A 132019-nucleotide genomic window follows, 5' to 3' on the forward strand; every position below is an offset into this window, starting at 1 on the left:
ATATATTAGTCCAGTGCTGTTGTTTTAATAGCAGTTCATAAAACAAAAACATTTGGACTTTGTATATACATGCGGTTTCTCTCATGTATTTACTGAGATACATGGTTTAGAGCTTTGGAAGTGTGTAGAGCTCTTGTTCCACTTTTCCACTTTGCTGTCAGCAGCAGTTCCATGTTTATATCACTTCCACCTAATCAACTGAGCACCTTCAAACTAGATCTTTAGTTGTGAATCAGTGTTTGAGTAACTGTGCTTTATAGGACTAAGTAAAACCGGGAATCTTCAGAGTGTCGAAACAGAATGACACAATCCTCGTGTGATTCAGGCAGATCTTCCTGGTTGGTTGCCTTGAATGCCCAGAAGAGAAACTGCACTGAGATTTGCAAATCATTTCCAGACGTGGTAGAGGTCCACTCACTTTTGTGCCATCCAAGAAATGTTGAAAAGAAGCCGTCTATTTTTGAAGGCGCAGATTAACTTGAACCCGGAGTTGGATGTGACCTGCTGAAAAGCTGCCCTAACCAACCTTCTTGTATTTCCTTCAACATATCAACCCTGCTGCTGTAGATTTACTGTAACTTCCTATAGACATTGGCTCCAGTCCTCACAGAAGAGCGATGTTTTTGTGAAACCAATATGTTCAAACGATCCAGAAAACTAAAGTCAAACTGAGTCAGACCTTTCTGTAGCTTCATCAAATGTGATTTATTGTCGGGTATTTTGAATCACAGTGTCTCATACTTGAACCTAAATTAGAAATGACTCCTGAATTCATGTAATTCATGAAACGTGGAAAATTCTGTCAGTTTCAGGGTTTTGATTGCGAAGGCAGATGGGCTGATAACAGAAATCAGTGTGTGTTGTGTAAAGCACAGGATATTCCTGTCATTCCTTTAATTAAAAATGATTTCTTCAGCACAAATAACTGGTTGAACCGGATGTTCCATCTATTAAATAAGAACCAGCCTTGTTGAATAAATCAAATTTCCTATCGCTATTATCCACCACCACTGATCAGAAGTCCTTGACTAAGTGAAGGAAGTGTTAGATTGGGACAAACGTGTAGGAAGTACATCTCCAGGAACAATGTTAATGAACATGTACAGTAGGGTGTGAAAGTGTTAGGCACCGAAGATTATTATCTTCTCAATAAACTTACATATAACGACATAAAAAACAAACACATAAATACAGTAAAAAGTGTCTAAAGAGTAGTAGATGTGTTGTGAGCGAGGGTGAAGAACAAAGCTTCCAGATGTTCCTCCTAGATCGTATGGATTTGTAAATCAGCAGCAGTTTAGATTTAACATTGAATCATTTATTTACCTGTAAAACTAGGTATTGGATGATAACCTCAAATATCAGACTGCCACAAGGCGAGGTTTGGAGAGAGTTAAACCCAACACATTCACACACAGAATATTACTTACTTACTGTGAAAGTGTTACTTGTATTTTTCAATTATTATTAGTACTTTTTTAAGCAAACATATTCACAGTACTATATATAGTGTACCATGCCTTTTGTGCCCTGCTTTCTTTATTATTTTGGTTTTGGCTTTTGGCCAGTGACAAACAATATGTATTGTGGAACACCAGGACAAAAACTTTGGTCTCCAGTTGTGCTTTCTGTGAATACATGCCTACAACCAGAGTATGAGAAATGTGTGAGAGGTTTATCAATTCTATGAGGAATTGATCTGCCTTTTTTTTGCCTGAAGGAAAGAATTGGACATTGTTCGATCCTGAAATAAAAATGAAAGTCCAAATTTAATCTCAAAATTATTCAGACTTTTTTCTCACATTTTCTCTGACTTTATTCTCAGATTTTTAAAAAAAATATATTTTTCTTTTTCAATGCTGTGGCCCCAAAATTCCGTCGTCGGTTCATTGCGCTCTCCTTGAAACTTTTATTCAGCAAACTGACAGAGTGTAATTCATAACTCCTTAAAATTACACTGAAATATTATAATAATGTAAAAAAGTACGGTGTCCTTTAGCCAGTTCATGTCATGCGCATCTCAATATATATTTATCTCCCTCCCAAAAAAATAGGGGAGTACTAGCATTTTTGTTGGTTAACATTACTCCCATTAATAAATATAAATCAGCTGTGTTGGTTTTACATTGATTCTTTTATTTGACATTTAAATACCCATTATTAAAATCTTCAGTCTTAAGAGGGGACAGTGGGATTAATGAAGGACACACCTAGGCTGTATATCATTCACTAAACTGATGTTAGTTGAAAAGGTTGAAGTGGGTTTGAAAGCCATATCTAACTGCTGGAGACTGAAGGGATGGCTTTGTGCAGGGCATGTGCAGTTAAGCTGCTCTTTGATCACAAACATGAGTGAGTGCTGAAATTTACAACAGGTCCATACTTCTAATACCTGTTATAGCTTAGGAACAGCTCAGCTGGTTTGCAGTGAGGTCTGGGTAGGAAGTAATACGCCTGATTTCAAGGGGTTTACAGATCAAAATAGATACACACATGAAAATAGATTTATTATATTTGGCAGATGTTCACAGTCAGTGACCTGTAGACTTGAGTGGTGTTAGGAGGGGTATCGGTAGAGCAATGCCTGGAATTGAACTCAAGCCCCACTATGTTATACCAAGCAAATATAAATGAGAAAAATCATTCTGAAGCAGATCTCCTGAGTAATTTGGTAAAAATTAGAGTCCTCACTGTGGAAAATAGTGTCATAATTGTTTATTCATTATCTGTAAGCGCTTATCCAGTTCAGGGTTGCGGTGGGTCCGGAGCCTACCCGGAATCACTGGCTGCAAGGTGGGAGAAGGCACCAGTCCTTCACAAGGCGACTGTCATAATCATTCATAGGATTATAAAATAAGTAAATTAGTAAGTAAACGGTGGTATTTGCGGTTTTATTCCAGTACACTTTTGATAAAATTCAGAGAATGTTTCCTCACCATTTACTAGTTCTAATCTCTGCACGCTGGAAAACGCTCCATTGTTTTTTAGAATCAGTTGCTTGAGTGTCTCTGTCAAAAATGGCTCAGGCTTTTCCTCAGTGTGTAGCTGGCTGATCCATGGCCATGAAACAGCATCTGGGGTATTTGGATGTTGGAGAGACCTCTGAACTTTAGAAACATGAAAAGATCCAGTATTATGGATTTATGCTCCATAAATCCATAATACTGACTTATTTTTGCTGTTTCAGTTATATTAGTTCACTTAAGATATAACTCACTCCGACCGCTAACTTTTCATGAAAGTAAACGCAGACTGGACGTGCTACAAACCTAAACAGTTTGAGTTACAAACAAGTTTGTCTGAAATACTCAGGGAATACAAACTTCAACCATGAATAAAGTACAATCGGCTTCTTAATCAAACATACAGTCTCCGAAACAAACAGTAGAACGTAGAGTAGAAGTACATTAATGTCACTAAACGTACACAGAGTGTAAATGTACCTTTAAAGGTACAACATGTATGGGAATATGTGTTATCTTTCAATATAGAACTTTGTAAAATACACTAATAATAAACGTCCTGGAGATGTAATGAGGCATATGAAATCGACACGCTATTGTATATTAATTGTAGATTTTAAAAAAGTAAAATAATGTTCCCTTATTAAAGGTACACGATATGTTCCCTTGAGAGTACCACAACAGAGTCAGTTTTTCCACCTTAAAAGACGCAGAGCTTCTGAATGAGAAAAAAAAAAACGGGAGGGGGGAGAATTGTCTACACTGCCTTTATTACGTGATTACAGGATTTTAGATCTTCAAAAATCCCCTCACTTTCAAATGATTTCCCCACGCTGACTGCATCTTGTTAAGGACAAGGGTTCAAAACACTATTTTGTTTTAGATCATCTAAGAGCCAGAGAAACTTGACAACTCCTGTGGGACATGGATAACTGTAACTTGAACCACTCGGCTCTTGACCAATCAGAGCACACATAGAGCAGGTTCCTTCCCCCAGCCTGCCAATAAAAACTCAGCAGAACTCTTTCTGGAAGCCAAACCCCTTTGAAGAGTTTTTGTGAGTGACCCACTTCTCTCAAAACCCCAACACTTACACACCATAAAGGGTGTGTTTTGCATGTGTGTGTGTTCTACCTCATGCCAAAACCATGGAGGAGTGCTTCCACTGCCCACCTTCCCCAGTGGAGAGTTTATCCAGCAGTGAGGAAGACTCTGACCAACTGAGTGCACATCTGGAGAGGAGGAGGAGGAAGAGACTGAGTTCAAGCCAGAGCTGGAGGGCCAGTCCGGCACTTGTTAAACGCAGCAGAAAGGGCAGCGTGGTCAGCGGCCAGCCGTCCGAGGATTCGCAGAAGCAGAGGGTGCTGGCCAATGTCCGGGAGAGGCAGAGGACTCAGTCTCTGAACGAAGCCTTCGCCTCCCTGCGCAAAATGATCCCGACTTTACCCTCAGATAAACTGAGCAAGATCCAGACTCTAAAGCTGGCGTCCAGATACATCGACTTCCTCTACCAGGTGCTGCAGAGCGACGCCACGGAGAGCAGGAGCTACGCCTGCAGCTACGCCGTGCAGGAGAGACTGAGCTACGCCTTCTCTGTCTGGAGGATGGAGGGAGCATGGGCGATGTCTTCTTCTGACTAGTGTTGAGACAAGATCAGCTTTGCTAGAAGGTGTCTTCTGTGCTACTTCTGAACAAGAGGAAGGATGGGGATTGCATTGGAAACGACAATAATGAAGATGCAAGATCCTGCGCAGTGCTAGGACCCCAACTGTGACTGTGATGTGACTTCAGGAGCAAGCAGTTGACTGTGGCTTGGAATGAAAACTCAGAATCCCGAGAGGACATTGTAAACCCACAAGGACGTCAAGGAGACGTTTTAATTGAGCTGGGACTCCTTCCAGGTCTCTAGCACTGAAATGAAATCAGGCTGCCATCGTATGTAGCACAGACAGCACTTGCTTGGAGCAGAAGAACGTTCTGATCGCTAAACAGTGGATTAGGACCTTGTGTCTACACTCACTGTCCATTTTATCAGCTCCACTGACCATACAGGAGCGCTTTTTGGTTCTACAGTAACAGAAAGTAGTGTTGTACTGGTACGAGTGGATCAGACACAGCAGTGCTGCTTGAGTTTATAAACTCTCTGTTAGACACACCTAACACACTGCTCCACTTTGTAGATGGAAAGTCAGAGACAGTAGCTCATTGGTCGGTTACGCTCTGGTCCTTCATCAGTGGACACAGGACACCGTTGTCTGGATATTTTTGGTTGGTGTACTATTCCGATTCCAGCGGTGACAGTAATGGGTTTAAAGGTCTTAATAGCCACGTTGTGTCTGATCCATATCTACCAGCACAACACACACTAACACACCACCACCACAGTGGTCAGTGTCCCGGCAGCGCTGAGAATGATCCACCACCACATCACACCTGCTCTGTGGGGTGAAATGGATTAGAAAGTATGCAGAGAAACAGGTGGACTACAGTCTGTCCTGTATGGTCAGTGGAGCTGATAAAATGGACAGTGAGTGTAAAAACAAGGTAGGTGTTCCTTATCCAGTGATCGTTCCGTGTATAGGTCACGAGAAAACAAGTCTCAAGCAAGATGTGCCACAGATTTTCATTGTACACTTGATTAGAAAAGCGGTAAATATTGTTGCCCCTTTTTGTTTCACGCATCTGATGTTAACAGATACATATTTAGCATTGTATTTGTTAGAGAGGCCTTCATTTGCTCAGTCTTTTCACAGAAAAGCATAGTTTATAATAAAATTGTGATTCCAAAAAAAGTCTTAGCACATTTTATTTGTGCACAATAACAAATTTTGAAGTGGACAACATGCATTACTGATCTTTAATTAGTTCCGTCCAGTTCTGCAGTAGTTCGCCATGCGTGGAGTCGACAGGAGGTTTTTTTCTGATTGTTTCAATGTTCTTTTGTGTGTAGCAGAAAAGCAGCTTCCACACACACACACACTCACTCACACACACACACACAAGCTTTAGCTCAGAATCACCATTAAACCGAGTTTATTTCACCAACTACACGATGAAACAGCTGCTCTCCGTAGTCGGGGCCTAACACGGTTAAGATGTTGCAAAGAGTGTTTCTGTGTGTGAACTTTCACACTCCAATGACAGTAAGCTGAAATAAAGTGACTGTTTGCATTGTTCACAGTTTAGCCGTATTTACACAGGTGAGGGCACCCAATCGCTGTTCAACTGATAAACAACATAGAAATCAACTGATGGAAAACATACTCACTCAAGCTTTAGAAAGAAGACTTAGGATGAACATTCAGGATGAAAAAGTCAAGTTTGCTTCATTATCAGGATATATTTTCTTTCGTATAGAAATCTATCAGATCATGAAGTACAGTCAGTCCTTGTGAGAAAAAATGTACAAAATAGAAATGGCCATGAGCAGATCATGACCCAAGTGTTCACATGATGTTAAAGTACATGGTACCAAATGCATACTGTACAAGTAACAGCAAAATAAAATAGAAACCATCTACACAAACAATAAGTTAAAAATATATATACATTACAAAATAAAAAAAAGGGAAAATGTGGAACTGGAATGAGGAGAAAATGTACAAAATAAGAATGACTTTAAAGATAAAAAAATAATAATAAAAGAAGAGAAGGTAATAATGTCAACAATATCAATATGACCCTAACTAAGGAGGTCAAATGTACAAAGTATGATGGGTTTATGTTTATTCTAATGAGCCAAACCTGTTCAGTCTTTGTTTTTTCGTTGTTTTTTGGGGGGATCTTGGCTATAGCTCAAAGGAAGTCAAACTCAAGTGCAAACTCTAGACTTAAAACAAAAGATACGTAATCATGCATGCTGTAATAAACCTGTTATTACCGTTTCATTCTCATGCTCAGGGGTCTTTGTGACAAACCAGCACTTTCCCATGTTTTTGATTGTCCTTTTGAATTTCCCACAATTCCCGCACTGTTGAGGAGACACGACTGATATGTTTTGCGCGGCAGCTTCCGGACCTTTCCGTCAGAAGTGCTGTTTGAAATGTAACGTCAGTGACGGGCTCCCTTTGGTGACCAAATGAGTCATTGGGGCTCTCCCACAGTTTCACCCACCAAGTCTTTTGTGACAGCACAGGAACAAGATCACAAGACTGAGTTTAAAATAGTGTTGCAAAAGAGGATGCAAACCCATGCTTTGGTTAAATCTTTTTTTTTTTTTTTTCTTGATCTTTGTCGATTAATCTTCATAGCGCTCTAATTTTGCAGCCGACTCTTCTTTTGTGATGCACATGCCAGTTAATAAACTATTGGAAAATGGTGGCCATCTCTCGTTTCTTATGCAAAAGCTACATCGAGTGACTCGGTCGCTGAGCCGGGCTCAGTGTTATAAACTTCTCGTCTTGGCGTCTACTCTTTTACTGGAGACTACGGTTCAAAGCATTTGTACAGCACATCACTTAGGATAAAAGGAAATGTTAAGTCCAGTTCCAGACGTCTGACCTGTTAAGACTTAACAGTCGACACCGCTGTCTGAGTAAACATGCTGAAAAGGTTGTCTGCCATATGCAAGCTTGTTTGCCGTCCACTGAAATCCACTGCAATGATGGATAAGGTCCTTTCTCTTTAAAAAAAAAACTGACTTAAGGCAGAGCTCCTCAGATTTCGTCCTAAAATCCACCAGCTCTCATTAAAGGCACACGCGCACGCTCATGTGGTTAAAACCACTTCTGAACCTTAGAGGTGGCAATGAGACACAGCACCATCTTGTGGTGAAAAAAAGAACCCTTAACTCATCTGCAGTCTCTATGCTTTACTATGGAGGTTAACAGGCAAGAGCTGCACAAAAAAAATCTAGTGTCATTAAGAAAAACCATTTCCGGTTGGACCCTTCACACCTCATACACCTCAGCTTCCATCCTCCTGTCCTTAATTCTCTTTTTTTCTTCTTCTTCTCCTCTCGGAATGATAAACTACTGGCTGAAAATAATGGGCCACAACATGTGCGACAGGCTGTTGGTCGGTTATGGTCACCATCAGAGGCGTCTCCAATAAACATCTCGAGTCTCTGCAACTTGTACGCGTTGCGTGGGGCCACAGTGCTAGTGGGCTGTCAGCTCTAACATTTCCAGTTAGGCTTTCTGCCCTGGTGCCCCCCACCCCACTAACTGCCCTCTGGGCTGCCTAACCCTGCCCGCAGCCAGGGGAGACAAAAGGAAACACACAGAGATCTTGAGGACCTCACAAGTGTAGTGTAGTGTAGGGATCAGGCTTGGATCCAGATCACAGCACCATTACAGCGGTGGCTCTTCTTCCATGGGCTCATCCTCGGTCCTAGAAGAGAAAAACGTACAGAAAATACGTGCTTACGAAACTTTTAGCAAGACAGACCAGTACAGCTAGCCCACGGTAACATAGTAACAAAGAGCACACAGTACACAAATAATAATGGGTAGGGCTGGGAAGCAAATGTAATATTCTAAGTGTATAATTCAGGAGCGAGAGAGAAGGAAACAAAATGTAAATAAAAGAATGTAGATGATTTCCCACTTTCCCAGCATTTGATTGGATATGTTTGAATCCAGAGTTGCTTATTTAGCTTTGAGCTGAAGGTTAACGAGGTTAACGTTGCTAACAAACTGGGAATAGATGACTACCCAAATAGCCTTGTAAACACACGCCAAAATGTTCATGTGTTTACTTCAAAATACATCTGTAAGCTACATAAACGTTTTTTATGATGACCTTTTTAATAAAACAGTAATCCCTCGCTACTTCGCGGTTCATCTGTCATGGATTCGCTACTTCGCGGGTTTTTTCAAGGGGGGGCTTATGGCTGCTGTATCGCGGATATTGAGGGAAAATCTAGGAAAACCATGAACGATGAATAGCCAATATATATATATTTTTTTATTATTTACATGTATTAGACTAGGCCTGTAGGTGACAAAATATATCATTTACAAGTATTTCTTACGTACAGTACATGTATTGTTCATGTCCACATCTGAGTGAAATTTACTGACGCTGAATCACAGCTTAGGAATGACTCTATTAAAGAAACTGGTAGGATATCACATGTAGTTCCAGCTGAAAAACATTATAGAATGACTGTTTAATGCAAAGGGTGGGTTGTTAACAGTAACACGGAGGGTTTTAAAAGTCCAAATACTCGTTAAATACATAAATATCTTTCCTCTACTTCGCGGAAATTCGTTTCTCGCGGGTGGTCTTGGAACGCATCCCACGCGAAAAACGAGGGATCACTGTATTGCGCAGACTGACAAACTGGAACTAGGGCTGGACAGTAATTCCATATCCATATATATCAAACTATTAATTGTTTCAATTTTGACTGACGGACCAATCCCAGTAGAGCCCGCCCACCAAAATGAAAAGAGGCCCACTTTCAACCAGTCATTCTTGAGCCTTCCTTTATGAAAAACATATGGGAATGTGCAATAAGGAAAGCTAGATGAGAAACCTCATTTCAAAACTGAGGTTATGTGAGGAGTCTTGCCTTATTTTTCATTGTTTGTCCTGAATTTCACTACTGGGAGTATACAGCCAACTCTCTGAACTGACCCGAGGCCAGTGACTGCTGTGCTCAAAGGCCACGCCCATTCAGGGAGCAACCCACCCAGCACTTTTTGCAGCTGGTGGTGTCTCAAAGCAGCTTTCCAGATTTCAGGGTCCTAGCCCCATTGGCAAAGCAAAACCCCCTCAGAACACGAGGAAAAATTCTGAGAGCAACCAAGATTCAAAAGGGGAACACATCCTCCTCTGGTCAACACCAGCAGTGTACAAATGAAAAACTCTATTCATAGACGCTTTCCACTAAGAGAACTCTGATTCTTGAAACAGTCCATTTCAGGATTTTTAGAACCTGGTATCCAGTGAACAAGCCACCAGTTCTTTGTGGGATCTCTAGGTTCCTAAGTCTCTGTGGTTGAATTCAGTGCCAGAGCCATAGATAAACGGATAAACTCATGAAAGAGTCATGGTTAATCCACTGTTTACAGTGGGTTCACATCCTGGTGACATATGATAAATGTTACACAGTCCAGAGACGTCCTACTGACCTTGTGAACAGCGTAGCCAAGAAAAGTAGCCAAGGCTCCCCACACATCTCCAGAAAACAGAATGTCCCTGTTTTATTTCCTTATCTTCATTTATATAACATGCTGTAATTGACTGCGTCCAACTCACGATAACATGTTTTTTTTTGAGGCTTTGTGCTCTTTCTGAAGCTTCTTTAGCTCCATTCTTTGGTTCCAGCTGGGAACTAACTTTTCTGGTTCTCAAAACAAATTTACGTTGGTGGAAATGCGTTGAATGGCGAACAGGACACGAACAAGTTCCACTTTGATGGAAAAGGGCTATCAGACACACCACAATCTCCACTATTATTATGACAGAGTGGTGAGAGGCACAACACAGGCATAAGCACAGAGCCTGGACCTAGAAAATCCCTCATCCTCCAAGGATCAAAGGACCAAGAAGGACCATTGACAGGACAGAAGCCATCAGGCCTGAAAGGTGGAGGCACATCCCGAACTTAACCAAGAATCTCAGACGGAAAAGCTTCAGGCAATACCTAAAATCCAGCACATGTCTCTCTGACAGAGTAGTGCACAAAGAGACAGTTTATCTGTAAGCAGCTTATTTCCTAGCTGGAGTTAGACATCTCTTGGCATGGTTTATTTTTAAGCCCACGCTGGAGAGGTGAGACACCAGTACTTCTGTCTCTCGTTCTGCCTGCCTTAGCGAGACAGAGCTGGGCAGGTAATGATGTATATAGATTCTGAGGCCTGGCCACTGTAAAGGGGCACCTGCCGCCTCCACACATTTACTGAAAACCCACAGGGGCAGACTGAGTTCGAATGAAACTGTAAGGAACTCATAAGCAACACCCTGAAGACAAACCTTAGGTACTTTGCGTCTGCCTATGTGGAAGTATGCATCCTGTAAATTTACCATAGCTAGTCAATCTCCAGAACAAATGGAGTGAGGAGGAGTCAGAATGGTTAACATTCTAAATGTGTAGCGTATCAAATTTGTGACCTGATCTCGGATTCTGTGGGGTTTGCAGGCTGCTGGTTAGAGGCTGATGCACAGGTCATCTTCCAGGGCTCGTGGCTGATGCAACTGGACCTTGGTGAAGAGTATTCTGCAGCCCTTAAAACCTAAGTGGGCTCAGTGAGGATAAGTATATCTGGCCGAGATGGAGTCACAGGTCATTGGGCATGGATTTACCACATGCCTCTCATGTGAAAAGTACGGGGCCCAATAAAAGTTCTGTCCATTTTCCATTCCTTCATTTCAAAACAAAAGTGCTTTGGATGGAACGTATTCTCTCTGGTGAGTGTGTGACGCGTTGTTCTTTTGAGCACGTGGGTCAGTTTAAGAGCATGATCCGACCACAATTATGTCAGATATAGGTTACAGTAAAAAAGACAGCGTGAACTGCCTAACAGGAAATTGGATTTCGGCCACTTTAGAAGTGTAGTGTGATGTGATTTCCCAGACACAGAACCAAACTCTAACTTACTGCGTAGACACCAGCTTTTTCAAAATCAATTACTTCTCTATCTATGTTGTGAGGTCTGGGTGTCATTCAGCAACCTTAAGCTTTAGTTTTCAACAGGAAAATCAGCTTATTAAAGATAACGAGCAAAAATACCAAAAACAGCAAGAACGATTTATTGAAATAAGGAAAACATATTGAAGGAAGAATGTATAATCTTCATATAAGAACAAGAGTTAGTGAAATGTATTTTAGTGTTAATACATCACTTTTACTTTGTTAAAATGTCAGGCAGACTAATATGGAGGAATGTGCATTTTCAGTTGATATGAGCAATGTCTAGCAGTTTTTTAAGAGGGTAAAAGGTGTATATTTGTGTATTATGTACAGCAGACTTAAGGCAGTACCTTTTCTCCATGGTTGCCACAGACAGAGAGGCCATAGCACTGACAGTCTCATTCTCTTCTGAGTCACATCGCTGAGCCTCCAGCAGAGAGTAGCCCACTGTGGGTATGTACCGTTGAACTGACCTCCAGTACTTACCTAACCACACCCACACACACACACACACACACACACACACACATTTGAATACCATCAATTCAAGTGTTGTGTCTTGGGGCTTCAAAACATAAATCAAAGAAATTTTTTTGCAGAACTACTTTCTGCCCTTTTGTTCAGACTGGTGGGAGCTTTTCTAACGGAGAAAATACTCACTCTGGGTTTCTAGAACATTTTCCATGGAGCTCACAGCGTTTGCATTGGGCCGCTGCTTCAGTAATTCTTGGGAGAGTGGGTCCAGCTTCATTTCACACAGAGACACACACACACAGATTTGACAAATCAGTCGTATTGTTCAGTCCCAATATTAATGTTAGTGCTCCAGAGTAACAATAACTAATCAGCAGTGTGATAGGGAAAAAAACAACAACAACAACAACTTACCTCTTTCCCCAGCAAAGCAGACACACAGGCTTCTGAGGCATCACATATAGCTCTGAGGTCATGGCCTCCCTCTAGAGCCAGAACCAACCGTCCTCCAGCCAACCCCATCAGATGTTTCGTGAGGTAACCAAAACCTATAGCGTACAACGTTATGAACATTATGACCAAGGTATAACCTACACACTGTACAAGGTTTCTCACTTCAAACACCGTCGTTAACAGTAATGTCTACTCTACAATAATATATCGACTGTGATTCAAAAAGTCGTACCACCTAGCTGTTTTTCTTTAAATACAGCCAGCATAAAAAGCATCAAACCTGCAGCATTTTCACTACGTATAAACAGTTATACCAGTAAACTAAAAAACACATAAACTTAGCAAGAGAAGGGTTTTTCTTGGGTATTGTTTGAGCCATTTGTTTTTTTTACAACGAGTCAAGCCACGTCAAGCTATAAAATGTCAGTATTTCATTCAAATCAGATACCTTTACTCTGCTGTTACTACTAATTCAGGTAGCTGTATATTATGCAAATGCTAAATTCATTTCGCCCTGAATTACATACAGTTGCTTACATTTGGATGTGACTTTGTACCCTCCCAGTGGAGATGGATGGCCCTCCACAGCATCAAAGCCTGCAGATACCAGCACAACATCTGGAGCAAACTCATTGGCAATGGGCATCACCACCGTCCTAAAGGAACAAAATCATTTTAAGGAGAAACATAAGCACATAATGAGTAAAGTATGGCATGATATACTACATATTACAAACGTTTCTAAATCTTGATTGGTTGGTCAATGTTTAGCAATTATATGGGGGCATTAATTGGGGGGGAAATAAATGGGGGCAGCCTTGGCTTAATGGTTAGAGGATCTGGGCTTGGTACCGGAAAGTTGCGGGTTCTATCCCCAGGACTAGCGGGAATACCCATGGCTGAAATGCCCTTGAGCAAGGCACTGATCCCCCAAACACTCCCTGGGTGCCAGCTCTGGGTGTGGCCATACAAAATGGGTGAAGAACTTTGTGAGAAGTTTGTGAGAATGAATGCCGAGCCAGATATGTGTTTAAAGCTAGGGTGATTGATCTAGTCCCTTCCACTGCACACCTAGGCTCAGCTTTCAGTTAAACGGTAAATGGTGATATGACTTACTTAAGTGCTCAGAGGTTTTGGTTTGATAATGGGTGGTGCTTGGTCCAAAAATGACCCATTTAACTCAATAATAAGTGGGAGAGCAAGAATTTGATCTGTAAAATCGCACAACATGAATCATTCATTTTCCCAGAATACAAATATGAATACGGACAGTAAATATATAACAAAATATATCTGCTGTGTGCTCACGCTGATTTAAAGTCATGCCGAGAACCATACCATAACCATTTTTAGTCTTTCCTAAAAAAGCTTAATGCACTTGGGACTGGGTCTGAACTGAGCTAAACCTGCACCACCTCCAGCTGAACACAGGGGTGATCCCCCTAAGGTTAACCTGGCTCCCTCAGGCAGACACTACATCATTTCAGAAGTTAAGGAATTTCCATCAAACCCACATTGGCTTCACGTTTGAGTTTAACAAAATAGAGTGCAATAAAACAAACGATTTATTATATTGACAAAAAAAAGGCCAATATTATGCATGAAGTATTCAGCTCCCAAACCCAAAACCAAAAAGCAAACTAACTTAAAACACAAATGATAAAGGTGAGGGACAGTGTTGTGAAATGTAAACCTATTTTTCGGATATAGATTGAGTCTATATTGCCTATATTCATATACATGTATTACATGTATGTATTACATGTATTACCATATAAGGTTCAGGGAGAATGAATAGACTATAGTCAAGTGTAGTTAGGAGTACAGCAGCAATATCAAACCGACTCACATTACCCTAGGCATGTTCATTTTTGGCCTCAGACACTGCAGTTGTGCAGTAGCAGGAATAAAAATAAAATAATTATAATCCAAAAATTCAAAATATGCTCATGTTCCACCACTAAGATGTGTTTGAGAGCCCTCCGTCTCTCACAATCCAACAAAGGGTTAATGCTAGACTGTCAGAGTGTTTAGATGGATGTCCTGAAACAGTGTAGAGAACAAAAAACGTGAACAGAGTGAGGGAAGGAGAAAAAGACTTCAAAGACCTGTCATCTGGCATCAGCAGAGAACTGGTCTGGATCAAATTCTCATGGCCAGAAGCTGCTTTTGATTTAAACCACAGTTTAATCTTGTATGGTTTCCCGGTATGTTATGCTTGCTGTCTTGCCTTATATACACGTGAACCCCAATATGTAAAGTGCTGTAGCTTAGGGTCAGAGATTTGAAATCCGACTGCCTAGGAAACGTACGAATCAGATGCAGACCATAGTCTGTGCTACGTTTTGAAAACTCTGCAGTATATGTTCCTTCCAATTATTCAACCAAAATAAAACAACCATAAATAGTCTCTAATGTTTAAATTCTACTTTTGCACACTGGCACATGCAAAGGGGCACACAGTCGTTTCTTGATTATAAACTAGCATCTAAGTATAGGGGACTTACAGCAGCGCAACTTCAATGGAAGTCAGTGTGGTTGGAGAAGATGATTCACACCGTCTCCTGCTCTTGCCAATGTCTTGCTTGATTCTGCCTAATAGCTAAGATCGCATTACCGTCGCTGATACCACAAGAGCAAAGTCTGCAATCTGCAGGAGGGAATCGGACCTGGCTCTGCGTGAAATGTGATGGGGTGACACAGATGTGACAGACAGGCTGAACACACCCCTCTCAGATCGCGTTCAGGAATAGAAACGAAAGTTTGAGTCTTGGAGAGCGCTGCTGCTGAGCGTGTGCTCGTCGTCTCATAAGCCAAAGCCAGAAGATACATGGTATTATCATGGGCTGTACAGAGGAGTGGGTAATCAATATTTCCTCCCACTGCTGCTCCAGAAATACTGCACGTCACGTGTTGCCGTGGCTTCAAGTGTATAGATTTCAAAGACAAACCACGGGCACGCAAACTCGACTGTACAATTCAAACCTGGGATTTATGACATGGAACTGCATGATTGTAGCTATCTAAGGTTTACTCTAAAGTCGACACATCTGAAGCTTCCACTCTGAATATGGCAGTCAGTTTGGAAACAAAGATACAAAAAAAGTGGTGGTAGTGTTTGTGGCTCATATCAAAAGAGAATAAAAAGAAGTTGCACATCAATGCTGTGGGGCTGTTATAAAGACGTCATGTAGTGGGCTCTCATTGTAGGAATGACAGAAGATACCATGCTTTAGGCTTTATTCTGTTATTATTTATTCTGTGGTTTGTCAGTGTGTTATTAATCTTGTGAACCAGACTTGTTCATTGCCAGTTTTGATTCATTTTGCCACTTCTCACTCCTACGTGAGGAGAGACATACTTTCACTTGTCTCTGTATCTCTGAAGTTTCGCTGCTAATTAGGTGATGCCGGATGCTGCAGTTTCCTTGGTTTTTGACTTTTATGTTTTGACATTAAAGGGGCATTCTGTCCTAAAACAAGCATTTAAAACAGTCATTTTTTATTTGATTTTATTTTTTAATATTCCTTAGGCCACTACTGCATCTCCTTTGTCTTTTCCGTTCAAAATGATTATCAATTTTAAGGGTATTTTAAAAATACCCTTTTTAAAATTATTTATCTATTGTTCTCATAACAAGCAAACCTTTAGAATACCTCCAGGATGACAATGAAACAAAGAAAGCTAGCATTGCCTCTGATGTAAGGGGTGAAATATTCAGATGCAATAGTTGTGTTTCATATTTGGCTTCCTTATGCGTTAGCAAACTTGAAGAGAAAAAGTACAAGACTTAAATTCTAGTGTCACTGCTGTAAATGGTGATTTGACATTTTTTTTATAACAGCTCTAAAGATGGTTACATTTTGTAATGTTCATCACACTGCCTTTTTAAACTAGATTTAATAATATTCATTCATTCATTATCTGTAACCGCTTATCCAATTCAGGGTCGCGGTGGGTCCAGAGCCTACCTGGAATCATTGGGCGCAAGGCGCACAGGGCAACACAGACACACACACATTCACTCACACCTACGGACACTTTGGAGTCACCAATCCATCTACCAAAGTGTGTTTTTGGACTGTGGGAGGAAACCGGAGCACCCGGAGGAATCCCACGCGGACACAGGGAGAACACACCAACTCCTCACAGACAGTCACCCGGAGCGGGAATCGAACCCAGAACCTCCAGGCCCCTGGAGCTGTGTGACTGCGACACTACCTGCTGCACCACCATGCCGCCTTAGATTTAATAATATGAACAATCCTAAATGAACCATCTTAACAAATCTGTTCATTGGTGAGAATTCCAGGCTATTACTGCCAGGTGTGTTAAAATGTAAGAAGGATCTCACCTGAAAGCAGTAAGGTATTCAACATCCCCCATTGGTGGTTCCAGCCCCCCGGTGAAGGCAATATTCACATTAAAGCCCACACCAGCACCACTCCCCACCTATGAAGAAGATTTGCAAAGTTTTCTTAGGTAAACAATGTCCTTACATAGCCACTAATTTGTTGCTGATTTCTTTTGTCCCATGCTGATTACCTCATCAGGAGCGCCACTTCCAGGGAAGAAGTTTCCATCGTCATAGCGATGAAGAGAGATGTAAAGAACATTGGGATCATCATAGAACGCTTGCTGAGTGCCATTGCCATGGTGCACATCCTATAAGGACATTTCCATTGGAAACACGTTGATGAAACATGTGGTTTCAAGCAAAGGCAAAAGCAAAGGAACAAATTCTTTAAAAATAAACTCACCCAGTCAACAATCAGGATTTTGCTGACATTGAGCCTTTGTTGTAAGAGTTTAGCTGCTATGGCAACGGAGTTAAAGTAACAGAAGCCCCTTTGATAGGAGGAAAGAGAGAAGAGAGAAGAGAGACAAGTCAGGGTCATTTTTTCAGTTACTTCACAATCAGAAAGTAACAATGAGGAAGGAGAATGGAAGAAAGACATAAATAGAGAGAGGTACAGGAGAAAGAAAAGAAACACAAAAAGAGACAACACTTACATAGGAGTACTCTCCTCGGCATGGTGTCCCGGAGGCCTCACCACAGCAAAGCCGTTCTGCAACGAGAGAGCAAGTCTGTTGTTGTGGGAAAACAGACTCCATACTACCTCTGTGTCACGTGAAGGACGCAAAAGATGTATCGACTTACACTGTAAAATGTCAGACTAGTGCTGTCAATCAATAGAGAAATGTAATCAAGTTAATCACAACGACATTCTGTGATTAATCATAAGTTAAAATGCTAGTATTTCTGTTGTTGAAATGGAATTTATTTTTACATTATTATAATAATTCAGAGTTGTTTTTATGATATGTGCATTCAAATCTCTCAATCTGTTGAGTAAAATGTTCAGGGAGCATTTTAAAGGTGACGCTCACTAAATCACACAATTCTAAGGATGTTTCATCACCATTGGCTGCTTTTCTCTGTCTGGTATATAGGACTTGTCTCTCTGCTCAAAATGGCATCTTGAGGTTATTAGACAACTAATATATACCTCCAAATGTTGAAAAGCATGAACCAATATGAAGATATTTCTATATTCCTGTTCCATAGTTGGGTAATATAGACTTATTTTTGCTGTAGATGGAACCAACTCTAAATTCATGAGATGGCTAACTGCATGAAAGTAAATGCAGACTGAACATGCTCCAAAACGAAACAACTTGAGTTACAAATGTGTTCAAACTCAGACAAGTTAAACCTCAGCCACTTACTAACAGCCATTTATTTCCCATCAAACATACCATTACACCTTAAAATATTTGGAGCTTCTGAACCTAAACAAACCAAAGAGAAAAGCAGAGACTTTGTTTTTAACATTTCCAAGATTTAACTGAGAAAACTGCAGCGTGCAGCTCACAGCTCAGAAAATAAAACATCTCCATATACCAGCTTCAGGAACTTTATAAGAGATAAATGTGTGGATTAGGCCAGGTGTGGGAAAAAAAAAAACAAGCCAAACAGCAGCTGTTTTGTGTGCGAGAGAGAGATGAAATTGTGCAGTCTACTCAGCAGCAGCGAGTGTAGCACTACTACAGACATTCTTCTCTCAAATTCATGAACACCAAATTATTTATATACAGACAAAACTAAGGCCTTGACATCCATTATTTTCAGATCAACTTTATTATTTTCAGCAGTGTGTATTAAATATATCAGATGGTAAGTGATTAACACACTGGATGTAGAAGAAATGGCCATGCATGAAGACCAGAACAAGGGCCCCAAAAGACAAAGTGCGAGGCTTATTGTGTGTTCCCGCTCTTCATTGGTTAGGAAACTCCTGACACGAAATTACAGAAGCACAAACCATGTACCATTCAGTGACAATGAATTAGTATAAAAGCTAAATACAGGGATAATGAAGCTTTATTGATCACTAAGGGCCACAGAAAATACACTGCACAATTTGTGTGCAGAAGTCATTATTTCATGCCCTACCCAGTGTTCTCTATAGGGAAAAGGCAAGCAACAGCCTGACAAGAAGGCTACTGGTGGGAGTGTGATGCCCCAAGTAAAGTTCTGCTGGGAAACCCTGGGTCCAGATATTTATTTCCACATCGGTTCGCACAGCCCCAGGGACCTGGAAGTTGTGGGTTCGAGTCCCGCTCTGGGTGACTGACTCTGAGGAGTTTGGTGTGTTCTCCCAGTGTTCGCATGGGTTTTCTCCGGGTGCTCCGGTTTCCTCCCACGGGGCAAAAACACACGTTGGTAGGTGGATTGGCGACTCAAAAGTGTCCATAGGTGTGAGTGAATGTGTGAATGTGTGTTGCCCTGTGAAGCACTGCCGCCCCCTTCAGGGTGTGTTCCTGCCTTGCGTGCAGTGAATCTGGGTAGGCTCTAGACCCACCGCGACTCTGAACTGGATAAGTGGTTACAGATAATGAATGAATGAATATATAAATAACGACATTTTAACTAGTATTTTCAATATTCAATATTCATGAATTTGTATATTTGTATATAATGTATATTTTCTGGCTCATTTAATTCACTGCTTTGCAGAAAAATTATGAACATTTTTTAATGCCACACAGTTTGTATAGTTTGTATTTGTTTGTAAAAAAAAAAAAAAAAAGAGGTAAGTTATGTCACACCCCACACTGCGGTAGCCTGAGAAACAGGCGTGAGTATGATGTCAAACCCAACACTGAGAAAAAAAATCTGTTGACTACCTTCAGTTCTCCTGATGCCACTTTGAGGACGAGCTCAACCACAGAGCCAACAGCTAGACGTGCAGCACTCGAGGAGTGGACCTCGTTCCAGATAGTGTCACTGTCCACCTAACACACACACACACACGGAAGGAGATAATACACATTTCAAATATTAATATGTATAGCTACCCTTATAATAAGAGTCTTGTTTCCTTTAACATCTACAGCACACACTCTTTTCACTTACCCCAATCCCACCACAAGGCAACCTGACAAACATGGATATCACAGAACCTTTGGAAGAAAAAAGAGAGAACATTAAATGTGATTTAATTACGATTAAACCTACTGCTCTAAAATTAGAATCTCATTTTAGCAACTTACTGTGCATTTCAATAATAAAATTAATTAATTAACCTAGAGACCAGTATACAGCTTTTTTGTATTATGCAGTTCATGGTTTATTTAGTAATTTATTGAGGAGAAAATAAGGATTATTCACTTATGTTGCATTCATTCTAATGAGTCTTCCATCTGAAATCATTTTGGTTTGTTTCTCAATTCTTGACATAATTCATGAATTCTAGACATACTTCTTTTGACAATGTTTTTGGACCAGCGACCCACAGTATGAACTTATGTTACTGAAAACCTTTGTGAGAAACCTACTGTCTAGTTTCTGTCGTAGAGGATTGGTGCCATACAGCATGACATGAGCTTCTGAGTGGACCGTCTGCAGCTCCTCTAGAGTAGCCTTCCTCCCACGAATACACTGAGAGACAGAGAGGGAAGTTCGTGTCTATTGTATCAGACCGCTCTGTGTGTTTTTAGATCTGTATTTAAAAGATATTTTTAGGGCACAGCACCCCCTGGTGACAACATCCTTCCAGTGCTAACACAGTTCTAAATTTATATATAATACATACAAGAATTTGGATACCACCGGTCAAACTGCATGTTCTATATATATTTTATTAGAGGATATTAAATGTAGGTGTTTTATTAAATGTGCACAATTTTACAATTAAAATATGGATTTCTTTCCTCAAACGTTTTGTGATTTGCTGAGAATCATATACTGGAATAAAAAACCAGAATATTAAATGTACATAGGCCATATTTCCTGTTTTATTATTTTTTCTGAGTAGAGGATGTGTGCCTGTGTTCACACAGAAAATCAACATAAATCATTTAATGTTGAAATACACAAAGCATGTGCAATGAGAGTAGCTAATATATCAAATAGGGTTTAATGAATGTCGTGAATTCTAGTAGGTACTCTGTGTGTAGTGTATGCTGTAATATTACCTCACAAAGCCCGCGCAGGCCTGTCTCCTGCAGACGCGACCAGATGCTCTGAATACGGCCTGCGTGCTCTGGGTGTGTGTTGGTGTTTCCACACATACACTGGTGCTTCTGCATCAGCGAGTCATACACCAGACCTGTGGAGTTTAAAACAAATTTGAAAAATCACTAAATGAACATGCGACATGTGACAGAAATAAAGCAAAGTATATTGTATACTTTAATAAAAAAAGTTAAAAAACACTGCAACAAATGAAGCAAGACATTTCAAAAGTCAAGTTTATTCCCTGTAGATCATGTGTTGATGTATTATCGTTTTAAAAAAAGACAAGCTGGTGTCCAACATTTCCATACGACATTAGAAACCTACTACCCCCTCAGCGAGTGTTAGCTAGTCTTGCCTGTAGTGAAGCGTGGTTTAGAGGGCTGCTCCTGCATGGGGATGAAGGAAGCTGAAGCAGGAGAGGACTGGGCTCGGGAGAGTGGGCGGTGCCCGGGGAAGCTGACTGACAGGCCTGCAGCCTCCATGGAGGCCTGGTAGTTCCTCAGCTGATGAATCCTCTGCTGTTCCAGCAAGAGAGCCTGCTGCTCAGACACAAACACAAGAGCTATTAATAAGTATTACTGAACTTTGCGTCAGTCACTTACTTACTTGTGAATGCATGATATGGATGTGCATGTGCACACAATATCCAGCAGGTGGCAGTAATTATCAGAAGTTCAAATTACAATGGAACAAAAGAGAAGTTAGGGGGTAAGTGGTTGTGAGGTGGTAGTGTCATAAATACAGACAATGCCCTTTATTACGCCTTTCATCTTTGCTTTGTCACTTCTTTGGCCGTTCTAACCTGTCTGAATAGTAGCTCCTGCTCTTCTTGTCTTTCTTCCTCCTGAGGGTCTGGGGGTTCCTGCTTGATGATGACACTCAGTGGTAGCTCCTCCTCCTGGGCTGTGTCTTGTTGCTCCCTTAGCTCCTCCTCCGTCTCTTCAGGATGGCTCTGATGTTGCCGGCCCACCTCTCCAGGTTTTGTCAGTATCTAACAGAAGAGAACGCCAGCAAGGATTAAGGCTTGCATTAGCTCAAATTACTTTCCTCTTTCTGAAACTGAACATGGCAATACATTTTAACACCAACTCATCACCTAGCGTGGGAATAAAGTGCCCAGAAATGTCATGAGGAGCAATGGAACGGCATGGGTTCAGTTTATCAGTCATTTTTACACTCCTTTACATTTAGTGCAAAACTAAACTAGACACGAGCACAGAGAAGTCAGAAAGCCCCACATATCCCAGTGTGGACAGGCAGCTTTAGTGTCCAGCACCTTCCAGTCACCATGGCTACAGTCTGTGTCCTACATTGGACGCCTGTTGAGCGGGTGCCAGTGTTGGCGGACAAACAAGGTCCTGGCACAGAACCAGAGGAACATTATTGACGTCAGAGACACCCCCTGTTGTCTGATTTGCGTCCTCTGCTCTGAACAAGCTTCCCTTTTTTAAAAAAAATCTAATACCTCCCCACCACCGACAACCCCTTGCCTTTGCTCTCTCCATGCTTCTCTCACGCTCAGAGCCAGAGGGAGCTTGGGATCTGAGTCTGCTTGCTCAAAGATTTATGCTCAGTGCTGTGTGCTTAAATAAAGATGGCAAACACAGGCAAGGGTTCACTAAAAGGCGGTGCTGTGTAGAAGTCTTTCCTCAGCATTTCTGATGGCCGATCCTAATTAATCTGTATTCAGCACCACGTAACTGTTTAGCCCCTCGAAACCCACAGTTACTCCCTATGAACCGTGCTCATAAAATGGCTCACAGGGCTGTCAATCAGTCTAACTCCTCGGAAATGACAACCACAATATGGTGCTGAGGAAGGCTTTCTGTTTAAGGCAGACTGACTGACATCTGAAGTACAGTATGAGGCAGAAGTGAGCTTCTGTGGACGTGAATAACTGGTATTTGAGTCTGAAACATGATTACTTACAAAACAGGAGGCTCTGTAATTGCTTTTGTAAGGTGTTTTGACTCGTACACAATAAAGGATCTTCATAATTTCCTCAAATTTACAGATGGCCTACACTGAAATTTCACAGACAAGTGTTACGTGAAAGATGCAACATTAAATAACAACAGCTCATCTGAATGGATGTTGGTGCATTGTCAAGAGGTCAATTCTAAAAGGATGGTTTTTCCAAAGGATTGTTGGGGCCGTCCTCCCCAGTGTAGAATCTCTGTATATTAAGAGGACGTGTGTGAGCGCCCTAAAGCTTGCATGGGATCACAAGAACCGCACAAATTAACTTTGGTTTCTCTTACATTCTGATAGGCAATATATATATCTATTGAATAAATAATTCTTTAAAATGTATGTAAACTTTTGTTGATTATGATGTATTTTAATGTGAACATGAATTTGCTGCTTTGGGAAATGGATTTATGTGACCATGAATTCCAAAGTCTGCGTTCCAAATACAGAAAATGGTAATAATAAATTAAACTAAAAATTAATTAGAAAAACTGGTTTCTACAGGAGGTAATTTACTACTTAATTTTCAAACTAGATACATTATAGATTTGTACTTGCTTAAATGGTCCTAGTTAACAATCGTCTTAATTACAGCAACTTCCCGCATAAACGTATTATGGCTTGAGTAGAGCAGCGAATTTAATTAATTAAATTATTTAATTAATTGCTGAAATTACTCTGGGCGGCACAGTAGCGCAGGAGTTAGGTGTCGCAGTCACACAGCTCCAGGGACCTGGAGGTTGTGGGTTCAAGTCGGTGATTCCGGGTAGCCTCCGGACCCACCATGACCCTGAACTGGATAAGCGGTTACAGACAATGAAGGAATGAATGAATATAATTGCCCTGAAAACAGATCTAAGACAATAACAACTATTTTTACTATAAAAACTGAAAACTCCAACACAGTGTGATCTTTTTTATCCTTTGAACATTCATGTGCTGAATTATTTATCAAGAACAATCATATGTACAGCCCTCTAGTTCAAAAAACTAAAAGTGAATCCTTGTGACTGAATGGCAGTTATACTTCAACAAACCCCTGTCAGTACAGGCAGTTAGTCCAGAAATACAAGGCTTTACAAGGCTCTACACCTGATGCTACATGTTAAAAATTGTTAAAAAAAGAGCTTCAGGGTTATAGTACATGTCAATTTGTAACTTATCTTCACAGAATCCTATTTATTTCATCAGGAAGGTCTGCCAGAGCTCATAGTGCAAGACAGTCTGTTGCAGAGCAAAAATCTAATTTTAACTTTATGCAAATTACTTTGCCTGGTTCTAGTTTGAGCATGCCACATTGTTTACAACATTTCTATAACAACAGAGAAATGCCCGCACACGGCGAGCAGAGCCATGCAGTTTGGCAGAGTGTGGTTATAAACAGTGCAAGTGGATGTGTAGCTTTAAGGTTATCTGAAAAAGACAGATATGCCGTAAAAACGTGCATTGTGGTTTGATGAGTCAGACTCCTGATGTTTATGAATTGAATGGATATTGTGTTCTCTGGACCAAAAGAGAAATAGGACTATCCACATTGTTTATCAGTGTAAAGATCAAAAGTCAGGGCAACCGAGTGACATAGCTGCCTTAGCCTTGGCCTTATCACCAGAGCATTGTTAGTTTTATTGCTGGTAATGCCCCAGCCACACGAGGCCAGTCCAAAGGAGCCCAGTTGACCTTGCCTTCTACCCCCATCACTCAGCACAATGTGTAGCCAATTGCAGATGTCTGTTAGCTGATATAGCGGACGAGTTCTCTTGCAAGTGCATTAAGCTGTCCACTGGCTCTTTGTTAGCAGCAGTTCAAAATTAAGTGGTGACTGCTCACACATGTCTCAGAGAAACCATGTGCTAGCCGTCAACTGCAAGGTGTGACCGGGGGGTGCCTATGACTAAGCTGGAGAGGACAAAACTTCAGAAGCTAGGGACTGTCTTGATATGGTGTGGTATATGCAGTGTATTAGATTTTATATTTTTCAAGGCCATCCATGTTTATTTTAACCTGATAAAGCCAAGCCATATTTGCCATGTGTTACAACAGGAAGGCTGAGTAATTTAAGGAGGCAGGTGATAGACTGGCTTTCCTGGGTGCAGATTTGTATCTCATTTAATATACACTCATCGCCAAGAAAAATAGATGCACCATGAAGGAAGCGTCGGATTGCAATAATATTCAGAAGGAAGACAAACATTACCAGGAACAAGACTGATATGGGCATTATTTATAGAGATACACAAACAGAAGTTGTGTGTCTTAGTGTAGCGTCAGGGCGCCATGTTTGTTAACGCAACATTTCAGACGTCTCAGCATGGAGTTGTACAGATTCCTAATGGTGTCCAATAATCCATCCAATGCAGCTTGAATATTCTCATGCAGTTCCTGCAGATTTTGTGGGAGGGATAGAGCGTTGACACCACGTCTAATAGCTTCCCACTCATTTTAGTCGGGATGTGGCTGGCCTTGGCATAGTTAGAATTAGTTAGAATAGTGTGATGGAGTGTGTGTTCAGAAAAGGTAGTGCCACTGGTTGGTTGGTGTTAAGAGCAGTCGTTGTAACTGTGTAGTCATGTAGTCCTGCATCATGCAGCCATCTGCCAATGGTACTGGCACTAAATAGATGGCATCACTTCTCTCTGAATGTCTGTAATTATGGCTGTTGGGTCACTCTGCACATGTCGGACAATCCGTGGGTTTCTTCCTATCGGTGGTTTGTGTAGGTTTCCCAGATCCTTCATGTTATTTGTGCTTGCCGCCTTCTATTCACTGCTGCCAACTGCTATGGTAATATCTGCACGACCAGTATGTTGCACAATAGGTTAAGACCATCCCTACAGAACAGGGCGATCTTTTATAGTCAGCCAAGTACAGCGATAAGGTCCATCATTGCTTATGTCACACGCAAAGCCGAGTGTGAAACTTGAATCATTCGTATGTATCACAATGTCAAACCTTCCCACCAAGATTTATTCCTGATCCCTTCTGAGAGCAACAATTTTTTTTGATGATGAGTGTATGTTGCATTATGAAGTACAATATATGACAATAATGGCTTACTGTACTCATTTTCATAAGACTACACTTATAAAAGTTTGTAAGTGGTTTAAAATCTGTTTATTTCATTATTATTAGTTAGGTTGTAAACACTTTAAAAGTATTTAATAATTATTTGTATCATAGAAATATAGAAATGGCAACAGTGACTTGTCGTTTGAGAACTGATAACTTACTAAAAACGTGAAAGTAAAGTAAAATATGCCTAGATCTGGGAATGTGAATTTAGTCATTTCATATGTTAAAGAACCCCAAATTCTCATTCATGTCTAATATAATTAATTAAACTTGGTGGATAAATGGTTAAATATATTAACAAACCTGCTGAAGCTGACAGACTTGAGTGACTTAAATGTAGACTGATGGAGGAGACGGTAAGGTTATGGTGCTTTTCCACTGTATGGGATCGGCTCGACTCGACACGGCTTGCTTTTAGCTTGTCGCTTTTACACTACACCTGCTCTCCAGCGAAATGGAGCCGGTGATCCCCATCTCTAGTGGGAACTGCAGGCCAGGCCTTGTGAATGGTTGTGTATGGCGTGTTTTTTTTTTGTTTTTTTTTAAATGAATGAAGTTCCGTGCTCCAGTTCTCAGAGATCAGTTTTCCTTGTTGCACATCATCTGCCCAAGAAGAGCTTAAACCTCTTCAGAACACCTCAAGGTAATGTTATGAGCTGCCATTGCGGATAAAAATAAAAGCGAAAGCAGCAGTAACTTCAGAGATTAATCCCTATTTTCTTCTTTGGATTCACCTTTATTTATATATATATTAATTATTATTTTATTTTACATTGTAAAGCGTCCTTGTGTTTGTGAAAGGCACCATATAAATGGAATTTATTATAATTATGTTGCAAGCGGTGGGTTTGTGCTGGACCTCTGCATGTCGTGGTGACTGACAGGTCTCTTTTGCTAGTCAGCGCTCTGTTTACTTCAGTTTACATGTTACAATTTAGCACCTACTCAACTTGTTTGGTACTGTAAGCGAGCAGGGACTGAAAAAGTACCTGGTTCCAGGGACCAGGTACCAGATTTGTCCAGTGGAAAATAAAAGAGTCGAGCCAAGGCGAGTCAAGTTGTGTAGGTCCATGCAGTTGTAAAGCGGCGTAATTATCCAGCAAGTTCTGAGGTCTAACTCACAACATACGGATGTGGGTTCACTATTTGGCAAACGACAGGTCACCTTTGCCCTTTTATCTATGTGTAATAACTGATTATTAATGATTTATCATATAATTAATACGCATTAGTAAACAGGTTTTAAACCATGTACAAACCTTTAAAGTGCTAAAGTGCTACCAGTTAATTGAACCGACCGCCTACACATTTAGGGATCCATACCACTCTACAAGACTTTATTTTTTCCATGGCAGTCTCATTCTCTGTGATTGAGTGCGTTTATTTATTATTTAAAAAGCAAGATCATTGGAAATCTTGTTTTAGGTAAATAACTCAGGAGCCTGAAATGTCAGTTTATCGGTATTCTACTCAGCACAGCCAGGTAGTCTGGGAATAGATAAATCTTCTGTCTTTATCCAGCAGATCTGACTCATTAAAAGTGTTACAGTGGAATAGATGGCCCCTCTGTCCTTATACATATTCAAATAAGAAGTGAACCCTGATGTGAAGAAAAGCTGCACTTTCATGGATAAATACGCTTTCTTCATTTACATTTGTTATTTTCCATTCTGAGTCATTTCCCCTTCTTTCCAAATGAGTTTACGCTGTATTTAACCAGTGCAATATGCCATTTCTAAATCTCAATGGTGGCCTATGTGCAGAGGGCAAGTTTCTCTAGCCTGTGTTGAGAATGTCCCCTACCCTGCGTATCCTGCACTGGTAACCACATAAAACAAACTGTCGGCAGAGCAAACTGAGGAGGGAGAGATAAATTCTGTCCACAGTCTACCTGAGACATTCTCCAGTGCTGACTCACTCCAAGCTAACACTGGAACATACATCCTGCTCAACCAAACAAAGGGTCACATTTCCTCGGGGTTACCATGGCACTGCTACAGTGTTGCCATCACAGATCCTTGATGTTTTCCACAGTTATTGTGTCATATGTCCAGCAAAAAATTACAGATTTAATGAGCTTGCCTGGTTCAACAACAGATGAGTAACAGATGAACAACAGGAATGGAGTTTCTTCAATGATACACAATATGAACTCAAATATATTACACACCAAAAGCTTTTAACAAACATGGCTTTCTAACAGACGTGTTTTCAAGGTCTTATCCGTGTTTTTGTAAATCGAATGTGAGTCTTTTAATTATAAGTCTTTTCTGTTTATTGATGGTGTGTAGAAGTCTGGAAATTCACACATGTTTTTCTCACTCTCTTGGTGTCTAGAACATACCACTATTTGTGAGAACATAAGCAACTCAGAGCTAAAGTTAGCCAGCCTTCACACAGGGTATAATTTTCATGTCCCTTGGTTTGTTGCAATTAACTATGACTGTGAGCCAAGTTGTAACATTTGCTGAGTTGTTCATAAACCGCTGGTGTAAACAGCTGCTGTTCAATAGTGTGACACAGTGATCCTCTCTCCCCTACTACAGTGTATTTATGTACATGTCCTCTATGTTATTTTACGGCTGTATGCACAATACTGGGGGTACTGTAGGCAATTCCATATATCCAACCTATTTTTGGATATATTTACATAAGCAAACACCTGACATTTATTAATGTATGAACATTTCCCATTATTAGAAGATATTTCTTTTGTAGAATGTACATTTTTGTAGAGGGATACAAAGACAGTAAATGTAATATCTGTTGAAAATATTAATCAAATTGCAATATTCGTCTGATCTAGTACTGAGCAATGACAATAAAGTTGAATCTATCTAATAAGGGTGAATTTCTGATAGTTTTATTTATATTAAACGAACAAACAGAACATGTGTTAAGGGATCTTGTTAGTTAAGAAGGGTTAAGGATTAGGAAACTTGATCTGGGTGAACCTTACACATGCACGTTACTTTCTGTTATCTTAACATCCATTATGTAAACAGGATTTTACAGATTCTTATTTGATATCTTTCACCATAAACTGCTGCTGTTGTGCTGCTGCACACTAGTCTCTCGTCTGACTTTTCCAAAGGAAAGTGAAGAGGAGTTGACCACAAAAAAGTTGATTCTTTGACCCTGATACATCTAGGAGTTAAAATGTCATGTGTGAGTAGGACGCTTTCATGTTTGCGCCATCTAGAGCTGTAATGTGGTCTTGGTTAAAATCAAATGGAGTCAAGGAGTCAGTTCTGTTGACTCCAGCATCAGGAGTCTAACGTGAGAGTAAAGAAAAGCTGGAGTCGTATGTCAATAAATGAGTCACAGAACATAACCATAGTAACAGCATGCAAAGTTATGATGAAAACTAAAAGGAAGTACATCCAGGTCAGGGCATTAGAAGCATGTGAACTTTATCACGGGTGGTGAGCGTTAAGTCCACATTTAATTACACTTCCAGCGAAGGACGTGTAGCCTTTAAACTGAACTTGGTAAAACAGACATTGCTTGATTCTGAGTGGTGAAGGACGTGATACTGCTAATACATGGATAAATACAGCTTATCTTATTTACTTTTATTTTACTGATGTATGTTTTATTTGCAAATACGCTGTTCCTGAGAAGCTTGCCCGCTTTGACACAAGTCCCAAATGCTGCTCATGCATCTGTCTAATGGCAATTATATTCTAAAACAAATATCTGCCAATACAAATACAATTCTGACATCTTTATAGCCCTACACAGTACTGTACAGCATGCGAAGCTATAATCAGACCACGCAGACATGGTTACCTTGTTGATGTGGAGCTGCTGGAATTGCTGCTTATGCTTCTCCAGGAACTGCTGGTGTTGCTGCTGGACCACCAGCTGCTGCAGGGCCTGGTTGCTCTGGGGTAGAGGTGCAGACTGAGTGCGGCCCAGCGGCCGGTGCTGCCTAAGCTTGTGCAGAGCCGGAGACTGCAGAGGAAGGGCACCGATGCCTGTGGACAACGCAGTGGTGACTGAGAGTGAGGACGGAGGAGGTACTCAGTTTCAGAAAGAGCACGTTTTTCTTGTCAGTCTAATTTAACACATTAAATATGTTTATATTGAAAGAGAATAATATTTTGAATGGTAAAACTTTAAGTGTTTACTGTAATGTGTACAGTGAAAGTGTCTTTAAATATAACTGAAAATGGAAAAGGGAAAAACCTTCTTAATTTATGATTTTGGAGCATTTCTATTGGTCCATTCTCAATAAAATTCACACCGTGTGAAGGACAGATGTATTTTGTGTAGCAGAAATTAGCCTTTTTATCAGAAAACATATACACAGCTTTGACATCATTATTAAAGAAACTGACTCTTTAAAATGATTACATGTGGAAACAAGTGTCATCTACTAATGTATCTACTAACCCCTAACTATTCAAATGTACTAAACCAGGGGGTTTTCAAAGCTAACTATTGTATTTTATGCTTGTTATGAAGAAAACCCACTTTAAACTAAGATAATATAACTGTTATAAGAGTTTTTAAAGGAGACTGACATTTTTGTGTTCATTTACAAATAAGATCTGTGACAGCTTACCACTAAGAAAAACTGTTCCACCCTCATTCTGAATAGTCTTCATAGTGGCATGGAGAAACAAATAGGCCAAAACTAGCTATATTTTATTGTATAATGTTGTCACAGTATAAATCAGTGGACAAAAACCATTTGCCAATATATTTTTCAGTTAAACCTGTTACAACCTCCCTGAACCTTGTGGGGGAAAAAAAACCTGTACCAAACCCTCTGCCAAAACATCCATTGATCCCCCCGATTTCCTCACCCAACCGTGGACGGCATGAGCAGTCATTGACTGGCTCAATGAATGGCTGAACTGGCAGCTGAAAATAGCACTGGGAAGACTAGGAACACTGTCCCGGGTCACTGAACCAATTTGAGTCTGCGCATTGTTCCCCTTGCCGGCTCTCATTCAGGGAATTAGAGATCCATTCTTTGGGGGCTTATGAGAGCATGGTGGAGCAAGGCTGGCTGGCATGCAGCTCTGGCGGGAAGAGCGACTCCACCACAGCTCCTCCTCACGGTCCGGCACACGGTGTTCCGCAGCCAGGATTGCCTGCTGGGACCACCTCCCAACAGTGATCTGATTAACCGGAGGGTGGGGAGTGGATGAAGTCCAAGGGGGAGTGGACCGTTCACCACATGGGACCATGCAACATACTCGAGTGAGAATGTTTGCACATTTGAAAGTTTATGTAATGTTTTAGATGGTGAATATGAGAGGAAAAAAGAAGTCTAAGCTTTTCTCTCTATTCCAAACTGAATGGTATAAGACGCTTTATTCACACAAAGCCATGTTTAATCAGAGCTAATACACAGCGTGGTTACAAGGCTTTAGGAATGAGCATGAATTATAAGCAAATTAACTGTAATACTTAAGCTCATGTGCTTTCCGTTTCTGCAGAGCTGAGCAAAGCCGTCTCATTGCTCAGATTCCAAAGGGAAAAAAATAAAAAATACTACAAGAGCACTGTGTGCTCCTCCCATATATCAACGTGTCTATCAACATTATTTATTTTTATATTGTCATGCTTAGCTAGGGGCTTTCATGCAGAGATCAGAGTTTTATAAACAAGCTTCTGAGCTAATGTCACTGCTGGAGGTATTATTTATGGCTTTTCAATCTGAGCAGCCACAGAACCCTGGCACCGCTCCCATTGATTTTGTGTTATTAAAACTGAACCGCTCTTCCACACTCACCTGTAGCTAAAGGGCTTGGTGACTGCTCCAGAAGAACCATGTGCTGCAGCAGGGCATTGTGGGAACTGGCTGAGTCAGATGTCCCCAGGTAAGATGGCAGGTGGGATGTGGCCAGGAATGGAGTGGTTATGGGTAAACTGGTAATGGGCAGACGCTCGCTGTCCTGCTGCGTTGATGTCACCTAGACAAGCAAATTGAAATCCAATTGAAAGCATTACAAAGAGTTATGTAAAGTGGCTGGCCGTGGCCCAGGAAGGACAGCCAGTTCGAGGCACAAAAGAGCTGGAGAGTTGCCCTAATATGCATTCCAAACTAACAAGATCCCATTTTATTAATGTAACTGGGGATTCATATGCTAATATACACTGTTTATTTATGCCAGCTTGCACACAGATTCATTGGCCAACTGAAAGTCCATTTATGATATAAGTAAACATTGCAGGAAGACAATTAATGACTGTAATGTGCTGATATATAAAAATGTATGCCATCTTTATACTCTACCCTACTCAGCTCCCAAATAATATCTGCCAAGCAGTGATTCTACAGTCAACACTTTCCATTGATCCATTCCATTTATCTCACTGACTCTGTTGGCAGAGGGTATCAGACAAAATGTGCAGCAACAGATTGCTCCAAGGATGGGAGAGAAAAATATACCGTATAGTGCTGCAATATATTAGTTTTAAACCAATATTATTTTAGTAACAATGGAGGTGGAAAAATTAACAATACTTTAATTTTCAGTTAAATATTCACGTTTTTTCATAATAATTAATTAATAAAAAATGTATAAATTACGTATCCGGTAGTGATATTTCTTTTCTTGTGATAGCAGTTTTTTCCAGTGGTGATTTTAAGGACATAGTGTAATTTCTAGTCAAGAAATTACCAGTCAGTGTAGGTAAAATGTACATGACCCTAATAAAGTGCCAAGTCAGTGTATGTTTTGTTGAGGATACAGGTCACACGTAGCACAGAGATATGAATAAAAGACAATAACAAAAATGTTATGTGCAATAATGAAAAAATCTCAGAAAAAAAGTGAAATGAGTCCTGTTTCCATCCACTACACTTTTGTAAATAAACTGTGATCAGGGGCTGCATCAAAATGATAGAGATGGGGAGATTTGGGTGAGTTTTTGCTTTGATCACAGTTGTTTTTACAGCCGTTTAAATCAAAACCACAATTTATATATATAAAAAAAATGCCAATAAAGGCCTTGAGGACTCTCCCTTGCACACAATACTGTATATTTGTAAAAAAAATCTATACATGCACTAAAATTGGCCTAAAAGGTGAATAGGAGACCAGAGGAAGGAGAACATGGGTGAGTCCCTTAAAAGATTGTGTTCGCCCAATCCAGGGCTCAGGCACCGGCTACGCTGCGTGCAAAGTAGGTACTTTTTTTGCGGTTCTGCATTTAGATGATTGTTCACCTTGCCTGAGCATATGTAACTTTTTGCAAAATGTAGATGTCCTTGTGAATTTCCATAATTCGCAAAATATCGATGGGTAAAAATCCCCACTAATGAGAGAAGCAGGTACTCACATTATTGGTGGCTGTTGCTGGCAGGCCCAAGGTGATATTGGGTAGAGAGGGAGAAGTGTACAGAGACAGTTGGCTCACCGAGCCATCACGTCCCGACAACCGATTTGCTAGAGATGACTGAGCAGACAGAAGCAGAAACAAACTTGTAAATGTAAAGGAGCAAAGAAAATTACAGCTTTCATCTCCAAGTTCATGCAGAAGCCTGTTTTACATTGGTTCTAAAGTAATCAATCAAACCATTTTATAAACATTACATATTACAGTTTTTCTGCAACTGTTAATGCAAATAACAACAAATGGCAAAGGAACATTCATAAACATTTGCTCTTACGATGTTTTCCTGTTTAACAACCTCACTTCTGTCTTCTACTATTCTGTATGAAACAGCTTCAACCTGTGCTTTGAAGCTGTAGGATACTACACTGAATTACTGCAACAGCCAACTACAAAAAAGGAAAAGTTGCCATCATGGTAACCAGCTTCCTATTGTTATTCTCAGTTCCAACTCTAAATGGTACAGCAGTTAGATTCTAGCTTCTTGCTCAACCTTTCCATTCTATAAGCCTATATTTATCCATCAAAAAAAGACAGCAATTTTTGACTGCAGAGTTACTGTGGTGTCTTCATATACTGTAGTATCTTCACCTCTGCCGAGCTGCTGGAGACAGCCACGCTGATGCCATTTTCACACAGGTTGCTGTGTGAGCTGTTGTTGGGGGAGCTGGGGCCTGATCCTGGGGCACTGCTACATGCAGAGTCTAAACAACATAAATACAGCATGCAGAAATATATTACACAGCTGTAACAAGGGATAATATATTTAACAAACTGACACTGTCCAATAAAAATCATGTATATACAAAATAGCAGAAATTTTACAGGAGATGGAAAAAAACTTAACGTTCAATGGAAGTCAATGTAAAAGAATTTATTTCAAGTCATTTTGGAGCATTTCTATTGGTCCATTCACAATGTGAAGGACTAAACTAAATATCCACAAAAATGGAGATGCATGTTTTCATTGGCTTGTGATAAAACAGATATGAGTATAAGAATGTAGGACTGTTATAAAGCCCATTAGAACATATTTGTTAGCTACTTTCTTACAAGCACAATGTAAGTTCACCTTGCTTGTGAACTGTTAGGAGACCATGCAGTCCATGTTTGTGTTGTGTGGGATCAATGCTCAGTTTTTGATCACAAAACAGCTCTTGGCTGGATATTTCTGAGTGGTGGACCACTCCCAAAGCAATGACAGAAGTACCAGTGTCTAATGCATGGCTTCATACGAGGTATTCATACCAGCAGACCAATGATTAACACAGAGAGGAGGGCAGGTTATGCGTTACAACAGCTTGGCTACAGACTAACCACTTGCAGACAGTAAGAACTTCATGTGACACTTACATCAATTCACAATGCTACAAGTCAGAGGATATCTCTGAAGCAGTAACTGTAAAACTACAACATAACCCTGAGTCTCATTACTCCAATTTCTCTCAGGGTAAAACCTTATATCTCCATTTTCTGGCAGAAAATTAAATAAAACATCAGCTAAGTGGTGTCTTTACATACATTACAGTGGCACTACATTCAATACAGTGTTGCACTGCATGTGAAGACAGTACCTGCCATGTCCAAAGAACGTTTCTTGGCTGTACTGATGGGGTTGTCTCTCCTGCGCAGAAGTGGACTACTCCGCCTTTCGGTGACTTTCTGTTTCAGGCGAGAGCGCACCTTCAGGTTTGGTTCCGATGCTAGTGACACAAAAAGACATGTAACAGGGTTTAAGCATGAAGCCATGGAGCAGTTACATCTCACAGTTTGTTCCTGTTTTTTACCCCACGTCACATCGTTCTCTCATTTCATGCAGAGAGAGCAAATGAAACCCTGCTGCTTGGACCATTTCTTGCATGGTCTGGTCACCAGCTGGTTTTTGGTCAACCAATGTGGTCAACCAATGTCACCCACTTTGGGGCATCTTTAACTTAAAGCACATACTTAAAGGCGCTTCTAATACCAGCCCCAAGAAAAGTCACAATTACACAGAAGGAGAATAGCATGCCAATTAGACCACAAAATCCACATTACTGAATGAGTTGAATGTCATTTTGTGTCCAGGAGAACATCAACACCACAGGTGCTAATTTAAAGCAGCAAGAGTTTGCTTAATATTATGGGTATGGCTGTGCAAAATGAAGAAACAAACACATGCTTTAAACTCCACATGGCAAAATCATTCTCATGGTTGTAAACAGGTCTAATTTTTGCATCTCAGCAAACTGCAGGAGAGGAAAAACAGGAGACGCCATTGCTACTGAGTAAGTATAAACAATTCTTGCTTTGGGGTAATGTTTATTCTCTACAAGATAATCTAGGACACAAGTCTTAAAATATCCCTAATGTCCTGTATATAATTATGTCTTTAAGTGGGCCAATCACAAAGGACTCACCACAGCCTCTATAAGGATTTATCAAACACTAAATAACAAGCACATTTTTAGTTTGTTTTAAAATTAGGATTAGCTACTGAATGATAAATTAAATTGTTATTTAACATTCTGTACAGTTCTAATAAAAATTCATCTTCCTTCAAGTTCCTACTATGAACATACTAGAAAAACTGCATTGAATAGTGTAAAACCGTATTAATAAAACACTGGAAAAACAATAATCTATTCCATTCAAAAGAGCATAAATATTTCCTTCTGTATTCATTCAGTTATTTTATGTTCAGTAATTTTATGTTACTGAAATCTTAGGCTATGTTTACATGGCAAGATTCGCTAACCCATCCAAGAAGTCCTTATCGATTTTTAGCCCTTATCGGGCTAAACAAACCTGTTTGCACAAAATAACAATATTTCAGGAAAGCTCACCAGAGGTAAGTGTCTATAATCTATAACCTATAATTTAAGCACAGTGCTGTAAAAGTGAATTACACCCTGCAAGATTAGTGTATCCTAGGAGCATAAAGACCAAATCTTACCTAGTGTTCCTTTAATAAAACTGATAAACACATATTAAGAAACATTGAGAAAGGCATAATTTACATTTCTTAACACTCAAAGGCAACACAGACGATTGTGGAGATCTGCTGGTCTCTCTGTTTTTTTACGTTCAAATGCTCCACACCTTTTAAGGTGGAATGGTATGTAAGTTAAACTTGTCTGTAAGTTTTTACTCACTATTTGAATTACCACAGAAACACATTTGTAATTAGAGTTGCTTAGTTTTATTGATTTTTTGGCTGTGTTTACTTTCATGTAGTTAATGCTGGAATAATCAAATTTATCAAAAAAAAAATCAAGTTCCACTTTAATCTGAAACAACAATAATAAGCCAATATTACCAACCATTGGAGCAGGAATACGGCAACATCCTCATCTTCGTTGATGCTTTTAAAAGTATATTGCCTAGCATATTGGGTCGAGACCTTTTTTTTTAAAACCCATTTACAGACACTGGGTATTTGTAAATACATTAGACCAATTTCCAGTTAGCAAACAGACTGGAGAACAGGCAAATGGTGAGGAAACATCTTCTGAATATTATAAAAAATCCAGTCTTTCAAAGGGCAACACACACTCACACCTATGGACACATCTGTTTAGCCTATCTGCCTACCAAAGTGTGTTTTTGGACCATGCGAGTAAACTGGAGCACTCCAAACTCCTCACAGACAGTCACCAAGAGCAGGGTCCGAAGCCAGAACCCCAGGACCCTGGAACTGTGTGACAGCGACACTACCTGTTGTGTCACTGTGCTGGCCCTTCCCAATATTTGTAAAATACAAAATGTTTGAACTGTCCTTTTCATTTCTCTAAATAACTCAAATAAAACAAAGCTCTGGATGAACTTACACGGGTCATTCCTCACTGTAGTCATCCATCTTTCCAGCCTGAAAATCTTTCCAGCGCAAAGTGATGAGCAATGCACAACTGATATAAAAGTTGCGTGAATTTAAATCTGCACAGAGTTGAACCCATCTGAAATGGCTTCCATCACACGTGAATGTGGCCCAAACACAAAAAGAAAATGTCAGATTTCACATTTTTCCTGTTCCCATTCCTATGACACCTATGTCACATACGAAGAAAAAGATCTGAATGGTTTTCACAATCTTATGCCAGACTTTGTAAAAAAACATTAAACCCACCATCTTCACCTACTCACTACTTTTACGATATATTAGCCGAAATGGTAAATAAGAAAACACCACCCTGGTTGAAACAACAAATTATGTAAAATATATCTAAACATGACCTTTAGCAGAAGGACTACATTTTATAAAAAAAATCTTAAAAAGACTGGTTAACTGGTTAAAATGTAATTAACAATTTACAAGTAATTTTAGGTAGATCCTCTTCTTTGGAGAATCTATGAAAGCCTAATATTGTCATATCTGACGCACTGATTCATAATAGTGGAATAGAAATACGGGTGCAGTTCAGTTCCTATTCTCCTCTCTCATGTCTTTGCCCAGGCCAAGTGTAACGTGGGAACAGTGAAAGGCTGTGACCCCCACAGTGCTGGATATGTGAAGATTGGGGGCTGGGGCCGTGTAGGGCAGTCATTCCAGCCATGCCCTCTGCAAGAGGTCTGTGACCCCTGGGCTGGCTCCCGTCCACTTACGCACGCTGGATGAAAGAGTCTGTCCAGCCATGTATGGCCTGCCTCATTCACACAACCCCACCATGAATGGGCACTGGTACAAGTAGTACAGGTCAGAATTGCTCCATTAATCTTTTCATGCAGCACAGAGTGAATGGGGCATACAGAGGCTTTGTAATATGCCTCCGACATTCATTAACACACTGTTTAACTGTTTAATCGGCAGGTGAGCTATAGCTGAAGAGACGAGGACAGCGACACAAAGTAATTATATCCGTGTATGAAGTCTAGCTAATTCTAAAAATGCTTCAAGAAAATATAAATTCTCCAAGATTGCAAAATAGTTTTCTCAAAACCTGGCAAGACTTTCCAAGGAAGTCCAAGTCATTAAGAACCTTGGCTGCCTTCTTGACTCAGAGCTTTTTTTCAGGTCACACTTTAAGTTAGTCAGCAAAACTGCATTTTACCATATGCGTAATATTGTATGTTTACCCACTATACCTATCACTATATAGTGATGCTAAAATGTTGATTATCGCCTCAATTTTTTCCCCTATTGACTATTGTAATACACATTTTTATGGTCTACCAATTAAATTGAACAGAAATCTCCAGTACATCAAAAACCTAGCAGCCAGCACTCTTACTTACAGCAACTACACTGGCTTCCTGTCTAGGATCAAGTAAAAAATTATTCTTCCAATCTTTCAAGGGACTATGACTGTCTATGGGGAACTGCAGTTTTCTCTGGTTTGGTTTAGTTCATAGGCTCATGTCATTTAAGGTAGAACAATATGTTTGAGGGAAAAACAGTTGTTTTGCACATTGCAGCAGTTTAAATTGTCTGTATGTTTTTATTCATAGTTTGAATTACCACAGAAACTCATTTGTAAGAGTTGTTTAGCTTTATATCATTTTCTGTCTGTGTTTACTTTCACACTCTTAATTAAATTATCTGAAACAGCAAAAATAAGTTAATATTACCCACATATGGTGCAGGAATAAAGCAATATCCTCATCGCTTTTCATGATTTTAAACGTTTTCAGCGATTGGGGCTCTTTGCCATTTTTATGCCATGAGAAGAGAGAGGGGAAACCTAGCATGTCTGACTGAGTCACGTGGTTTTTAAACTTATTTATTGACACAGGGGCTGCATAAACTCATTAGATCAGTTTCCAGCATGCAAACTCTCTACAGCCTTTTGTTGCTTTTAAGGCTTTACACAGTTTGGCTCCTATCTCACCGAACCTATAACTTTAGTCCCTCATTGTGTTAGATCTTCTGACTTTAGACTTATTCCTATCCTTTCTTTTAGACTTTCTACTATGGGTGTTAAATCTTTCAGTGTTGCTGCACCCAAACTTCGGAACTCTCTTCCTCCTGTTGTAGCCCTCTTTGTAACTGTTCGACCCTGTCTCATTTAAAATCTCTGCTCAAAGCTTCTCCTTTTCTTTTGTGTCCTTAATAATAATTTTTTAGGCTATGACTGTAAAACGTCATTGAATTTGTGAAAGGTGCAATATATGTTGAACTAATTCTTTTTTATTATTATTTATCATTAATTATGCTATACTTTGACAGGCCTCCTTTTGTTATGTACCTTTAAATATACCATCAAGGAAAGAAAATAATACAGGTTCTGGTCATAATATTAGAATATCATGAAAAAGTTTATTTCAGTATTTCCATTCAAAAAGTGAAACTTGCATATTATAATCATTCATTACACACAGACAATATATTTCAAGTGTTTATTTCTTTTAATTTGATGATTATAACTGACAACTAATGAAAACCCCAAATTCAGTATCTCAGAAAATTAGAATATTGTGAAAAGGTTCAATATTGAAGACACTTGGTGCCACACTCTAATCAGCTAGTTAACTCAAAACACCTGTAAAGGTCTTTAAATGGTCTCTCAGTCTAGTTCTGTAGGCTACACAATCATGGGGAAGACTGCTGACTTGACAGTTTTCCAAAAGACGACCAATGACACTATACACAAGCAGAGCAAGACACAAAAAGTCATTGCTAAAGAGGCTGGCTGTTCACAGGGCTCTGTGTCCAAGCACATTAACATAGAGCTGAAGGGGAGGAAAAGATGTGGTAGAGAAAAGTGTACAAACAATAGGGATAACCGCACCCTGGAGAGGATTGTGAAACAAAACCCATTCGAAAATGTGGGGGAGATTCACAAAGACTGGACTGCAGCTGGAGTCAGTGCTTCAAGAACCACCAACACACAGACGTCTGCAAGACATGGATTTCAGCTGTCGCATTCCTTGTGTCAAGCCACTCTTGAACAAGAGACAGCGTCAGAAGCATCTTGCTTCCACAAAGGACTGGGCTACTGCTGAGTGGTCCAAAGTTATGTTCTCTGATGAAAGTAAATTTTGCATTTCCTTTGGAAATCAAGGTCCCAGAGTCTGGAGGAAGAGAGGAGAGGCACAGAATCCACATTGCTTTAGGTCCAGTGTAAAGTTTCCTCAGTCAGTGATGGTTTGGGGCACCATGTCATCTGCTGGTGTTGATCCACTGTGTTTTCTGAGGTCCAAGGTCAACACAGCCGTCTACCAGAATGTTTTAGAGCACTTCATGCTTCCTGCTGCTGACCAACTTCATCGAGATGCAGATTTCATTTTCCAACAGGACTTGGCATCTGCACACAGTGCCAAAGCTACCAGTACCTGGTTTAAGGACCATGGTATCCCTGTTCTTAATTGGCCAGCAAACTCACCTGACCTTAACCCCATAGAAAACATATGGAGTATTGTGAAGAGGAAGATGCAATATGCCTGACCCAACAATGGCTCTCATAACACCTGAGCAGTGGCACAGACTGATCAACTCCATGCCACGCCGCATTGCTGCAGTAATTCAGGCAAAAGGAGCCCCAACTAAGTATTGAGTGCTGTACATGCTCATACTTTTCATGTTCAAATTTTCCAGTTGGCCAGCATTTATAAAAATCCTTTTTTTGTATTGGTCACAATGAATAAGTTTCTGAGATACTGAATTTGGGGTTTTCATTAGTTGTCAGTTATAATCATTAAATTAAAATAAATAAATACTTGAAATATATCAGTCTGTGTGTAATTAATGAGTATAATATACAAGTTTCACTTACTGAAATAAACTTTTTCATGATATTCTAATTTTATGACCAGCACCTGTACATGTGAGGAGACAATGCCAGCATTACAGCAAAGATCTTTTTAAGCAATTAGTGTAAAACATATTTTCAAGTTTTCCTGTGTATAATATTAGAATGCATTTAAGCTTTCCGCTGCTAATGACTCCCCGTTGTGGACAATTTTCAGACTACTATATGTGAGTGAATGGGTATGTCAATTAGTGAGAGAATTAAAAGTCAGGTCAATGTGGTGTATCACACATTTGCTAGGGCACTATTGGGAAAAGGGCTTTTGTTAATTTTTGATGAGACTAGAGCAGCGTTTTTTAAATCCAGAATGACACTATAGCTGCAACTGCTAATACCTGCTAATAGTGTCATACCTGCTTGACATTTTAAAATCCTGGCCTGGAACCTGGAACTGAATCTTTTGACCTCTGGACAAAAGACAAAACATTTAAGTTTTCCTTTCTTTTTGTATCATGCTAATGTACTGATTCATTTACATTTATGCAACTTGGCAGACATATCTTTCTTTCCAGACTTTCATTAAAAAAAAAATAATTAAATTTGTTTTATCTCCCTATCAAAAAACACAAGGGAATGCAAGTATTTTTATTTGTGATAAATCATGATTATGAAATTTAGTAATCGGTTGACCCCCCCCCCCCCTATTTATTTTACAGTGCAATGCTTGAGTGCAGGGAATGTACTCCGTCTTTACATCTGCCTGCACCTTCACAGTCATTCTATCTGCACGGAGAACCTCTTGCATTCGTCCCAATACTAGAGAAAAGAAGGCCCCGTTCATTCATTTGGTCATTACTGGAAGCGATGCTCATATGGCACGGAGCAGGGATGAAATAAAGGCGCTCCTAACTAACGGGCTGTCATTAACATAAGCAAATCCCACAAACTCGTCACTGCTGCGGAGGAAAAACGCTGGAAGAAATGAATTAGGTTATTGAGGAAGACCACTGCTCCTTGAGGGGACCGCTGATAATTTCCACCCACCTACAGCACAGCGCAGTTTCACCTTATCTGTGGCGTGAGTTGGAATCTATCAAGCCTGTAAATAGAGTTTTATTTGTCATTGGCTTGAACCACAGACTGCATGCAAATTCCTCAGCCACCTTTAATCCTGCACCTCTTCAAAGACACACTATGGCACCGATCGCTCGTGCAGACTTCACAGCTCTGCACCTATAACGTATAACCTGGATTATTTCCTTCCATTTCTCACTGCAGTGTGCACACTTGTAAGAGATTTAAGCAACTGACAACTGAGAAACCCTCAGCACACAAACACATGCACGCACACATGCTACAGCACTAACACATTCATGCATACAGACACCCACATATACATACGCAAGTGCATACACGCAGACGCACATACAGGAGTCCACTCCCTGGTCCATCCCAGCGGGGAGGAATGTGGTCTCGGCAGCCAGAGTAAACTGGCTTATCTCCAGCAACAAGGCTAGAGTCAACAGCATCGCATAGGCCTCGCCGCTAAGTGAATAATTATACTGTACCAGCCCCACTGCACTGCCTAACCACCCAATAATGGTTTCCTATGCATACATTCCATTTGAATCCTACATGGCTCTTCTGAAGAAGGGGCTAGATTATTTCTAACACTCATGGACATTTCAATTCACACTCTGGCAGCTAAGAATCAACATTTTCTTTTAAGGCAGAGTGTTAGAGACCATCAGGGTGACTTTGAGGATGCCTCTTTTTAAGACCTTTTTAAATCCAGACTCTTTGAATTCCTTACTGTATCTGCAGATAATTCTGAGTATGTGTTTGGGAGTGTGTACAGATAGAGTATAGCACCTGTCTTCCGGAGCGGGAAGTCCTTAGAGTCATAAACGCCAACGGTTGGATGGTTATAAGAAGACACTCCAGTCTGAGGAGGAGAGCTCTGGTCCAGAGAACTGTGCTGGGTTTTCCTGCATGCCAAAACAGATATGGAATAGCATTAACATTAAATTACAGATATAAAAGCATATATAATATATAATATGCTTTATAGTATGCTTGGGTAGCGTTCATTTTAGAAGTTCAAATATCACATTTTCTAACTCAAGAACGCAAGGTCATTGATTAAAAATGCTGCATAAACATATGAACAAAATTGTATGCATTAGTTAAAAACTTAAATATAACATTTTGTAAGTTTGTCCAAAAAAGTAAAATATACATTTGATCAGGGGCAACCATATAAGTGCATATAAGTTATATTACGTTTTGAACTCCTCAGAATGTCAGGTGTACATATGATCCATATAAAAAACGGCACCATAGTTCCCTCGCTGGCTGAGGCTCGGTATGGACCAAAGCCAAACCAATGTTCTGCTCTGCTGAGCTTGCTTCATGCCACATTTCCGGCCAGCCCTCCCATTCGCAGGATAGTCTCTTGTAATCACAGAGAACCTCTCTGCTGAGGCTAGCCTCAGACACCACAAGCCACATGCTCCTGCTGCACCACCTCATGTTTCACAACATAGCTTGTGAACATCAGAACATGCAAACCGAAACTAGGCAGGTTTGGACCCAGCCTGTACTGGGATGGGAGACCTCCTAAGAAAGCTTGGGTGCTTTTCCACTGCGTGGGATCGGCTCGACTCGACTCGGCTTGCTTTGAACTTCTCGCTTTTCCACAGCTACTCCATGAAACGGAGCCGGTGTTCTGAGGAGTTGTGCTGCCTTGTCGGATTAGTGCTGCTTTTTGAATAAGATATAAAGCCATGGTTTTCCACTGCATGGCTCCTACTCTATTTGGCTCTACTCAGCTCTTTTCTAGTAGGGAAATCTTAGGTACTTTTCTAGTCCCTGCTTGCTCCTGGTACAAAGCAAACCTGGTTGGGACTACATGCAGAGCACTGACTGGCCAGAAAGACATGTCTACACAATGAAATGCAGACATCCAGCACAAACTAGCTGTCTGTAAAATCGCCAAGCTTTAGTAGAAATCACATTTTTGATTTTATTCGACTCAAAATGGCAGCTTACCACAACAACAATAAACAATGCTTAATGTTACTGCTGCCATTGTTGTGGTTTCCAAAGCCTGTGGTTCCTGTTAGTGAAGGTGTTTTGCAACGTCACTGGCTACATTTGTGGGGCAGAGGGCTCTACAATGGAAAATCAACCAGGGATCAAGCACTATTCATATTTGGTGTGTGATTGTGCTTTGGTCGCTGAAACTGTTTGTTCTCACCGTTTACATTTGACTTCTTATTGTTCAGTGTCATCTTAATTATAGTCAAAGCAAAACATATCCAAACCACAGATGCTGTGTTTTTCTTTGGTACGAGCTTCTTGAATCGCTTGGTCGGCCTCAGTGTTTAGGTTGCTTCCATGTGGCAGATAGGGGGCATAATCACATGACTACAGCTTGGTAGTGTGGTTTTAAAGGGACAGTACATGAACACACAGTGGGGACACAACAGAATAAAAATAATCAATATAATAGACATAGCCAAGATTATATCGATTAGAAGTTCTGGATGTTGATTTCGATTCATTTTCGATTAATTGCCCAGCCCTAGAGTGTATGCTTTGTCTAAACATTGCCCTCACAGACTCATGAAGCTCATGCTGGAATGCTGAAACAACCCCAGCTGTCCAAAGCCTGGCTTCCCTGAAGCAAGCATTGACAAGTGCCCAAGAGCACTCAAGGCTGAGTTATAGAAAAATAACATCCTCTCAACAGCAAGTAATAAGCTGTTATTGAATGTTTGCATTAGAGCTTTCCACAGCGTAAAGAGGACTCGGTATGCCTCAGCCGTTGAAAACCACACTCACCTCAAAATGCAGGTGTCAGAACGAGACGCTCATGTTTGACAGCCTTTTCATAAGCGACTCGCTTCAAAATATTCACCATACTCCATGTTAACACAACACTTTAGTTAAGGATCAGCCTTTAGTGATTTTACAGCCTATCCACATTATACACAAATCCCCTACTATCTTGGGAAAGTTTTACTCTACATATGTCATTTAGTCACAATACTGTGACCTCGATGGGGAGCATATATGGGGTCTTTTATAGCTATATAAACGACAGTAGCACACAGAAAGCTCCAATTTCACAAGCACATGCATTTTCTTATGCCCAAAGTGAATGTGCTCCAGTGACTCCAGCAGTAAATATTATAGGGCACATCACCACTGTATTGCTGGTGTCAATAGAGATAATATTGAGCGGAAAATAGCAGAGAGAGGTTGTTTCGTTCTGAATACATCTGATATAGGACCCTGCTAAACCTTCCCCCAGACTGACGAATGTGTTTTGGACTGGGAATCAGATTTTATGAAGTACACTATTTGTCCTCTCGGACAGGAAATGTTTTCCTTAATAAAAATGTATGTTTGGATTGCCATACTCGCCCCTCACCTTTCAAGTGGGCATCGGTCTAGGCCGATCCAAAGAAATAAACATGATAAATTGTAGTTTGAGGGACATTTGTGTTGGACCACTCCTTTCAGAGTGTTGTCTGAGTGGCCACAAGTGTGGACAGAATGTGAAGCTCTTGTAAAAGGTGTGAATGTAAGCGTTATTGTACATATTAGGGCAAAAGAGAAACAAAAAAAAAAAAACAAAAAAAAAAAAAAAAAAAAAAACCCACTGGCTTTATAAGTTAATAAATAATACTTATAATAAAATAAATCAACTGGATTTGTTTGTTTAAGTACTTTTAATTTGTATATTATAAAAATGTTTGATGGTGGTAAAATTAATGTCACAAAAAATAAGTCCTCAGTGGAACAGCTAGAATTTCTTTGATGAAAAAATAAAAATGTCATGGTCTAAATGGCTCCCAGCACGCAATCGAGAAAATGTGTATATAGTCTCTTACCCGTACCAGTAGCGTGGGTTGTTGGTTATGCAGTGGTTAAGGTTGCGTTGGGCAAGTGCTTTCTTCTTATTCAGCACAAACTCCTGCAGTCTCATTTTGACCTCTGTACTGGCCACTGCACCTGTCCAGAGAGAACACACACACACACACACTGTTATAAGACCTCATTTTTAGCATGCGAGTTGAGTCAGGTGGATAGACCTAAAAAAAGGACCTAACAGATCAGTAGACAGATGGCTTCCTTTGTATCTGTAAAATTCTGTAAAATCTATAAAAGTCATCCTGAATATGAAACAGCATTAAATGTACTTCAAGGGCCAATATTTCATGTGTTTGTTTTTGACCTTTTGAATTATAAGCCAAATCTGACCTTGACATAAGTGTTTTGCCTCCAAATTACTGAGTAGGCAAGAAGACAACCCAGACATAGCACCAGTCTATCATAGTCAGTTTTACAACAGTTCCATTCAGAAAGACTACTAATTATTAACGTTGCTTTACAAAAGCCAGTTTTATAGATACATTCTGATTACTGTCTCTGCTACTTCCTGCAGCAAAGATGTTGTGTAATGTGAATGCATATTTTATTATCCAAAGATGAATTAAAAAGTGAAATAAAAGGGACATAAAAACAGAACATTTTGGAGGCTGCTAGCTGCCAGTTAGCCTAGTAACATCACTTTGAAGCTTTGTCCAGCTTCAGCTTTTGTCTGGATTTAAAGAAATGGATTTAGTTCCCAGAAATATGTAGGCATATTTGAGAAAGCTAATTTAACTACTTTGTTATACTGCAATCTATATCCATAAAACAGCTGTTTTTCAGCATACTCTGTTCATATCATACATTAAAACTACTACTTGAAAAAAAAGCAATTAGTAGGTTAAAATAAAAGGCTACCACTACTCTACTGAATAAAGAATTTAAGGTAGAAGCTTTGCTAAATTTAGCTAGCTATTCCTCAACACTGGTGATCAATAATTTTTAAAGTGATTAGAAAAAAAAATTAATGTGAAGTAAACTAATGAAAAGTTAAAAAAGTAAGAATCATTCTGAAGGAAAGGAGCAAAAAAAATAAATAAAATAACAACAACAAAGAGCTGCTACATGTCAGTCCTACAATATTTATATTACTTACAACTTCCTGAGTTTCTGGGAATGAGTTTACAAAATTTGATATCGGAAAGTCAAACAAGGCAAGGCCAAAATTTTAAAGTAAGTACTGGCAGACTGTTTGGTCTCAAATTAAGTGTGTTAATACAGAACTGGGAAGGCTTTACTCTACATGTTTGCATTCAAAAAAGCAATAACGAGGTCAGGAACTGATGTTGGACATCAAGATCTGGATTGCAAACACCTCTCCAACCCATCCCAAAGGCATCTGATGATGTTTTGCCCTTCAGGAGAATGCTTGGGGATGGCGACCTAAGGTTATAAGATATGTGTTTTTGGAGCATCCCATTCTATCTTTAAAAACTTTCTATGGAGATTATATACGCTGTTTGAGTGCCACTGATATTGATACATTGATTTTCTCTGATTATAAGAAGTGGCAAATTTCTTTTGAAAGTATGGTGTAAATTCTTACAGAATTATTAGCAGCTGTCTCTAATGCAATTTAATGTCAATCTTAAGCGGTACTCTACTCTTGCTTTCTTAAGTGGTCCTTCCCTGGCCTCCTTGGCCGTGTCGGCTGCAAATGAGTCTCAGAGGGCTGTGACCGGGGGAAGGAGGTGTTGAGAGACAGGCCGCAGGCCAGAGAGGCTCCTGCCATACTGAATTACAGCTGCTGCTCCTGCTCCTGGAGATACTGCTACTGTTTACCTCCATAAACACTCACTTGTCACAACAAGCGTCAATCAAGCCCACTGACAGTCCAACTAGTTAAAGCCTAGACCAGCACTGGGGAACCAAGAGAGAATGTAATGTGTAATGTGTGAAGTAAGAACATGGTAATGATGTTCTGGAAGCAAAGGGACAGCTCAGATAGTTCAGTAAGTTTGTGAAGTATACATTTGAAATACTATGTAAACACTGTGAAACTTTGACAACTCTCTAATCAAAGCCATACATATATGCTATAAAAAGCTGCAATAACATCTCATTTTGATTTCATCATGGCTGTGATGTCAAAATCATGTACAAAATGATATATGGACACTCTGCAGACAGTGTACAGTAGAGTTTCAATTTGACCACAACTACCACAGAGATAGCTTCTACTTTTCTAAGAAGACTTTATATTAGAGCTGTCAATCCATAAAAGAAAAACATTTCATCACACAATATGCTGCAGTTAATCATATTGTCCCTTCTTAAGACCGAAGTCTCGAATAATGGATATTTAAACATAAAATAAACTAATCTATGTAAAATCTACACAATGGAAATATATATATACTATATATTTTTTATTATTAGTGTCTATAGGTTAATAAATGTAATAAGGAAAATAGGGAAAAATGCTAGTATTTCCTTGTATTTTTAGACAGGAGATAAATGTTTACTTTTTAGAATTTCAGAGCTTTAGCACAGAGGCTTTAATGAAGAAGATTAAGGCTACAGTGCAGCTACTGGTTCAAACAAACACCTCCATGTTGGGACATCAACAGATATTTAAGAGCTAAACAGAGGGATTAAGCAAGGTAGAAGACGAAACAGGAGCTCTGTGTGTGTGTGTGTGTGTGTGAGAGAGAGAGAGAGAGAGAGAGAGAGAGAGAGAGAGAGGAGGAAGGGTAAGAGTGAGAGTTAGTTATGATATTTATTACACATAGGAGCATAAATAAAATGTAAGCTACCTGCTGAGCTCAACAGTAGTGACGCTGTGTTTACATCGCTGCATAAAACCACTAATATGTCACTAGGCTCTGTAAAAGGGGCGAAGTGTCCAAATTTGGTAATGATTAAAAAGCTTAAAAATGTAAGCATTTAATTCCTCTGTGTGCGTTAATGTGTTAAAATTGAGAGCACTATATTAGATTAAACACTAATTTAACACACTGTATCTATGAGAACTGATGCTTTCAAAACCAAGGTACAATGTCTGTGAGCTCATAGATAACTTCTGAATCACTTCAACACATTTACACAGCAGTCTTTTGAACACAGCAACAGTCTATTTAATTCTAAGATGGAAAGAATTAGGTAAAAATGGATTAGGACTCTTAGACTCACTCTCCTGCCCCCTCTCTTTGTTCTTGAGGAGTTGGAGTTTCTGCTCCCGCTGCTGTTTCTCTAGCTCCTGCTCCACTCTGTGCTTCTCCATTTTCCTCTGGTGCTCCAGTAGCTCCTGTTGGTGTTGGAGAGCCAGCAGTTCCTGTTGATGCTGGAGGAGGAAAGAAGTCAAAGCATCAGTTCAAAAGACCCTTGCTGTACACAGCTATTCATAAGTAACACTTTGAAAACCCTTGGTTTAAAAAAAAAAAAGAATCATGTTCTTTGATTTCCAAAGTGAAACTGATTCTCAGAATTCTTCTACAGTGCCCTCATTTGTAGATGAGAATATTCAAGCCCCACAATCTGACAGACATTAGCTGGGTTTCCATACCAAGAAATTTCACAAATGTTATGTCCAATAAAGAAATATCCAGCCATAAATCGTTTGCAAATAAACTTTAAACATTCCCATAACTGGAGAGATTTGAGTGGCTTTTTTGAGTGTAATAATTGTTAGTTTAAACCAAAAACACACTTTCTATCAAATGGTTGATTTAGTATTTATTTGTTAGGGCACCTGTGCTTATGTCATACAATGCCTCTGAAAAAATGCCTCTAACTTTTGCCCAGTGCTGTATATGTGTACAATAATCTACACATGCACTAAATTGAGAAAGCCAGGGGGTGCTGGTATAAAAACAGAGTGGTCCTAAAGTGTGGATGGGAGAGAAGAGGAAGGAGCCCGGTGGGGTGGGGTGTCTAATAAAAGATCATGGTCTTGGGTTCAGTACGGGGGCTGACATCATTCATACTGAAAAACTTATTTCTATGGCTCTTTTTAGCATTTTGGCTTTAGGAATATTCTAACAGGCGGCACGGTGGCGCAGCAGGTAGTGTCGCAGTCACACAGCTCCCAGGACCTGGCGGTTGTGGGTTCTAGTCCCACAGTCCAAAAACACACATTGGTAGGTGGATTGGCGACTCAAAAGTGTCCGTAGGTGTGAATGTGTGTTGCCCTCTGAAGGACTGGTGCCCCCTCCAGGGTGTGTTCCTCCTTTGCGCCCAATGATTCCAGGTAGGCTCCAGACACACTGAACTGGATAAGCGGTTACAGATAATGAATGAAAGTTTAACTTTTCCACCTCATCCAACTTTACAAATCTTTTGGAGATATTTTAGTGTTTTTACCAGTTCTGGGGCCTTTCCATTCAATTTTTTTAAATGCACATTTTCATAATTCGGATGAAAAACCCACTGTTGTAATTTATAAAAAAAAACCCTGCAACTTCTTAATGAACAAAACCAAATAATTTGACAAATCAATTTATGAAAAATCATTGATAAAAATAATTTATAATGGAATTATTCCGTGACATGCAATATGTATCTCATTTATTTGTCTTGCTGTCGCACTATATATATATATATATACAATATTCTAAAATAGCCTAATTGTCACTAAGGCAACATCTGTGTTGCAGTACCTGCATATTAAAATGCGCAGAAGTATGTCCACTTTTTACACTACTGTAGATATAGTCACCACTAATTTGTGTCCAATTGATTATCAGGTATTTGTGTATCCAAACACTGAAAAATCAGCAGTATAATAACAGAACAAGACTCTAGGCTACAGAAACATTACTCTGTAACTGGAGACACATTTTATTGCATATGACAATTTACACTGGGTGTTGCATGTCTGCTATGGAACACTGTTTGCATACCATCTGCAGTAGTGCAATGTGGGACTATAAAGACTACACACACTGAATGCATCACGCAGCAGAAATAGTTAAAGCACATCTAATTTACATAGACGACATTGCAGTGGGAGCAATAATAAACTCAGGCTCATTTTTACATTTAGAGGATTAAAAACATTTAAACAATTCACAAACCTTTAGTTTTCAAATTGAAAGGTACAAGGAGAAAAAAAGACTAGGGTGGAAAAGTAAGTTGAAGTGACATGATTTTCATTATATATTGCTTTATTCCTGCTCCACAGGTGGGTAATATTGACATATTTTTGATATTTCCAATCACTTAAGGTGGAAGTGGCTCAAAATGTGGACTAACTGCATGAAAGTAAACACAGACAGAAGTACAAATGAGTTTTTGTGGTAATTGAAACAGTGAATAAAACTCACAGACAAGTTCAACTTCAGCCACGGACAAACAACTGACATTTTCCTCCCTCAAACATACCGTTTCACCTTATAGGACGCTGAGCTTCTGAACATATACAAATCAGAGAGAGCAGCAGTTCCACAGAATTGTCAATGTTGCTTTTATCACTGAACTGGACATTCTTAACTATATTTATGAATATCACTACAGAATATTTGACTCATAACCGTGAAAAGGGCATAGTTATGGACACTGAGTGCACTATAGCAGCATGTATGAATCTTAGCGCTGAGACTGAAAACCCCAGTAATCACACACATTAAACTATGACAAGAAGCTCTCTGCAGAATCTCACTGAAAGCACTTTTGATGAAGAAGATCAGAGAAGAACTGTTCTTTATTCCGCCAGAAATCCCCCAGGAGCTCAGGCGCGGAATACCAGTGCCTCAGGTGTGTGCTATAAATAACCCCTCCAGATGAGCTGGCACCTGTAGCTGCCGTGCTCTGCGTGTGTGTGTCTGTGTGTATGTTGTCCACAGGAGTATTAGACAAAGCTAGGAAATCACTTTTTTTAAAAATATATTTTGTCCACACAAATGAATAACCAGAACTGATGCCCCCACTTTAGGGGAAAAGTACATAATGGTTTTTAAAAATCCTGGCTACTATATCCAACTACCTACTCTTCTTTGTCTCTGTGTATGACCAAGACACTAAAGCTGCCCCCAATAAGGCCTCTGCTCTATTTGTCTCTATCACTCTAGAGAATAATGTCCTGATTCTCCACAGCCCCACACCTGGGGAACTTTATAATTCTCTAGCCAATGCTTGACACTGAGCATGGGATTTCTGCGCAGCATTAGCATGGTAAGCTAATGTACAGCTGTTCTTAACACACCAATTGATTATTTGATTTGCTATTGATTTTCTGTTTATACAATGCACATGAAAACAACATGTTGTGTGTGACATGGCATTCTACACTAATTGAAGTTACATAATAACATAATTTTGGAAGTAGGAGCACGGTCCAACGCCTCCCCTCAGCCCATAAATTACCCTGCTAAATCATGTAATTTCCGTGTCGGGCAAACTCACTCCCATCTCAACCCTGTCTCCACCCTTGTATTCACCTATCCAATGGGGTTGGGTGGTTTTGGCTTTATACATATTTCAAATCCGCCTTGAACTCCTGCCCAGAAATATATCGTCACCTCCCCATTTCAGCCTTTACACCATCATACTCATACATTGGGTGAATATGCTTGAAAAATGAAAACATTACGACACGCTAAGGCACATGAAAATTTTGCGTACCTTTTTTTTTTGGCCACAAATTGTGGCCACCCAAGGGCCTCCTTTTTTTTTTTTTTTTAAAAAAAAGAGTTAAAGAGTTTTTTTTTAAAAAAAATTAAAGAGTTCCTTTTACTGGAACTAAGGGGTCGAGCCCAACTCTTGAAAAATCAACCCCCCTCCACCAAAGGTTACACTTGACACAATGCAGACAGACAAGCACTGCTCACCTGGCAACTGCCAAACCTAGACTTGTCTATCAGACTGCCAGATGGAGAAGGGTGATTCATCACTCCAGCGAACACATCACCACTGCTCTAGAGTCCAGTGGTGGCATGTTTTACACCATTGCGTCTGATGCAGGTGCAGCTGCTCAGCCAAGGAAACCCATTCCATGAAGCTCTCTATACGCAGTTCTTAAGCTATTTTGAAGTCTACATGAAATTTGAACATCTGTAGCAATTGACTTTGTAAAAAGTTGGCGACCTCTGTGCACTTGAGCATCCTAAACCCACTTTGTCATTTTACATGGCCTACCACCTGTGGCTGAGTTGCTGTTGTGCCCAATCACATCCAATTTGATATAATACCAAATTGACAGTTGATGTAGAATATTTAGTAGCGAGGAAATTGTAAGACTGGACTTGTTGCACAGGTGACATCCTATCATGGTACCTTACTGGAATTCACTGAGCTCCCGAGAGTGACACATTCTTTCACAAATGTTTGTAGAAGCAATCTGCATGCCTAGGTGCTTGGTGTTATATATCTGTGGCCATGGAAGTGATTGGAACACCGGAATTCAGTGATTTGGAAGGGTGAGTGAATACTTTTGGCAATATAGTGTAACTAACTCTCACTCTTACCCTTCCTCTTCTCTCTCTCGTTTACTCACCCACACACACAGAGCTCTTGTTTCATCTTCTACCTTGCTTAATCGCTCCATGTTTGAGCCAGGAGCTGTGCTGTAGCCTTAATTTTGTCTATTAAAGCTTCTGTGTTCAATGCTAAATCTCTTCCTGAAACCTTTGCTGAGCAAATTAGGAGAATGCAAATCCATTATTTTGGTTTTATATTTTTTCTTAATTTTACATCTAAATAACAATTATTAAAAGTTTGAGACTTAAAAAAGGACAATGTAGAATCTTGATTATTCACAGCAAACTATGTGATTAATCTGTTTTAATTTTTTTATCAACAGCCAAAATTAATATATAAACCATTGTGCAGCATTTTACATGACCACAAACACTTCTTTCAGTGGCATACATATTACCCAAAATAAACTGTAGCACATATATCTATGTATTTAGTGCATGAATTCCAACTTGCTGGGATTATGTTCTCAAGTTTCTAAGTGTGCTCACATGAGGAATACTTCTAAGCATTTGAAGTTACCTAAGTATAAGCAATACAAAAATATTTGAGTGCCATTATTCAACTGATAGGATCATAATCAAGGAGACTGGTCCACTCTGAGAGGACAACCCTAGACAACACCTCCTTTCACCTAGAACGCAATGCTAATTAGTAGCTTATGCACACGATGTGTGGGGGAATCCAGAAGCTGGGTCAATGGCCTACTAAAGGAAATGTGTGTACAATGGGCCAAGGACATGCCTGCAAAGCTGCCAGCATCTTGATCCGGGCAAGAGTCAACATTGCTCTGAGCATCTGCAGTGTACACTGTACCTAGAAGCCTTCAGGAGCCAGTCCTGTACCAATATTTGAATCATTTAATTGGACGTAATTTCATCGTGCGTGTTTTCTTTGCTTTTGAGGGCTTTTTGCGCTCCCTGGCCCTGGATCACGAGCCAGGCGGCACACGCAGCCACTGATGTTTACTGTTAAATTTATGCCTTCTCAGCTACCTGTGCATAGACTGTGAAGAGAGCAACAAGATTGGACGAGAGAGAGAGAGAGAGAGGGGGGGGGGGGGGAGAGAGAGAGAGAGAGAGAGAGAGAGTCAAGAAGCACCAGTAGGAGGTCAGCTCTTAATAGATGATTTGATATTCCCAAGGAAATGGTGTGATTACAGATGAAAATATCCAAAATTGATTTGAGCTGAGAGGTGTTTTTAAATCCAAGCCTGGAAGGGAGACATGTCTGTGTGTGCATGTACTCAATATGAGTTTGTGGACATCTGTTCAGCCAATAGGTTTCCCCTTTTTGACAGAAATAGCCTATGCTCTACCAGGAAGGCTTAACTGTAGATGCTGAAATAATTCTGTGTTTATTTGACTGAGATAATCATGGATAATAAGTTTTGGATCACAAACAGTGCCCAACTCGCATCTCACTCGTATTGGATGGTGCTCCATCACTCCAGAGAATGTTGACAGTCCAGTGCTGTGGGTTTTTATACACTAGCCTGAGCACTGCACATGGTGACCTTAAGCCCAGACAGATTTTATTTCATGCTTTTCAGTATAAAAAAATACAAGCTGTGTGTGCACAACTGAGAACCTGCGTCAGCACTTGGTGCACCTTAAAGTAATTGAATACAGTATTAATAAGGGCTGTTTACAAATTGTTGGCATGCCATTTGCAAAAATAAACATGATAAACATGGTAAGAAATATTGCTGAAATCGAATGATTACAAATCTGCAATACTGCTCAATTAACCCTTTTTTAAAATTTGTTTGGCCCCTAATAGGGATCAAGAATATGTTATTAATTAATTTAAATTGGTATATGTAACTAGAATGGCCTTGTGCCCTGTCCAGGGTATGTTCCTGCTTTGAGTCCAATGATTCCAGGTATGATGTAGAACTACAGTGATTCTGATCGGGATGTTACAGAAGATGAAGAAAACATTTGGAATGTAACAGACAGTTATACACATACTGACTTTAAATGTTTTTTCTATATTCTTTGGATTTGGATTGGAGTTTTTCAAACTTCCTTATTTTTGACCTGTATAGAATAATAAAAAATAAAAAGTAACAAAAAATCATCATATTCAGCATTTTTGCTTGGTACACTGATGTAAACATCCATAACAGGGCTTTTACCATTTTTAAAGCTTCGGACACTTCTGGGGGATGGAGGGTGAGGGGGAAGCTTTTTTCAAATTCTAGGTACAAAACTGACAAAAGGGACTTCCACTGACTGTGGAATTGCCACGCTTCGTTGTATGTAGGTCGTTGGAGCATGTTAAGATTGTTTTAGGCTTCATTTGTACAAGGACTTTAATGTTGACAAGCCTGAATATGGCTGGAATGGGGCAGGAGGAGGGTCCATAGCTGGACAGCTTGAATAAGGGTAGAGGGGAGCGCTCCTTTTATTGCCTTTATTACAAAATATAAAAATCAGAATCTCAAAATTAAACGCCAAATAGCCACCCAACAATCGGTAACTGATTATTCAGGTCCAGCCCTAGCCCACAAATCATTATCATCTGCAAAATTAACTCAATAAACTATATTATCGATATTTTGATTATTGTATACAACTTATACTAATTTGTTGTGGCCCAGCCCTAAACCTGAGATATAAACACTGCAAGTGTGAACACACCGACACATGTCCTTTAGCATATTCCACATAAGTTGATGTGTGGTGGTCATAAACCAACAAAAGCTTTATATGCATGAATTAGACATAAAACTGTTACTGGTTTCATGGTAAATCTTTGCTAGCTGATTCAGGGGTGAGGAAAATGTAAAAAAAAAAAAAAAAAACATCATAAAGACTGAGAATATATAGAGTGACAAGTGTACTGTCACACTATAATGAAGCTGTGGACTATGCCCTCGCCTGGTGTGGGTTCTGACCTTGATGTGCTCCTGTAGCTGGGCTTCATGCTGTCGAGAGAGCTGCTCATGCTGCCGCTGAAACTCAGCGATGAGGAGCTGTCTCTGGACTTGCTGCTTGTGTTTGAGAGCGAGGAGCTCCTGCTGTAATTGTTGCTCTCTCACTGCTGGATCCACTGTGTCTGAGACCAGGGTCGCACCAGAACCAGAAGAACCCGAACCAGGAGACTGATCCACACGCAGGTCCATTGGAATGGCTGCTGGGGGGACTCTCAAAGGCAGAGCTGAGCTCAAGTCAACTGTAGTAAAAGAAGGAGAAAGAGAAAGAGAAAGAGAAAAAGTTGAACATCTCGTTGGGTATCTGGAGGTGTTCTGATTTTGCTTTCCCTTCTGACATATGGAGTGGATTCGTTAGAATTTTGTAATCACAGCATGTGTGAGCGTAGATATGAGGTTAAACAGACACAACATAAACATAATATATTTTACACAAACGTTTATAAACATAAACCAGACAAAATATGATCAAAGAAATAAAAAACACTTTTGAAGTTTTGATCACACTGGAATGTCTATGTTGTGTTTGAACATCAAATTCAGTTAAAAATGGCACAGCCATCAAGCACGTCCAGAAAACGAGTCGGAAAGTTCTGTTTTAATGTATTTAAGTGTATTTTACCACATTTTAACACCATACTTACCACACTGGTGGATATTAATCTGACCAGCATTTCATACCCTCCTCCAAAAGTTGCATAGTGCAGTTTCTGCAATGCTGAGCCCAGAGTAGAAATAACAGAGGCTCTATTCTCCATATTACAGGTTTGTGGGGCATGTACCTTTAGTGACAATAGTGCATGTCAATCAACATATCATCAATGCTGCATCACAATCCGTTTTCAACAGTTGTAACAATTCATATGATGGTAAAACAGAACATTGAACCGAAGTTAAGCAGAGAATATTTTCTGGACTACTTTTATTGGTCCGTTTGTCATGTGAAAAGAATAAATCTGTGAAACATGGAGGTACTATTGAGGTCTAACAGCCACAGGATTACTGTATACTCTCTGTTGGAGTAAACTCTTCGTGTTTATCTAAAGGAATTTAGGGGTTTCTCAAAACCTCAGGCTTGAAGTAGAGCTGAGAACAAATTTATAAAAAGTATGGCATAGAGATAAAGACAGGACACATGGAGATCAAGAAGTCAGAACCGAACTGAAAAACTTGGCAAGGAAAAGAGTGAGAGATATTGGTTAATTAAAGCTGCTTGATTATTTGATTCTTTGTTTAAGCAGCTGGCTCTAGGTCCCACAGGTTGCAGGAAGAGAGAGCAGTGTGGCGCTGTACAGAGATCAGCCAGCCAAAGCCACAAAGAGGCCATTGAAGAACAGGCCCGGCGGTCCAGCACTACCTACATCAGGAAACACTCCAAGACCAACGGCTTCCTCCACATCAGCTCTAAATAAATAGCGGTGGTAGGGGGGAAATATTTGTTTACAGGCTAACAAACAGCTTGAAAAATGCTTATACGTTTACCCACAGCTCTGTCTGAAGCTGGCTACTAATGAACCTTGGGCCACGATGTAAGTGTGGGTGATTTCTCGCTAACACATACACAAGCTTTTATGGTGTTTTTTCCCCTTCTCTTTACAGACTCTCTCCCACTTTCTTTCTCTATCTTCCTCATACACACACACACACACACACACAAACAACCGCTGACAGAGGGCGAGAAGCTATGATTCATTGTCAAATTATCACTGGAAGCCGTAGCGGTAATAGCTCATGGTACTTTTCAAGCCCATAAGGCTCTGGGGAAATTAACAGCATGGCACTTCTCAAGGTGTTTCTTTCATGTGGAAATAAATGAAGCGCAGCTCTGCGCTGGCGGATTATCAGAGACGCAGATCGGAGTGGTGGAGCTGAGTTAGCAATATGTGTCCGAGAGCGGGCGGCCAATGTAGCCTAAGCAGTGTGCCCCCACTATACAATGTTAACAGGAGATTATTTTCAGTAATTAATTAATATTTTCAGCAAGCAGAATGCAAATGCACTCAACATGGGAGATGCTCTAGTTCAGAAGCAGACTGTAGGTTTGGTACACATTCAGAACATCTGGATATTAAACATGACTGCTGCATGTAATGCACTTATATATATATATTTCATTCAGCTTTTAAAATTTTTAGCAGATAAACAAATATGAGAAAACATTAAAAAAAAAAAAATACATTACAATACAATACATTTTTCCAGATCATGAAGTGGAAAACAAACATGAAATCCCTCAAAGTTAAGCAACATATTATCACCTTGTAATTTGCATTCCTAAACCAAATAAGTCTAAAAATGCAAATCAGTTTGCAGTTAAAAGTAAGTGCTTACACACTCTAAAGGCTCATTTATGCTCAACGTTAAATACGTTAAATGTCCGTACTCTATGTTCATTCCATACGTAATTTGCATGTTTTCTGAAAGCTTACGGATGCGGACGGTATTGGTATTGGTAAGTATTGGAAATTACGTTCGTCATCAATTTCCCTCATTGGTAAGGCAAGGTTTACCAAAGGTTGCACAGAATTTAATGGCCTTGCAGACCACCGCCGTCTAGAATGCTGCCCTTTTCTTTGTTATTGAATTAAACACAGAACTACAAGTTATTCCAGAGTCGCCATGTTTTATGTTTACTCCGAACTGCCCTCTACTGGATGTGTTGCTCAAAAACCATGTCAACGGAGCTGACACAAGGAAGCATGTGTGCAGTGATGGTTACATCTCTTGAAGCGCACACATACATTTCCGTACGCAGAGAGAGCCTTAACAATCCATTGGACTTTCTTAAATCAAAAGAAAACATGGTACAAACAAGAAAGTTGTCCAATGAAACTGAAAAACCTCTAAGCAATACGACTGAAAATAGAAATTGCACAACAAAACACCTGAACATTAGCTTTTCAGTGCCTGTGAGAGAACAGCACCTAAGACCTAAACAGAATTAAACACTGGGCTAAAGAAAAGCAATCATGGAGTGTAGACGAAAGCGATATTCAGTGATTAAGGGCGAACTTGCTATTGTCAAATATATGACACTGGAACTTCTAATGAGACATATTAACAGGACTGCCTAAAAAATAAATAGGTTTTCCTCAGACATGTCTAATTCAGAGCTGAAAGTCAGGTACAGGACAAGGGTAACAATTATTACCTCAATGGTCAATGTACAGGTTTACATTGGATTCTTTTTGTATTCCATTTATAGAAAATAGGTTAGGTGATGAAGCCATTGTTCAGGATGATCATGCATATTGCCACAGACCAAAGAGTGTTAAAGATGGAGTGTGGGCTACATCCTGCTAAGCTGATCTGAACTTGTACTCAAAAATGTTGTAATGATGTAGAATGTTTTTCATTAATTACGTCTATGCCCCAAATAATCTAGTCATAATAGATTTTTCAGAACCCGAATCAAAAAGTTCAGATTGTATTTGTTTATTTTTATTTTGCCTTAATTTAATTCAGTCAAAAATATACTTAACGTCTTACGTTTGTAACTTTAGCTTTGCACTAGAGCTTTGAGACAAATGTAGCTAAAAATAACTGAAGGTTTTTTACCACCATATCATTACATATTTTAACATATATTATAACATATAAGTCCAGTTTTGTAAAATACATTTCTGATAATCTTGTATTGTTTCTGAACCTGCATAAAAATACTTTAAACCCAATTTCCAGAAAAGTTGAGATGCTGTGCAAAATGTAAATAAAAACAATGCAATGACATGCAAATAATTTATACCCTATATTTTAATGAAAATAGTAGTTTTGATAACAGTACATTTGAAAAATAATTCAAATGATGAAACTGATTTGACAAATGTTTTTTTTTTTTAAATAAATGCCCATTTTACATTTGATGCCAGCAACATTTCAAAAATGTTTGGACAGGGGCATTTTTATCACTGTGTTGCATCACTTCTTCTTTTAACAACATTCACACCCAAGTGTTTAGGAACTGAGACCAGTCACTGTTTCAGCTGCTCAAAAGTTTGTATCACTGTTCAAGTATATTTCAATTTATGATGCGCCAAATGTTTTCAAAAGGTCTGAAATAGTTAAGCACCTTAAGTAATCCATGTCAAATGTGGATTGCCATTTTCTTGCTAAAATAAGCAAACCCTTCCCTGAAAAAAACAAGTTCTAGAAGGCAGCATGTGGCTCTAATATCTGTTTATATATAGAGTGGCACGGTGGCACAGCAGGTGCCATCCCCAGGGATCTGGGGTTGGGGGTTCGAGTCCCGTTCCGGGTGACTGTGAGGAGTGTGGTGTGTTCTCCCTGTGTCTGCGTGGGTTTCCTCCGGGTGACTATCTGTGAGGAGTGTGGTGTGTTCTCCCTGTGTCTGCATGGGTTTCCTCCGGGTGACTGACTGAGGAGTGTGGTGTGTTCTCCCTGTGTCTGCGTGGGTTTCCTCCGGGTGACTGTCTGTGAGGAGTGTGGTGTGTTCTCCCTGTGTCTGCATGGGTTTCCTCCGGGTGACTGTCTGTGAGGAGTGTGGTGTGTTCTCCCTGTGTCTGCGTGGGTTTCCTCCGGGTGACTGTCTGTGAGGAGTGTGGTGTGTTCTCCCTGTGTCTGCGTGGGTTTCCTCCGGGTGACTGACTGAGGAGTGTGGTGTATTCTCCCTCTGTCTGTGTGGGTTTCCTCCAGGTGACTGTCTGTGAGGAGTGTGGTGTATTCTCCCTGTGTCTGCATGGGTTTCCTCCGGGTGGCTGTCTGTGAGGAGTGTGGTGTGTTCTCCCTGTGTCTGCGTGGGTTTCCTCCGGGTGACTGTCTGTGAGGAGTGTGGTGTGTTCTCCCTGTGTCTGCGTGGGTTTCCTCCGGGTGACTGACTGAGGAGTGTGGTGTGTTCTCCCTGTGTCTGTGTGGGTTTTTCTCCGGGTGACTGTCTGTGAGGAGTGTGGTGTGTTCTCCCTGTGTCTGCATGGGTTTTCTCCCTCAGTCCAAAAACGCATGTTGGTAGGTGGACTGGCGACTCAAAAGTGTCCATAGGTGTGAGTGAATGTGTGAGTGTGTGTCGCCCTGTGAAGGACTGGTGCACCTTTCAGTTTGTATTCTCGCCTGCCACCCAGTGATTCTGGATAGGTTCCATACCCATCGTGACCCATGGTCAGTAACCATGTATGCTTATGTACACACATAAGGGTATATAAGTTTACAAGAAAACCTGATTATTTATACTTTTTCTGTTATATATATATATATATATATATATATATATATATATATATATATATATATATATCGTTAGCCATATATAACTCATCCAGTAAATTTATGTGAGCTTTATTTGTAAGTTTTACAGCTCTTCCCACGCTGTTATATTCTTTGTAGTTCCAGTGCAAAAACTGAAAAAGGAAATTCCAGACACCAAACCTGTCTTGGTTGATTGACTACATTTGAGTTAATCTGTTCCCTTAAACGACTGCATTCAAGTACACACTCAGTACCATTTACTACAGTGCTCCATAGTAACCAAGAGGATCATGCTGCTTTAAGAAAAACTACAATTCAAACAGAGTGGGGGACTCCCACTGCTCAGATAACAGACTAACATTTCAGAGAGAAGAGGAGGCTGTCTTTAATTATTGATATCCAGATGATAAAAGAGAGGGGAGGTCAAAAGGGAATGGGAAAAAAAGAAGGGATGTGCGAGTGCAGAGGAAAAAAAGGGCTCAATAGAGACTTCATTTTACAGCAGGGAGGCTTGCCCATGTTCTCACTTCAAGCCAAATAAACACACACACAGACATGCTTACTGCCACCCTGCTGGATTTTTTTTTTTTCATTCTGGGAGCCAAACAGCCGCACATGGTTATGGAAACATGGCGGAGGATTTTGGAGTTTGATCGCTTATGACTTCACGCACAAAAACCATAGCAACACACCCACGGCGCCAATAGACTGATGCTTTAGTGGCCAGGGCTGGATACTAACAGGCCAATATAATTTAAATCAGACTGAAATAATATAATAATAATAAAAATAAAATCAAATGCTGCAGCTCAGGTAGATTGCCACTACTTGAGAAGTTATAGTTTTAAATAGTTTTAGATGCTGGCCAAATGGAAAACATTGTACACTCTCAGAGAAGAAGGACAACAGATGCATTTGATGTGGAGAAAGCAGAGGTTAAAAATAGTAATGAAAATAATGGTCATAAAATAAATAAAACATATGTATGAATTAAATGCTTAAGGGCATAGCCTGAATACAGAGAACATATCTGTCGTAGAAATCGCTGGTAAACTTGGATGTGAAATGGACGACAAAACAAGCTTGGCACACATGCACGTTGTTGACTTCGATCATGACTTAAAGTTTTCTCAGCTATCTCTGATGGACAAATAATAGCTGTCACTAAATCATTTTCCCGTCTGCATCTGTACAAAGTTCAGACTGAGCTCTGACACACATTTCAATCATTTTCACTAGCAGAATATCAGAAACTTTAACAAACATCTATCAGAATATCCGAGCAACACTGCAAGCAACGTGTTTGGCAATAATTGAAGAACAAGAGTGCTAAAAACAAAGATATGTGTAATATTATTTCTTTCCATCAGCCCCTAACTAAGACACAAAAGAACTATTTTTAAGAAACAACTCTATCAAGAAAGAGACACTCTGGTTATATATATATATATATATATATATATATATATATATATATATATATATATATATATATTAATAAATAAAAAAGATCCCAAAATAGAAACCTCTCAGTAAAGCCTTGCTCAGATATTAACTGGAGAAGAACAGCTATGAAAGCAGATTGTTGGTGTGTGTGTGTGTTACCCATCAGTGCTGAGAAGTGTAGGGAAAGCCCTCTGTGGGACAGCCTGTCTCCCTCTCTCTCGTCACTTCTCTCTCTCTCTTCAAAGCAGGGCAACTCTGATCAGCACCGTTTCCCTGCTGCTACTCCACTCATAGACTCTCTCTCCCCTCCGTTCCCCCTTCTGCAGTCTCTTAAATCCCCTCCCACTTTCTGTTCACGCCCTACTGCTCTGCCTCCATTTCTCTCTCTCTCTCTCTCTCTCTCTCTCTCTCATGACATCAGGGGGCTGTCTACGGCTCAGCATTTACATGAAGTGGCCCCATATACTTACAGACATACACTCCAACCCCATCCACTGACACACACCTACAAACTGTCTTCTGTAGTTAACCGAAAGTAGACATGGCTTTCACTTTTCATGCTAATCCACCTTAATTACATTACCTAATGACTTAAGCAATGTTTTACATTATCATATATTAATATTTACTGAAAGATTTATATCTCCACATTTCAGTGTTTCAATGTTTTGTGGCAAATTACCTCATTCTTTCCATAAAATAAAACTATATACAAAACAAAAGCTTTTTTTCAAATTCAAATAATAAATATTTAATACTGAAAATATTTTTTTTATTACACATACTTTTATTTTAAAAGCTGAGTCAAAATATCTGCTTCAGTGAACTCTGAGGCATAAATAATTAATATTGAATTACAGTATATTTTAGTTATGCTCTTAATAACTGTGATTTATCATACTCTCTACTCTCCTTTTTAAGACTTCAACTGTAACATTTCCTATTGTCCATAAAACAGAATAACTGGAGTTCAGGAAGGTAGAGAAGTTTCAATGTACACAACCTGAATAGCCTCCATTCCTGCTCTGAATGTGTACAAGTTATTCTCATGCCATATGTAAGTCGTTTTGCGAACAACAACAACAACAACAACAACAAATCAGCTGTTCAATTATCAATAATTCAAGTGATATAAATGAATGAATCTTCATTTCCAATCTGATGTTCTTTTTCACTTTGATCACATCGCTTTGTGTAGTTAATAATTAGTGTTCCCAATTAATTGCACCTGTGTTTGTTAATATTTGACCCTAAAGGTTTTGTAAAAAAAAAAAAAAAAAAAAGCTTCATCAGATCAGATTTATTACTTTAAGGGCACAGTACGTTAAGAGGGATTTATTAGAGGAGTTTACAGAACAGTTCTTTATACAAAATAATTAAGAATCCCTGCCACTATACCACACTGAAATAATGACAGACACAAGCTACAGCCATTTATTGATGAATTGTTTATAAACTTATTCAGTACAGGTTCGTTCATATGGAGGACCAAACCTGCCAAAACTAAAAATAAATAAATAAATAATTTACTGAATAAAAGTTATTTCCTCCATAATAATGATAATAAATATAAAAATAAATAAAAAAAAACAGAGAAAATAATATATAAATACTTACATTATTTAAAATGTCTATTTACCTGTATGTTTCTCTCCTGACTATTTATCTTTTTTAATTTTATTATTTTTTCTTTCTATATATTAATTTAATTATTGACTTGGAATAATAGTTTTTTTTTTTTTTTTACTTTTTTGTTTTTAACTTTTTTTTCTTTTTTTGAGACGACATTCTTAATTTGGATCTGCTTATTTTCTCCCTGTTGGGATGTGCTGCCAATACAGGACTAGGTAGCACAATGACACTGCCGTATTTAATCTTAGTCTTGAGTGCTCCACACACACACACAAACACACACACACACACACACACACACACACACACACACACACACACACACAGGATAGAACCAGAGCGTTACTCTCAAACATGGATGTATCCCTGGCAACCCTGTTCTGTCACATAACTGTGACATGTTTTAGTTCAATTTTCAGGGAAGGCAGTCATTCAGCTTTTGGTGGTTTATGGCCATCCTTGTAAACACTACATCAGTACACTGTCATACATAGTTACATTTTTGTTCACAGACCAAATTTAAAAACCCCAACAGGACAGTGTTCCAACTTTTCATAAAACAGATCAATTTAACACCTGGTGTCAACCGGGAGTTTAGTGTCAATATAACAGCAATGGAATACTTTACACTTTTGTTCTATTACTAAAGGTACTGAAAACAATGATAGTTAACACTGTTTATTTGAGAGTGACTGTACTGCTGCAGTATACAGGATAGATTAGCCCTACACTGCAGCATGGTGGTGCAGCAGGTAGTGTTGCTGTCACACAGCTCCAGGGTTCCAGGGTTATTTGTTTGAACCATGCTATTGCTCACTGTCTGTGAGGAGCTTGTATATTCTCCCTGTGTCGGCATATGTTTCCTCCGGTTGCTCTGGTTTTCTCCCACTCTCCAACAACACATGTTGGCAAACTGTCTATACAAAAGTTTTCAATAGTTGTGAATGAATGTGTGAGTGTGTGTCGCCCTGCGAAGGACTCCGGACCCACTGGGACCCTGAACTGGATATGCGGTTACAAAAAATGAATGAATGAATGTTAACATTCAGGCTACTCGAAAAGCATCCATAGGTGTGAGTGAATGTGTGAGTGTGTTAATGAATTCATTCTTTGTCTGTAACCACTTATCTAGTTCAGGGTTGCGCTATGAATGTTAACATATACCACAAATTCTACATTTCCACAACTTAAATCAAAAAATCTATGTTCTTTTATAATTAGTGCTGGAATATGCTGAAGGCCATAATGGCGTATTTTTAAACATAAATATTTCAATGTTGCCACCAGCTAAGTATATCTGTAATAGCACCAGTTATCTGGCTTCAGAAGTGCTAACAGGAGTAGGTTTCTAGTTTGAAACTTGCAGAGAAACTTCAAATATATTTGACTAAATTCTAACAGTGTGTTTTCATTAGCATACAAACTGCATACAACAGCACTAACGAGTTTGAAATAAAACAGGGCACCACCATTAGAAGTGTGCATTCATTAATACAGTATTTGAAGTGAAGAAGTGTGCTGTGGCGTAAATATAGAGTGCATGTAGTGTAGCGCTTAGAAGTGTTACTTCATTAAATTTACAATGAGAAATATATTCTCAATAATTCTGCAGACAGTAATTATTAGTGAAAATTTACAGTATCATATACATTTCCAGTAACTGCAAGTTGAATACAGACTGTTAAATATTTGAGAGTTCCATAACGCTGCTTAATGAAACACTATAATTGACTGGGACAATTCCACTGCATCAAATGAGGACAGAAACTTTCCCGTCAAAAAGAAACCATATGCCAGGGGTGCATCCTCGATGACCTTCTGAAAAGCGGTGGAGCAATCAAGTGTGGCTTTGTAGGATGACCAGTGCAAGAGACCATTCAAACATCTGGATGGCTCTTTACACTCCAACATCTGGAGGGCCGTATGAGCAGGTCAGCGGCGTGTCAGAAATGACTGCGCAGGGCTTATCTGTCCCATCTGCCATCTCAGCCTCAGCCTGCTCTGACGTCAAAGCCTACCTCAAGTTTACAGAGATGAAGCAGATAGAAGACGTGTTTTACTTCTAGAAGGGCCAACAATGCAACAGAGAAGTCTACATTAGCCAGCCCGGCTAGCGCGGCTGTGGTTATGTAATCTTTTCCCTGCGTTCGAACACGTTTCACGCTCAGAATAATGGCTTCTTGGACCAGGTTAGTGCTGGTCGCTGCCAAGAGAACAATATGCAGACAGTGACATGGCAGCGTCGACTTTGGTAAGTCCCTGTGTAGGGACTAAGGATCCACATCAAACAGTGACTGGCTTTTTATAAACTCTGACCAGACAAAACAAACACACAAACAAACACTTTTTTGTTTAGAGAAGAGTGGCAGCCAATTCCCATCAGAGGGATACCCTGCATTTCAGTCAAAACAGTACAGAAACTAATTAAGACTTCAGGGAAACATCACATTCACTGTACAACTTAACGAACACTGGATTAGGAATACCTGGTCCACTGTCCATACCGGGCAACTTTGAAGTTCTACAATTACACATTGTAGTCCACCTGTTTCTCTGAATACATTCTTATTCACCCTGTTGTTCAATGGTCAGGACCTCACTGCAGGCATGATTTGGCTGATGGATCATTCTCAATGCTGCAGAGACATTGACAAGTTAGAGGTGTGTTACTGTGTTGCACTGGTACCAGTGGATCAGACACAGCAGTGCCGCTCGAGTTATTAATCACAGTGTCCACTCACTGTCTACATTCTTATACACATCTGCCTCATTGGTCCACCTTGTAGATGTAAAACCAGAGACAGTAGCTCATCTGTTGCTGCAGTTTGTGTTGGTCGTCCTCTAGTCCTTCATCAGTGGACTCAAGAATCGGTCTGCTGGGTATTTTTGGTTGTTGAACTATTCTCAGCAGCACTGCTGTGTCTAATCCACTCTTACCAATACAATACACACTAAACATCATCAACATATCAGTGTCACTGCTGTGCTGAGAACCATCCACCACCCAAATCATACCTGCGCTTTGGTGGTCCTTTAGCGTTTCTGACCATTGAAGAGCAAATGGGGATAAGAAAGAATGCAGAGAAACAGGTGGACTACAGTCTGTAATTTTAGAACTACAGAGTTCTCCTGTATGGTCAGGCATTGAGTGAAGATACAAGGTGTTCCTAATCCGGTGATTGTTCAGTGTATTTATTCTTCATTTATTCTTTCATGCATTCATTGTCTGTAACCGCTCATTCAGTTCAGGGTCATGGTGGGTCCAGAGCCTTCCCGGAATCACTGCGTGCAAGGCGGGAACACACCCTGGAGGGGCCACTAGACCATTGCAGGGCAACACACTCACATTTCAGTGTATATTCTTCATTGTATAACTGCAGTAGATCAGAAAATACATTATCTTTTAACGTCTAAATCCTTAAATTTGTTTCTGATCGTGCTGCGGTGACCCTAGAGGGTAAGTCAGTGAATAAAGGTGTACATTTTATTATTTAAACACATTCTCAGCAATGAAAGATAATGACATTTCTTTAATTCCAGAAAAAAAAACATAAGAAATGTCTGTCTGATTGTTGCAAAAACATCCTCAGATCATATTGCTATGGCAATATGGGAAAGTCGACTCAAACCTGTTTAATTGCATAAAAATATCAGTCACATATTACCCTGCGTAGGATGTGCTCACTTGTTTAACCACATATACTTTGATATTCATTATTGTCAATGTCTCCAACACATACACTGAACAATATGCCCTGCTATTTATGAGTCCCAGTGCAAATGTAGGCAGGCAGAAAGAGACAGAAGGGCATATGAATAAATAATGTTGTTATAGTTATCATGGGGAAAAAGGACCTCTCTGTCTGTCTCTGTCTTTCTCTCTCACTCACAGACACAGACACAGACACAGACACACACACACACACACACACATACAGCTCTGGTGCTATGCTTTCATTTTTCATTTCCTTTGCTGGGAAAAAACCCTTAAGCCAAAAAAAAAAAAAAAAAAGTTCTCCCCAAAGACCAAAAAGTGCAGGGAAAATGTGAGTGATGTTTTATTTATAATTCACCTCATGATATTTATAGTCCTGCTCCTGTTGCTGAGAATCCCCTCTTACCACTCATTCATCATCTGAATCTTCAATGACTGAGCATAAAATTTTCAAATTCGTCATACTGTTTTTGCTGCATTTTCTCCGCAATTTGCAGAATTTATTTGCCGTAAAAAATGATAAAAAATAAATGAATGTAAAACTTGACTTTAAACGAGCTGGGAAATGACGTTGACCATTAGGTGTATAATCCTGCACACATTAAACTTCTAAGATCCCTGTTTATGGTGCACCATAAGTGCACAAAGTTTGGGTGGTTAAAAGAATTCTTAAATATTCCATTCTTAAACATTCAAAAGCTTATCACTGTAAAACCACTAGCTCCTTATTCCCTTTAATGTTGGCCATTTGCTTACATAGCAACGATTCTCCAGCAGGATGGTCAATTTCTCCCGTCAAACATAAACAAGTTCTCATTATGGCTGCCAGTTTAATAGCCTCATATTTTGTTCTCCTTCTTTATGTAACATTTTCTTCTTTCCTTGCTGTGCCTTGTTTGCTGGCCTTCTTTTTTCTCTCTAGTTCTCTGTTCAGGCTTTGGTTATAAGCCCCACTGTGCCATGAGCTGCCGGTTCATATTACTGGGCTATTTTAGCCAGACAATGCCCGGGCGCTGCGGTTTAATGTCTGCGATCTGTTATGATCTCCGTGCGTCTGATGCTTGGGTTGCTGCTTGTTAGACTAATAGATGCTGGAAGGAGATGGGAGGAGGAGAGTCGGGATTTTGTGGCCAATATCGTTTACAGCCAAGCAACAAGAAAAAGACAGCGACAGTGGCAGCAAGGGAACAAGTGGCTCAACTGTTGAGCAGGCTGCATTGCTATGTGCACAACATTGCTTAATTTTAAACACTGATGGAATGTCTCACACCAGATTTGAGCCATGGGATGCTTCATGTGAGCATGTGTGTTTGTGTTTGTTTTTGTGTTTTTTAAGATCCCAAATTGCATCCTAGCACACTACATCACATTATTAATCAGCCACTGCAGCAAAACTGTATAAAAGGAACTGGTAAAAAAGTATTGCATATATAAGCAATGTGTTGTTGTCTTACATAATATACATCTTGATCCGAGCCACAAATAAGTAGTAGGTGTAATAAGTAAACTGTAGAAACAAATCTGTTCATTCATTATTTCCCAACTACCTGCTGAAATTACCACACGCTGAAGTCAGACGCATGTCCCTCTACAAACCAGTCAATGCACGATGCGTTCCATTTTAACTCAGATATTGGAATTTCCCAGTTCCAGGTAGGAAATTTCAACTGGACTGCCTCCACAAGTCAGATTTCCTGCTGAGAAAGTCAGGAGTCACCAACCCAGAGTTCAGAATCAAAGATGGCTGCCCATATATCAACAGTGTTTAAAAGCAATAATATTATACAGTTTATTAGCACTTCTAACTCTTTCTCATTTAATCAGTCATACAGACAGTACTGACCCACTGCTTTATATTGACGTTTTTCCATGGTGTTCAGATGAGTAAAACTGTACAGAATGCTCTGTTATCAAGTGGTATCGCTAACAATGCTAACTGGGAACAAGCTAACAATAAAAACTTAAGGCATATCGTGTTCTGAACTTTTAACTGGAACACAGTCAACTCTGGTGTGATGTCATTACCAGCTCCCACATCCGACGTGAAAGGTAAATGGAATGCTGCAAAAGTCCACATAGGTGAAGATAACAGGACTAGTCTTCTCGCTTAATTGCAGTGTGAAACCAAAACATACTGGACCAAATGTATACAATGTATACAAACGCAAACCTTGGTTCAGACATTGGTCTGGACTTTCATGTGTGAAAACACCCTAAGAAATTACTTAGCCTGCTATTTGTATTCGTAGGTTTAGGGCATTTTTTTGGATACTTACAACCAATAATTGTTGTCTAATTTTTTTAGCCTACTTTATCTTCTTAACCTTGCAATCTATGTTTCTGCCAGCTATATGATATTCAAATATAGCCTACAACTTAGGAGACAAATCTAACCCAAGGGGCCCATATGGTTATGCAGACAGAGGTTGTTGTATGTTCCTCAGCAGCCTAGTTGAGCCAGCAGGTCAGAACAAGTCCTGTGACGTCTGATGAAACAGCTACCAACCTGCATGTCCTTTTTACCCTCTACCTCGGTCCAAATCTTTTTGGAACATTTGCAGATTGGCTATGTTAGGTTGTGTTTTTTTAGAACAGCACGTAGTTACGACCTGTGCCACACAGCTTTGGAGCCACGGGAGGCCTGGGTTTGGGTCCACTCATCGATTCATTGTCTGTGCAGTGTTCATTGTGTTCTTGCCTCGTCTAGTGGTGAAACTGGAGGATTTCACCCATGAGGGCATCCAACATAAACCTTGTACTGCATGGCTCACTGATTGGGATAGCAGGTGGTCCACTGTGGTGACCCCTTGCAAGTCACTTGGTTTATATCAGTGTTCAGATTTGGGATAAATAAGGAGCCACAGATAATAAAAAAGCCATAAACAGTAATGTTTGTTTTGCAAGCCTCCTCCTAACAAACACAAAACAAATGCAGAGTCCATTACTGGAGGGTTGACCGAGCGGTTACTATGTATAAAGCTGGGGTAGCTTGGGATGGCTCATTGTGTGTAATCTATTTCTCCAGTCTGAGCTTTACTCATTACTGGCCTCATGGCACTGCTACGTACGTCAGGGTGAACAGAGGGCTTTGTTTTCAGGGAACAGTATCCGTTTTTAAAAACTGCAGCAGTTTCAGTCTGAAAAAAAAATACAAGACAGTTTGATCTTCTTTGCAATGTTAAAACATTTGGGAGTTTACCAATCAATCTGATTAGATACGAAACCTCATTTAAAAGGTGCTGTTATGCTCTGCACCTGGATGTGGATGTACATAAACATCGTGATGCATGTAGTGATAACACAGTAAGTATATATGTTTGTATTTATGAATCAGTGTATTAGCGAACTTGTTCTCATGAATAAAAGTGAAAATACACACGCAAAATTGTTTCTAGATAGTTTTAGACGTTCTACTAATCAACGGAAGGACTTACTGTGTTATGTATTTGGTAGTGGGATACTACACTGAACTATCACTGGATTAGGAACAATAATTTGTATCTACACTCATTGCCCATTTTATCAGCTCTCCTGACCATACAGGAGCACTTTGTAGGTCTACTATCACAGACAGTAGTGCTCTTGTTTCTCTGCATACTTTCTTATCCCCATTTCACCCTGTTCTTCAATGGCCAGGACCCCAACAGAGCCTGATTTAGATGCAGATATGATTTAGGTGCTGGATCATACTCAGCGCTGCAGTGACACTTCAGAAGTGGATTAGACACAGCAGTGCTGCTTGAGTTCTTAAACACTGTGTCCACTCACTGTCTACTAGGTTAGACACACATACCTCACTGGTACACCTTGTAGATGTAAAGTCAGTGACTGCACAGTTTATGTTGGTTGTCCTCTAGTACTTTATCAGTGAACACAGGACACTCTTATCAGCGCAACATACACTAACCCATCACCGCCATGTCAGTGTCACATTTGTGCCATTGCTAGTTTGAGAGTGGCACGCCTTTTATTTAACAGTTCTGTGATCAGAAACTAACTACTTATATAGGTCTAGACACTCCAAACCACCTGATTTTGTGCTTCTGCTTTTTCGGAATCAAAATCTGCAGCCACTCTCGTCCTCTGGTAAACACAAACTGCACAGGGACCAATGACTGTCTGAGTGCAAGAAATTATTTTCTCATTATAAATGAACACTTCCTATATTTTAGTTTCCTGACAAATACAAATGTATCACTCAGTGTATTTACAGAGAAATGTTCTAAAGCAAACCACATTTCTCAAAGGGACGGATTAATTAGTGATAATCATAAATAATTACGCCACATTAATTATGTGATTTATATGCACAGTGTCATCCGAACACCTCCTTGTTGTTGTCAGTGCCACATTTGAACTAATTTACACTGAATTTAATTACACAAAATGAAATTACAAAATCAGACATGGATAAGAGATATTTGACCTCACTTCTTGGCTGCCTTCACTTTATGAAATATAAATATCTAGTTATTTCCTTTCAAAAACCCTGAAAAATAAAGATTGTAATATGCACACATGATTGTGCATGTGCATGCACACACACAAACACATGCGCACACACACGCACACCCAAACACAGACCCCTTGAGGGTCGGTGTGGAGCATTCAGTACTAATATGCTAGCCTCGTCTGGCTCGTCACACTTTTGCAGATGAAATTAAATCTGGGAAGATGACAAGAGGGAAAGACAGAGGAGGATATAAATGCAAGAGACAAAAAAATGCATGGAGAGCAATGGACGTAAAGGCAGAAAATGAGAAAAGGAAAAGGAATGCGATGGACAGAGTGGAGAGGTGCTAAAGAAGTTGAAAAAAAAAAGTTTAAAACGCATGAAGAGAAAAATTAGCGCTGGTTGAACAAAGGTCTGAAATGCACTGAGGGGCAGCTAATAGGAGGAATGGATAGAGAGGAAAAAAAGAAAGCTTGAGCATGGCAGAGCAGAACAGATGGAACTGAGCGAGCCCTCGCTGCCGAAATCGTCTTCATGCTGGCGGTTTGAAATGCTAATGTAAAATCTTTCATTTGCATGGGGCTCCTATTCTAGCCTCCCCAAACCCTTTCCCCCCTCACTCTCCCCCCTGCATAGCACTTAAGACCTCATCTATAATTCAGTGTGCTAAATAAAGGCGTTACGACAAGATGAAATGAATACACGGTGCCTGTTCCTTCGTTCAGTTTTTCAAACAGGGCATAAACACTTCCAGACCGTGTCAGTGTGGCTAAAACCCCTCATTTTTCTCTGTTCTCAAGATAAAATGTGTATAATTAGCTTTATCAGACACAAACATCCGGTATGTTATGAAGTACGGGTCAATATCAGCCAGAGATATTCGCAGTTATAGCAAAATACACAAAAGTATGGGATACTTAAGTGAACAAACTTGTTTATGTGTGTGTGTGTGTGTGTGGAGGGGTCAAAATGTTCACATGATTTAAGGAAAAAAAATGTTAAAAATAAAATACATAAAAAAATACTACTAATAAAAAGAAATAACTTTGACCAAAAAAAATAAAAATCAGCCACTCTTTTCACCACATAAAGTTGTAATGACATATTGTTAATACTGATACACTAATATGGAATGATTATTCGATCAAAAAAATAATTAACCATTATTCACCATGCATGTTTTGTATTGAGAGAACACCTAAATAAGAAGCACATTTCAAGCTGAGTGTTTAATTTCATTCATATTTAATATATTATGTATAATTCCAAATGGTGCAGACTGTTTTGGAACAGAGTTCCAGTGCTCAGGAACATTATTAACCTCATTAATGCTAGCACAAATATAACAGCTCCAGATTCTCAAACTAGTTACAGTCTAATCTAGTAATTAAACCTAAAAGAAGTGGACTGTAATTTTCAAAAGTGAGCGTTACATTCATTAATACACATCCATCTGTGACCACTCTATGTCACTGTATTAATAACATTATTAGAGTTTTATTTAAAATAACACAAATTGTTATTACAGCTTATTTCAAAATCAGTTGAAAGTTTAAAAAATAAAAAGGAACATGTAACCCACCCTTCTGTTATGAATTTTATGTAGATTATGGAGAACAGAGGAAAGCGAAATGCACAAACAACACAAAACTAAAATTTATAATAAGATATTTTATCTATACAGCACTAATTCCTTCTAGCACAGTATGAAAAATGTTAATTACAGTGTTCAGAGTCATATTAATAGTAATAGCATGCTCTGAGAGTATTAACTCTTACCTGTGGGAATGTGGTCAAAAGCTGATGGCTTTAAGAGCTCCACAGGCTGCTCCATCTGTGAATCTGTGTGCGTGGGGGGGGGCAAAAGAAACATAGAGAATGAGCTTACCTTCAGATCACTCAGTCTAAACCACTCAGACAGACACAGAGAAGCGGCCAATTACATAAACTGGCAAATGAGAAGCACTCTCACTGTGGGCAGCGGTCACTAAAGAAAGTGCCTGTTCCTTGTATTTCATGTGGAAGTTTAAGTGCTAATGAGAGGGAAGAAAGACTGACGCCGGTAGACTAAGCATAGCAAAGGCTAATCAAATGGCGGAGTGAAGACAGATCGATAAAAGCGTGCTTGATTTGATAGAAAACAGCACATGTCCATGAAGCGGCAACACTGCCCCCTCTCCTCCTCCTGCAGACCAGGCACCACGGTGGCAATTACTATGAGAACATGAAAAGGCTTTCATGGTCTCCCAGCAGCCCCAGCGCAGCAAGACTTGGCTATAAATAACCCAGAGAGAGAGAGAGAGAGAGAGAGAGAGAGAGATGGAACAAGCAAAAGAGAGAGACAGAGAGAGGGAGCGAGAAACAGAGGAGAGCATCAGTATGCAAGGAGGCATACAGACCAAGCCACACAATCAGTCCCTTTCCAATAACACACCAAGTGCAAGATTTTGGCTCCGAGCAGGAGATCAACCTCTTTAAGGGCTTTGCCTGTTAAAATAATCTGTTTCTATCCCTTCATTTGCATCTCCCCACTTGATCTGTTTATCTATCTTTCTCTAAATGTATGCTGAGTACAAAGGGGAAAAAGGATAGAAAAAAAAAATCAAACAAAAAGTGGTCGGGAGGCTCTTTCCAAAGAAAAGAGAAAACTTCATGTCCTTCATCTACATGCTCTTGAGCTCTATTTTGGAAAATTATCATAGGACGCGTGTTCCCTGGGCAAATACGGTGATGCTCTTCTAATTAGCCCCCCGATAATAAAGAAAACTGCATGCATCAGTGAGCAGAATGGTGTGTGTTTGTGTTTGTGTGTGTGTGTGCGTGCATGTGTGCGCGTGGACGCATATGTGTGTGTGTGTGTCTGCATGTCTATTTTTAGAAACACCATCCAGGGGCTGCCTTTGTTTCGGATCTCCCAGCGTCTGCTCATCCTTGAAGGTAAAGCCAGATTTATGCTACTGCTGAAGTCAAACTGCTGGAGTCTTTATAGGCTTTCAAACTGGACCAGTCACAATGTAAACTCTACTAATTGCTAGCGAAAATCCTCACCTTAGACACGGAAGCTGCTGGTTTGGACTTTGCCTAGACTGACTTTACCTTTTCTCACTTCCTACACCAACCTTTGATTTCATTTTAACCATGCTTAATGGCATCCTAAGCATTAAACGGCTCTAAATTCAGGAACAGGCTAAATGCAAGAAAGTAAATGAAGACTGAAAATGTTACACAACTAAACAACTTGACCAACAAATGAGTTTCTGTGGTAATTCAAACAGTGAATAAAAAGTAATAGACAAGTCAAACTTCATCCACCTACAAAAACTGATTTTTTTTCTTTCTACATTAAAAGATGCTGAGCTTCTGAATGTAAACAAACCAAAGAATGCACAAGTTTCCCAGAATCGTCAATGTTGCTTTTAATAAGTTTCGTACTTGGAAAGAATCACAAATTTTACATAACTTACCAGTAGTCCCCATAGCTTTTATTCTGTTCTGATTTGAGAACAAGCTAAACAGTGGAATCTGTGAACTAGTCGCTATGGTAACAAGGGACACGCAAAGTTTTTAAGCGCAGCTGCACATGGAAATGTCTGTTCTGAGTCGTTACCAACTACCTGGACTTCATCAAACACAAACAAAAACAAATTCTACCAAACATTTCAGGACAAACCCAAACAAAGGCAAACAGCTATGGATATATATTCGTGTCGCGACGGTTACAAGGTTGTTGCCGTAGTTTACCACCTCCCCGGTCACAAACAAGAACCAGTGAATCACAACCACCAACCATCAACCCCCACCTTGACTAAACGTTTTTGTGTGGGAAACCCTGACTCTAGTTGTATAGTTTTGCAGAACTGTCTGGGTTTACTTTCATGCTGTTAGCCCTTAAGTAATCAGAAACAGCCAAAATAGCCAGAATAGATGCAGTTTCTTTGCCATGAACAGACAGAGAGAAAGCCTAGCATACCAGACATTTTTTTAACCATTTACAGACAATGGGGCTTTGTAAACACATCAGACCGGTTGCAAGCATGAAAAAGACAGAAGAGTAGCAAACTGCGAGGAAACTCTGAATGTTACAAAAAAGTGTTTTTTTTTTAATTAAAATCCTAAACAACACCTTTAAGAGACCCAAGAATAGCCTCACACTTCATTCTAGCAAATCATTCAAAAATAGAGAGGGAGGCGTTTCATCTGCAGCTGAAACATACACATTCATTGATCTTTGGGGATTTGCATGGGAAACATACAAGGGTGCAGACAGGGAGTTAGGGTGGTTAAAAACTGATATCTGCAATTGATATGCAGCGGTTAGCAGTGTTAAGAAGAGGGTGGGGTCCACTTTGCATCGGCATCATCGTTGAACCATAGCGCTGTGCCTCAATCTAAATGCTGTAAGAAATTCAAACTCAGTTTCACAGCATGGACACACACGTAGAGAACCACAGCACAATTAAACAAAATATGATTTGTATGGTTATGAAAATTATAGCAATGCTGGGCCTCTGTCTATGTTTTGGCATGCAAATGTCAAACATATGGAGAAACAAAGCAGCTGCACTCAGCCACAGTCTCTGGTGAGACTATTTAAACAAAGGTATCCTATTGCAAAAAAAAAAAAAAAAAAAAACATTTAGTGGTAGATTTCAATGGTCCAAAGTAATTTTAATACCTCAGTAAGGTATTTGCTTTCATCTGTACTCCACAATTATAGATGATAGTGTAAGCCATGAGCAGGAAGGATCTTATTACCTATACACTGTTGTAGGAGTGTTTGAGGGGTATTTACAGTTTAAGGTCATTTTATGTATGAGGTCCAATAAAAAGCAATAAGCTAATAAGAGTTGGTGGGACTCCAAGGTAACATTACTAAAACATACAGCCCCAAGTGACTCATTGAGTCTATATAAAATGCACACACAAAATATAATATAAAATACATCAGTGTTCAGTATGATACTTTATTTTTTACTAATAATTGCAACATACATGTTTTCTGTAAACGATATATTTCTTTTTAGTACAAACATAACAATACTTTGTGATAATATACTGTAATATGTGAGTACATTTACCTTTACAAAGGCCTATGTCTATTAGCTACGAGTAGTTCCCCCATACTGTATCTGTCACTGCACTCACAATCAAAGTGGTTTTATTTGCTGTTACTGTCACCTTAAAGGCTGCTTGACGTCCAGATTGTTTGTAAAGCAAGCTTTTAAAAGTAGAATGTTTTACATATCGTAGCTCTCCAAAGGAAATAATATTTATTTATTCGTAAATTTTTGTTTTTTTTAACACAGCCGCTCGCGTACACGCTGACCAATAGAAATGCTCTAAAATTATAAAATCTTTTTACATTGAAATCTGATGAGGTATTTTTTCCCTTCTATAAAGTTACTGCTTTGTAGATACATGTTTTTCTTTGGACAGTGTCGATATTTGTCTCTTGGCACTGTGTGCGCCATATCATGGCTCCATGTGGAATTAATCAAAAATGCATCTGCTCTCCTCAAAAGATGACAAAGCTATTTCAGTGCACTATACCCACAGTCAGGCATGATAACAGATGGGCCAGCTCCTCAAGTTTAGCCCAAGATTTATAAGCAGAGATAAGGGTTTAGTAGGTAAGTTTATATATTGTTGTTTTTGGAAGAAAGGTAAGAGTCATCATCTCATTTCTAAGCAAAAAAAAAAATCACATTTCATTTAGTCAAGAATTGAGAAATATTGAGAAATATATGTGTAATTTGCCTTTGTCTTTCCATATCCTGGCTTCTCTTCTCACCCTATAAATTAAAAAAGAAAAAAAAAAAGCTCTTGTTTCACAGACATATGATCATCTTATGTCAACTGACACCTATTCAATTAGCACGATTCTGCCTGGGAACAAGAAGTGGGTTCTGAGATTACTAAGAACTGTGGGTTGAAGCAGTTGATAGATTATATGCCACACATCTCACGCTCCTTCCATCCAAGGGTAGACCCTCAGGACTGTCTACCTATAATCATTAACCAGTTCAGGGTCACAGTGGGTCCAGAGCCAACACGGAATCATTGGGCACAAGGCAGGAATACACCTGGAACGGGGTGTCAGTCCTTCACAAGGTCGCCAATCCACCTACCAACGTGTGTTTTTGGACCAGGGGAGGAAAATGGAGCATCTGGAGGAAACCCACTCACCACCGTGCTGCCCCCTTCCTATAATCTCGGTCAGTTTTCTTTGTTTGTGGTAACTTCTTTTAGTAGTGGTAGTCTACTGGGACCCGACCTGCAGCCTTGCCTAAGTACAGATATATTTGGAGTTTATGAAGATATAACCTCTCTATTTAGCATGACAAATGCTACAAAAAGAAAGAAGGAGAAAAAAAAATCTAGCATTGGGGAGCTGGAACACGTGAAAAAAAAAACAAGCACTGGCTCTCTATTTGTTATTTCCTGGCACTGCATGTAACCTACACTGAGTTCCAATTAGCACCTAGTCCCTAAATAGTGCACTTCACAGATTATAAAACTAACACTACTACTGCATAACATTTTGCAGTACATAGAGTAGAGGACGATATTTTGGATTGAGCCCTAGTGCTTTGGCAGTATAATTCCAGAGTGATGTAGACACACCAACGCACCAATATAAACATCGCAACGGTGTAGGGCACTTGTTGTATGGTATAGACTCTATGTTGAGTCAACGCAGAAGCATACATCAGCTTATGTTCCACATTATATTTTTCAGCAATTTAATCTACAGTAGCTCTTCTCTTCTAGTCTGACAGGCTGGCCTTTGCTCCTTTGTGCCTTATGAGCCTTTTAGCACCCATGATCATTTATCCTTCTTTGGACCATTTTTAGCAGGTGCCAGCCACTGCCTAAACATCACAATTTGGTCCATGTCAAAGTCCCTGGCGCTCAGATACTTATGCTTGTCAATTCTTCCCTGCTTCCAACATATCAATTTCAAGAAATGACTGTTCACTTGCTGCCTAATATATCCCACCCTTGACAGGTACTACTGCACTGTTAGAACTGTTAATGTGGTGGTAGCCTCAAAGATACATATTCAATACCCTTAGTTAGGGAATATAAGTGTTACTTATTCTATTGCAATTATGGATTTTTAGATTTTGTTGATTTCATACACCGCATTTCATCTCCAAGACTTGTATTATGTTCTTTTATTTTAAAAGTTCTACTTTGAAAGCTAACAAACATTCACCTCTCCTTCTGGAGAAGGTAATGTACCCTTAAAACTGGACTTTAAAACAAATATTGTACCTTTAAAGGTGCAGTTACACTGTTTGTAACTTTAGTGACGAATAATGTACCTGTACAGTACATGTACAGTTTGTAACAAGATAATTGCCATGATTTATATCAAATATCAGTGTTTCTAATGTTATGGCTCATAAGTACATTTCTGACAAACAGTGTTTCACCGTTTCTAAATGTAACCTGAGTGAGGAACGTCAGTAACTGCTCCGAAAGCATTACAGTGTCGTAATGACAGTCAGCAGCTCACTGTTGTTCTGTTTGACAAGCTGGACAGTGTTCGTCCAGAGGCTGAGCCAGACTGCAGAACAAACACTCTGGCCATGGCCTGCTAACGTGGACTCTTCTCCTTGTCCACGAGCATTTCAACTACCGGTGCATCCTTCAGCGACACCGCTAACCAGCTCAGCATTAACATACACAGTGGCGTGAAGTTTGACAAGCTGATAGCTTTGATTTCATTTTTGACTTATATGTAGGGCTAAAATCGACATCCAGAACTTCTAATCTTTACGATCTTGTTTAAATCGATTACATCGATTATTTTTATTCTGTTGTGTCCCCACTGTGTGTTTATGTACTGTCCTTTAAAGCCACACTACAAAGCTGTAGTCACGTATTTCTGACACATGGAAGCAACCTAAATGCAGATGCCGACCAAGCGACTCAAGAAGCTAGTACCAAAGAAAAACACAGTGTCTGTAGCATGGATGAGTTTTGCTTTGACTATAATTAAGACGACACTGAACAATAAGAAGCCAAATGTAAACACTGAGAAAAAACAGTTTCAGCACAATCACACACCAAATATGAAAAGTGCTCAAAAATAAAAGAGTAACAAGCTCCAGGCAACATTAGAAAAAATATCCCATGTTTAATACTGGAGCATATTTACAGCACAAGCCTCGTCACTGAACTATAAGGGTAAAAAATACAAAAAACAAAATAATCATTCATTAATCATAATCGTGGTAAAATGTACAGCTAATCGTGATATTGATTTGCGCTCATATCGCCCAGCACTACTTATAGGTATTACCTGCAGTCCTGAACTGCCAAAAACTCACTAATGCTGGAGCCATGGTACAAAAAGCCTGGACAAGAAACTGGAAAATAACAAATTAAGGCCAGTAAGAAGCTAAACATAGATATTGGAGGCTGCCAGAGCCACGCTGCAGGGTCACCTTGCCTCAGAGAATGTGTGGCCAAGGCAAAACTGCAAGTTCTCTGAAATACGCCTACACAAAGGCTTGCCAAGCCGGCATCTGAAGCTATCTTTACACAGCAAAGTCGGTATACAAACTGCATCTGCTTCGGCATACAATTTAAGTCGTGGCAAATTTACATGCAAGGCTTAAGGTGGTAAAGTAACAGGATAACTTTGTTTACACTGAAAATAGAAAACAGAATCAAGTGTACCATGGGAGCGTGGGTGGAGCTGCTAATATGATTTGACTGCAAAGATTTCACTGGTGATTAAATGTAAGATTGAATATGTGTAGTTTCCATAAGAGGGACACCCATAGTGCACTAGGAGCAAATCAGAACTTACTTAGGCCTGGAGGTAGCTGTGATTCAAAATGTTTTCTGATTTAAAAAATATAGAACAATCTGCTAGAACTTACCAATACAAAGATACACAGCATAACAGACAAGAAAAAGCAGCAAATGATGTTGATGAATGAAATATGGTGGTACAATTAATAATGTACAAAATACTAAGGTGTCCAATCAAGGACTTTAAATCAGAGCACAATATAAATTTGCTGCTTCCCTTGAATAGGCTGGTACAGTCCGAAATTCATTTATTCACACTGTACCTCTTTTCAGTTGAAAAAGGTAGGCTTGGGGCTGGTGTTTCCCAGGTAACGCATTGGACTGGCAAATAGCAGACATGATTTTCACCTCAAAGGGCATGGGGCACTTTATTGAGAGCCAGAAAGTCTTCTGTATTCACAGTGGAAGAAATTATTCACTGAAAAAAAAAATTTGTAAAGCTGTTCCGTGAGTTAATGGTCAAGCAATGTACAACGTAGCTGAAACCGTAAAAACATGAAACTGAAAAAAAAAATAATTTATGGGTATTTAATTCTCTCAAACAGGTTTGTCAGTCTGGGAAAAAAAGGAAAAAACATTTAAACCAAAGCAGCTGCAAATTAAGTGAGGGGAGTTGCTTTCACGAGGGAAAATCAATTTTTCCATGGGATAAGCTCAGAAGGACATACAAACAGAAAACAGAAAACTGCAGGGAGAAAATGGGGGAAAAAACAGGGATCTGGAAGGGAAGTAGCGCTTTCAGAAGTAAGCCTATGCTTAAACTCTACTTGCATATCTATGCTAGTTATTTTACAGCTATGCAACTAATCATGACGAGCAACAACAACAAAAACACTCACGTCTTTATTCCAAAATCAATGTTCAGTGTAGAAACAGAGCAAGGTCCTAAATCTTCATAAATTCCATACAACGCCATAACGACATGAGACAGAATCAAAAGTGATCTGGGTCAAGCCTTTAAATAGCAACTAAGCTACTGAGATAAATGGGAAAGAGACTATTTTCTGGTCTGCTAATGAGACTTCAGAAGCATCCCCTTGCCCCAGAAAATCCCAGACTACAGCAATAATAATTTATAGCATTATAACTGAATATTCTGTCACAAAGCAGATTTACAATAACACAAAGAGTTTTGTTCTAAAACCAGCTGAAACTGAAAATACTATAATAGAGAAGTGACAGCTCAAATGCAAGCTTAGCGTATACAGCTTTATATTTGTGTGGGTGGATTTAGACATGTTAGAATAGCCGTTATATTTGATGTACATATTGTCCCAGAAATAATTGTGATAAATGATATTATTGTCATTTCAAAGCCATTTTATGCCGCTGATACAATGATTAATTACCTTTAATCTATGAATTAAGAGCAATGAACATTTGATGAAATATTCCTTAATTAAACAGATTTGAATGAGTCAGAATATAAAAAATGTTTAAATATCTTGCTTAAATAAAACTAAATTAATACAATTTATTAAACAAATAGACCACCATCCATAATGGGCAATATTGAAGTTAGCAAAAGTTATTGAGGAAATCCATATATTGTACGATAACTCAATAATGTAATTATGTCGACCAACTCAGCTGGACAACCATTACAATAGCTGTTAGAGGGTTTATAACTGTAGCGTAGGTCATGGGCTGAGATCTATTTTCTTGTCATGTAAAGCATTTTAAAACAACACCTGAGTAGGTGTGGACAAAATGGTTAAAATATATCACGATATATATATATATATATATATATATATATATATATATATGTCTGAAGATGCAGAACAATCTCTGTCAAAAGTGTGACAGGGTTGACCACTGGGCTACACTCTAACTAAATCTCCTTTTAATAAATGGACTGTGTATTACAAGCACTGTTTGTGACAAGTCACCTGTAGAGGTGACAGTGCAGATCTGCCACATTAAATTAGTGAAATTAAGGTGATCTAGGAGCCCCAGTCGCATGCAAATCAATGCCGTGCCTTAAAGGTGATATACTACACTTCTTTTCCACAAGTTAACACAGTTCAGGGGTCTGTGACATTCTTTGGTCAAAATACCCCAGGGCCAAACAACATAGCAATTTCCTTACACTGTCTACACAGCCCCAAATTAAAGTGCTAACACACTCAAAAAGTGATTTTATCATATGCTCTCTTTTAAAAAAAAAAACAGGGTTGGCAAATGTAAAAATTAAATAAACAAAGAATTTCTCTCCAAGATTTCATTGTTACTTCATTGTTCGATTCAGCCTCAGAGGTGTCAGACCAATTGAAGTAAAAAAAATTCCCTGGATTTGAATTTGCCATCTCTACTTAAAAGCACCACTGAGCTGCTGGCAAAATGATTTGTTATTTATTTATTTACTGACAGGCAAATTACAACAAGTACAAAGTGTAGTCTGCCGTAAAAACCAAAAGCCCAAAAACGTGAGGAGAGTTCTCGTGACTTATTATTTTTCGAATTCTGAGGTAATGTATGTCTTTCAAAGCCTAAAATAAAGCTAAAATACAGCTAATTGTCTGTTAGCTGAAGATAAATCAAAAGCAATATTTTCTTTGAGATCTAGTGCTCCTTAACTGGGACATCTAGGATTGTGGGGAAACTGCTCTCTCTGGTTTGTTTACATTCAGAATCTCTGAGAATTCTAAGGTGGAACAGTATGTTTGTTTGGAGGACAAAAACGACTGTTGGTTGTACATGTCTGAAGTTGAAAGTGTCTGTAAGTTTTTATTCCCTTTTTGAATTACCACAGAAACAAATTTGTAATTTGAGTTGTTTAGCTTTGTAGCGCTTTCGCTAATGCAGTTATCCTTCTCCCAAATTTGGAGACATTCCACTTAAAGAGATCCAAAACAGCTAAAATAAGTAAATTTTACCCACCTATGGAGCCATTATTCTCATCTTAGACTGGATAGCTAGCAAATAGTGATGGTCATTTAGTTGATGAAGGCCAAGAGCAACTTCAAATATATGAAAATAGCTGGGTAATGCGTTACAATAAGGGTACATTAATTAATGGTACTTAAGACCGTTTTAAGTAATAAAACAGTAATAAGCATTACTAAATGGTCAAATAAAGTCACAATTAATTATTAGGTAATTACAGAAACAACAAAAATTATTTTAGGATTGTATACAATTCTAAAAGCATGCTAGTTAATGCTAGGGCTTGTTTATTATCCTTACTTTATGATTCATTGTGACATTACCTAACCAATTAGTAAGGCGAAGTACTTGCTTAATTATTATGAATTATGTACCTGTATTGTAAAGTGTTACCAAATTTAGCTCTCAGAACTTTCATTACTGGGCTTTATGGCCTCTGCTTCACCGAGATGCTTTGAGGGAGACAAACCAAGTCAATGAAAGGTGAAATTAGGGACATACTGCATCATATCTTCAATTAGATTTGATATGATTATGATCTTTACCTCAACATCGGACATGGATGCAGACAAAAGTGCAAAATGTCAAAAGGCTGGATGGCAGGGAAACTATCTGTGTAGACTGTAATTGGTGCTGTCAGGACTTTGGCAGAACATCCAGTATCTCTCTCTTTTCCTCTTGAATGGCACAAAGACCCTGACACCACGACACCTCCTGCTCTCCCCAGCAGTCTTCTTTCTCTGGACCCTGATTCCAATTAAAATCAGCACGCTTCTGTGCGTGCTCTGAAAACAAAGCTCAGACCCCATGAAGGCCTTATTTGTTTAGCGCAGCCACACATAACCTTCTGTGACGGGAGAACAGGCGCAATACCCTCGTACAAGTCTTAACGCCGTTCACTTTCTGCTGATCTGCAAGCCAGGGCCTTTTGTTCTAGCAGGAATAACTTTGTATTACGAGGCTAATGGCTCCATCAGTGATACAGAGAGGGGCCAGAACCTGCCATGTGGCAGACCAATCAACACAGCAGGCTCATTCGATCATAGAGTTCATCTGGATGCCCAGAAGAAATGGGGCATACATAACAAAACTGCTCCAATATGGTGGATGGCATATGGTGGCAGCGTCAAAATACACAGCACTATTTTGTTTGCGTTCATAAACAAGTTTCAAAAGACAAAATGCACCAGCAAAATTGGGGTGCCAAAAAATGAGTGTGTTTTTCAGTGTTTTCAAGTGTGTTAATAATGCAACAGTGGTGCTTTGTGCTGATCCTAATTAATGTATATAGAGAATTTTAGGTGCTTTCATAAATGCCTTTCTGACTGTTCAGTTTGGACTGAACCAAAATGGAATGCGTGGAACCTGCCTCAGACCAAGGTCCAGAAAAAAAGGACCAAAGATGGGTCTGACCAAAATATTTGGTCTCGCTAAACCAAGGTCAAGTGTCCTATGAAGAAAATGTTCCCAATAGAGGTATAAGAACCTGTAATAAAACATGAACCTTGGTTCGGAACTTCATGTCTGAACGCACCCTTATTAGCCATGAGATCTGGGTTTACATTGTCACTGTAGGTAATAAATGTGCTAGTACTGTCTGGATCACTCCTTGGCATTTATGTCACGTGCTTTGTGTTGCCACAAAAAAGCGTTTTATGTCTGTGTTGTGTTTTCTTGGTCCTTTTCATGATTGTTTTTTCACTAAAGACAATAAAAATATAAATAAGGAAAAATAATAATGAATAATTATAAATAAAACAAAAAGACAGTGTTTCTAAATGTCGCTCTATATGGGAACTACTCAATGTCTTGGAGGTGATTTGCTCCAACAAACATGAGCCAATAATGTTCCTGAATTAATGACTGTAATAAACCCATTCTCATGAAGTGTATGTTACTCACTTCTATTATCTGTAAATAAATGCCCTTACTTTTTTTCCGGAAAATCTCTACTTTAGGGACAAATATAACCAAATCTGACTTAATTAGCCTCAATTAGCTAAACACACAGATGCAATGAATAACAATAATTTTTTAAATCATCAATAATCTCATTTTGCCCATAACTCACCCTGCTAACACCCTGTAATGCTTGCTTTGTAAACCGCCCTATGAGACATGTGTGGGCATGTGACCGAACGGGGCACCCAAGTAGAACACAGTCCAGCATGTGTAGACCACCCTGTGCCCCCTGAAAGGCCCTTAAGTCTGAATTTTGGAATGGTTTGCTGGCAAAGGACGACATTGCTTCAAGAGAAGCTGACAGGCTAGGTCTGGCCAAGGTCGTTAAGCCAGGACAGTACATCCAGGCTGAAGAAAAACAACAGCTATGTGAGACCAGCGATGGCTCTGTGATATCCAAACTGCACCAACTAATCGACAAAATCAATACAAATCCATGATAAAATTAAATGTCGATTCATTTCCTTATAGATGAATTGGTCTATAGTTTCTACCATATTAGCACGAGTAAACATGAAAAAAAAGGAGATGAATCGTTTTGGCCACTGTGGTGTATTCATGCTGTTTGTCATCCACTGATTTTACAGAACAGAATAAGTTAGAATTGAGAAAATTATATGACAAGGGCATATTTGGAGTCAAAATGATGTTTAATTTGTGCAGGAAAAAAGTTGCCGAGCCATTAAAGAAATATTGGTGAAGCTTGTGTAAGAAATATTTTGTAGCCTATGATGGTCCAGTAAAAATTAGGCTTGTATGGTTTTTCTACAGCTACGTACATTAAATCTCAAAACAAACTATAACAACCATAGCTTCAATCAAGAATATCAGCATAAATATGTCTGTAATAGTTTAGTATTACCGTGACCCTAAAATGGATTAAGCTGAAAAGATGATAAAATAATCCAGTATTCCCACAAAAGAAAAAGTAACTAACTTTACAGAACCTCTTCTCATTTATTATATACTGAATGTTACTAGTATTAACACATCTCTTGATTCAAAGATATGGTCATTTGTTTAACTTTTCCCGTTGTGAAACCGTTGATTCAGAGTAGAGCATGTCTGCATCAAATACATGCATGTCTGAATCATCACTGGGAATTGGGTTTTGCGATAAATATTACGGCTGGCATAAACAACTGGCATGTTTGCCATGTTATGACTATATTTTACAGATTTCTTTTACAGATATATTTGGATTAATGTTTAATCCAAATTAATCCCTTGTAGATTTAATTTGGTCTTGTGCACTATTTTTATCTTCTTTGGGATGACTGGATGGTCAGTTTGGAGACTTAGCATTTCATTACTGTACCTCTACCTCAGTATGGCATTAATTTCACTACACTGTACTTTACATCATTGTTGCTCCCCCCACTGAACAACGGCAGTTATTAAATCTAATGTTAAATGTTACTGTTACCGGGCTCAGGATTAGTTTCGCTACTACTAGAGCAGAAAACATGTATTTTATTTTAAAATCTTACACTAGAAGTGGGCGATATGGCCCTAAAATAATATCACAATATTTCAGGGTATTTTGGTGATAACGATGCTTTTGGCGATATTAAAAAAATATATATTATATTCCATTGATAATACATTTAATATTTAAATTATATTTAATTACATTTTATTTGAGTACAAATCTAACAATTTCAAACATTCTGATTCTGACTAAGATTCTGACATTTTATAAAATATATATATATAAAGAATATTGATATCCAAACCACCTCCACACGACTGAAGTCACTCCACACTTTTGAAACTTTTGAAAGTAGAGTAAATCACTACCTCACCTGTCGATGTGCCTAAATGACTCGCGTAATGAATGTACGGCATGTTACGTGTAACTGCATGATGTCATTATGTAAACAAGTCAGAATATCATGATAATGATTTTTTTCATCGTTTAAAAAGAATTTTGCGATATTATTGTGCACGACACAATATGGCACAGCCCTATCTTACACATCACTGTCATTCTACTGCAAAACCATCTTGTTGGTTTTTCTCATGATCATCATTCTATTACTGAGTTACAGAACCAACAGTGAACTCATGTGTGTACAGGGTGTAAACCTGTGGCAATGAACTGGAATTGCCATTGGGTTTGGAGTAATAAAAAAAGTGCTTTCAGACAGTGATTCTGCATTGTGGTAACATTTATTAAGATATGTCACATGGCCAAATGTTTTCCCAGGAAGGGTATTAGTAGGTAGTCCTTCTTTACATAAGATCTTAGAACATTTGGGTGAGGACTTGATGGCCACACAGAGGACAGGTCAGATGACTAATTAGTCCTAGATCACAAATGCCACTCCAAAAAATGATGTCTGATAGCAACAGACTAAATCAAAAATATGCTTGAAGAGTTTAAAAAAGAGTTAAATTAAAAAGAGTTTACATTTTTTATTTTTTCATTTTAAAAATAATAAACATAAAAAATACATTTAATACAAAGTAATTTAATTTTCATTTTGATGTCTTTTAATAAATTTATAAGGTATGCGAGATTTCCTGCAATGGACTGGTGCCTTGGTCAGGGTGTGTTACTGCCTTACACCCAATGATTCTGGGAGGGTTCAGGAGACACCACGACCCTTATGAGCATGAAAACAATTACAGAAATTGAATGAAAAATGAATTAAAATTACATGGAATGGTGCTCCATAACTCCAGAGAACATGGTTTCACTGGTGGCTTTATACCCGCTATATCCCAAACTAGGCATTTGGCTTCGTAGACTCCAGAGTGTCCCATATTAATTCATGCTTTACTGTGACGATTATAAGCTCACGCACAATTGAACATCTGTTTCCACAATGAGTGCATCTTAAAGAAGACCATGGGAGTAGCAGACTAAGGTAGCATCACCAGAGCACCAGAACTTATATCCAGGCTGGGACAGACAAGTATGTGTTTTTTCCTTACACAGAGATGTAAAAAAAAACAACACTGATTACTAGTTATTGTGCTAGCTGTTCCAGCAGGCATTAGCATGTCGAGAGTGTACTGTGGAGGCCTGTTCTAATTTTAGCCTGGAACACATGCAGGGGAGATCAGAGCTGAGCAAGAGGGGGATGGGGGTTGGGGGTATGGGGAGTGGGGGGGCGACAAAAACAATTGGCACGTTTGTTTGTGTTCTGCACGTGCAGGATCTGTGCAGCTCTATAAATAGCGCTGGGTTAAGCCTCTCTGCCGTTGAAGCAGAACAGGCTTTTAATCCTGCATTCAACACAAGCCCCGCTGAGATAAATATAAACGCCAGAGAGATAGAAAGATGGAGACAGATCAGCAAACAAGATAGAGATATGGAAGGAAAAGGAAAAGGAAAAGAATAAAAATAGTAAAAAAAAATGCATGAAAAACTGAAATGAGGATACAGAAGCATCTTAAATATTTACCATCTATTTTGAATCCACACTTGTGCACCAAAAGTTTACTTTAGAATGGCTTCTCTAGAAATGTAATATATGAGGCACATTCTGAAGCTAAAGGCCAGTTTGGAGTTCCAATCAAATATGCATTAAGAGCCAAGATTTAATCAAAGACAGCAAGTGTCAACCAACACAATCACAATAAGAAAGAAAATATAGTGAAGAAAAGTTGCGTTTAAAAACAAAATGCATAATCCACCCAAATCTCCATCAGATCAGCAGAAGGGAAGAGACACAAAATCTAATCCTGTGCCGCACATTGAGAATATTAATACACGTCAGCTGAATTTGGCTTCTGATCTCCAGGTTTTTGTCCATTTATGAGCACGCACGTGCTCATGAATGAGGGTGCACATGTTATGCATGAAAAATATAATGGAATATAAAACCGTATTTTTATTAAGTGTAAAAACTAGGATTACATCTACCTGGATTAGTATTACACAGTAACGCAACATTTTCTTATAGAGGGTTATAAATGAAGTACGACTGGACAATAACTAAATGTCAATATATATGTTCCAATATAAAATGTTTCAATAACAGTGATATAATTTTTGACATGACATTTACAATATTTCAATGTATATTATTTACAGTATCTGTCACTGACTGACGGTCATTACAGGGAGCTGCCATCAGTTCATTTCACTCAATTTTAGTTTAAAAATATTTGTCAGGATGAGTGCGAGGATCATAAACGAGTGGATGGATACAAGTGCAAGAAGGTTTATTTTATTAGAAATGTACATACTATAACTACAAGGAAACACACTGGACACTTCACCTCGTAAGACTAAACACCGACAAACACGTCTTAGAAACACACCTAAATATATGGGCTAAAGACAAACACCTGGGTAACAATAATAGGGAACACCTGACAAGGGAGTGACAATGGTAAACATACACAAACCACTCAAGGAGAAGAAAACACCATGGAAAGATTGATACAGAAATTAAACGATAGGAATAAAACAGGAGCAGGAAGGAACACCTAAGAGCTGCCTAATGTTGTGTTCTTCAGTACAGTAATTATGGAATAAAATATTGCTTAGAAACATCAGTCAAATTATATGCCTATTTAATGTCAAAACATATTTGTTTTTTTATATCCCAAGGACAACATGTCAGACCGTCCAGTATTACAGGCAGTTCTTTAGCAAAAACCCTAAGACAAAGCAATCTGCTACAGCTTAGAACATCCTGAAGTTTTAATTAGTAACTTTGAAGGAAACATCTACTCAATTGAATTTTTTCAACTGAATGGCAAAGCTCCACAAAGCACAAAGCTCTGGTTAATTTGTGTGCACTTTGTACCCCAGCCACTGGATTTTAAGAGTGGGCGTTGAACGTGGATTTCCTGAATGACCACCCCCCGTCCCCCAAAACCGCATATTCCAATTTTTGCCAAATAGCACCGCCGAAGCACTTTTAAAAAATGGTACTCTGGACAGGCCTTGTAACGTTATTATATTTGAAAAGTGGCAAATGTAAGTAAAAACAGTTGACTTGTGAAGGCTAATTCAATTTTCACTAAGATCAAAGTTGTATACATACTGCTCTGTTGCCTCAATGTACTTAGAGGAGAACATTAATCACCTGGATTTCCAAAGCAGGGAGCCTGAAGTAGGACATTGGTCTCCGTCTAAAAGGACCCAATAAAAACGACAGTATTGCCCAGGTATTTCCAACCACAAATGTAGCAGGGAAGTCCTTCCAAGCCATGAGTCATAACTGAGTTCAACTACATAAAGTTGTCTAAACCAGAATGTTTCGGTATAATCAAAGGGTTCCTTGGTAACCTTCTCGTATGTGGTACAGTGGGGATGTACACACTGTTCTGGTGTTTTGTTTACAAGCTTGTGACCTTACAGTCAGTATCATTAGACTAACAGAACCGTGATATATTGGAAAGAAAAAATCCCCAGCCTGCCCTGAGGTGAAAAAACATAATGAATCCAGTGTCACTAGAGTGCTGACAAGTGTTGACATTTGTATGTCTTGCAGACAAAGTAAACAGTCTGACGAGTTCATGTAACAACAGCTATTTAACCAAAAATAACTGTATAAGGTGAACAAATAAGTTTTAAAGCATTTTTGTGTATCATATAATTGTAATATAAAAAAAAAATCAAACATTCTCCCACTTTTTGGCCATTTTATAGAAAGTGTTCCATAGTATTAAAAATTACAGTTTTAATTTAAAAAATAAATTAGAAAATTATTTTTCATATGCTTCATTCACAAGTGCTAAATCACCACTTTAAATTATCTAAACCAAACCTCACTTACGTTTTGGTACAATATTATACCAAAGAACAAAACAAATACACATGCTTTTGCAGGGCTTTTTACTTGACAGTACTCATAACGAATGCAGGGATGAATAATTACAGCTTGCCTGTCATTTCCAAAGCACTTTATTTTTAGGTTATTTTTTGTTGAATATAGTGACAATTGTCATTTTAAGACTACTCCAGTTATCTATAGTAAATCTACAATGGTTATCATAAAATAACAAAAGAGCAGGAGAATATTTGATTGCAATTATATACAGGTGCATCTCAATAAATTAGAGTATCATCAAAATTTTTTTTTAATTTCAGTAAATCAATTAAAAAAATGAAACTCATATTATATAGATTCATTACATGTAGAGTGATCTAAGTGTTTATTTCTTTTAATGTTGATGATTATGGCTTACAACCAATGAATAATCACAGAAAATTAGAATATTATATGAGACCAATTTAAAAATATATATTTTTAATACAGAAATGTTGGCCTACTGAAAAGTATGTACAGTATATGCACTCAATACTTTGTCTGGGCTCCTTTTGCATAAATTACTGCATCAAAGGTGTGTGGCATGGAGGCGATCAGCCTGTAGCACTACTGACATGTTATGGAAGCCCAGGTTGCTTTGATAGTGACCTTCAGCTCGTCTGCATTGTTGGGTCTGGTGTCTCTCATCTTCCTCTTGACAATGCCCCATAGATTCTCTATGGGCTCTAATTCAGGGAAGTCTGCTTACCAATCAAGCACATTGATATTGTAATGGCACTTTTGACAGTGTGGAAAGGTGCCAAGTCCTGTTGGAATATGAAATCCACATCTTGCTGTTACCATAAAGCTTGTCAGCAGAGAGAGGCATGAAGTGCTCTAAAACTTCCTGGTTGATGGCTACACTGACATTGGACTTGATATAACACAGTGGCCCAACACCAGCAGAGGACATGGCTCCACAAACCATCACCTATTGTAGAAACTTCACACTAGACTCGCTTGTGTAGACAGCTTGAATTGTGTGCCTCTCCACTCCAGACCTTGATTTCCAAATAAAATGCAAAATTTACTTTAATCTGAAAACAAGAATTTGGACACTGAGCAACAGTCCAGTTCTTTTTCTCCTTGGCTCAGGTAAGACCCTCCTGGCATTGTCTCTAGTCATTGAGTGGCTTGACACAAGGAATGCGACAGTTGTGGCTCATGTCCTGGATACGTCTGTGTGTGATGGCACTTGAAGCACTGACTCCAGCAGCAGTCCAGTCCTTGTGAATCTCCCCCAAATTTTTGAATGGCCTTTTCTTGAGAATCCTTTCAAGGCTGCGGTTACCCCTGTTGCTTGTGCACCTTTTTCTACCACACTTTTCCCCTCCATTCAAATTTCCATTAATGAATGAATGAATTAATAGAATTACTGAAATATATATATATATATATATATATATATATATATATATATATATATATATATATATATATATAAAAAAACTAACAAACAAAAAAAATCAAAACATAACACCTCATGGGACGAAAAAAAAAATAAAAAAAAATATATATATATATATATATATATATATATATTTTCCTCCCATGAGGTGTTATATTTTGATTTTTTTTTTTGTTTGTTAGTTTTTTTTTTATTATGTGTACACAAAATAATCTTGCTATAATATTGTTCAATAAAAAGAAAAGAACTGTCCAGTACCACTTCAGCTGCTTAGTTTCTTGGTGGGATTAGTGGGATTAACCCAATTAGTCTGGTTAATACTGCTGCCCAAAACACTTCAACAAGCCAAGTTCTAAGAAACATATTTGTTTACCATCAATTTCACAGAAAGCCAAAACACCTTTATTCAGTTCACATTCAGCTTTACATGAATATGAATACTAATGAATGCTTATGTCTGGATATGCTGCAAATCCTTAAAGGATTTTGGAACTGATCATTCGGAATGGACTGAGATTCAGTGATTGGTTTTCCATGACTGAGCACCCGCACACAAGCCTAAGATCACAATGTACAATGCCAAGCATCGGCTAAAATGATGTGAAGCACGCTGTCTTTGAACACTAGAGCACTGAAAATGTGTTCTCTGGAGTGATGCATTATGCTTCACCATCTGGAAGTCTAACAGACAAATCAGGGTTTGTCTACCAATGTAGCATGCCAAAAGCAGAGTTGGTAAATAATGGTCTGGGGCTGTTTTGTTGTGATGTAATGCTAAAGCCTACAATGATATTCTACAGAACAGTGTGCTTTCAAATTTGTGGCAATACATTAGAGAAGACCTTGCTCTTTGGTGTGGAAGAAATTGACAAGTCTTTACAAGGCCCTGACCTTAACCTCATTGATCTCCTTGGCAAGGCCTTTAAAAAATGTAGGGAAAGTCTTTCCAACTGAGTAAAGGCTCTTACATGATCCAAGGAACACCTGTCCAATACTGTCGTCCATGGTGTGAGAATGAGATGTTTATGTACAAGATGGACGTATGGATGTGATGTTTTTATTAACTAAATAACAAACTCTCTCTCCGTATTAAAATATGGAAAGTGTAAAGAAGAAAAAATAACTGCTCATGGTTGGTAGGATATAATTCATCTATGAGATAAAGTGCTATAGACATGTATTGCTGCCTGTGGAACCTATTCTTTGTCCAAATGATGTAGCACTTCATGTTGATTGATGTAGCTAAATCATTTTACAAAAGCACCAACATCTTTTCAGCACATTAAAACCCTTTTAATTTTATATACATCACCATCATCCAATTATGAACACATATCTCCATTTCTGTCCATTTTTAATTTAATACATAATTTGAACACAGCATTCACATTGTGTGAAAATTTCATGATGAATACTCCAAAATTACTTGGGATAAAATCTTTTTACATTCACTTCCAATGAAAATTAAGAAGTATGGTGACCATTGATTAATAATAATTTCTATCCATGACACATTTTTGAAAAGAGCTCTATTCGTATATGTCAGTCAGAGCCAAATCCCAAATGGGGCAGAGGATGTAGAGAGACATTTAGGATTCGGCCTCTGCTTCACTGTGGCTTGGAAAACGTCTCTCACTGATCACCCACATTTTCAGCTAAAAAGACCTTTATTAAATTTTAAGCCAAACCAGAGAAATAATTTAGGCAGACAGTCGCAATAAAACATTCTCCAAAAATCTGTTACAATCTCAGAGTGCAGGGACTTCTGGATTAGATTACTTACTTTCTAAAAAAAAGGGGGAAGAGTGAGACCAAAGGATATGTGGCTTGTCTCTGTAGTCTATTACATGGTAAAACAACACACAAGTGAAATAACACGATTACTAAAGCTTGTATATGATCTGTGTATGAATAACACACACAGATTCTGTCTCAAGAGCAGAGAAATCCATTGAAGCCTAACGTGTTTACAGTTTTCCATTATATCCTATGACAAAAATGCTAATATGGCTAACAGTGTGTGACAGTATTTCTCTCCTGATTATGCAACACAGTGGATTCCTTATCCCCCCATGATGAAAAAAAGGATGTGGGCCTTTAGGAACCTGACAATATCTAGCTAAAATATCTAGTGTTTTTGTTATATCCCCAGATGTTTTATTTCTTAATATGTGGCTGACACATCTCAAATCTTCTTCCACTTGAAAAATTCAATTTGAAAGCCACCACAAATACTAAAGATTCTGTGAAATCAGGTCATCAGTGTGGGAAATATTAGCCTGCGTGTGAATTAAACTGTGTGTGCCTTTTTTAGTATCTTTTTTCCCTTTTATTTCTACTGCAAACAGGTTTTAATGTAATTTAAGATCAAAACACAATTGAAGACTTTTAACACAGTAGAAACTTAAATTAATGACAAAAAATGTATACGTAGCCAGCTGCATATATATCTACAAGCATAGCCAATAACTATCTTAGTAGCTAATGGAATTCATAAAACAAGATGAATTTCAGCTCTACTGCTAATATCATGAGGTTTCATAGGACAAGCATCAACCTTCCAACAGCCACCCTCTACGTGACAAATTCTGAGCAACTCCTTTAACACAAGAAATACCACCACTACCTAAAAGGCAGCTAAATAAATCCAGTTCAGACAAAAACATCTCATCCACCACGCTGCTCATTATGACTGTGCAAACAGCTATATCAGTTAAAAAATCAGTGCATGAGATTTCAGCAAGCCAGAAAACATCCTCATTTCTAAGAACCTGTCTAAGTTCTGTGTATAAAGAAATGGTAAACGGAGAAATAGGTGGGAGCATTTCAGACAGAAAATTAATTAGCAGTGCTAACATTCACGTAAACAAAAAACAATGATGGAAACTAATTATATTAATAAATAGTAATAAATTACAACTGCTATCAGTCGCCATTTCTTGTAGCTAAACCCTATACATTTTATCTTCAGTTGGGTTTAGCTGAGTGTTCGCGGTAAGTTTAGACTATGCCAATTTTTACTATTTAAATAAAGAAAATCTGCTTTTCACAGATCAGCTTCCACCTATATATATATATATATATATATATATATATATATATATATATATATATAAGCTAATTTAATAGAACTAATTTATGTTTATTCTAAATAATTTAAGCGACAAGCCTAACACTTTTACTGATGATACAATTAATTAAATTACTCTTATATTCACACTTACATTGCGACTTTCAGTACATCTTCCCCTCCTGGTAAAAGCTAAAACCTACAGTAAAGATTCTATACAATTTAATATTCTTTTCTGCATAAGTGTATCATACCATTTAGTAACACATATGTTACACTTCACAAAGAGATCAGCGTTCATAATTTCAAATGACCTGAATCGACAGTAATAAAGAATATAGCTGAAACCTTAAAACAATTGCCACAGAAATGAATACTGCTTTCTGAGCAAAAAAAGTAGAAAACAATAAATAGATGAATGAATGAAACTGCCCCTTAAAGATAGTTAATAGAAACTGAGGATATATATTTGTTTCAATTTGAAGTTCTGAAATTCACTTTAAAATCATGACACTGACTAAGCAGACACAGTTAACAGTGTAGTATAACGTAATGCTTATTTGATCTCTCTGGAAGCTGATTAGGGCTCTAGGGAGTGTCAAGAGCAGGTGTTTACTGTAGTGTTAGATGGGAAAGCCCATTATATCGTTAGGCAGACCCTGGATTAAAAAGGCTAACACCCATATACAGACATGTAAGACTGTCCGCAGAGCACGAGCATGCATTAGAGCAGGATACATTAGCTTTTTCCTGTTTTGTTTTTTTCGGTTTAAAAACTTTCAGGGTGTTTGCAAGTCTGTGGTTTGCACCACAATATAATTATAAAAACTGTCTGTGGAACCTTTTTGGTAAATAGGTGTGTGTATACGTACATGGGGAAATGTATTTAAGTGTTAATAATATATGTGTATACGTTACTTCTCAAGAAAAACTCACTGGGTTTGCCAAATATATACTGAGTGAAGGTTTATTTTCACTTTTACCTAGATAATCACATCCTCAGAAAATATGTATTAATATATATTTTATATATAAACAGTCTGCCATAAAAATAACACCTCCCTGTTGTTTCTACACTCACTGTTCATTCTCTCAGCTCCACTGACCACACAGGTGCACTTTGTAGTCCTACAGTTAGAGCTAGACTACAGCCCATGTAATACTCTGCATACTTGGCTTTACATCTACAAGGTGGGTGAAAAAGTTAGGTGTATCTAATAGGGTGGATAATTCAATTCAGTTCAATACAATTTTACTTATAAAGCACTTTTTACAAGAGGTGTTGTCACAAAGCAGCTTTATAGAATCATGCGTCCTAGACCTAGTGAATGGGCACAGTGTTTAAAACTCCAACAGCACTGCTGTGTCTGATCCACTCATACCAGTGCAACACACAATAACATACCACCACCACATCAGTGTCACTGCAGCGCTCAGAATGATCCACCAACCAAATCATACCTGCTCTGTGGTGGTCCTGGCCACTAACAAGGTATACAGAGCAAAAATGTGGTCTGTAATTGTTGAATAACAAAGTGACACTGTATGGTCAGTGTAGCCGAGAGAATGGACAGTAAGTGTAGAAACAAGGAGGTTTGATATTGTTATGGCTGATAAGTGTATGTCTAATCCATACAAAACTGGTCATAGTTCTCTATCCTTATTTTCTTACTAAGGAAAAAAGGTATTTGTTTGCCACTGCCTTACCTGACTGACTATGAGAGGTCATTGTTAATGAGAAAACAGATTTTTCCTTTGAATGTAGCAGTGGTTCAGGAGAGGATCCAGAAGTGTTGAGCGATGAGATTCACAGATCAGGAATAAACCAAGACGATATGTTCTCTTTTGGGATCCACCTACAGAAAGACAAAGACAGACTGTGCTTAAAGAATGTCCCAGTAAAGATATATATATATATATATATCACATCTGCAGGTTATTTTGCATTAAACATATGCACACAAAAAATGAAATTATCCATAATAACAACAGCTCTTCCTAGAAATGATCAGGTCAGAAAATACAATAGAGTCCATTAGTAAGTGATAAGTAACACAATTTCTGTATTCCAATATGTCTGATTACAATTTAAAAACTCATAATAAAGGTGCATGCAGTTAGATTTTTCTTATTTTTGTATACATATTACTTATTTTTCCTCTCTTAATACTAGTTTATGTCATATTAACATCCTGGATATTGCTCCTCAGTCTTTCAAGATTTCTGCACACATTCTTTAGTTTACTTTTAAAGATTCAGACTACAGATCATCAACACATTTTGAGATAATTAAAGCCATCTACAGAATAACCAAGAACTGACAAAAAAAATGCCTAATTTCACAAACTTACATCAAAAATATAAATTAAATGTTTGTATTTAACGTTTCACGTTCTGCTAAGAATCAAATCCATTTCTCAAGGCCTAATTATAATATACATACATGGACCAAATATATAAAATAACATGTAATTGGACAGTGCATCTGGATATCCATGATTTACTTAAACGTAACACAATTCACGAATCCTAAATATAATCATTATGCGCACCTCTAATATAGCACTTATTTATATACAAACTGAGCTTCAGTGCCTGTTGTTAACATAGGCTCACTTCTGCAGAGAAAAAGGAGGAAATTTCCACCACAGGCCATGCCAATGAATGCCTTGGGAAGTGAAAAAGCGCTTAACGAATGGTTTCACATCCAGTAAAACAGCAAGAAACCTGATAACAACTTCAAAGGAACCCATTTTTTTGGTAAGGACACATAAACTCAGCATAAATGAACCCAATATACTCCAATAAAATCAACTCAAAGGACACCCTTAACTCTGTACATGAGCATAAACCCAGTGTCACCCAAGGAGGGCAACAGAGATAACCTACTGTCTACTCATTAACATTCAACCATTCATCTTCTGTCACCGCTTCATCCACATCAGGGCTTCAGTCAGTCCACAGCCTACCAGGGTAATACTGGGAGCAAGACAGAAACACACTCAGGGCACCAGTCCATCACAGACATACACAAAAATGCCTAAGAACAATTTCACAAAGCCAACTGACCTACACACTAGGGACAGTCATTTCAGTCAAATTTGATAATCAATTTTCATAAAAATACCAACTTAATATATAATTATTATTATATAACTGTCATTAGCTGGGTTTCTGTTCTTCTCTGAACCTGTCATTGTTCAAGTTTTTGTTTTTGCTTCTGGTAGAATTAATATTTGACACATCTTCTGTTTTAGGTCTTGCATAAAAATGTGTGATAAAAGTTCATTTGCTTATAATCGACTGTCCTAATTTATTAATCTGTTCATTTACTAATCTTTCTCAAATTGTTTGAGATTGTATAAGATGTTAAATACAACAGTCGCATCTATCCTTACTACAAACATTTGTTTTTAGGATTTTAGGAGGATACCGGAGCACCTAGAAAAAACCCAGATAGACACGGGGAGCCTCTAACATAAAATTATTGATATTATGATAAAGGTTTATGTTAACACTGCACTCAATACGAGTCCATCAGTATACCTAATAGGCAACTACCTACTTGTGTCTTCAAATAAAGACTAAAACATAAAATCTAATATTCCACATACACTAGCTGTGCCTGTAAAAATGATTCTCAATGTCTATATGTTCATCTATAACATCTATAGAGTCATGTCACTCCAATGTACAGAATAATGTCAAATTCATAAACCAATGTTGGCTATGTAGCCCCAATCCCTGCCATGCCCAGACAGCGTAAGATATGAGAAGAGAGGGGGGCATGAAATAGCAGAAAGGGGGAGACGGAGGAGGGTGAAATTGGGGGAAAGCCGGTCACAGAGCTTGTCCATGCTAATCTTTTGTGATGGGACTGGGGCTGAAGGCTGCGAGGGGAGGGGATGGGAGGGGAGGGAAGGGAAGAGAAGGGAGGGGAGGGCGTAGCCCACAAGCAGGGCAGAGCGAGTCCTCCATGTGGGCTCGGAGTTAGCTCAGCGGCCTTGTATGTCTGCATCTATTGTCCCCAAAACTGCCAAGAGACACTCTGTGACATGTAAGGAGAGACAAGCGATGCTGCACAGCAGCCAGCAAAATACAGTCCTGCATCACCGCTCACTTCAGTGTTGACATGGTAGAGCCTTCTACCTCGGCAAAATTACAATATATTATCATTATTTGTATCGTTAATTTACATCACAATATAATTTCCTCAGATATGATAAAAAGAAGATTAACTCACTGATTATTTAATGTTTAAATAGAATAATGTGTCCAATTTAAATGAAACAAAAATATTTTAAAATTTCAGTAGTATTTATTTTTCTAAGCTAAGCTTATCAAACCTTAAAAGTAAAATATCACAATATGTATAAAATATTATAAAATATATTTGGTTATATTGCTTACTTCTATATGGAATATTAGGCAATGCGGCATATTGTCTAATTCGGTCAACAATTAAACTCATCAAAAAATTATTTCCATGAAAAATCCCTTGATTCTTTAAAAGTGCCTTAGATGCAACTGTACGCTTTCGCCTTTATTCAGTCCACAGATCTCTGAATATCTTTGATATCCAAAGAGAATATGTATCTCCAAAAAAGTACATTTACAGAAGGAAAAACCTCCATAACTTTCAGTCGACTTCAACGTAAAATGATTTTATTCCACGTAATTTTGGAGCGCTTCAATTGGTCCATTCATCGTGAACTTTTCACACACAGCTGATGTGTTCAAAGGGTGTCAATTAAAAAAAATCAAACATGGAGAATATGGAGAAACTATTTTTTTTGACAGCAACGATATGCAATTTGTCATTGCCTCTATCTCTACTTACCCCTACGCGACTCACCCGTAGGTCCAAAACCCACACCCCACAGGTTGAAGGATTGGTTCTCTACGTTTATGATGTAGGAAACCTGGGCTGACTCAATCTGCCCCTTTCGAGACTATTTGGAAACACTGCAAATGCTCAGTCATGGCTTTGAATGCTTATTTTGTGCATGGTCCATCTTCTAGCTTATAAACTACACCACGGGGGCATGTTAACAACATTAAAAACCTTACTTTCCCTGGAGGGGGTCATTACCAAGTATAATAGAAACCTCTAGAATGAGGCTTTGTAAACGTTAGAAACCCCACTTAATGTAATCGCCCTTATTGCTTTATGAACAACTTGTGCTTATACCCCATAATGGCCTCTTGAACTTTATCCAAAACATAAATACATTCAGTAAAATTAACGTTATCTGCCTGCTGCTTATCACCGACACTGTCCCCAGAGTGAAAGCAGAGCCTGAGTCCAAAACAGTGTGAAAGCAGAGCCATCTTCTACGTTTTATAATGACAACATGAGCCTCTGTTTGTGGAAGTGTGTTCGCCGCTGTGTTATCGCCTCTCTCCGCGCTCAGCTCCAGCTCCTTCACCTCATTCACAAAAATGGTCGACGCAGGGTCTAACACCGCCCATCCGTAGACCACCGATACCATTGGTCATTAGTGACTTAACCACACAATTGCATAATACTAGTAAAAAGGTAACGTCTTTCGTCTCGCTCTAACCCACAAAACACCAGCTTTGGGTTGGAAATGTGCTCGAGGCACTGCAGCCTTTTCGACAAACACAGCGCCCGTGTGGATGTTGTTGTTTTTTGTAGTTGTTGTTGGAGAAAGAGAAAGAAAAGGCGCGCTCGTTTCCCATTTGAAGCCGGTGCTCATGTTTCTCCCCATTCATGAGAAAACCTGCTGGTCACGATTCGACCATTTCACACGCAAATAAACTCGCCCCCCCTCCACCTCGCGCTGTGGTTTGTTTGTCACGGCGTGTCGTTATGTTCGTTATCTTACAGTGTAGCGGCTGTGTGCCCTATACCCGCGATATCGCCCGTTTCACTCTGCGCGCGCGCACACAAACACAAACAGGCACACGAACCGAACCTTTATCACTCAGCCCGTACCCCTCAGCTCACCTTACCGCGGCGGACGGAGGATTTATTCGGCGAGGAGCGTCCAGCTTGTTTCAGTGTGGGGTGCAGTAGCGATAGCAACGTCCGCTGTCAGATTCCGCCATACTGGATTTTTGATTAAGGAATCACGTGTGGTGAGCCTGACTCTACTGTATGTGTTGAAGAGGCAGGAGGGAGAGGAGGAGAGGGCACACCGCCGCCTCACACTAAACACTCCCAGTAATGCGGATACGCGCCTCACATGCTCCCTCCGTGGACTACAAACATGGCTGTCTATGCCGTATTATATGCAATGTGGAATGTTACAAATGGAACTGTTGAAGCTAACTCTTGTGTTACCTACTAACCCACTCCTTCGTGCACTAGAGCAGACCATGAGGTTAATGCGAGTAAAAGAGTAGGTTCCATAAAAGCTACATGTAATGAGGCCATGGGAATTTCTAGAATTTTCTAGAAAGGAAAACAAGTATTAAATAGAAATATTTTGTCACCTTTAACTGCTGGGGTGGGGTGTTGTGTAATCATATATAGTCACATATAGGTTTCGTTTTGTTGTTGTTTTGTTATTCAGTTAGCGAGCTAGCTTAGGAACTTTAGCCCAAAATCGTGGATTGTCCCTCAGTTTTTTCCCTATTGGACAGGCTTGGTTTGGGCTGAAGTTATCAGTCCATATCAATTAGTTGAAACAAATCATACAGTTAGATGAAACTGAAACTAGAACAACAGCCTTGTTTTCACACACACACAATTTTAGAAAGTGTCATATTGCCTCTGGTGTAAGGAGCCTGCAATAATTTTTTTCACCAACCACTCACATTACAGAGTGTATGCTATCAATTATATCAAAATAGAAACACTTTAGATATTACTTCTGTTCATTAATAATGCAGTCCTAGTCTCTGTATATTAACTGCATAATATTTTGCAAGTTAACTTAAGTTTTAACATTATTAATAATAATATTTGTTATTTTGTTGTCATTTATGTTATTATGTATTGACTAATACAAATTGTAATACAAATAATAATAACATTATTATTATTAAGTAATGTATTTATTTCTTTATTTAATAATCATTATATTTTATTATTAATTCATTGTTCAATAACTGCTAAGGTGACTTGTACACTGGACAAATAAGAGCTAGACATCTCCACAACTAGCACATTGCACTGTACAAGTTAATCAGTAATCTAACTTGATTCCAGTGTCATCTAACATTGAAGAGTTTTATTTTTGTGGTCACCTCATGTAGAAATACCAACAGTAAACACTAGATTCATAAAGTTTTCTCTTTATCAACATACTGTACAGTATTTGTGGAGAGTCTTATCCAGGAGTTCATTATAAAGGTCTTCTTTAATAAAGTTACTTTGCCTATACATTGAATCAACAGTCAGCTGTGGTCATAAACAAATATATTGCCACTGAGTCGCACTCAAAGAATTTTGAAAAGAGATCAGTTTTATCACTACTCAAATAAAATGTTTCACTCTTCACTTTTCAGATATTTTATTTTAGGTGCAGGAGTTTCAAAATAAAAAGTATTGGGAACTTTACCAAAGTTGTACTGACCAGATTGCTAGCTGCTAGTGCCCAAAATGAATCAGTGTCCTATTCACTATATACTTCACTACATAGTGAGCAATGTACTGAATAGAGTAGGGGGGCATTTGGAACACACCTCATTTTGTATGTGACAAAAAATACTTTAGGGCGAGTCCTCCCAGAACCCACTGAGATTGTACTTAAGGCTCTGTAGCAAAAAAAAAAAAAAAAGAACCTCAACAAGAGAGTTTATGAGAGGAGTCTGGAAACCTACAAAACTCACATACTCTTGGTCAAGAAACTAATAATGCTGCTTAATTCTAGCAATCTTTATAGAACGTGTGTTATGCCAATGAAATTATTTTTTTGAGGATAATCAATATTTTGGCAATAAACTAAACACTGAGTATTTGGGAGGCTTTACCATCACATTCAATTTTTACACAATATCTTAAAATATCAGGCAATTTCTCAAATCATTCTTCTTCATGTTTTTAGTATAGCCATTATACGGACATGAGCGGCAAGGTTGCAGGACGCCACGGTGTCGCAGAAGGTAGTGTCGCTTTCACACAGCTCCAGGGTCCTGGGGCTGGGGTTGTGGGTTCGAGACCCACTCCAGGTCACTGTCTATGGGGAGTTCAGTGTGTTTTCTCCATGTCCACATGGGATTCCTCCAGGTGCTCTGGTTTCTTCTCACAGTCCAAAAACACACATTGGTAGGTGGATTGGTGACTCCAAAGTGTCCCTAGGGGTAAATGTGCGAGTGTGTGTCACCCTGTGAAAAACTGTCACCCCCTGCACCCAGTGATTCTGGGTAGGCCCCGGACTCACCGTGACCCTGATCTGGATAAGCAGTTACAGACAATGAATGAAAGAATTATACTGACACCCAGTGACCTGGATGAATCAGAGATCCTGCACCACACCTATTTTGAAACACAACCCAAATCCTCCCATGATGCTTTAAATGCTTACATCACTATTATCCGATGTCTTAAAATGTTACAAATAAATCACTAAAAGGTTCTAGTGGAAGAAATCACAAAAATACTGTTATCCAGTGGTCATTGCAGTCCATGAATATATGATGCTTTGCTTGTTGAATTGGAAAACATTTAGCTTACTTAAGAATGCTCTAAACCCTCTAAGTTTTTGTCAACTTGCACTTTTTTGCACAACATGGGAAGTATAAATAGGAACCTAAATATCTGCATTGCAAAAATGTTTACACAGAAGCAACTGCCAGCCTATGAAGTCCCTACTGCCAAGCAAGGCCATAAGGCACAGTTAATCACATTAAAGGTTTAATACCGTTTAAGCTAGCCAAGTAATACCATTTGAAATAAAGTTTTAAGCTAAGGATATGTCTAAATCAAATTAGCCACTGCAGAGTAAATACGAAAATATTCGTGAATAAATATTGTACGATTTTCTTGAAAATATACCAGGCATTAATTAGACATATGCTATATTCTACGTCACTGTTTTTCACTTCTAGTTCTTTGGTTACAGATCCAATTTCAGGTGGAGTATTCACTGTCAAAGTGCAACAAACAGTTCAATAGGTCAGCATGAAACATGAGTATGAAAGCTTCATTTGGTATCTCAGTTTAGGAAATGCCCTTTGTGTGACCAACCATGGAATTAAGATCACCAGGTCATTAGACCCCATCAAGATAATCCACTTTCCTCACAACATGGTCAAACTTAGCTCTACAGATGAGCAATGTTGTTACACATTTAGCCCTTTCCACCAAAAGAATTCTGGTTCTTGAACTGGTTCTGTTCAAGATAGTTGGAAAATTGGTGCTGTCCAGAGAACTGGACCATTTTTCCATTCGTTTTGATTGAAATGATACTTTATCAGCAGGGAGTGTAGCGAGATTGCTCAGTTCAGTGCTGCTGTGGCTGAATTCAGAGTCATAGCCAGAGATAAACAAAGTCATGTATTATCCAGTGGTTTATGTGTAAATGATACCAATATCTGAGCGGTCCCTCATTGGTGGAAAAGGGCTTAATATTTTGGCATTTTTGGCATTCCACCCATTGCTGAGGGCACCGTGACTTTGTTAACATGATGAGCTAACCACAGCTACCTTATGTGTTACAGTGAGATACCTCATATAGCTAATGTGTCACTGCAAGCTAACCTCCTTCTAGCTATGGCCCTAATGGCGATCTACATATATAGCTAATGAGTTAAAGGGAACGTCTATGATTACTGGACACTGCAGTTCTCTCTGATGTGTTTATGTTCAGATACACCACAGTGTTTAGGTGGAACCCTATATTTGAAGAGAAAAACGACTGCTGTTTGTACGTGGCTGAAGTTTAACTTATCTGTAAGTATTTATTCACTATTTGAACACCTTCGCCACAAGTAGGTTTGTGGATTTTCTGCCTTGCTACATTTGCCGTGGTCAACTGTGTGTCATTATTTTGCGCTTATTTAGGAGTAACAACAGCTCAGCCACACAGCAGTAGACTACACAAGCTCACAGAGTGGGGCCGCCAAGTGTTGAAACCCATAGCGTTTAAGAATAAAAAAGCAAGTGTCTGAGGTTTCAAAGTGCCTCTGGAAGCAATAGCTGTTCCCACAGACACACTCCAAAATCATGTGGAAAATCTTCCGAGAAGAGCAGACGCTGTAATAGCCGCAAAGGGAGGTATAATGACCATGGCTTTGGAAAGGAATGTCCAACAAGCTCATACAGATGTAATGGTTAGATAGATGTCCACATACTTTTGGCCACATGGTGTTTGTGATTTGAAATGCCTTTTTTCAACACAGGATGGGACAAAATAGGGAAATTCAGAAACGTTATGAGGAGAATATAGGGCATATTAAAAAAAGGTAGCCTACAATTATGCTTATACACTGACCTTTATACTTTCTTTCGTAAAACCGTAAAATGCTTCTTAATAACTAGCTAAAATCAAGCAGATTTATGAAGGGTTTTGTGCAGTCAAGACGGTTTCAGATTGCATGTTACCCAGTTTTATTTTTCCCAAGTATGAATTTGGTCAGATGAAATGGGACAAATAATTATTTGTAGCTTCCCTGAAGATGTAGGGTTAGAGTTATCATAGACATAAACTACGGTGGAATAAAAGTGGAAAAACAGGAGTAGTGGTATGATGTTATGATGAAATAAAATTAAAATATTGGAAGAATGAAGTAATCCATTATGCAATATCTGTAAGATGCTATATTCCAGGAAAACAGGAATGATTCTTTCCAATTAGATATTGCCATCTTACTGCCAATGCCAGTTTTAATATTTCAACATAATCACTATTCCTAGCAAACTGGAGCAAGCAGTTACTAAGACAGTATGTTTTTTCCACATCAAACCAAGAGAGTCACATAAGTATGTGGTTCATATGCTTTTCTGTCTATACAGGATCATAATGTCCATAAGGTCCACACTGACAGAAAAGATATTTTGATATTAGTGCAAAGAAATTCATTTCCAGGTATATAATATTTCCAACCTGTTGTAAACACGTACCAAGTAATTTACTTTAGGTGCACCCACCTGTGGTTATTCTATGGATCAGTTTGTATAGTCTTCATAGAAAAGCATAAGGTCACCATGCCACTACGTCACCATTTATTTTATTTTATTTTATTATGTCTAATTTTTATTTTACTTATTTCTTAATTAATAATAATACTACTAATAATAATAAACATTGATTCAACATATTTACCTGACCTCAAAAATGTTCTTGTGACTTAACACTAGCAATTATTCATGCAAATGTTCCAGCATCTCACAGGGCAACACACACTCACACCTACAAACACTTTTGAACCCACGCAGACACAGGGAATACACACCACACTCCTCACAGACAGTCACCTGGAGGAAACCTTGCAGACACAGGGAGAACACACCACACTCCTCACAGACAGTCACCCGGAGGAAACCAACACAGACACAGGGAGAACACACCACACTCGTCACAGACAGTCACCCGGAGGAAACCCACGCAGACACAGGGAGAACACACCACACTCGTCACAGACAGTCACCCGGAGGAAACCCACGCAGACACAGGGAGAACACACCACACTCCTCACAGAGAGTTACCCAGAGGAAACCCACGCAGACAGAGGGAGAACACACCACACTCCTCACAGACAGTCACCCGGAGGTAACCCACGCAGAAACAGGAAGAACACACCACACTCCTCACAGTCACCCGGAGGAATCCCACACAGACACAGAGAGTACACACCCCACTCTTCACAGACAGTCACCCGGAACGGGACTTAAATCCACAACCTCCAGGTCCTTGGAGCTGTGTGACTGCGACACCTACCTGCTGCACCACCGTGCCTCCCAGCTTGGAACACTATTTTTATTAAAAAAAAAAAACATCAGCTATTTTTACTTCATTCTGTGCAATCATGTTCAGCTCTGTGGTTTGAGTAAATATATCAGTTTTCAACAAAATTACATACACATATTACTCTGGAAAGACAGTTTAAGACTCTCTATTTGAGATGAGTCTAATATTCTAACTGCTGTTCAGGCTTTATTGCCCAATCTTCCAGGCAATCATAATCATAACCCTGATTTGTCAGTGGTTTCTGTAAACATATCAGCTTTCCACAAAATTATGTTTACATTTTTTAGGGAGCAACATGAATATGACAACAGAGCTGCATTAGTTAAGCACCCATAATAACATTTCTATGGCAAATTGAGCATGCCAGCCAGAGCAGAACGTCGGGAGGCCATTAGTGAGAGCGAGACAAAAAAAAAAAATTCCAACTTGCGACCATTTCCACTTGAGAGCACTCCCTTTTTATTGCAAAGAAATTCAATAATGCTGCATTTCCATTTGCGTTATTTGATTTCAGATCTCAGACACCCACATTAGGCATCAACATGGATTTGTACGCTTTGTGCTCAGCATACATTACTAACTCTCAGCAATATTGCCACTTACCCTACATATGATTATCAAACCTCTCTTTTTTTTTGTAAGTATAAAGACCTTTCATTCAATGAAGCAGAGAAGAAACCTGTTATAAAAACATTCAGATGGGATTTAAAGTGCTATATCATGCATTGTATTAATTTGCAAGTCCTTTTATGATTGCTTTTGTATTATGTAACACAAACCCTCTTATAACACAAACCCTTCTTGCCCTATGCAATTAAACAAACATTTTTGTTTGTTTTTTGTTTTTTGCATTTGCTTTTAACATTGATATACTCTATATGGCCAAATGCTTGTGGCCACTTCCAACATTTGTTCCTAAAACGAAGGGGTATTGGTTGATCATTTGTCCTACTTTGTTGCAGTTACAACTTGTATCCTCTTGCTAAAGATTAGATTGGTATTTAGAACATTTCTGTGAGGATTTGATTACATTCAGCCACAAAGCTCCACCCCCCACCCCCCAAAATGATAATAAAGGGCTGATGTACCAGAATTCATAATTTAATTCCTGAATTATATAATGTTAAATTAATGTTAAACTAATTACTTACAAAGAAGTTGGCTGTTTGTTGTGTATTTTCCAAACCATGTTATTCATAGCTACAGATGATTTTAGCCTGCTGTATGCTATGTGCCCAGGCCTAGTATTGCCATTAACGTTATTATGATGGCCTCATTTCATTAATGAACTTGACTTTAAGTGACTTACAAGTTTCTTTAAAAATAGCTACTTACGTCCACCTTCTTTTTTGCTGCCATCCTCACTTCCACATTATGTCTCTCATATGATTGGAAGGTTTTCCTTCCAGTTTTGGCGCTGCTAACAACCAAATGTAGCTATAGAGTCTAGTGTGAGAGCAGGTGTTTCTCTGCACCTCTAGGTTAATGAGATCTGGGCTTTTTTTGGAGGGGACCTAATAACTGGTGGGGACAATTCAATAATCGATGGATATTGAAGGGGACACGTCACCTCTGAAAGAAACACAGCATGCTTTGCTATACGTTAGCTAATGCTTTTGCTCTTCTCCTTTATGTTTTAAACTAACAAAAGCCTTGAGCATTGGCTAATGAGTTGAGTTGTTTGTCAGAAGCAGAGCAAACACTAATCATATGACTGCAGGTGTGCTTAGGGACTGGGATTGCAAAACACTGCTTTAAACAAAAACCATTACATGCTGAAATGATCAACCTCTAAAGTGCCCCTGTTTCTCATGTAATACAGTTCATTACTCTCCCAACATCACATCTATTTTCTCAGCAATAATCTGAGCAAAAAAATCCATGACTGCAAATGAGAAATGTAAAAGGTCAGTGAGGAAAAATGTGGGTACAGTCCAGTCATAATATTATGACCCCCTCCTTGTATCTACACTCACACACACAGTCTCTACACACAGTTCTACAATTACAGTCTGTAGTCCATCTGCTTCTTGGAATATTTTGTTAGCCACCTTTCAACCTGTTCTTCAGTGTTTAGGACCCCCAGAGAGCAGGTATGATTTAGGTTGTGGATCATTCTTAGCATTGCATTGGCACTGACGGTGGTGGTGGTGTTAGTGTGTGTTGTGTGGATACGAGTGGATCAGACACAGAAGAACTGCGAGAGTTTTTAAAGCCATCAGTGTCACTGCTGGACCAGAGTTCAAACAACACAAACTGTGCAACAACAGATGAGCTCATGTCTCTGACCTTACATCTACAAGGTGGACCAACAAGGTAGGTGTGTCTAACAGAGCGGACAGTGAGTAGACACAGTGTTTAAAAACCTCAGCAGCACTGCTGTGTCTGATCCACTCGTACCAGTGCAACACACAACCCCTACCTAAGTCATACCTGCTCTGTAGGGGGTCCTGACCATTTAAGAACAGGGTGAAATGGGGATAAGAATGTATGAAGAGAAACAGGTGGACCATATTCGGTAACTTTTGAACTATGACTCTGTATCTGTACACAATGAGTGTAGATACATTTTAGGTGTTCCTAATCCAGTGATCATTCAGTGTATACACATATCACTATTAATATCAATTCAGTCATCCAAATGAGGTCCAGCCATGCGGTGGGTGTTTTTAAGGGAATGGCCCATGGCTGTATCTGGCAACGTCCTGTAGCACAACAGAAGCCAGTCGGGACTGTGGTATCCATGGTAACAGAGGGTTTCCACTTTTCTGTTCGAACCTCAGAAAACATGAGTTACGTAACTCATCTCAGACACAAATGTAATGCTATATCCCAAAAGAATGTGGCCCACTTCTCACTTTGTGTTCCCACATATGAAAAAATACATGTATGATGACAAGGAAATTTAAGCATGCAAAACAACTTTCCCCCATCAGCACGATCCCTGACATTTTGTGGCTAATGAGGTAATGCAGTTGTGGGTTCAGACTACTTAAAGCCATCAGCAAGTTAACCAAAGATGTCTTCATGACCACTCCATGCCAACATGATCTCATCCATCTTCTCTCCAACAGGATGCCTACATGTGCTGTAACTAAATACCCTGTCTTGCTGTTGGCTTCTGCAGATTGTGCCGTAAGATATTTCTCATGGGCCTTTAAGAAAGCCTGCCACAAATGGAGCTCAGTAATTTCTCCCATAAAAATAGCTACTGGTTTTCCAGTGCTATAGATTCATTTAAAATGACTTAGTAATGTGTTTATGTCAAGATGTCAAAACAAAGTCTTACACACTTTGTGTTATAGTCAGAGATTTGATTACGAGTGGCATCAGGACAAACTATACACCAACATAGACTGATTTAAAAGCAGGACCAAAAAAATTCCATCCTGCTGATGCAGATTTTCTAATTCGCTTTGCCATATCCTGCTCTCCTATATGTTGACTACACCCTTAAAAAGTAATTCAAGGCCTCTTTAGCAAGGGCAATATACACTGTATGGCCAACCCAGAATGATGCTAGACTACAAATGTCAGAACAGATCTATGATAGTGTTCTGTCAAGTTTTGCCACCTGGTTTATAACTTCCTCCCGTAGTGTACTTTTATAAGTACAGCCACATAAATAAAATGGTAGGATTGAGGAACCCAACCTGGAACCCACAACCCCCAGGTTCCTAGAGTTGTGTAAACAGCATCACTCTGCTTCCCCAATAAGAAGTTCATTCATTCATTCATTATCTGTAACCGCTTATCCACTTCAGGGTCACGGTAGGTCCAGAGCCTACCTGGAATCATTGGGTGCAAGGCGGGACTACACCCTGGAGGGGGCGCCAGTCCTTCACAGGGCAACACAGACACACACATTCACTTTTGAGTCGCCAATCCACCTACCAACGTGTGTTTTTGGACTGTGGGAGGAAACCACAGCACCCGGAGGAAACCCACGCGGACACAGGGAGAACACACCAAACTCCTCACAGACAGTCACCCGGAGCAGGAATTGTACCCACAACCTCCAGGTCCCTGGAGCTGCGTGACTTCGACACTACCTGCTGCGCCACCGTGCCGCCCCAATAAGAAATTGCCTTATTTATTTATTTATTTGCTTATTTATTCATTCACCATGTAGAGTTTCGGAACAAGCAAGGGAATAATAACAGTAAGCAAAGATTATATTATTGAATCAAGGAAAATTATATTAACAGGAAAAACACATGAAAACATAGCTGTGACTAAAATGGCTCCCTAATGCCTCATTGGCATTGTGCTATTTAGTGAGTCATTATTTAGTTCACTAAGTAGCGCTAAGAAACACAAGTGTATTCGGACCCTTCCACTGGCCATTGCTTAGTAACAAAGAAACTTGCAATGCATTCTGTTCCACATTCAGCTCATGTAGTGAGCTATGATGTTTACTACATTTTACGAGTGCATTGTGGGAGATGGTAGTTCCCTTAAAAATCATGCTTGTATTCAGCTTTACAACTTGAACACTCAGAGAAAACACAGCCATTAAAAACTGTGGGTCTGAGCATGGACAGAGCTGCTAAGTAGCATAGCACAACTTGTCATAACAAGAAGGGCACGTGCGATGGCACTGTACTACATTATTAAAGGTACAACAGGCACAACAGTGGTTGTAAGTCCAGTTGCATTCCCTAAAGGTACAATACATTGTCTTTTACAGAATGAGAGGTGAATATTTGTAAAAAAAATTATAGAACTGTGTAAAATATAAGAACATAATATAAGTCCTGGAGATGAAATCAATATAATTTTAAACTCTACAATTATAATAAAATGTAATAAAAATAAGGTAGAATTATGTTCCTTAATAAAAAAGGTAGTGAAAATGTGAGTTTTCACAGTGAGTTTTTCTGAGAGTGCAGGAGAAAAAATACAAAAAGTGTTTATGTACTCATTATAACAGATATCCACACATTTTCAATATATTGTACACTCTTAAAAATTGTGGTTCTTCAAGGGTTCTTTAGTAAAGAAAATGGTTCACCTGTTAACAACACTTGTACTGCACTGAAATTCACTATGGCTCAGAGCACCCTGACTGATCCTAATACAAAATGTCCACAAAGAAACAGTTGCTATAGTCCACTGTCAGACTGATTCTGTGGAGACAATCCAAATGTCCATACGACTCAAATTGGCATGAATCTGATGGCATGTTTCACACTGAGAATCAAATCTAGATGTAAAAATAGTGCAACCAAACCAGTGCTTAGATTTCATGGAATCCGTCTAATTTGTTTTTAACAGCCTCCAGCCTCCCAGGTCAGCAAAAGCCTGGCAAAGGTGTGGTGTAGAGATATGTTTTCATGAACGAAACAAACCTTTCCTCATGACTTATCTCTAGGTTTATCTCCTGGCACACCATTAAAAGTGCCACACACTAAGTACACAGTTGTGAACAGAACTTGAACAGCTGCAGTGCTGTCATACTAGTAACTCTTGAAACAATATGATTTAACTGACTTAAAGGATACTGAAGCTCTAATGAGAAATTTGTGCCTATTTGTGAAAATTAAACTCTTATTTTAATAAACCCTTTTTATTTTTCAATTGTTATACATATATATTTAGTAATTGCTAATCATAACGAGCGGCACGGTGGCGCAGCAGGTAGTGTCTCTGGGTTGCTCTGGATGACTGTCTTTGAGGAGTTGGTGTGTTCTCCCTGTGTCTGCGTGGGTTTCCTCCAGGTGCTCCGGTTTCCTCCCACGGTCCAAAAACACACGTTGGTGGGTGGATTTGCGACTCAAAAGTGTCCATAGGTCTGAGTGTGTGAGTGAATGTGCCCCCTCAGGTGTCTTCCTGCCTTGCACACTGAGAAATTCCAGGTAGGCTCTGGACCCACCACGACCCTGAACTGGTTAAGCAGTTACAGACGATGAATGGATGAATGCTAATCATAAGTACTAGCTAGCTCACAGCTAGTAGATACTTCCTCTGAGACACACGAAGACTGCCATAGGTTCTACCGTGTTTTTTTTAAAAAAAGTTACTAACATCAATTATTAACATCATTGGACAGATGAACATGCTTGGAGGAGAATGTTAACTCCCTAATTCCCTTATCTTAGCTAACAGCAGCCTAGCATTAAGTTAGTGGGAAAGAGAAGGAGTGCGGTTGTGCTTCTTTAAATCGGTGGCATTGGTAATAAGATATTCAGATACTATATATATAATATAATATAGAATCTATATAATATAATATAGATGTTTAGATACTCTGAATTTAAAGTATTTTGATGTAGCCTACTGATTAAATTAAGATACAAATGTGCAACAAAATACTGAGTTATACTGGAATTCATGTTAAACTTTCATTTTTCATTGTGCCCTGGTAGTTTAAAAAAAAATCTACAAGTACAGACAAGGTTTTCCATTAGCACCCACCATAACTATGAATATATTAACTCCTCCCAGCTGTATTTTCCTGTTAAACTAAGCCACAGTGAGACATGTTGTTCAGTATTTTCCCACACAGCCTCATAAAACTCACACACATACAGCATGATGCTGTTCTACTGAACTGGAAACTCGGCACGAGAACTGAAAAATGAGATCTCCAAAAGTACTAAGCAGCCATTAGCCTCCTTTTACACACCAGCCTGATGTTAATAGCCAACAGCCGAGACGGACATTATTAGAACAGCATATATTCATACTAGGGGTGTCAAATAATATAAATAAATAAATAAATAAATAAATAAATAAATAAATAAATAAAATGCTAAATCACATCTGTTTAATAATTGCAATCAATCACATTTAAATTGTACATTTTATTTGCTCATATTCGACCCCAAAATTACACGATCCTGCTTAAAAATAGTGCATTTAATTATGGACATAAGGGTGGACATAATGAGGTTCATCAGAATATGTTTAATGTCACTAAGTCTGGAGCATTATTTTCAACTTGTTTCATGTCCATCACTGAAGAACTTCTTCAAGAACTGGAGTAGTTTCCTGACACAGCAACACAGACTTGTCATTTAGGAACAACATTCCCTTCGTTTTCTGTTGAGGACTTGTATGTGTACATGCCTTTCCTAACAGGGACTAACAATTCACAGCACAAACATGTCTTATGTAATGCAAAACATGGCATAAATGCCAAATAGTGACCCAGAGAATATTTATTAAGTACATTGTGCACTAATACCTGAAGTTAGATGGCAGATCACTTTTTTATGATGAAGAGAAATCTCATATTTTTGGGACTTGGAATGGTGGTGATCCAGAACTAAAAATCAAGCATCACTGTCAGACCTTACAATATTTCAGCATCTAGTGTAAAACCAGTTTGGCACTGAGGCTCATTAGATCCTAGAGGGAGCCCTTTTGTAAGGACGTGACACTAGGCTTGGTGACCTTTGTCTATGTGCACCTGCTCCAGAACATGCCATTTGTTTAAAGATTATTTAAGCTGTGTGCATATACACAACTGAACATCCGCAGAACGTTCACCTTAAAGTTAAATTTACAAAGAATGTCTTCACGTTTGGACAAAAGAATGTTATTCCCTTGACCTGGAACATATCCTGTGAACTATTAACTTGTATCACATTGTAAATTAGTTTACCCCATCGCGCCATCTTGTGTCATAAACAGGTAACACGTGCAGTCTCAGAAACGGGAAGTCCCGCCTCTTATGTTCGCAAATGCTCGGAAATTTGATTTAGTTCACTGAATCGACTCTTTTGCACTGTCCGATTCACTAACTCCAGCATTTTTTAAGAAATAGATGACAATTGGCAATGGGGAATATTTAAAACATATATAACATATTTTTAGGCTATATATAATCAACCAAAACATTAAAATGACCTCCTTGTATCTACACTTCTTTACCAGTTCCACTTAGTATTTTTAAGTAAATGCACTTCGTATATTTATTATTACACAATGTGTATGTTATTTAATGTTCTTAAATGGTAAGGAGCCTACACAGGATCCCCACAGAGCAGGTATGACTTTGTTAGTTGGTCATTCATAGTGCTGCAGTGACACTGAAATGGTGGTGTCAGTATGTGTTGTTTTGGTATGCATGGATCAGACATAGCAGTGCTGCTGGAGTTTTCACTGCTCACACTATTAGACACACTTTACTTGTTCGTCCAACACTTTGTGTTAATCATCCACAATGTTAGTGTCTGTAGAAATATAAATTGCATCTATATGGTAAGTAAAGGTCCCCCTCTCTCTCACACACACACACACACACACTGGTAACCTTTGTGTATATATCATCAGTATCAATATACTGTGTACTAATCCTGCAGGTAAATTTATAATGTAACATTGTAACATATATACCTTTTTAGATATAAATAGATTTCCATAAAAGGAAAAAATGCTGTATGCTATAAATTATATATATATATATATATAGTGTGTGTGTGTGTGAGAGAGAGAGAGAGAGAAAGAGAGAGATTCATTGAATCGGTTCACCTCCAAGCTTCTATTCAAAGAGTCGACTCAAAGACCAATATTTCAGTTCAGTAAACGTCAGCGCTGGGCTCGGAGGCTAACACGTGAAAAACATGAGCGCAATGGATGCTTGTTGACAAAACAGTTACAGTTTGGAGTAACGTTAGACCTCCGTCGTATTAAACAGCTATTAGCCTTGTTCGGCTTGAATACAATATCCTTCGGAGCCACAACATTGAAGAGACGGTTTTAGGAGCCCTCTTGGAAACTTCACAGGTTACCGTTAGCTTAGCAAAACAGAAACACGTTCAGCATAGTCTCAGGCCACAAACTACAGCTACAGCATGGACAACACTGAGGAAGACTCTGTGCAGCTTCACGGAGACGAAGAGATAATCGAAGTTATCGACCTGAACGATACAGAACCGGGCCCTGGTGTGTAGCGTCTCTATTTTATCTGTATTTCTGCTAACGTTACTTTACCTCAGCAGCCTATGAGTGACAGCCTTGTGGATTTTGAGTTAAGGAAAAGTTATAGCGCAGGGAGTTAAAAAGCAAACCAAAATAACATAGTACGTGTTATGGAAATAAACCCCTCTCCAGTGTGAATTAAATGGCCATTGGTGTTTTAATCAAAATTTGCTCCTTTCATTTATAAACTGGATATTGATAATCTTGCGTGCCTCTCACGCAGGCAGTAGTTACTATATGTGTTTAACTTTAATGTGTTCAATAGATGACCTTGCTGAAGAGTTTGAAGATGTGGATTTCGCTGATGCTGGGAACCAAGACCAAGATGATGAAGGTTGGGAGACTGAGGATGAGATGGAGGCAGATCAAGATGACAGTGACCTCACTTTTTCTAAACACACAGGTGATGTCACTACTCTTCTTTCTTTTTGTTTATGTATATATTTTTAGATGCTCTTGTTGTTCAATACTGTACTCATGGTACACTATCCACTGTCTCAGGTTCTGTCTTCTGCATCAATCTGGACCCAGTGATGAATAATCTCGCCATCACTGGTGGTGAAGATGACAAAGCTTATGTATGGAATATTGCTGATGGAGAAGTGCTGTTTGAGTGCACAGGTGTGTTTGAATGATTTTTGCAAATCAAAAGAACATAGAACACTGGCGTATACCTCTGAGGTGGTTCTGTAGTCAGCATCATTAGTATCTTTATTATTAGCATCGATATATAACTCAGTCTAAGCTATTTTGCTTTTTATATGGGTATATATGTAGGGTGTTTTTAATGCATTGTAATAAGCCCAGATTGGCTGTTTGCTCAGAGAGTATGACTTGCATGACTTGAGGTCTATTGCATCGTCACTCAGATGCTCACCTTGTGCTTATGTATTTTCTTCAGGCCACAAGGACTCAGTCACATGTGCTGGCTTCAGCCATGACTCAAAGCTTGTGGTATCCGGAGACATGAGTGGACTGATCAAAGTATGGAAGATTGAGACCAAAGAAGAGATATGGTCATTTGAAGTAGGAGATCTGGAGGTAAACTGATGTTATGCCAAATTATTAGGCACATTTTTCTGTTAAAGGTTAAGCACCACTTAATGAACCTCAATGAATATTTGCATTATTTTATGACATATATAAGTATGAATTAAAATGAAAATAGCAGCTTAATTTGCTTTAAAACTGACAATTTTTTTAAATTGACGGAAAGACGGTTGTCACTGGTGGACAACAGCTGAACAACGCCGCGGTAAAACACCGTTATGACTGACTGTTATGACAGTATCTAGCTAAATAACCAACATTATTCATGACAATAGCCTAGCAATAAGCTAAACTCAAATGTAGAGGTACCGTTATTCTTGTAAATGTGATCGAAGTCGAACTCGAACTCATCCGACACTATAAACCTCCGTAATGCAGCTACGTAGCCGAGTATAATCTGAGCCACCGAGTTTAGCGAGTCAAGCTAACGTTAACTAACACCAACTAAAACAGGCGAAGTGAGTGTCCTTACCCTGTTTACCTCCATGTTACAGAGGCTCTTGAACACCTTTCGTTGGTGTCCTTACATGCCCATATTGTTGGAAAAGCGCCAGTGAAATGAGCTACAGATAACGGAGTGAGCGGATGGTCCTTTCCAAAGTGCCCGTTTAAAGTTGACAAATTTAGTCCATTTTCTGGATATTTTGATCTTTGGGCCATTTGTTCACAGATGTCCCACTGTACATTGAATGATTGCAGCCAAAAAACAACACACCTTTTCATCATTTTGCATTAAATTAAGTGCAGCTTCTAGAGTTGGTGTCCACCATCTACGTCACAAGCAAGGTCTTTTAAACTTTATTCCTTGAATTAGTAAGAAATAACATGTTTTCTGACTATCAATAAACACAAGTTAGGAACTCAAATTCCACTGTATTTATTTGTTTGACACTTTCATATCGCTGGTGCTTAGCCTTTAAACTATTATTAAGCCATTTAATGCTCATAAACCATTTTTATTGTGGTATTCATGTTTGGAATCAGCATCTACAACCTGGTATTTTTACTGGATGCACATGTTCATAATTGTTCATGTTAAGCCACACGAGACATCCTCAGCCTGAATGCCAACAGCTCTTACTTTTCTTAGATATGTAAAATATACAAAGACTATATTCAGGTAATTGTAAGGGAATTATACAAGAGTTTAAATTGCCACTTCAGCCTTACCTTGATTCTGACTCTGGATTTGAGTTTGTACTTGATTCTTTCTCTTTTATTACCAATGGATTCTTGTGCAAATGGGTACATGTGAAGGATTTTAACAGTACTGACCAATCTTTGCCTTCTGTGGTTTTCATTCACTGCAGCACAGTTGTTCCATCTTTGCAGAATATGGCTCTGTCCCAAATCCCTAGTGAGCTTCTTAAGTAGGCATTGACTACATAGACAGCTGTTATAATAGGCAGCATTCTAACTGTCGTCTGTCCTCATGAGGCAGACTATTGAGACGCTCTAATTAGAGAGCGATTGCTTCACCGCTTGTTCTTGCCAGCTGCATGCAACCAGTGTTTACTTACCACAGCGGTTACCGATGTCTCAATGTTTCAGCGCGATGGACTCTAGTCTTCCCTTTTTTAACCACAATTTCAATAATTTTTGCTCTGGGAGAAGAGCGAAATAGACGGGAGCTGTGCTTGCTTTGCATCATGGAATTGCCTTCACGGCTGAGGGACAGTTCGATGCTGCCTTCAAATTCAGCCAGGTTAAGGTATCTCAGCAGGCAGCATAGTGAGGTATCTAAGAACTGAGACGGCCTAAGTGTCAGGAGGCTGCACACTATGACGTAAAATGCTCTCGATGTTGACAGCTCACTAGGTTTTCGGACAGACTCACTAAATACTTGCAGTTTTGGGTTAAGTACTGTGGAGAACTTTGCCTTAAAGCATGGTACATAGGGAATGATCGTTAACAATTTGTCCATCCAGTTATTGCAGACTAATTCAACAACATGCTGAGTTCTTCTTTGTGAATTTCATTGCCTTGTGTCTTCATGTTAGTGGCTGCATTGGCACCCTTGTGCGCCGGTCCTGCTGGCAGGTGCAGCTGATGGTAACGTCTGGATGTGGAAGATACCAAATGGAGACTGTAAGACGTTTCAGGGGCCTAACTGTCAGGCCACAAGTGGAAAGATCCTCCCTGATGGTGAGATGACATTAGCTTTGCATTATGTATGAATATGTTTAAAGTTTTCCCTGAGAAAATAATCTGTTGCCCCTATTTCACAAGCTGCAATAGGTACTTACTAATAACACTGAATGAAGTATAATTGTTATGGTTATGGGCTTTTCTGTGGATTTTCAAAATGTAATGCTTACACTAAACTATATAGATTAGAAGTAACATTTAATTATTGATTAATTATTTGGGTTTAATTTCATTAGGCTGAATTGAATTTTTCTAGCAGTAGCTAGATTTTTGTTTAACAGCAGTTTAATATATTCATATTGTATTAACGTAACAGTTAAAACATATTACTGAGTGTGTGTGTGTGTATATACGAATGCTTGTTCTCCACACACAGGGAAGAGAGCAATGGTGGGATATGAGGATGGAACCCTGCGTCTATGGGACCTCAAACAAGGCAATGCCATTCATGTCATTAAAGGTAAAGAACTTGTTGTAGAATAAAATACACTTCAAAGCTTCAAGACAAACTCCTTGTATTCAAATGAAGATTGGAAACGTCTGTAAGCCGGCAATGATTTTTCAGGTAATGATGGCCACCAGGGAGCGCTGACTTCCTTGGAGTGCAACAAAGATGGAAGCCTAGTGCTCACAGGATCAGTGGATGGACAGGCTAAACTCATTAACACGTCAACAGGCAAAGTGAGCGGATTTGCATTAAAAACAATTATATACTCTGAATACTGGTTAGTGTTTCAACATACAGCAAGTGTTGGCTTAAATTGTATTATATTTAAAAATGTGCACCTTGTGCATTTGTGAATATGGTGCACTTTTTTAGGTACTGAGCTCCTTTTCAGTGCAGAACAATGATGAGAAGAATTCAATGGAGGAGCAGGATTCTAACTCTGTGGAGTCTGTAGGATTCTGTAATGTGTATGTATGTCTTTCTTGCCATACATCTTCATTTTAAGTGTGAAACATTGGTAAGACCATGGCTGAGACTGTTCTTGATAAGTGTTCAGCTCTACACATACATGTTGTATACAATAATCTTCTTACAAAAGCATTGCAGATAGAACAAGGAGCTGCACATGAGCCTGTGCTCTCCACACACAATGTCCTTAGTCAGCTAGAGGGTCAAAGCCCTGCCGCACTGGAATGGAAAGCAGTGGAACTGTGTTGTCTTCAGCAACAGAGCGCCATCCAGTGCTACAGAGATGAGTTGCAGTGGTGTATCTGATCCAGATCCAACATCAGTGCTTGACCTCATCATTGTTTATTTGGTTAATTGCAGTCATATGTTCATAGAAATGTTCCACTCTCGGGTATAAAACCTTCTTAGAAGAGGAGACAATGCTGTTACTGCAACAAATGGTGGACAGATGCGCTTTATAAATAACTCTAGGCAAGCAGGTGTCTACAAACGCATAGTGTTTGTTAAACGTTGCAGACATTTAGCTAAATGCAAGTTAATGGCTAAGGCAGCATCTACAGGCAAATACAGTGGACCATGAAGATGAAGTTTAACGTGTTTTAATGCTGTATTTGTTCATCTGTGCTAGTCTGCCCCTAATTGCTGTGGCGTATCTGGATGGCACTCTGGCTATATACGACTTGTCTACACAGAGCATTAGACACAGGTGTAAACATGAGGTAATTATAAACTTATTTGCCGATAGTGTGTCATACTGTTAATAAATAAATACAATTTGAATGAGTCTTTTTTCATACGTAATTTATCGTAAATGGGTGCGTATGACAATCTTTCAGGTTGGCATTGTCCATCTCCAGTGGGAGGAGTCGTCGGCAGTGGTGGCCACCTGTAATCTGGGAGGTGTTTTAACTCTCTGGGATGCTCGCTCTGGAAGCATGGTGTCAGAGTACCGCGGTCACTCCGCAGAGATTCTGGACTTCACACTTAACGGGTGAGTTTGATTGTCACTGAGTTGGTGGGGTAATCTGGTCAAGATGCAGGTAGAAGAATGGGTGCGCAGCTTCCAGTTTCAGGATTTTCACAGTAGTTTATACCTTTTTTTAAATTAGGAGTATTTTTTTTCCAACATCTGGTAGCTTTTGCACTAAGATATGATATTTTATATATAATAACTGGGAAGTGTAGAAAATAAATTGCTGCACATGATTGAAGCTGATAGAGTGATGTCTCAAAAAGGAATCACATGTAGGACTACATAAAGGATCACACAGTAAGATAATGCTCATTGCAAACTTTGCAGCAAGTATGGAGATCTTTGCATGTTTACAGGCATTTATACAATCCACAGAGCTCTTAGAAACCCAGCTCTTTCGTGGAATACTGGGTTGGGATAAATTGTTACTTGCTTTATCTATAACAATAGTTTAAACCAATTTTATAGCAGCTGTGGCCTAATGGTTAGAGAAGTGGGATTGTGTGTGTTCACTGCCAGGGAAGGGTTAAATGTGGAAAGAGATTTTGTTGTATGTTTAACAGCGAAAGATAGTTGCATGTTACACTTTTACAGCACAAAGAGAAGAGTCTCCTATACACAGCATTTCTAACTACCACACCCATAAGATAAACTTAAAGCAGTGGCACTACAGGGAGCTTAGCTGCCACCCAAGCGCCTGAGACCTGGGTTCAGAACTTGTTTGGTGTGTTCTCCCTGGGTCTGTGTGGGTTTCCTCCCACATTTAAAAAACAAATATTTTGGACTGAATGGGTGTGCAACCAAAAAAATCTTTTATTTTTTGAATCTTTTATTCAAAAAAGAATCTTTGACAGATGGCATCTGTTATATTTCATATTCAGTCTTTTCTGGGTCTAACCACTGTGTTGTACATTCTCCAATGTATTACTCTACAGAGAGGCCTCGGTTGCTGTGACTGCAGGTGGGGATCACAAAGCCAAAGTTTTCTGTCTTCAGAGACCTGACCGGTAGGACCTCCTGTATCTCAGACTGACCCCGCCATGTCACTTCCTCAGAGATGATGGACCTCACCCTCTAACTCCGTTTTAACCGACTGAGTCCAGCTGCTTCCCACTTCTATAGTCCGTTTTATTTTATTTTTTTGTGAACTGACACTGATTTGGACTCGACTGGCTTCTGGAGCTGGGGATGTACTGGTCACTGTGATTTTACAGATAAAACTCACATGTAATTTAGAAAATGCCTCATTTGTTTGTGATTTTTAAGGGTAATTCATGTAAATTGCAGTAAAATAAAAACACATGATGGCAAAGGCATATAATGCCTACTACGTTATGTTTAAAAAATAAAGTTTGTAGACATCCCATTGCATGCACTGTGGACATGAATAATAAACTGTGAGAAGAAAGCTTGTCATCTCCATATAACAGTAAGAAATGAAATGAGCCATTGTTCATCAGCTGCACATGAGCATAAGCTCAACATGCTCGGTGCCAAATGTCTTAAAGCCTCCCAGCACTGGACTGTGCAGCAGAGGAGCTCCATTCTTGGGAGTGATGGAGCACAGTTACACACCTGATCAGTTTAATAATCGAATTAACTGCAGCAAAGCATACGTTTCTGATACCTAATGTGTGTTTTATTCTTTTGCTTTAGTTCTTGTTTTTTAGACCCCCTGAAAAAGGTAAATGTGGCAATGTAGACTTTTCATGCTATTTCTCATCAGTACATGATTGTTATGCAGTTTCGGCAAGAGGAGTGATACGAAGTTAAATAGAGCCTGTTGTAATATCACAAGGCACATGTAGCTTTTTCAGTCATTGATTGGAAATGGAAAAACCTTTGCGTTTTATTGTAAGGTTATTACAAAATAAAAAGAAATAACAGATTCTGATACAGTATATGAGTGAGTTACCAACAACAGTTTGTTTTCACTATTTCACTAAACACTTACACTAATCACGGGACAAATAAAATCTGTTTGATGTAAACTCTGACTGGCTTAATTTTTATATATTTATTTATTTATTTGAAGTCTGTAATGCCAAACCAGATGCCTTCTTACTTACCCAGTTAATTATAAGCTTACTTTTACCTAACCCTGAATTGTCTGTCAGGAAATACTTTATGAATTCTCAGCATTTGTAGTCTGGACCTCGTAGGTGTATTTAGGGTGCTACATTAAGAAGCTTTTTGAGAAAATGGGCAAGGTTGGCTATTTTTTCCTACTGCTTACACAGTACATGGAGTCAAGGCCCCACTAGACTTGTCACCAGCCATGTCTCAAGACTAAAGTGCTGGTGAAACTGACTGGTTGGTAGAAGTTTACACAGCAGATGACTGCTAATCGCAATGCGTGTATACTGTTTTGATCGGTGCTGATGAATGTGTTACATGTCTGTGTCTGGCCGGCTGGTACTGTATTGGTAAGGGTGCATTACTTTTAAGTGTTATTATTTGTGTCAATCAGTTTCCGTTGCTGTCTGGCTACTAGTGGCAGGAGTTATGAACTTTTCACCATTATATCATTATACATATAGATCAGATATCCCAGGATGTCTGATCTTCTCGGTTATAAAAATGTACACTGGCTGCAAAGGATCCCTGCATAAGACTTGACAAATAATCATCTGAATGTTAAATATTAGGTGCACAAATAAGGTTTAAAGCATTGTTCTGTAATGTATAATTGTAATTCATTTTATGGTAACTTGCATACTATAAAAAGTGACGACCTTAGGGTGTAGCAGTAGGATTGGAACAATAGAAATGATATGGCTGTCAGTGGGAAGAGTGTGGGTTGGGCCCTGTTTGAAGCTCTAATGGACTGGCATATGATACTTTACATCTTATCTTGTATATGATTATAATTATTTTAAAAAAATGTCAGTAGTTGTTTTTCTTTTTGTAGCTTGAAATGGCATGTGAGAAGAATTTATTCATCACTGCATTCGTTATGAGTTCCATGATCGAAAAAGTGCTGCAAAAGCATGTATATAGATTTGTTCTATTCTTGGGGATAATATTGTATCCTGAAGTACATGTGAGTTTGGGTCTAAAAGATTTAAAGATGGTGATTTCGATGTTAGTGGTGATGAACAGCATATTGGTGCTTAATTTTTGGGTTTGGTGTTTTTTTTTTTTTTTTTTTAATAAAATGACAATGGTCATTTTTAATGTTATTCAAACATTTCTCTAAAACGACAAAAGGGCTGAATAATATTTGCATTTTCAATTACAATTATCTCTTACCCACACACAGAAAAAACCCATACTACACTTATTACAGCTTGAATTTTATTTGATTTCTGTTCTGTTTTTCAAAGGAATCAGCTAAGAAATCTATAAACAGTTCAGTTACAGACTTTTGTTGCAGTTGTTGTCTTACAGTCCAGGTAATCTAAGAGAACTCCAAACGTTAAAAGCATGTACCAAGATGAGGACATTGCTGTATTCTTGCTACATAGGTGGGTAATATTGACTTATTTTTGCTGTTTCCAATCACTTAAAGTGGAAAAATCTCTAAACTTGGGTGATGGCTAATTGCTTTACTGAAAGTGCTACAAAACTAAACAACTTGACTTACAAATGCGTATCTATGGTCATTTAAAAACGGATTAAACAAGTTAAACAGCAGTCATTTTCTTTTCTTCAACTCAAACAATGTTCCACATTAAAAGAGTGGCTAAGCACCACTTAATGGACCTCCATGAATATTTCACATTAATTTAGTTACTGACAGATATAAGTATGAATTAAAACGAAAATAGCAGCTTAATTTGCTTTAAAACTGACAATTTTATTAAATTGACGGAAAAACCCGAGCTCGCTACGGAAATTCTTGAACGCAACCGTGTGACGTCACTGGTGGACAACAGCTGAACAACGCCGCGGTAAAACACCGTTATGACTGACTGTTATGACAGTATCTAGCTAAATAACCAACATTATTTATGACAATAGCCTAGCAATAAGCTAAACTCAAATGTAGAGGTACCGTTATTCTTGTAAATGTGATCGAAGGCGAACTCGAACTCATCCGACACTATAAACCTCCGTAATGCAGCTACGTAGCCGAGTATAATCTGAGACACCGAGTTTAGCGAGTCAAGCTAACGTTAACTAACACCAACTAAAACAGGCGAAGTGAGTGTCCTTACCCTGTTTACCTCCATGTTACAGAGGCTCTTGAACACCTTTCGTTGGTGTCCTTACATGCCCATATTGTTGGAAAAGCGCCAGTGAAATGAGCTACAGATAACGGAGTGAGCGGATGGTCCTTTCCAAAGTGCCCGTTTAAAGTTGACAAATTTAGTCCATTTTCTGGATATTTTGGGATCTTTGGGCCATTTGTGCACAGATGTCCCACTGTACATTGAATTATTGCAAAAACAACACACCTTTTCATCATTTTGCATTAAATTAAGTGCAGCTACTAGAGTTGTCCACCATCTACATCACAGGCAAGACGCCTATTAGTTTCCGAACACCGTTGGGGGGGTAGCGGTCTTTTAAACTTTATTCCTTGAATTAGTAAGAAATAACATGTTTTCTGACTATCAATAAACACAAGTTACGAACTCAAATTCCACTGTATTTGTTTGTTTGACACTTTCATAGAGCTGGTGCTTAGCCTTTAAGGAACTGCCATTCAGAGCATCAAAAGCACTTTTCCTTGCTTTCCTTTTTAAGCTCTGTATTGATGTCAAAGTTAACTTTATTGTCATCCTTTCTCACCCCAGATTTGTACAGTTATACCAAGTATAGTTCGTGTGCAGGACATGACTGCATGTCACAGCAAACAAACATAAAAACAGACAATAAACATTGACAAGCAAAATACTATGCAATAAACTATGCAACTGTAAATACAGGACAATAGAGATTAAACAGTAAGCAGAGGACCATCTGCTTGGGAGGAAATAAAACTCCTCATAATGATTATTTATTTGTAGGAAAATGACTCCCATAAAACAATAATATTTGACTATAAATCTGAAACATATTCCTGCATATGTTCATGCAAACACAATAATGATGCATAAACCTAAGGTTAGAGGGAAGAAAGAACAGACAGTTATGTTTTTATAGCACTAAAAAGGAATTTCCCTCTGATTTTGGAAGTTAAGGACTGAATTAGGAAGTTTTTGAGCATCTGCAGCAGGGCTTAAGCTCAATGCCAAGGTTTGAAACAAAAGTGTCAATCTATTCAAATAAGACTAGGAAAGGTTAAGATAAGGCAAGTCAATAGAAGGCTCTAGGGTGCCACCGTCCTTGGTGGAAATATACGTTTTTACTTATTTATGTAAAAAAAAAAAAAGGACTGTGGGAGGAAACTGGAGCACCCGGAGGAAACCCATGCAAACACAGGGAGAACACACCAACTCCTCACAGACAGTCACCCGGAGCGGAAATCGGACCCACAACCTCTAGGTCCCTGGAGCTGTGTGACTGCGACACTACCTGCTGCTACGAATGAATGAATATATATATTATAATATTTAACTACTTATCTGAGATATGAGTATTATACAAACGTAAAATAATGTGTAATACATGGGCACTAGCAGGAATAAATTTCATAGATATTTTATTGAGAGACAATATACACATAGCAACATAAATTTAGTCAGTATTCTTGAATCTGATGCCTCAAGGATGCTTCATCTCTAGCCCCAGTCAGAAGTTAGTGGTGAATAAATGACAGCTGATGGTGTTTACTCAGAGCACAAGATTCATGTATGCTCCAAATGTAAAAATAACTCTCTCTTCTCCCCAATCTGTCTGAGAGTTCCACCAAAAGAACTGGTTCTGTTCCTGATTCTTGGAACCTTAGTCCAAGTTTCTACAAGTTTAGAGGGGTTTCAAGGATATGTCATTAGCAGGGGGCACTGCTGTGGCTGAATACAGCACCAGAGCCACAAATAAACAGTCAGAATCATGACAGGGTCATAGTTTATTGTTTACCATGGAGTAAGATTAGAGTGAGATATAATATGTTTGTACATGTTGCTGAGTTCCGAGCCATCCTGCTGAGCTTGTGAACAGTGGAGGAATGTAATCAATGCAGAGCCGCGACTCTGGCCAACATGCATGGTATCACACCAAACACAGCCCCAGAAACACACAAACAGAGCGTGTCCCTGTTTTATTTGCTATTATTTATTTATAAGAAATATAAATAAATAATGGGCTATAGCGCTGTATTTGAAGCTCTAAGCTCTTTTTTGAGTTACTGAACCTAGACACACCCACGAACGATGTCATGGTTTAGTCACAAAAGGCCTTCGTCATCATAAGACCACCTCAGTGATTCCCTTTAATGAATTGATAGCAGTTTTGTGGCTCTGTGTAATCTCTAGCAGATAACATCATTTGTTTTGTTTACTGTCTACTGCCACCAACTGCAGATGTTGGAGATAATCATTAGTTTAAAATACAATCTTCAGCAGACATTTTTGTTTGACCATTTCTGCAAATACAAAGACTTCAGAACCAGACATTTGGCAACATCCAGCGTTTTCTTTGAGCTGTGGGTTTATACAAGAGCTGTTATGGATGGTGGCCTACTGTGGCTGTAAGTCTATTATTATCAGAGCTGGGGAGTAACTAGTAACATCTACTCAAGTACATGTCCTTAGAGATAAGTCCATTTTTTAAATGTAATATATTTTTATTTTACGTATTTCTATGAGATTAAAAAACCAAATCGCTTCATAGAGCCCTGAATGAACATGTTTACGCTCCATAGAGCAGGTCCCTCACATGCTGGCGGCCATGTTTAAAATAGACTTAGTACAGAAGCTCTGTTTCTCTCAGGCCTGTTTTACTGGGATGTGTGGGATGAGCCATTCTATGGAGCACAAACTGGTTCATACTGGGTATTAAAAACAATTTGATTCCTCGTCTCATGTGGGTTGTAATTTATAGAAAAATGAAAGATAATGAATAAATATTAGTCTCCATTTTATTTACGTCTGATTTTTGGCACAGCAGGCAGTGTTGCTGTCAAACAGCTCCAGGGTCCTGGGGTTGTGGGTCTGAGCTTCAAGTCACTGTCTGGGAGGAGCTGTGTCCACATGGGTGTCCTTTGGGTTCCCCGGTTTCCACCCATGGTCCAAAAACACAAGCTGGTAGGTGAATTGCCAGTTCAAACCTGTCCATATTTGCGAGTGTGTAATGCCCAGTGATGGGCTGGTGTCCTGTCCAGGGTGTATTCCTAGCTTGCGACCAGCGATTCAAGCTAGGCTTCAGACCCACCATGACCCTCAACTGGATAAAGACCATGAATTTTGCTGTCATACACTACAGGGTTATTAAGGACATCTCTTCGTAGATTTTTCAGTAAAACTTTAAATAACAGCCCGCTAATTACTGGGTAAGTACAGAGCAAGTACCTGTTACGTAAGCAGTAAGATAAAGTTAGTACTGAGTAAATAAAGGCTATTGTACTAGAAATATGTGGTTATTCCTGGGTATCTTACAAATATTTTACAAATTATGCACATAACTATGTTTTGAATCCATTTGTACTTCTCAGCATAACTACAGATTACAAAGTTGAATTAAAAGTTTGACAGTTTGTGCAAGTGACTATTACTGTCTTTTTTTTATAAATAAGGATTGCAGCTTCAATTTTGAATTGACTGTAGTTCTGAATGTAATTAAACAACATATTACAGTGCACATACAGGGAAAGACATGCTCAGCTACTTTCATTACAGCCACTAGCAGAGTTTCATGGCGCTTTGTACTCATTAGGTTCAGAACATGGGATTTACCACAGTAATCATCATCACATACTTCAGAGATATTTTACACTGTTTAGCCTCTATGTATTAAAGCAGTATATGAACATAGCTGACTAATGATGAAATGGGTATTTCTCTTCTGCTCTTCTTCCTTATTTGTAAAATGTTTGTAAGATACCAGAAATAACCACATATTTCTAGTGTCATACCCTTTACTTACCCATAAATTAGCGGGCTGTAATTTAAAGTGTTACTGATTTTTCTTTCCTATGAGTAAAGCTTGGGTCTTGGGTTCAAGTCCCATCTGGGTGGGTTTTCATGTTCTCTCCCTGTCTGCATGGGTTTCCTCCAGGATCTCCGGTTTCATCCCATTTCCTCCAATTGGCTCTAAACCCCGTCCGATATTAGTGAGGGTGTATGTGTGTGTGTTGATTGGGTGTTAAATGGTGTTTTGTGCAGTGTTGATTGTAAAAGTGTATAGATAGGTTCTATATAAGTGTAACTATAAATAAATAAATAAATACCCTGACACTTACAGACTTGAACGTATCAGAATTTCAGTATTAAACCTGTTTTATAAAATGTCTGCCACAAAGTGGGTGTCCTGCTGAGATAAAATTCTATAATTAATGATGTACAAAGAATTTTCATTCTTCATTTCATGAGCTTCATTTAATGGAAAGTGTAAAAATAATAAATTACCAATTTATTTTGCTAGTATTTGGTGGTAAAAATAACCTCCATTTTCATTCCGTTTGAACCTACAGAGGTATTAAAGAGATTTCATTGTACATTTTGATTTCCCATTAACTTACTTCTCACTGCTGGATCATGGATGCAAATTAGTTTTTCACAGAGGAAAGAAAAACAATCTTAAACTTCTGTTTCCCTATTTTGCAGAATTATGTTTACGGTAGTTCAAAGGATCAGCAGATGTGTTTAGTGCATCATATACACGCGCACTGCAAGCAGTTTGGCTTTAATTTACGTCTCTGCTGATTCTCAGTACATCTGTTCACACACACACACATCCACTTCACTGTCTGTGTGTGTCGTGGGCTTCCTCTCTGAGGTTCATCTCTAACATCGCTTCAGCTTTTCTCTGTTTGTGGCAAAAGAAGAAACCCCAAGAGGAAGCAAAGGTGGGCTTTATGGGTTGCGGAACAAAACGCAGGCTCTTTATTGAAGGTATCTGTCTGACCTTATCGTCTGACCCTGTGCCACTTCATGCAAATGAAGACCTGGAGGGATTTCTACATGGTTTTGTTCTGTGCTGACACAATGATGATTGCTTCACATGAGTAAGGTATGTTTTTAATCGCCTTTTTATTTACAAAATATGCACAAAGTGGGAGATATTTGGTTAAGTGTTGGTAAACGCAGAGCAGGATTTGTGTTTTTTATATCAGTTCCTTGTTAATGGTCCCTATAAACCTGGCAAATGGGCTGTATATATATATATGTCCACTCTCCCAGGCAGGGACCCATGGCTGACTTCTCAGAAGGTCTAATTAGATGTTAACATGGTTACCTGTAAAAACGAATGCAGTACTAGTAAAATGAAGTTTAAATATTTGTTAAAAAAATACATGGACATTTTGTACAGTGAAATGCTTGGAATGACCTGCCATTCAAATTACACATGCTCTG

The 132019-nt window shown here is 38.9% G+C and overlaps 3 protein-coding genes across 6 annotated transcripts; 2 read left to right on the forward strand and 1 right to left on the reverse strand.

Annotated features, from left to right (window-relative positions):
* Positions 1-3901: 3901 nt before the first annotated feature.
* Positions 3902-4903, forward strand: LOC136692650 (twist-related protein 2-like). The gene has a single exon (XM_066666218.1). It carries the CDS (start codon positions 4112-4114, stop codon positions 4601-4603), a length of 492 nt encoding a protein of 163 aa, XP_066522315.1. The 5' UTR covers positions 3902-4111; the 3' UTR covers positions 4604-4903.
* Positions 4904-5785: 882 nt separating this feature from the next.
* On the reverse strand, positions 5786-102903 carry LOC136691715 (histone deacetylase 4-like). Of its 4 annotated transcripts, none has more exons than XM_066664433.1 (27): positions 102701-102903; positions 98432-98580; positions 74572-74634; positions 56312-56589; positions 49129-49279; positions 45957-46077; positions 42928-43043; positions 34966-35094; positions 33983-34095; positions 33338-33454; positions 31785-31965; positions 29828-30015; positions 21798-21986; positions 21351-21534; positions 20953-21086; positions 20314-20416; positions 19892-19938; positions 19663-19770; positions 17485-17540; positions 17232-17319; positions 17017-17136; positions 16826-16923; positions 13009-13127; positions 12433-12566; positions 12205-12289; positions 11895-12030; positions 5786-8294 (listed from the first exon to the last, which is right to left on the reverse strand). In XM_066664433.1, exons 2-27 carry the CDS (start codon positions 98451-98453, stop codon positions 8255-8257), a joined length of 3120 nt encoding a protein of 1039 aa, XP_066520530.1. In that variant the 5' UTR covers positions 98454-98580; positions 102701-102903; the 3' UTR covers positions 5786-8254. The 4 variants fall into 4 exon arrangements, with proteins under 4 accessions (XP_066520530.1, XP_066520531.1, XP_066520529.1 ...); XM_066664434.1 differs by having other exon boundaries at positions 45963-46077; positions 102696-102903; XM_066664432.1 differs by having other exon boundaries at positions 102696-102903.
* Positions 102904-117139: 14236 nt separating this feature from the next.
* On the forward strand, positions 117140-124051 carry aamp (angio-associated, migratory cell protein). Its single transcript, XM_066664886.1, has 11 exons — positions 117140-117495; positions 117797-117934; positions 118033-118152; positions 118433-118572; positions 120582-120726; positions 121106-121189; positions 121295-121410; positions 121550-121644; positions 122274-122364; positions 122482-122636; positions 123554-124051. The coding sequence occupies exons 1-11, from the start codon at positions 117405-117407 to the stop codon at positions 123627-123629; spliced, it is 1251 nt and encodes a 416-aa protein (XP_066520983.1). The 5' UTR covers positions 117140-117404; the 3' UTR covers positions 123630-124051.
* The last annotated feature ends 7968 nt before the right edge of the window (positions 124052-132019 follow it).

This window comes from Hoplias malabaricus, chromosome 3 (assembly GCF_029633855.1).
Source record: "Hoplias malabaricus isolate fHopMal1 chromosome 3, fHopMal1.hap1, whole genome shotgun sequence".
In the NCBI taxonomy this organism is placed as follows: Eukaryota; Metazoa; Chordata; class Actinopteri; order Characiformes; family Erythrinidae; genus Hoplias; species Hoplias malabaricus.

Coding starts and splice junctions, on each gene's coding strand:
- LOC136691715 (XM_066664433.1), bottom strand. CDS start 98,453: ATGACCTCTCATAGTCAGTCAG. Junction 33,455..33,982: donor TCTCCAGCAGCTCGGCAGAG/GTGAAGATACTA, acceptor CTGTCTGCTCAG/TCATCTCTAGCAAATCGGTT. Junction 17,320..17,484: donor GCCGAGGAGAGTACTCCTAT/GTAAGTGTTGTC, acceptor CTCCTATCAAAG/GGGCTTCTGTTACTTTAACT.
- LOC136692650 (XM_066666218.1), top strand. CDS start 4,112: ATGGAGGAGTGCTTCCACTGCCCACCTTCCCCAGTGGAGAGTTTATCC.
- aamp (XM_066664886.1), top strand. CDS start 117,405: ATGGACAACACTGAGGAAGACTCTGTGCAGCTTCACGGAGACGAAGAG. Junction 117,496..117,796: donor CGATACAGAACCGGGCCCTG/GTGTGTAGCGTC, acceptor TGTGTTCAATAG/ATGACCTTGCTGAAGAGTTT. Junction 122,365..122,481: donor GACACAGGTGTAAACATGAG/GTAATTATAAAC, acceptor ACAATCTTTCAG/GTTGGCATTGTCCATCTCCA.